The sequence below is a fragment of the Cynocephalus volans genome, chromosome 2 (genome assembly GCF_027409185.1).
Source record: "Cynocephalus volans isolate mCynVol1 chromosome 2, mCynVol1.pri, whole genome shotgun sequence".
In the NCBI taxonomy this organism is placed as follows: domain Eukaryota; kingdom Metazoa; phylum Chordata; class Mammalia; order Dermoptera; family Cynocephalidae; genus Cynocephalus; species Cynocephalus volans.
The window spans coordinates 190,445,345-190,569,323 of NC_084461.1; the positions used below are offsets into that span (position 1 = coordinate 190,445,345).

Consider the following 123,979-nt stretch of genomic DNA (forward strand, 5'->3'; position numbering starts at 1 on the left):
GGCAATAGATTCTTAGATATGACACCAAAAGCATAGCAATAAAAGAAAAAAAACAGATAAACAGGACTTAGAAATTAAAAGCTTTTGTGCATTAAAGGACATTATCAAGAAAGTGAAAAGAATCTACAGAATAGCAGAAAATACTTGCAAATCACATATCTGATAAGGTTTTAATATCCAGAATATGCGAAGAACTACTAAAACTCAATAACAAAGACAAACAACCCAATTAAAAAGTGGACAAAGAACCTGAATAGACACTTCTCCAAAGAAGATATACAAATGGCCAATATGGACAGGAAATGATGCTCAACACCATTAGCCATTAGGGAAATACTATGGATTTCACAGTTTGTATAGCTGATTTCGTGTTCTTTTGACAGTTCTGTCATGTTGCTGAGAAGTACAATTCCCATTCACTCCCAGGCCCCAGGACTTAACACTACCTGCCTCACCCTTATCCTAATGTTCTGCTTCCGGCTCAGAGAAGCCCTTGATAGGTAACGGACTCCTGGCTGCTTAATTCCAATTCTACCACCTAGCTGCTCGGTAATAGGCAGAGGTTTCGCCTTTGAAGCAGCAGGGATTTTGCATTTAGCCTCAGGAAGACCCTACTAGCCTGCAAACCATGCATCTAACTTTCTTCAGAAGAACGCTATGTGCTTTACCTGAGCCTTCCAAGTCTAGAGCAGAGGAAAGTGAGGGGCTGGAAAAGGGCAGCCCCATGATGAAAACTGCCATCCCAAGCAACTTTGACATAGTAGGTGCTCAGTAAATAAATCACTGTTAAGTAAAGGAAGAGATGGTACACCCAAATTTATCAATAGGCCTATTTCCTCACAAGGACATGCTGGCACAATAAGATAATGTTATTCCACAAAAGATATTATGTCCTGAATCAGAACAAGAGAATAGTGTCATCATATTTTAATAGTGAAAATTGTGGGTCAAGATGTGGCCCATGGGTTGCTTCTCATCCCTGTACTCAGGGCTTGGAATTTTAAAATAAAAGATTTAAATCTAATCTGCTTTTGGTCCGAGCCCGTGGCGCACTTGGTAGAGTGCTGCGCTGGGAGCGCGGCGACGCTCCCGCCGCAGGTTCGGATCCTATATAGGACTGACCGGTGCACTCACTGGCTGAGTGCCGGTCACGAAAAAACGACAAAAAAAAAAAAAAAAATCTAATCTGCTTTTTCTTTTTCATAGTTTAGTGTTTTGTTTTGTTTTTTCTATCACCATTTTTGAACTATTACCCAATCCTCTCTCCTTCTTTTTGAGAATCCATGTTTTGTGGATTACATTTGGTTTGCAAAAGATTCCCAGGCCAGGGCTGTAGCAGTGAACACTGGTGGTATTAACAGACAGGATTTCATCTGTGGTGATGGCTCAGCAGCTGTGGGCTCCAGTATTACCCAGTGCTTTGGAGACAGAGGACATGGAATAGTGACTGAGGTTGGGAGGGAATGTGTTCCTGGGACACATTTATACATTGCTGGTTATGATGAAAGACTCTCCACTGGCCACAGCTATAACCCCAGGCAAGTTTGCTTGACCTTCTGGGGCTTCATTTCCTCCTCTTTGAAGTGGAAAAGAAAAACATGAGCCTATTGAACAGCGATTAAGTTTAATTTGGAATTTGATTCCAGTGTCTCACCACTTCTTAGCTGTGTGGCTTTCAGTAAGTCGCTTAACCTCTCTGAGATTTAGCTTCCTCATCTGTAAAATGGGACAGTAACTGAACCCCACTTTATGCAGAACTGCTGTGAGTATGAAATAAGATCCTGGCTCAAAAGTGTTAAGCTTTATGACTTTTATTTCTATTTCGAAAATGATGTAACTTAATATTAACACTTTAATACTTCTTAAAATACAAAATATACTTTTCCTCAAAATAATATGTTTTTGTGCAGAAGCGTTTATAAACAGCAACAATAGAACCACTTTTTATATTGTTTGTAATTTTGCTGGTTTCTGCATTATTTATGTTTTTCTGTTAGTGATAGAGGACTGAGCTCCCCTAAACCACTTGCCCTTGTCCAGTTTCCTCCTCCTTATAAATTAGTTCATCATAATTTTTAATTCCTCTTTTGGTTACAGTGCAGTTTTAGGAATGTTTATTTCTGGTTATATCCACTTCTAGACTATATTACCCTAGTTATTTCAGACAAAAGGAAGAATTTCCTAGTAGTGAACTTAGATTCTTCTAAAATAAACTTTCCCCACTTGAAAAAGTGTATGTAATCACTACACACCTGTTAGAATGGTCAAAATCCACAGCACTGACAACACCAAATACTGTCAAGGATGTGAAGCAACAGGAACTCTCAGCCATTGCTGATGACAATGCAAAATGGTACAGCCGCTTTGGAAGACAGTTTGAGTCTCTTACGAAACTAAACATGATCTTATCTCACAATCCAGCTATCCTGCTCCTTGGTATTTACCCAAAGGAGTTGAAAACTTATGTCCACACAAAAACCTGCACATAGAGGTTTATAGCAGCTTTATCATAATTGCCAAAATTTGGAAGCAGCCAAGATATCCTTCAGTAGCTGACTGAATAAATAAACTGTGGTACAGCCAGACAATGGAATATTATTTAGAGCTAAAAAGAAATGATCTAGCAAGCCATGAAAATAGTTATGGAGGAAACTTAAACGTATATTACTAGGTGAGAGAATCCAATCGGAAAAGGCTACATACTGTATTATTCCGACTATATGACATTTTGGAAAAGGCAAAACTATGGAGACAGTAAAAAGATCAGTGCTTGCCAGGGGTTAGGGGAGAGAGAGGGATGAATAGGTAGCGCACAGAGGATTTTTAGGACAGTGAGAATACTATCTATGATACTATAATGGTGGATATGTGGCGTCATGCATTTGTCCAAACCCATAGAATGTACAACACCAAGAGTGTGCCCTAATGTAAACTATGGACTTTGGGTGATAATGCAATAGTGTAGATCCATCAATTGTTACAAATGTACCACTCTGGTTGGGGATGTTGATGGTGGGGGAGGCTGTGCACATGTGGGGGAGGGGGTATATGGGAAATTTCTGTACCTTCCTCTCAATTTTGCTGTGAACATAAAACTGCTCTTAAAAATTAAAGTCATAGGATTGCAAACTTTTGATGGGCGGTGAAATAAATTCACCATTTGGGACTAGCATTAAAAATAAATGAGATAGAATATAAAATATCAGAGCATGTTGCATGTGGTAAGTATTCTTTTGCAATTAAACATGTGTGTGCTGGGTTGAGAAGTAAAATGTATTTTTTTGTCTGATTTGTGATTAAAAAAAAACCTGTGTTGGACAGTCCCTGTATTAAAGACATTTGATTGGCCATGGGATATAACCTGCTGCTATAATTTGAAAGCTAGGGTCAAAGAGATACTTTCCCATGATGCTTTGTATTTCCAATGTTCTTGATTTTTAATCACTTTTACTTTCAGTTCCACTAACTAGGGCCTGAAGAGAAAAGAGGGTGTGTGTGTGTCTGTGTGTGTGTGTGTGTGTGTGCGTGTGTGTGTGCGTGCGTGCGTGCGTGTGTGCGTGCGTGCGTGTGTGCGTGTGGCATTCGCCTTGCATGAAAATATCAGCCTAGAAGAGGGTTTCTCAACCTTCGCACTACTCACTTTTTGGGCTGGATAATCCTTTGTTACAGGGGCTTTCCTCTGCATTGTGGGATGTTTAGCAGCATCCCTGGATACTACTTACTGGATGCCAGTAACTTTATTTAGCTGTGGCCAGTTGGAGACAAAATGTCTCCAGGCATTGCCAAAAGTCCCTGAAGTTGGGGGAAATTGCCCCAGGTTGAGAACCACTGGCCTAGAGACAATGGCGTTGCTCATCTGCAACTCCTGGCTTCCTTGCCCCCAAGTCTAGTGCTCCATCCCAGTTCAAAGACAGACTCGCCCAGGTCTAGCTCAGCCCTGTCCAGAGAGCTGATATCTATGCCACCTAACGTCACCATCAGTTACAGAATCAAGATCACATTCACAAACTAGATGTTAGGAGACCTGGGTGCTGACACTCCCCTGCTAGAGGCTCTTGGAATAACTCTGGAGAGTCCCTTATCTCTCTGGGAACTGGGACTATAATACCTGTCCAAGCCACATCAAAAGGAGGCTGGGTGTTGGAGGGATGATTTAATAGACGGCAAAGCCCTTTGGAGAGTTAAAAGCCCTCTTCAAAGGTGAGTGGCTATTATATGTTGAGGCACAAGTCAGGTGGTAGATGGCCTCATCACTCTGAGCTCTTCTCTCCCTGGGCAGAAAGGGAAGTGCATGGGAACTTAGCAATTAAACAAACGGAAGACTCACCCCTTTAATTTTCACTGGGACTGAATATAAACCCCAAACTAAAACCATGGCATTTATGTCCTATCATGTATGTCTGGAATGTGTTCCTAAGGGAATGCCTTGCCCAGACCCAGAGCTTTGTCTGGGATGCAGTGGGCAGCCTGCCCAGACTGGAAGCACAGGGATGGATGCTATGACTCTGCAGCCTCTGTAACCACTGTTTTCAACCAAAAGGCTGTTTTTGGCTTTCTGGGTGGAGGGTGAAGTCTGGGAAGGGGGATGTGGGCTCAATTCTTGATTTCTACTAACAACTTTTTAAATTCTGACAATATATAATAGAATGGTAACCTCAGAACACACACCACTCTCACTCTTGACTTCACCATTTTCACTACTTCACCTTTTGGCCTGGTCTAACCTGGTTATCCTGGTTATGATTCTCACTTCCTCTTCATCACCTTACAGGTGGACCAGGGAGTAAGGCAGTCATTCTGATTTGACTGGGTAGAAAATTCAGCCATGACAGCTTCCCTCACTGCTTAAGAGGAGGAAGTAAAAGGTCCCAGAGGAGTTTTAAGCAGGAAGTGAGTGACATGACCAAATTTAAAGCTTGGGAATAAGTGTGGTGGAAGGGTTGGCAGGAGTGAGATGGCAGAGGGATCAGGTTTAGAAGGCCATCATAGAAGTTAATGGAAGAGAAGAGGGTGGCCTTAATAGGTACAAGACAGTGACAATAGAAAGAAGTAGATGGGCTCCAGAAATATTGAAAAGGTAAAACCAGTGGGATGAGGTGAAAGACTAGACATGGGGAATGTGGAAGAGGGAAGAGTTCAGGATGAGCCCAGTTTTCCGGCTTGGGTTGCTGGTTGGACAGTTGTGGTATTTACCCAAAGTGCAAAGACCAGAAAAGAAGGAGGGATGGGGGAAGTGATAAGCAGCTGCTTACCTAAATTCTCCTGCTCTCATTCTCTGAGCCGCAGCCACACCGGCTTTTTCCAAAGTGCTCAAGGCACCAGGATCTTTTTTTTTTTTTTTTTTAAAGATGACCGTAAGGGGTTCTTAACCCTTGACTTGGTGTTGATAGCACCACACTCTCCCAAATGAGCAACCGGCCATCCCTATATAGGGATCCAAACCTGTGGCCTTAGTGTTATCAGCACCACATTCTCCCAAGTGAGCCACGGGCTGGCCCCTAGGCACCAGGATCTTTCACATGATGTTCCTTTGCCAGAAAATAACCTCTAGCCCCTAGATTAGCTATGTCTCATCCTTTAGGTCTTAGCTCAATGGTTACCCCTCCTAGACTAGAAGAGAGTGCATTATAAGCTGTGGAAACACTCTGTACCTTTCCTGCATAATATTTATCATGGATGTAATTTTTTTTACAACTCTGCTGTGGATTGAATGTCTCCCCCAAACTCACTGAGGCTTGACTCCCCCATTGTAACAGTACTAAGAGGGTGGAAAATCCAATTATGGTATTTGAAAGGTGGACCTATAGGAGGTGATTAGATTGTGACGACTGTGCTCTCATGAATGAATTGATCCATTCATGGAGTAATGGGCATAGTTCTGATGGCTTTATAAGAAGGGCAAATGAGAAGTTCAGCTCTCTTGCTTGTGCTGTTCCTTGCCATGTGACAACCTTCGTTGCCACCTGGAAAAAGGCTTTCACCAGATGTGCTCCCTGGACTATGGACTACCCAGCCTCCAAAACTGTAATAAATAAATTTCATTTCTTTATAAATTACCCAGTTTCAGGTATTTTGTTATAAGCAACAGAAATAGACTGATACAAGCTCTATTGAGTTATAATTTGCATTACCATAAAATTCACCCACTGTTAAGTATCAACTCAATGACTACTTATGTAAATGTATGTAAAGTTTTGCCACATCACCACAAATCTCGTTTTAGAACATTTCTATCACTCCCCCAAATCCCCATGAGTGAATTACAATCTCCATTCACACCCACATTGTACTTTTCTAAATATTTTATATAAATGAAATCATATGCACTGAATCATAAATTATGTAAACTGTTATATCTGACTTTTGGCTTAGCACAGTGGTTTTCAACCAGCGGCAACTTTGCCCTCCAGAAGACTTTTGGAAATAATCTGGAGATACGTTTGGTTGTCACAACAGGGAGAGGGTACTATTGGCATCTAGTGGATAAAGGCCTGTGACACTACTAAACGTTCTATAGTTTGTAGAACAGTTCCCCACAAGAAAGAATTATCTGGCCCAAAATGTCAATGGAGCTGAGGCTGAGGAACCCTGACTTAACATAATGTTTTTGAGGTTCGTCCATGTTGTAGCAGTTATCGTTATTTTGTTCCTTTTTATTGTTAAATAGTATTCCATTGTGTGGAAATATCAAATTTGTTTACCCATTCACCTGTTGATGGACATTTAGGTTGTTTCCAGTTTGGCTATTATGAATAATAGTGCTAAGAATATTCATAGGTATGTCTTGTGTAGACATATATTTTCATTTTCCTTGGGTAGATACCCAGGAGTGGAATTGCTAGGTTGTATGGTAATTTCATGTTTAACTTTTTGAGAAACTGCCAAGCTATATTTTGAATTGGTTGTACTATTTTACGTGCCTACCAGAAGTGTATGAGAGCTCCAGTTTCTCAATATACATGATGTACTTGGTATTGTCTGTCTTCTGGATTTCTGAATGTCTATTCAACTGTTTTGCCCATTTTAAAAATTGGATTTTGGCTGTTTTTGTTTTTGTTTTTGCTGGCCAGGACTGGGATCGAACCCTGGACCTTGGTGTTGTCAGCAGGGTTGTTTTCTTACTGAGTTATAAGAGTTATTTATATATTCTAGATGCAAGTATTTTATATGCTATATGATTTGCAAATGTTTTCTCCATGTGTGGCTTGTCTTTTTATTTTCTTATGAAAATGTCTTTTGAAGCTCAAGGTTTTTAATTTTAATGAAGTCCAATTTATCAATTTTTTCTTTTACAGCTTGTGATTCAGTGTTGTATCTAAGAACTCTTTGCCCAACCCAAGATCATAGAGTTTCGTCGGGTTTTTTTTTTTTTTTTTTTCTTAAAAATTTTATAGTTTTAACTCTTGCATTTAGGTCTATAATCCACTTTGGGTTAATTTTTGTGTATTGTGTGAGGTAAGAGTTTAAGTTCCTTTTTTGGCATATAGATATCCAGTTGGCACTATTTGTTGAAAAGACTATTTTTTCTCCATTGAACTGTTTTGGTACGTTGACCATAAATTTAAGAGTTTATCAGCATCACACTCTAACCAAGTAAGCTAACCGGCTAGCATAAATTTAAGAGTTTATTTCTCAACTCCCAGTTTTATTCCATTGATGTATATGCCTGTCCTTACATTAATACCACATTGTCTTGGTTATTGTAGCTTTACAATGAGTTTTGAAACTGGATAGTGTAAATCTTATCCAACTTTGTTCTTATTTTGCAAAATTGTTTTGGTTATTCTAGTTCCTTTGCATTCATACAAATTTTGAAATCAGCCGTCTATTTCTACAGAAATGCCTGCTAGGATTCTGATAGGTATTGTGTTGAATCTATAGATCAATTTAGGGAAAACTGACATCTTAACAACTCTGAGTCTTCTAATCCATGAACATGGAGTGTATGTCTATTTATTTAGATTTTCTTTAATTTTCTCAGCAATGTTTTATTAATTTTATTCTCGATATTTTATTATTTTTTTGATGTTATTGTGAATAGAATAACATTCTTAATTTCATTTTCAGACTTTGTTGCTAGTACAATATACAAATACAATTGATTTTTTTAATATTGTGATCTTTTTAAACTTGTTTGCTAGTTCCATTAGTTCTTTGTGGATCCCTAAGTTTCTTCTATCCAGTTTGTATACCTTTCATTCCCCCCATCCCCTCATTGCACTGACTAGAATCTTCAGTAAAGTGTTGAACAGCAGTGATGAGAGCAAACATCCTTGCCTTGTTCCCAATCTCATGGGAAACCAATGAGTCTATGCTAGCTGTGGGTGTTTTGTAGATGCACTTATCAGGTTGAGAAAGTTCCCTTCTATTCCTGATTTATCGAGGTGTGTTTTTTGGGTTTTGGGTTTTTTTTTTACCATGAATTTTGTCACATACTTTTTCCACATCTATTGAGATGACCATGTGGTTTTTGTCACCTATTCTACCTATTCTATTAATATGGTATATTACCTTAATTGTTTTTCAAACATTAAACCAATCTTGCATTTCTTTAACAAAGCTCACTTGGTCATGGTGTATAATCCTTTTTATATGCTGCTGAACTTGGTTTGCTAATATTTTGCATCTATGTTCTTGAAGGATATTGGTTTGTAACAAGAGTTGGCAAATATTTTCTGTAAGGGGACAAAGAATAAATATTTTTGGCTTTGTGGCTATATAGCCTCTTTGCAACTACTCAAATCTGCAGTTGTAGAGCAAAAACAGTCATAAACAATACGGTACCAAAACAGGTGACATGCCCGATTTGGCCTGTGGGTTGCAGTTGGCTCTCCTGTGGTCTATAGTTTTCTTTTCAAGTACTGTCTTTGGCTTTGGAATCAGGGTAGAACTAGCTTCACAGAATGAGTGGGAAAATGTTCTCTTCTCTATTTTCTGAAAGAGTTTGTAAAGGATTAACAGTATTTCTTCTTTAAGTATTTGATGGAATTCACCAGTGAAGACATCTAGCCCTGGGCTTTACTTTGAGGGAAGATTTTAAGTTTCTAATTCAATTTCTTTACTTGTTATAGGTCTATTCAAATTTTTTTTCTTCTTGAGTCATTTCAATATGCTATATGATTTGCAAATGTTCCCAGGAATTTGTCCATTTCATTTAAGTTGTCACATTTTGGCAGAAAGTTATCCATAATATTCCCTTATAAGTCTCAATTTCTGTAAATCTGATTTGGGTAATTTGTGTTTTCTCTCTTATTTTCTTTGTCGGTCTAGCCATAAATTCCTTCCTATCAATGTAAAATGTTCCTCTTTGCTCTAGTAATATTCCCTGTCTCTCTCCTCTCTCTCTCTCTTTTTTTTTTTTTTTTTAACCTGTTCTGCTTTTATTTATCTATTATTACAGTTTTATTTATTTTTTTCATTGTACATGTTTATGGAGTACAGTTTGTGGTTACAATACATGCATATATTATATAATGATCCAATTGGAATAGTTAGCATTTATCATTTCTTTGTGGTTATAACATTCAAGATCCTCTTTTCCGGCTATCTTGAAATATACAATACAATATCATCAGTTATTTTCACCCTAGAGCACGAGAACTTATTCTTCCTATCTAACTGTAAATTTGTAACTGTACCAGTATACCAACCTTTCCCCGTTCCTCTCTCCCTCCTTTTCCCTGCCTCTGAAAACCACTATTCTCTATTTCTTTTTGTTTTTCCTTCTCTTTTTAAATTTATTTTTAATTGACCCATGATAACCATATATATTTATGGAATACAATATTATATTTGGGTACACTCATACTATGTGCAATGACCATGTCAGGGTGCTTAGTATATCCATCACCTCAAACATTTGTCACCTCTTCTTATTGGGAACATTCACCATCATCTTGACTAGCTATTCAAAGGTACACAGTACTTTGTTGTTGACTGTAGTCTCCCTATATTGCTATATATTTCTTGTCTTAAAGTCAATTTTATCTGACAGCAATATAGCCACTCCAGCTCTCTTATTAGTTACTGTTTGCATGGATTCCAATTTTTTACTTTCAACCTATTTGTGCCTTTGAGTCTAATGTGTGTCTTTTGAGGACAGTATATAGTTGGGTCTCACTTTTTATCCAGTCTGATGATCCCTACCTTTTGATTGAAGTGTTTTTCCATTTATATTAATTATTCACATATAATTCTTCATATGGGTGTTCCTAATTTTTGTTTTTGGTGGCTGGCCAGTACGGGGATCTAAATCCTTGACCATGGTGTTCTAACACCATGCTCTAACCAACTGAGCTAACCGGCCACCCCCATATGGTGGTTTGCACATCCTCCATCTTGTTACTGTTTCTCATTTGTCTCACGTCTTTTTTTGTTCCTGTGTTACTCTACTGCCTTTAACTATGTTTCATAAATATTTCTTAGTGCATTTTTTTATTCCTCTGTTGATTTTTAACATTTTAAACAATTTTTTTTTAGTGGTTGATCTAGGGATTATAATATACATCTTAATTTATCATAATCTACTTCAGAAGAACACTCACTTAATTTTAGTAATATATAAAAACTTTAGTCCAGTGTTTCCTTTTCCTCCCTCCCTTTTTGTGCCATTCTTGTTATATATATATTACATTGATATATTTATAAACCTAACAGTATATTGCTATAAATATTGCTTTATACAATCTTCTATACACGTGTTCATGTGTGTGTGTGTATATATATATATATGTATATTTTTTTTGGCAGCTGTACAGTACAGGGGTCCGAACCCTTGATGTTGGTGTTGTAACATCACATTTCAACCAACTGAGCTAACTGGCCAGCCCATAATCTTATATACTTTTAATAATTATAAATATTGCTTTATATGATCTTATATTATATAACAATATAATGCTATAAATATTGTTTCATACAATTTTCAATTTAACAAATGAGAAAAATATGTTAATATTTTCTACTGGATGAGTCATTTTTATCATACCTTCTTTTAATTCTTTAAACATGATTTCTTTAGTTCTTTGAACATATTTATAATAGCTGCTTTGAAGACTTTGTTAAAGCCAACATCTGGGAACATGCAGATAGTTTCTATTCACTGCTGTTTCCCCCTATGTTTATACTTTCTTGTTTCTATACACATCTCACAATTTTTTGTTGAATATTGGAAATTTTAAAATTGTAGCAACTCTGTAGTCTGATTTTTTTCTTCCTAATGATTATCATCTTTGTTTTTTGTTTGTATATTTAGTAAGTAACGTTCTGGACTAAATCTGTCAAATTGGTCTCCCCCACAATGTACAGCTACTGATAGCTCTGCTCAGTTTTTCTTTCTTATTTTTTTTTTTAAATCTGGCTTCTTAAGGGTTGTTCCTCTATCTACACAGCTTAATATTTAGCCAAAAATTGGTCAGAGGTTGTGCTCTAACACTTTGAGCCAGTAAGACTTCCATTTTGGCAAGTGCAGTCAATGTTCAGGTCATTTTCAACTCTGCCCTGACTTGTAGTTTCTGTTGAACTTTCTTACATCTCCTCTGCATGCCTACACAGGCTCCAATGGCCAGGGGTGTGACAGTGGCTTGAACCTCCTGTGATCTTTACTATACATGTGCACAACCTCTGGGTAACCAGGATATGTAAAGCTTATCAAGCCCCATATGGCTGTCTCATTTCCCAGAACCCCAAGCTGTCAGCCTATTGTTTGCCCCAAATAGGACTGCAACCCTGGACTACTGCAGCTGTGGTCTTCCCTGTTTTCTTACCACCAAGAATGCCACGTTAGCCAACAGTGCTCCAAATCATGTGAGCCCAAGAAGGCAGTGACAGTGAAGCCATTGGTATTCACGGACTGCCCACCCTGGTTGAACTATCATGCCAACAGAACTAAGGGCTAGGGAATTCGGAGAAGCCCCAGGTAAGTACAGTACTAACTCAAATTTCAGCAGTTTTCATGAATAAATGCTCTCAGTTTGTTGTATGCCTTTGATCGATTTTCAGAGTGCTGAAATAGCACTAGACAGTTTTGTCAAGCTCTACAGCTGCTTTTTTTAAACTGTGGTAAAGTAGGGGCCAGCCCGTGGCTCACTCGGGAGAGTGTGGTGCCGATAACACCAAGGCCATGGGTTCGGATCCCATATAGGGATGGCTGGTTAGCTCACTGGATGAATGTGGTACTGACAACACCAAGTCAAGGGTTAAGATCCTCTTACCAGTCATCTTTTAAAAATAAAAATAAATAAATAAATAAATAATAAACTGTGGTAAAGTAAAAACAAAGTTTACCATTTTAACGGTACAGTTCAGTGGCTTTAACACTGTTGCATTAGCATTTATGTGCAACCATCACCACTATCCATTTCTGGAACTTTTTCATCATCCCAAACTGAAACTCTGTACCTGTTAAACAATAATTCCTCATTTCCCTTTCCCCACAGCCCCTGGTAACCACTGTTCTACTTTTGTGTCTGGTTTGTTTCACTCAGCATAATGTCTTCAAGGTTCATCTATGTTGTAGCATGTTTCAGACTTTCATTCCTTCTTACAGTGAATGATATTCCATTGTATACGTATACCGTATGTTGTTTATCCATTCATCCACCAATGGAGTATAATTGCTTTTGTTTGTTTGGGTGGCTGGCTGGTATGGGGATCTGAACCCTTGACATTGGTGTTATCAGCACCATGTTCTAAACAAATGAGCTAAAAGTCCAGCTCTATAGTTGCTTTTTGAGAAGAGGATTTGTCTAGCCCTTGACTCCGTCATTTTCGATTCAATCTCTACAAGTGTAAATTTACAGTTACTATATTATTGTATTAATGACTATTTCCCATGTTAGACTACAAGCTCCTCGAGGGGAGGAATGAAGTTTCTTTTATCGGTCTCTCTACCCCAGCACCCAGGAGAAGGCACTTGGTAAATAATTGTTGAATATATGAATGTTTAAGGTATGGAACGAGAGAACTTCCTTAGAACGTTTTTAAGTAGGAAGAGTCAAGGCCAGATGTGTTCTAGAAAAAAAATTGTCACGGTTTACTAAGCACTTACTATATTGCTCGGCTCCTTGCCAATCTCTTCATCACCTCCCCTCATTTAATCCTCACAAGAAACTTTGTCTTGAATATGTTCAAAGAAATCACACTTTAAGGACAGGGATGAGAGTTAAATTCTCAAGTTAGTACAAAAGGCAAATATTAATCAAAATTATTTAATTTAAACACACTTGAGCGAGATGCCTTCTGTTGCATTCCAGCTGTTGGATGGAATAGTGGGAGACTTATAAACTACCCTCTTACCCCCATCACCTATGACGTAAAGTAATTTACCTATGATGTGACTCTACTTGACTGGTATCATCTCCATCTTAGGGATGAGGAAGTGGACAGGCGGAGAGGCAGAATAGAGGCAGGAACACCGAAGAGGACGCCCTGTGGTCCTTGCAGGAGCTAGAGAGCAGGGTCTTGTAGGTGTGTCAGGATCGCAGTGGGGTTACTGATTCCTCAGAGAGCCAAAGGAGAGCGGGATAGATCCCATCCCACGTGTACCGCCTTTCCAACCCTTCCCCACCTGGTGACTCACCCGCTCTGAGGGTTCCGAGTTTCTTTACCAGCAGTTACCTCTGCTGTCTCTGCGTTGCTAGGTTACCTGCCAACATCAGGAGGCGGGACTCGACATCTGACTGACTTTCCTTTTCACCATTCAATTCCTTGTTCCGCTCAGTCAGCCCACCTCCTGAGTTCTGACCAATTAGGAGCACCGTCTCTCTGCCCTTTCACCAATTGAAAGACCCGGGACGCCCTCTGGGTTGGGCTGGACAAGTAAGGCGGGGAGGATGGGAGTGGGAACAGGGCGGAGCTTCCTCGTCCCGCCCCTTCTCAAGGAGGCGGGCAGGGAGTACTGCATCGGCCGCGGGTGAGAACTGGGGAAGGATGTGAAGCTTTACCAATCAGAGCTCACCATGGCAGCCCAGATAGCCAATAGGCCGTGGAGAAGGGGAATTGGGGCGGGGCCACCGGGTTGAGGGGACAGTGGGCGGTGGATAGGAGAGCTGGCGCAGCTGCCGTGGTGGCAGCGGCTGAAGTAGCGGTGTCTGAGACGGCTGTAACAGCTCTGGGCTCGGGGCTTTGGTGGCGGCGCCGCCGGCGGGCTGGGCTGCACGGTGCGGACCCCGGCGCGCGGTCCGGGTTGCTGGGGCGGCGCGTGTAAGAATTTGAAGAGTGCGAGGGCTTGGCCCGAGGGAGAGGGCAGGGGTCAGGGGTCAGAGGGCGTGGAGTAAGGGTTTGCGGCTGGGCGGGTTGCGGGTGTGGGAGGTGGGCAGGGCGGGGCCAGAGGGGCTGCGGAGAAGGCACCGCCGAGCTTCTCTCGGTCCAGTCCAGGCCTGGGCTTTGCACCTCTCTCTTCTCCCCCGGTTTCCTCGGGCGACCCCCAAGTGGGGGCCCAGACCCGGACTGGGAGCACGTGGAGCTCGAGCCCGCACTCCTGCTTCTTGCTTCTCCTTTCACCCGCTCATCTCCCCGGCGCCCTTCGGTGATCCCGCAGGAGACTCGTACCCGGGTCAGGCTGCCCCAGTGGACAGCGGGTTGGCAGTTGGCTCTTTTCCCCGGGACCTTTCCGCAGGAGTGATCTGGGTCCCTTGTACAGAGAGCCAAAGCCCGCCGAAGGAGCACAGGGCTAGGACTTGGGAGTCCTGGGTTCTCAGTCTGCACTGTGTGACCTTGGACAAGTTCCTTCCCCTCTCTGGGCCTCATTTTTCTCTCTCTGTAAAATGATGGGTTTAAATTCAAATTGGGGAACTGATTTTGGGAGTGGGTATAGGATAATGGTAAGTGGGGTGGGTCACGGAATTCAGAATGCCTGAGTTGAAATCTGGGCTATACCGCTTCCCTGTTTACTTGTAAGAGGCAAGTTAACTACTGTAAGCCTTGGTTTCCTCATCTGTAACATGGGAATATTAGCTAAGATAGGATTTCTCAACAACAGCATTATTGACATTTTGAGCCGTATAATAATTTTGGAGTCGTCTCCCCTGTGCATTGTAGAATGTTTAGTGGTATCCCTGGTCTCTACCAACTAGTGATCCATCCACTCCCAAGGTATGATCATCAAAAATGTCTCTAGACATCGCTAGTATCCCTTGGAGGGTAAAATCACCCCAGTCGAGAGCCACTGAGCTGAGAGAATGCATGCAAGCAAGCAGTCATATACTAATGTTAAAACATAAAAACCACTAGCCATTATGACAATAACGATAAAATTAAGAAACTTCTTGATGAGTTGAGAGGATTAATAGATTCTCTTGCCTTCAAAATAAGTACAGGAGATGATTGTCAAAGATGAGTACTGGATACAAGGAAGTTACTTATATATTTTCTAGTTTTGACTATGTTTGAATATTTCCGTGGTAAAGAGTTAAACCAAAAAAAAAAAAAAAAAGCAAAACCTAAAAAAATAATTCTTAAGATAGCCTAATGGTAGCATCTCACCTGGGATTTCCTCTTCTGCCTCCCACTACTGAGTTTAAAAGTAAAATAAATCCTCAGATCTGGAGGAAACTTAAAAAAAAATCTTCTCACAGGAAGTTTGCTGGGCTGAAAGCTACAGGCTTAGCAGCAAGTAGCACAGTATTTACTTTTGCTGTCTTGTTTTAAAAAGATGTGCCATTCCCTATTGGTGCTGAGGGATCTGCTGGAAGTTTTTCTAATGAATCACGAAAAAAGTAAATTGCCATGTTGCCATTCAGTGGGTCAATTCGGAGGCAAAATTGACTCAGCCTGGAGGCCACAGCTTGAGGAAGGGACCTGCTGTTGTTTTCAAGTTCAAAGGTCTGCAGTCAGATCTGCTGAGTCCCTGCTTTTCTTTTGGTCCTTCTAAGCAGAAACAGGAATGTGTATAAATAGGAACTGTAACAGGCTAGTTCTGAGTGTTTTAAATTGAGAGTTAAGGATGAGCACTTTTGCTCTGTGATTCTGGACATCATTTTAAAAAATACTCTTGTTCCCTTCCCTTTCTTCCTCAAACACTTACATCTAGAACAATGCCCATATGAGAATGATATGTATTGTTTACCAGCAAAGTCCAGAATGATCTTGAGAGTATGTGTCTAACTACTCCTGAGAGGTTGCTTATAAACCTGACGTGAAAGACGTTTAAAAAAAGGATATGGACAAATATAGATTACTTGGCATGCTGACTCTTTACTGGTCATTGAAGCTAGGTGCTGTATGTCTTGGGGCTGTTTTGAAGTTTCAATCAACTTTTACTTATAGTTTGCTAGTAAAGTCCCTGGTACATAGTAAGTGCTCATTAAGTATTAATTACTGTTATTCTAATGGTTGTCTTTTTTTGTCTTAAAAGAAATTTTTTTTTTTGGTCGCTAGCCAGTACAGGGATTGAACCCTGGACCTTGGTGTTATCAGCACCATACTCTAACCAACTGAACTAACCGGCCAGCCCTGTCTTTAAATTCTTCATAAAACTCACACACAAATAAGAGTAAAGATGGGTGGAGGTGGAATATATTAGCCCTAATCTCACTCTCCAGACATAGTTACCCTTAACTTTTCAATATTTGTTCTTGCAGATGCCGTTTATAATGCCTTTTAATGCCATTATACTATAATAACTCTTCTTTGTTTAAATTAAGATATAATTTACATACCATAAATTTTACCAATATAAAAAGTATAATTCAGTGGTTTTTAGTATATTTACCAGGTTGTGCAGTCATCACCACTGTCTATTTTCAGAACATATTCATCAGTAGTGGTTATGTTTTTAATAATTGTCTTTCTTTTCTTTTTATCCCCCAAATCTTAGAAGATGCCTCTAATGGAGTTTCTGAGAAGCACCTCTGGGCCAGTGGCTTTGAAAGGGAGCTCCAACCAGAGACTATTTAAAGCCCTGGACATTGCATCCTGAGAGCTATAGGAGAGGAGAACATGGCTGTGAGCTTAGACGACGATGTGCCCCTCATCTTGACCTTGGATGAGGGTGGCAGTGCCCCACTGGCTCCCTCCAACAGCCTGGGCCAAGAGGAGCTGCCTAGCAAAAGTAAGACAGTGGGGTGGACTGTGGGGACTGCAGCTATTTTGTTTCAGAGGGGGAGAGACAATGAGGGCTTTGGGGTCTGATAGAAGGGGCATGTACCCTCTCACCTGACCCCACATTTGAGGCCCAAGTTCTGACACAGAAACTATTCCTGGGAGACTGGGGGCATCTAGTTCATTATCCATTCTTCATAATGCTTCTAGTGGCTGGGCTCGCCCTCCTGGAGCACTCGCTTCCCTCAGCCACTTGCCTCCCTTGCACCTGAGGTCCCCAGGCTTTGTCTGTAGACGCTTGGCAGGGAACTCAGGCAAACCTACTTCTTGGCTAGCTTCCCTGCTCTATTCCTTGTTAAACAAAAGGAGCAGATCTCAACACCAGCCTCTGTGTGTCCCACTCTGAAACCATTGGCAGGAAAACAGAGCTGACTGCTTCTCTCATCTCCATCTCAGTCCCTGCGTTGCCCAAGATGGGGGAATGAGGCGAGCATTTGTTGTGATCCATTGATTTGAGGGTTTGGGGTTTTGCTTTGTCTTCCTCTGAACTGAAGCCTAGCACAAAGTGAACCCAAGAGAGGTGGTGAGATTTAAATTTTTTAAATTTTAAGTGTGTTTCTGGCTGAATGAGAGGCCTTAAAAACCTTCGTCGTCCTTGTCTCGAGGCCATTTGTTTTATTTACTTAGGCCTTGGGCTCAAGAGAGACTTAAAATAACTGGTCTTTTCTGCAGTGTCCTAAGATGCCAGTACCAGAACTTTAAGGTCTCCTTAGCACATGGATGTTCCACCATCTACCAGTGCTCCTCAGCCAGAGCATAGATGGACTGCTCTTCTCTCATGCACAAGCGGAGACACTTGGGACTAGGAAGAGAAGAGCCTGCCTCTCCTGTCTCCTTTGTCTATAGAAAACACAGTTGGGTTGCAGGGAGCTCAGCAACCTCCCCCGGGGAGTGATGAAGGAGAACTGTGTTCCTGGAGAGGAGAGTGCTGTGGGAGCCCTGGCTCCCTATAAACAGGCCTGTCTTTGCTTTGGCATGTCCACCCCAATCTACGGTGGCCAAGCTGGGTGGTCCAGGAGGATTAGAACAAACCAGATTTTCCCCTGAGTGCCACTAAGAGCTGAGAAAGCAGTAATTCTGATTTCAGGATCATCTGTTTTCTAAGATCCCTTTGCAAGGTAGGCAGCATTGTCCCTGTTTTACAGAGGAAGAGATGATAGTGAGCAGAGATTTGAACCCAGGGTTCCTTCCCCTCTTCCTCCTCCTTTTTCTCCTTCTCCTACTCCTCCTTTCCCTTCTTTTATGAGCCCTTAATAAATGTGAGCACAGGCCGTTAGCACTTATATGCATTATCTTACCATATAATCTGAAGATATAGAGCTACTGTTATTATCTGTGTTTTATAGCGGAAAAGAGGGCGTCAGAGAGGTTGAATAACCTGTCCAGGGTCACACAGCTAGTAAGCAGTAATGCCTCTCTGATCTGTCCTTCCACACCACTGTGGAAGGTGCTTTGGGGAAAGGGATGTACGTGAGTATGGCACAGTCTCAGCTTCAGAGGAGGACACTGCCTAGTGATGGAGGTGTGAAGTCCACAAGGGAATGGGCTGAAAGGAAGGGTGGTTGGCATACTAAAGGTGTGGCTCATGTCTGGAAATAGCCAGGCTCAAGATTCAAGTGGGAATCCTGGTTGTTAGTGAGGGCCACTTTTAAATCCCTCCAGAGCATCCAAGCTGATGGTAGGTGTTCTGTTGTCCTGTGGGGTAAAAGTGGGAAGAGCAGCCCAGTTCTGTGTCAGGCTTTGAACTGATGACGGAGCTCGATGAGTAGGAAATAGGCCAAAGAGCAAAGAGACAGTAAAACTCACCTTGGATAAGCCACTAGTGAGGCTGTTATTATCTTGGCAAAGTCAGTGGCTTATTTTAGTTTGTTTCTTAAAAAAAAAAGATAACTAACTGCCAGGGTCCAGAGACGTTGTGTTTTCTACACAGTGCATTAGTGCCTCAGTTTCCTCTCTCACGCTCTTTCTGGGTCATTTACTAAAAACTCTAAGAACTAGTAGTTGTAATCCACCAGGCCTGGCTGGGGAAAACAGTGGGGCCTCTCTGAGGAAAGATTTCAGAGAAAGCCTGCTCTTCCTTAGCATAAGCCTTCGTTATTTCATGTTTGGGTTTTGGCATTGACCTCCTTCCCAAGGTGCCCTTCCATGCTGTCTGAGCAGCCCGTCTAAAACACAAATCCGATCTGGGAATTTCCTTATCTTAAAGCTCCTCAGTACCTTCCCATCTCTACAGGATGCAGGCCATGCCCTTTAGTGTACAAGACCTTGGGTATTCTAGTGCCTTCTTGCCTGAACAGTCCCATTTCCTGCCTCAGCCCACAATATCACACTGCTTTTAGTTCATTGAATCCCAGTGTATTCTTAAACCTCTCTTCCTTGCTGGTAAGTCTGTCTGGAATGCCTTTCCCAGCCTCTTGTTTACTCATGAGCTCCAGTTCCTTCTTGAAAGTCCTGCTGATAACACCATCTTTTTGAAGCCTCCACTGAACTTCACCTTCCTGGCAGAGCTAATTACTCACTGCCCTTTTCTGCTTTGGTTTCCTGATTAGGCTTCCAGTATTACAAGGAGCTCACTGTGTGGTAACTACTTGTTTAGGCATCTGATCACCCCGTAGGCCCTGAGTTCCATTCATCCTTGTATCATGTAGCTCAATACCTACAATATGTAGGTACTCAACAAATCATGGTCAGAATAAACCTGGTGGGGTTTCTTGGGCCAAGTGGCTGTCTGGGCATCTTACTTAGAGGTGGGCAGCATCTGCTCCTACCTTTTCTCCTAACTGGTGTCTTGAGTTCCATTGCTCCCAACATGGCCAGTTGATCGTCCTGGAGACCGCCATCATTGACCTGGCTAAAATACACCCTTGTCTGTGTCTGCTGTATACCCTTGAGGTATTAAGGAGTTGGCAGAATGCAGTTGGAGGCCATCAGCAGAGCTGGCAGAGACATGAACATAAACCACTGAGAACTTTCTAAGCTTTCTAAGGGTATGAGCCTTGATCAAACCTGTACCTTTGTCCTGACCCAGCAGTCACCGAGCCCTTCCTCTGGCTCTGAACCTATATGCTCCTTCTATCAGTCTGCTCAGGTGGCCATATAAATAACATGGATTGGGTGGCTTAAACAACAGAAATTTATTTTCTCACAGTTCTGGAGGCTGGAAGTCGAAGATCAGGGTGTAGGCAGGTTTGGTTTCTTCTGAGGCCTCTCTTTTTAGCTTACACATGGCCACCTTCTGGCTGTTTCCTCACATGATCATCCCTAAGTTTATGTCTGTCTTCTTATAAAGATGCCATTGCTGTTGGATTAGGGCCCACTCATGTGACCTCGTTTTACCTTAATTACCTCTTTAAAGAGTATACAAATACAGTCACATTCTGAGATACAGGAAGTTAGGGCTTCAGCATATAATTTTGGGGGAGACATAATTCAGCCCATAACACTCCTATCTTTTCCTCAAATGCAGGCACCCAGGAATCTAGCTGTGCTGCCTGTGACCTTTAATCCTATGCTAAGAACTATCCCTGCAGGAGGGTTTGGATTTTTCTCCTTATATGAGCAGTGTGGATTTTATGTAAGACTCAAACATCTTTGGGCTATAAGAGTGGCTGCTGAAATGCTAATGATGACTCACAGGCAGAACGTGCCAAGTTGATAAAGGAGGCAGGTATGAGTTGAGGTTTAAAGCCTGGAAATTAGGAATAACCTTGAGAACAGTCAGTGGGTCTGGTGTTTGACAGGACAATTTAGAGACAGCCTGCAGTCTGCACTGTGCATCAGACAGTGGTCTAGACCACCACGTTTAGGGAATCAGATGTCCAGAGTCTGAGCACTATGGTCAGCCCGGGGTTTTCCAAGGTAACTCTCATTGCACTAAGCTTTTGCTTTCTCGTTGTCTTTAACCCAGTTGCTGCCTAAGCTGGGCCCGCACCAAATGCCTTTTCTGGGTGAGGAAAGGGTTGGAGATGAGGGGGCTGGCTGAGGTGTGAGCAGGGTGTTCAGTCTCATGGATTCTTCATGGTTTTAAGGTGACAAGCCATGCAGGAATAAGGGCTCAGGTAACAGAGCAGAGAACTCCCCTCTCCCTCCTTCACCCTGATGTGATCAGGAGTTACCTAGGATCAGTGCCATGCCAGCATTGTGGAGGGTCACTGCCCCCTGGCAGGGGCCAACACATGGTGCCCTGGCTCACTTTCCAGAGTCTTCATGTAGCCAGAGCCGGTTGGCACCAGGCTTGGTCAAGGTGGGCCAGAACTGTTAGCCTCAGGGTAGATAGAGTTGCTGGAAAAGAGCTGTGGGACTATTACCAAAGGATGATCAACCCCCAGCTGGACTCTGCATCGCAGAAATCCATGTCCGTGGCTCTTTTTCTGAGTGTCCCCACTATAGCTGTCAAAGAGTGAAGCAAGCCCAAGGGACTTGTATAGCTTTTGTCACTTGTGATACACTGTGTGGTGGAGTGGTTGAGTGTATATGACAACCTCCAGACTTCTAATCCTAGCTGAGTACAGTGCTTAGCTTCTCCAAGCCTCAGCCTCCTCATCAGTAGAATGGGATCGTGATAGCATCTCCTAGTAGGGTTGTTGGGGGGATTTAGTGAGATCATGTGTGCAATCACATAGTCAATGCTCAGCCAATCATAGGCGTTATTATCATGGCCAGAGACTGGGCTGCTTCTTTGGAATATCCGCCATTAGCAGGGGTCCTGAACCCAGACTAAGATCTGATTCCTTTTTGCCTCACTCCTGGCACAGTGGGTGGCCACTGCTTGGCAGAGAAGCTGAGGCAGCATGGCAGCTGGAGACCAAGCAGCAATTAGATTTTCACAGCCTCCCATGGAGCTTGGGCATTTGGCTCTGCCGGAGTCATTCCCCTGGCTTTTTTAGGGCCTTGCTGAGGCAGAATGCGGGGTGTCACTAGACCGGCAGCAGCACCAATTAAAATGAGCAAGCACCCAGCATGCCGGGTTGGAGCCTCATAACTGAGACTTGAAGCCTTTCACTTCCTCAGCCCTCTGTGTCTTCATGGAGGGATCCTGTCTTTTGCCTTGGGCCCCCTGCCATGAAATGTCATTTCTCTCTTCTGCATGCAGAAAGCTGGTGTGTCTAAATGGCGGCTGGGTGTGAACTGGAGTGCCTGCTGCACTGCTCTTTACTGATCACCTTAGGGAGGTCTGAGTTCACATTTGCTCTGGAAGTGCTTCATGAGCCAGAACAGACAACTTGGCAGCCTCCAAGTCGGGGAGAGTTTGGATGGCTCACAGCAGTCAGCTTCTGGTGGCTTCTGGTTGCTGTGCCCTGCCTGGAGTTGCCTCAAATTATAGCACAGTGGCCCAGCAAGGAAGCCCATGCTCTTCAGAGGAAGCATCAAGGGACTAAGTCTGGGAAGGACATTGGTCCAGACTGCCCCCATTCCACCATTGTGCTCTCGTAGCAGCTGTTCATTCTTATCCCTGCACTGGAGTAAGTTCCCTGATTTAGACGCTTCCTAACTCTAACCCATGGTCAGGTCAGTCTGAGTAAGGATATGCTCAGTGATGATGATGGCCCACGGGTTTTAAGCTCCTGCCATGTGCCAGGCAGTGTCCGCAGCACTTGGCTTGTACTGTCTCTCTCATTTGATCCTCCCAGTGGGTCCCTGAGGTTGGTGCTTTCAGTATCATCTTGCAAAAAAAGAAACAGGCTCCCAGGGGTTGAAACTTACAGAAGGTCACCCAGCCACTTTAGCAGCATTTGAACCCATGTCCTCTGACTCCAGAACTGGTGTCTTAACTAATATGCCCCCCACTGTGAAGTAAAGCTCTGTGGAAAAGGTAAAATTTTATTCTGAATTTCTTTCCCGAAAGGAAGGTGGTTTCTTTTTTTTTTTTTTTCTTAAAAGATGACCGGTAAGGGGATCTTAACCCTTGACTTGGTGTTGTCAGCACCACACTCTCCTGAGTGAGCCACAGGCCAGCCCAGGAAGGTGGTTTCTATCTTTATCTCTTTTCTTTTTTTTCCAGGAATACTGTGTTGAGATATCTCTTTTTTAATTAAACTTTTATTTCCTATAAGGCATATTATTATTCTAAATTGGAGTTCCATAGGTGGAACTCCCTTCCATGTTGTAAAAACAGGAAAACCAATGGGGTTGCATTGTAAAATCTGTGTTGGATCATCCAAGAGAAGCTAGAAAACATGGAGAAGTGAAAAACCAGACCGTAAAAGACAGCCACGATTCCACCATCCACAGAAACAATGGCTTTCTTCTTAATGCTTGCCCTCCCCCGGTTCTTCCTCTCCATAGCATTTGGCTACATTTGCCAGCATGGTGGTTGGAACAAGAAAATTGGGGCTGAGAATGGGAAATCACAGGAGTCGAGATTTGGGGTTGGGAAAGGAAGGACAAAGGAGGACCAGCTTGGAGTAGGGCATGAGGCATACTCAAAAGGCCAGGTGGGATTGCAGAGGGGAGCGACTGCCTGAGGTTGTCGGTTCCCTGTGGCAGATGTCCCCACATTGGGACTTGCCTGGGGGATGTCCCAGACCGGACTGGATAACTGGATTGGGGCCATTGGTGTTATGTTGCCTTTTGTACCAGGGACACCCTTTGCCTTGTTTGCTTTTTGTTGGCGGTACTTACCTAGTTGTAAAAAGTGCAGTTCTTCCTCTACCCAAACCACTCGTGAAGCTCTGGCTCAGAGGAAGTAACCTTGTAGCATAAGACCTGGGGCCCTGTGTGCTAGGGGTGTGGTGGGGACTGTGTACACTCTCTGAAGGGGCAGTGGCTACTTAGCTCTGGTCTGTCGTTGTCATATAGCATGACAGGCTGATAGTAATACATTTTCCAATTTTTCAAAAGACGTTAGAACCTATACTTTTAATCAGAAATCTTCTGATTTTTTTTTTTTTTTTTTTTTTTTTAAAGATGACTGGTAAGAGGATCTTAACCCTTGGCCTGGTATTATCAGCACCACGCTTAACCAGTGAGTGAACCGGCCATCCCTATATAAGGATCAGAGCCTGTGGCCTTGCTGTTATCAGCACCGTACTCTCCCGATTGAGCCACAGGCCAGCCCAGAAATCTTCTGATTTTTAAACGTTGACAGCCAATTCATATGCCTTATTCCTAGCCAGCAGAATAAAATCTGGTCAATAGGCTGTTACTGTGTGATCTGTTTGAACAAACTATTTCAAAATAAGGAAAACAGTACAAAACCAACCGACAAACTCTCCATGGTCCTTGATGTTATCTTCTCCTTTGGGTGGCTTTTCACGAGAATCAGAACTAGTCAGACAACTTGTTCTTTGTGCCTTAGTGCTTTGCCTAAAGAAAGACCAGATTTCATTTAGCTTTGGAATTTTGGGGAGGATGGGAGGACAAAGCAGGTGTGTACATGTCCCAGGAACCCCTTCCTCTTTCTTTTCTGTTTATTCTTTCCCTCCTCTGTGTTGTAGTTGATGTGATTCTCTATCTGTAGAGTGCCTATTTTCCATTATTCCTTCTTATCTGCATCCTATCCAACTTTAAGACCACTGATCCAAGTTGGCTGTGACTTTTTTTTTTTTGCTTTGACTTTGAGATATGTAATAAAGATTCAAGTAAGCATTAGAGATTTTTTAAAAAGTAATGGTTTAAGAGCTAGTCCTTTTTTTTTTTTTTTTTCCTTTTTAAACATCACCTTCTTGTCAACTGAAAAACTAAGTAGAATTTTTCAAATGTCTGGCACATATTTCTTTAGGACTTAACTGCTGTTGAAGTTACAAGAAAGGTATCAGATGTAGCTGTAGCCTGTAAAAATCTTATGGTTTGGTTGGCAGTAAGACCAATGAGTGCAACTTTTGCTGCATAGGTTATAACTATAGAAGGATTTAGAGGAGGGGAGGGTCAGGATGGGCAGGAAGGTGGGAAGGGCTTCCCAAGGAGGTGGAAAATGGGGGCAAGAGGAGATGGAGTCAGTTTGCTTTGTTAGGGGATGGAGTTGCATCAGGAAGACTTTAAAGAGGAGATGAAGCACTTGAGTGTGTTGAATCTTTAAAGAGATGATGAACAGGAAGTGAAAGACTGTCCCCAAATAAAGGAGCAGGGGAGCAGAGGTTTAGAAGTATTGAAGTGGGTGGATTGTGTGGTCTTATGCTATAAGGTCACTTCCTGTGAGCCAGAGCCTTGTGAGTGGTTTGGGTAGAGGAAGAACTGCACTTTTTACAACTAGGCAAGTACCTCCAACGAAAAGCAAACATGGCACTTGGGTTAGAGGGTACCGGGGAAAGGGTGGATTCAAATCTTTGACGGTCTTCTTGCCTCCACCCCTAGGGCCATACTGAGGAGTTCGGACTTCATCCTGGGGTGATGGAGAAGCCCCAAAGTGCTTTAAGCAGGAGAGTCACCATCACATTTCAGGGGAGTGTCTGAAAATTCACTCAGGCTGTCCTACAAAGATTGTTGGAAATGGGTGACAAGACCAGGTAGCATGGTGGTGGCCCTGTTTTGTTTGGCCTGAACAGTGTTTTAAGAGGTAGCATAACCAAGCAAACATCATGCTTGGTCTCAGCATGAGCAGCTTGGCACGTGTCATCTGACACCTGTCTGGTACCTGTAGTCATTTGAATTTGCAGCCCCTGGAGTAGATTCTGATAGTATAGCACCTTGACTGGAGACGAGAGAGAAATGATGATGAAGCTCAACTAAGGGAGTAGCAGAGGACAAGCTTATGGAGTAGTGTGATTTAGGCAGAGGTGGGAGTTGGGGGTGCTAGTGAGAAAGACTGAACATCCTGGGCATGAGCAGCAGCATGGGCAGAGGTAAGGAGGGGGCGTGAGCCTCCCTGGGAAGCGCCAGAGGGGAGCATACTAGGGGCAGATTGGATTTGGGGTATGAGTAAGAGCATGAGCTCTGGGGTCAGACCAGCTGAATTTGAATCCAGCTCTTCCATCTACTGCTGGTACCTTGGGCAGGTGATGAACCTCTCTGAGCTTCAGTTTCTCCATTCGTAAAGTGACACTAATACCAATATTAGGACTGTTGTGAGGTTTAAAGAAAATAGCATGCCTCCATCAATTAGCACAGTGCCTGGCTTATACCAGACTGAGCACTGGGTGGATGTCAGCTAGTATAATTAGGGTCAGGGGTTGAGCAGGTAGATCCACTTTATGGAGAGCCTAGAATGCCAGTGGCAGGAGTTTGGACATGGTTAATTAGGGAATGGGGGCTGCTAAATGTGTTTGGGCCAGAAGGTGATGTGATGACAGAGCATCTTACTACTGACTTCTTGCCATCTCTGGATGCCATCTCCAGCCACCACGACAACCCCTGAAGTTAGAAACCCTGGGGAGGGTCAGCCCTGAGTGAGGGTTACTTTCTCCCTGGAGATGGGGAGGTGGATGGAGAGGAAACTCCCAGGCTGTTCTACAGTGGCAGGAGCCACTGTCTGTATCCCTCTCCCTGACCAGTCCCTGAACTTCCCCAGGGCTGGTCGGGATTGGGCCTTATTCATCTGTACAGCCTCAACGCTCTGCGCAATTGCTGCCTCTCAGAAGGTACTCAGGAAATATCTGGACAGTGCTGAAGTGATGAGTACTTTTCCCAGGCTCACTTAGCCTGGGTGCAGGAGGGTGTGCCTTAAATTGGAAGCAGCCCAGAAATATCTGGCAAGGAGAAAGTAGTTAGTGAAAGAAAAGCAGAGTGGATGGGGTGAAGATGTTTGGCTGTACCCTGGCCCTACCCCACATCTTCCACTTTGCCCTTCCTAATCCCACTTTAGGATCAGAAAGGACCTCCAAGTTCCAGAGCCACTTTCTTGACTGAAAAATCATGGCTTCTGTATTAGTCCATTTTTGTGTTGCTATAACAGAATACCTGCGACTGGGTAATTTATAAAGAACAGAGGTTTATTTGGCTTACGATTCTGGAACATCTGCTTCTGGTGCAGGCCTCAGGCTGCTTCTGTTCATGGTGGAAAGTGGCAGGCAGCCAGTGGGTACAAGCAGATCACATGGCCAGAGGAAGCAAGAGAGAGAGGGGAGGTGCCAGGGTCCTTTAAACAATCAGCTCTCATGGGAACTCATAGAGCGAGAACTCACTCACTACCTCCACCCCCCAGGAAGGACATTAATTCGTTCATGAGGGATCCACCCCCATGACTCAAGCAGTTCCCAAAACTACCACATTGGGTATCAGATTTCTACATGAGTTTTAGGGGGACAGGACATCCAAACTCTTATCAGCTTCTAACTGTTTCCAGTAGATAAGTTCCTGCTTTGTTCTGGTGCACCGATAACAATCCCTTACACAACCCATCCTGATCTGGGGTTGACCAGGAAGTTCTCGGTCTGCTCAGCCTGGCAGCCTAGCTCTGCCTTTCTTCTCCTTCATGGTGAAGTGTTGATTGATGTCTTATCTTTCGCCTTTGTGGGGAAATCCATCCTCATAACCACCCTTACTGTACTGAGGAATTGGTGTCTTGGAATATGTCAGGCTTTGGATTACAAATTAAAACACACACACACACATTCTAATCTCTTTCCACATGTATTTTAGCTATAGAAGCAAGCAGAGACTATAAAATTGCTGTAGCAGCAGTTTTTAGGCATGACTTAGGGGTTTTGTTTTGTTTTTCCATGGAAGGCTCTATTATGTTCAGGGAACCTCCTAGGTGAACCTTTTGGTGGCTTCCCTCCTTCAGCATGCATTTGGAACATTTGCAGATATCTCCCATGAGTGTTCTTTGGGTGCCATCCCTGCTCCTTGGCCTGACAGCAAATCCAGTAGCTGCAAATCAGAGTGTCTTTTATGCTACGTTAAATGACAAAGTCTTCCCCAGAGCCATTCATGTTACCTTCTTCGTAGAGGCAGGAAGCATTGATTACAGTTGTAAAGAACCTGTACAATAATGTTTATGGATGGTTTGTCCTAATGGCCTTGTCAGGTAAGTGGTATTCATCTCCATTTTGCAGATGTGCAAGTTGAGGCACGGAGAGGGAAGTAATCTGCATAGGCAGACAAGGGGGAAGTAGGCTATGTTCGTTCAGCAAATGTTAGTGGGCCATGGCATGCCAGGCAGACACAGGAGGAATTTGTGGCTCTTTAATCTCAGAGCCCTGCTTCCTCTGTTTTCAGGCCTTGCCCAGAACAAGCATTTCTCCACCCAGGCTCTAATAGCCTTGAAAGTGTCATTAACATCAGAGTGTTGATGAGGAGACCGTAAACCTAGACCACCTCAGTTGGTGAGATTAGGCCACATTCCTGAATGGAATGTAGGACAAAGCCCTTGAAGACCAAGTGCTCTGGCCCGCCTTTCCTGCCTAACAGTGGCCCTGGTGCTTGACCTGGCCAGACTGTGAGAAATTTTGCCTTAGTACACTCCTACCTGGCTGGCCACCATTCTTTGACTCCACACTAGAAATCAGAACCTATAATCAAAAGTATTAAAACATGGACTGCTCATATAATCTTATTTATTTAATGATCACATTATCTCATTTATTTTCTCATTTAAACCACTTTCACTACCGAACCTCCCCTGGGCTGCTGTCTCTCTCACTTCCAATTTATTCCTGCTTCGGCTTTCTTTAGCTGAAGACCTCTGGAGCCTTCCCTAACCTGTTGGGCAGTGGCTGTATTTCCACAGCTTCTCATTCTCTGAATCTGCTGTGTGTGCCTCACTCTCTGCTCTCCACTGCACAGAAGCCCACTCGCTCCCCAGCACCTGGATGTAATAGATTTGATGCATTGAATTGGGGTTGGTTTTGTGCCATGATGGAGTCTGAGAAAATGGAATTTTGGTGAATTAGCTCATTTAAAATATGGATAGTAACACCAAGGTCAAGGGTGATTCCTGTACTAGTCAGCCTCCCAAAAAATATATATCTATATGGGTGGGAGGGCTAAGTTTGGTAAAGAATCTTTTCATAGTATGAATAGTACCCCTGTATTCATCCCATGCCACATTGGGTTTTGTAAATCACGTTCCCTTCTATCAGGACTTATCTGGTTTGTGGATTTCTTTTTGTGTCTTCCTGATGCCCATTTGAGGCAGCAGGTGAAACAGAGCAGGAAGATAGAGTGCCCAGCTCAGTGTGATGCCTGGGTAGATGGCTGTTGTTTAGGGTGCTTATGTTACACAACTGTATCTCTTTCTGGTAGCACAAGTTTTGCAAAGACAGGGACCATGTCTTTTCTACACATACCCTGCATGAAATAACATATCTGGGAGTGAGTCACCAGGTTCCGAAAACAGCCAGGATCCCAGATGACTCTGTCTCTCACAGCTCAGCCTAGTCGTTGGAGCCATCTGGCGTGACAGAGACTCATTTGAATGTGATCAGATCAGAAATAGCCCAGGCCGGGTGTGGCCTTGCTTCCCCCAGGAACAGCCTACTTTTGGGGACATTTGGGTCTCTGCCTCCAGCATTTGCAGCTCTCCAGGAATCCACACCTGTCCTGTAATTGCCCTATCAGCTTGGGCTGCTCCATCCCCTCCTTCCCTCACATCTGAGCTCCCTCACCACCACCCCACCATTCATAGACCACCTCTCTTTTTAATCTCTCTTTTTCTTAGATTGGGATTTTTTTTTTTTTCTTGTTCTTTTAGTTCTTACTGAAAATCAGCCCAGGCAGAGCAACTGTGCTCAGTGCTGTCTAATGGCTTGGAGCCACTCCAAGCTGCCCGATGTGTTGGCTTTCACTTGTGGGTGGTCGCCGGCAAGCGTGATGTCTTCGCTCTGTGACTCTCAAGGGTCCGCTCTTCTTGTGGCCTTGGCTGTTCACACTTGGCTGGCCTGCCTATTTGTCTGGAATTGCAGTTTTTACTGCACACCCTGGAGCCAGTCTGGTAGCCTCAACAGGCCTCAGATTTTATTAGCACCAAAGTCCACTTGGCCTCCAGGCCAGTTGGCCCATTTGTTTTCGTCGCATATTGTGTTTTGCTGTTTTCTCTTGGAGACCAGACATTGTCCCAGAGTGTGTAGGGGATCAAAAGTCTGGAGATGTGATAGCTTGGGAGAATTCTAGGCTCTTACAAATATGTGTGTGTATTGGGGAGTGGTGTTATCCGCCAGTGCTCTATACTTTTTCTTCAGGGTCACTGGGTCTATGGCAAAGGAGGGGGTCGAATTTCTGGCATCATGTCTTGGTAGATGAGCAGCCTTGAATGAGCTAAGGTTGTTTTTTTCTGAGCTTCAGGTTTTTTGTCTGTAAAATGGGGATAAGGATATCTACAGTCAGTATTGATATAAAGATTAAATGGGAAATTTTATATAATATATCACAGTTCCAACATAGTAAATGGAAACTATAAATAATATTAGTGTCAGGTTGATTTTCAACAAAGCAGCAATGTCCTTTTCTGAGCCCCTGAGGAGATAATCAAGGGCTGTCGGCATTGAGGACTTGAACCCTCTCTTCATTTTATTTAATTGTCCAACTTGCTCTTAAGGAATGTGAGCTGGGCGTTTTCTTAGAGACCCTGTAGTAGCGATTGACTACCAACCTTGTAGCATTGCAGGGAGAATTAGAATCAAGCAGCTCCATTTTCTTGCCCTTTCTTTAAAATGGCTTCTTTGTTTCCATTGTCTTTTTCTTTATTCATGATGCCTTTTTGGTCTGCCTTCCCTACTTTATGGAAAGGGAAACTGAGGCAAAAGGAAGGGAAGGCTGAGCCTAGTGCCTGGCCATTAACTGTACAGGGTTTCAGGTCCCTGGAGAAGGAACATGCTTAGGCCATCAAACTCTCTGTAGTATGTAGCATTCCTCCCAGTCATCACTTCCCCAAGCTGCCTGTGCCTTGTGACCACCTCACCTCTTGTTGCTGCCCTTCTGAACAAAACTGCCCGCCACAGCAGAAGAGCCAGGTGCTGGGGTGTGGCCACTGTTGATGGTCCAGCCAGTCCCCAGGTGCTCCTAGGTAGGGCCAGAAAACATCTTTGATCCATGCTGACTCATCAGCGGCCTTCATGCAGGTTGAGACTCAGCCAGACTCATTCTTCTGAGCACTGCTTGTCTGCTGACCTCTTGTAGGGGCCCACAGAGCACCAGTGCATGGTGAAAAATGCCTTTAATTTCCATGGGTTCTTCTATAGCTCCTTTCCTTGTGCATTTCACAATTAGCATTTCTGCTGCTTCCAATGGAACATGGGACAGATGTTTGCACAGGTGCTGCACTCTTCACTGGGTAAACAGAGTGGCATTTGGGTGCCTGTGTGAGTGAGTGAGTGAAGCGTAGGGCCTTGACAAATGTTTTTTAGAGCATCCGAAGCACTTCCCACATGGTAGGCACTCAGTAAATATTTCGTGAGTGAGTAGTGGTTGTGAAAGCCCTTTGTTTCATAATAAACCCAGTGGCACGGGAACAGGAAATACAATTCCAGTTTGGGCCTTGAAATTCATGGACCGAAGAAGAAGTCATGTCCTGCCTCACCAAGAAAGTACCTGTGGACATCTGGCAAACCATGGGATGTACGGCAGGGCCAAGTTGCAGTTCTCCATCTTGGGAAGGGTGGTTAGGAGAATTAGACAATGAAAATGACCATGGTGGCCCCTGGCGAATTTAACCTGCTCTATAAATGTGAGCTCATCATGGCTTCCCTGGGAAAAGGAACTTGTGGTTTTGCCCATGCAGATTGTTTGTAGATTGGTTATTGAGTTAATCAAGACTGACCACCTTGGCTATGTATTTCCAAATGGCACACCTGGTCGAGTTGCTCAACCATTAGGATCCAGTGGCTCAAGTCCACCTCCTTACCGTGAGGCTAGGCTCACACTTAGCCTTGTGAAAGCAGTGGAGGGAGAGGGACAAGCTTGGGCTTCCTGGGCTCGAGCCCCAGCCTGGCTACTTCCTTGCTCTGTGACCTTCTGCAAGTCACTTAGCCTCTGTGGGCCTCAGTTTCTCCCTTTATAATTATCCCCTGCTAGGGATAATAATAGGGCTTGTTTACACTGAGAAGAATTAATAAATGGAAAGCCCTTAAAACTGCATCTGGTATGTAGCAGGCACTGAGTGTGAGCTGCTGCTGTTGTCATTTTCCACTGCGTCAGCCTTGTCTCTGGTCTCTGGCTCTTTGAGCTTCAGGATTACTGAACCCTCTATAGTTTCCTAAAAGTGTCCTACAGTTTGCTTCTCTGCTTTATGCAAAACCTTCTCTGTTTTTGGAATGTGCCCCTCACCTCAGTCCCTTCCACCTAGTGAACACCTCCTCATCCTTCATCCTTCAAAGGCAGCCCTACATTATCTCAGAATCCTTCCCTGCTACTACTGCCCACTAGCCCCTGTGGAGCACTGTGGTCACATCCTTTTCTAGGCTGTTGTAACTAACAAATGACTTCAGTTCTCCGTAGCCACATTCCTTCTATCATCTCCCGATTGGGATCTCCATGAGGACAAAGGTCATGGTGTTACTTTTTCTAATCCAACACCCAGCACAATTCCTGGCATACTGGTATACAGTAGGTGCTGAATAAATGTCTTCTCAAATTAAAGTATGTGTGTTTGCGTTAAGAAGGTCAGCCTTTTTAAATTTCACCCTCCGTTTTTCTATCAGAGATTATAACATGATTTATTAAGACTAGAGAGGTACTCAACCTCAGGATTTTTTTTTTTTTTTTGGTGGTCGGCTGGTGTGAGGATCCAAACCCTTGATCTTGGTGTTGTAACACCGTGTTCTGACCAAGTGAGCTAACCAGCCAGACAAGGATGTCTTCTTGTGAGTTCTTCCTCTGGCCAGTTTAGGTGCGAGCACCTCGGGCTATAATCACAGCCTTAGATGGCTACAGTGCTCTCCTTTTCCCAGCCCCTCTCCTGCTGCCTGCACTCTTTTCTGCACTCTGACTCCCAAGAGCCTCTTGTTTCCCTCTTGTTTCTAATCTGCACCCTCCTGCATCTCCACGTCCTCTTTTGCGGCCATTGCTCTCAACTTTCTAATTCTTTTCCCTGCCAGTTCAAGGTCCCCCAGCACTGGCCTCAAGGAAGACAGGGATTCCCTTTGGATTTGGCCACTGTCAGGTGGCCGGAAATAAGGCTGGAGGTGGCACATGGCATTATCCTGGCCACTTCCAAATCAGAGCTCCTTCCAGAACAGTGCTTGACCCATGGTACCACCCTGTTGAGCCTTTCGTTCTTCCTCCTCTCCTCTGGCTTAAGCCTTTGGCAGGACAGATTTTGAGCTTGAGGCCAACAACTCAACTAGGAGGGCTCTGTGCCAGTTCTTGCCTTTCTGGAGGTTGGTATATTTGCCTGGGGCTCTGCCCGGCTTTGGAGCCTTCACTAACATGCATTGATAACGAGGGTCCACCTCCCACGCCATCTTGCAACCAATTATCAGAAAGAGAAGGCCTGAGCAGAGGGGAACATGCACTCTGCTTTCTTTTGGCATAGTGTCTTATGCCCAATTTTTATCTGGGGGCCCTTGAAGAGCCAACTAGCACAGAAGCACTATGGCAACACCATGCCTGTAAAACTCATCAGTGTCACTCTGGTTTATTTTTCTCTCCTCTTTGAGCTTTTTCCCAGGGAGTGGGGCTCTCAGTGACAACTGGCAAATGGTTGGGCAATTGCTTGTTGTCATTCTGGTGGGCACTGGCTTCTGGAGGGCTCTAAGTGCTTTGTGTGTATTGCATTTGTTTATGCAATGCCCAGAGCACTGTTGGCATCAGTCCCAGTTTATGGATGAAGAAACTGAGACTCTGGGGATTAGGATCATGAACTGGGAGCAGGGGTAGAGCACAGCCAGAGTGAACTCGGGTGTCCAGGGCTACATTTTGTTTTGAAGAGGATGTGCGCACACGCGCGTGCGTGTTTGGAATGCATAAGTTCGTGTGCACTTAAGCGAATTAGAATGAAAAAGAGGAAAGATAAAAATGGAGTAGGTAGGCTGGCTGGTGATCTCAGTTGGTTAGAGCATGGTGCTAATAACATCAAAGTCCAGGGCTCCATCCCTGTACTGGCCAGCCGCCAAAAAAAAAAAAAAGAAAAAAGAATAAAAAGAAATGGGGTAGGGTCCTCATTATCAACCTGCCCAAGGACAGTCACCCTGCGTTTTTTTCTGATCAAAGGTACCTCCCAGGAAGAGCTCACAGGCCTTTTGTCCAAAGCAACCGCTCTGCACAGACTCTAAACCAAGGCCTCAGTGGTTTACCCAGCCCTAGCTGACCCTGCAGTTGCTGGATGTGGGGTGGGTTGTCAAAGCCCTCCCCTCCTGCCTGCTCTTTCCCCCTCCTCCCTGGTGCTGCTTTATGGCCAGCATATGGAAACTGTTTCTATTTATCCAACACCACCAGGATGCTGCTGCCCGCTGTGCTCCAGAAAACGGAAACCTTGGATTCCCAACAGGGTCGTTTCTGAGGCTGCATGCGTAGCAGCCAGCTGTTCTGCAGGGAGCGTCTGGGCCCTGTTACATCAGCATGGAGGAATCATTACCATCTGTGCAAACAGGTCATCCTGGTTTGTCTGCCTGTTCTCTGTATGAGGAATTTCTCTTGTACTTCGAGTCCGTTTTTGTTATTGTTTTGAATTCTAATGTGTGTTGGTTCAGTGGTTTCTTTCTGTTCCTTCCTCATCTCCTCTGAGTGATTTTATGTTCACTCCCCTGGGCTGATTGCCAGGATTCAGGGAGGGTAGTTTAGGGGTTGGAGCCGCATAAATCTTTAGTGGCCAAGGTTCATGACCTGAAAAGGCTGTGCCTGTCCTTTCAGTCTGGTTTTCATAAGAGAGCTCTCTGCCCAGGGAACCAGAAGTGCAGAACAAGATGTTTCCCTTCGTGGAACTTTCCCTGGAGGTGCAGAATGCGATCTTTTCTGGTTGCCAAGAATGCTCCTGGTTAGCTTCCTCTGCTTGCTTGCTGTGAGAGCCAGGGAGACCACCTCTTCCACCTGCCTGCGCCAGTGCTTGTCTTTCTCCTTCCCTCCCAAATTTCCATCTCAGCCACCTCCCAAAGTCGGAAATGCAGAGGCGAGGGCCAGCCATCATCTTCCTGGAGGAGGCAGTGGAGGGCCAGCCCCCCGACAGCCCTGTGATGAGGTCATCCCATCTGTTCGAGCTGGGCCCTAGCGGTATGCCTTGGTCCTTGCCTTTCCAGCTCACCTGGAAGAACCTACCCTGCTCTGGGCGAGAACGGCACCAAAGTCAGAGGTCTCTAAATAATAACCAGTTTGAGAGGGCCGGTCCCAGCATGTAGGATGGGGCTGGACTGGGGTCACTTGGTGTGAGACCATCTGACTGCTTTGTTGGATGGGACTCTTCCCGTGCAGAGGTTACTCCAAAGATTTGAGTGCCAACCTAGAGATTTGGGAGCCAGAGTTTCTCCCAGGAAGTGCAGATTGGGCTCAGTGGTCTGTGGGCAGGAGGGAGCCAGGGCAGGGCACTAGGTCACTAGAGCAGGTTGGTGCCAACAGCCCCTGAGGTCTGAGGCTGCCCAGGCAGAGGTCCCGGAGTAGACCCAGTGGGCAGGATCCATGGGCTTCAGTGGGGACAGACCATCTTCCAGTTGTCATGCCTGGTGGTGACCAGTCAGGGCAACTGGGAGTTCCTGCATATTTTCTCGCTTACCACTTTGAGGGAGTTTGTTCTAAAGAGGCCGGGCTCATGGGCCTCAGTTCCCCAGCAATCGGGCTCATCCCTCCAGACCCCTCCCCATCTGAATTCACAGGCCCATCCTCTGTCTCACTGGACTTGGCTGCCACTTGGCCCTCTCACTGTTGACACGCCCCTCCTGCTGCACCCTGCCTTCCTGTCTTTCACAGGCCTTTACTGTCCTTTCTCTTTGGAAAGCTGTTGCGCCTTTGAGCATACCTTATACTGGAAAAGTACAGCACTTGGGAGTTGGAGCATTTCCATCACCTCTCTGGCCACTTCTGCAACCTTGGAAGTGGGAAACAGGGTTAGAGCAGAGCAGGCGGGCAGAGAATTAGAACCCACAAGGCAGCCCAGCCCTGCCTCTGCAGTGCACTGAAAGTGCTTTTGGACTTGGCTGGTGTGGCTGTGCCGCTGCGGGAAAGCTACGTATGAAAGGAATGGGACGAGACAGTGGCTCCTGGCCTTGCATTTGCATCTTTCTATAATCCCTACATGTGCTGCCTAGCCACTGATGCCTGGGTATAAAGGAGTCTCTTTGAAATCACCTGTGGCTTTCTTGAAAAGTCTGTCAGTGGCCCATGTCACCCAGGGTCTTTCGGCCCTCTCTCCATATGAGAGCCACAAGCAAACGATCGTGCTTTGCCTTGTAGGACCTTGTAAGCACGCCAAGTTCTGTTTTCTGAGACAGTGTAAGGTTGAATGGTTAGAAGCACGGAACAAAGTCTGCCCTGGGAAGGGAGAATTCTCTATTCTTGCCCCTTAGCTGTTGAGTCATGTTTTCTTTCCTTTCTTTTTAAGGTTCTACCAAATTAGTCTTATACAAAATTGTCCCTCTTTAGCAAATCCTTACAAGAATGGCCTTTAAAAAATACAAAGAGATTATGTCATACCCCTTCTTAACACCCTCAGTCCCGCCCCCTGTGCTTTGGCTAGTGGTTACCCTCATTCCCGAGGGCTCTCTGCTCTCTGCCCTCCAGGCAGTGGGCATCTTTAAATGCCCCAGGGAGTGTGCAGAATCTTCAGGGCAAGATCACTTCCATTCAGATATGTTTGTTGGCCACTTCTCCATTGTGCCCAACACCAATCTGGGCTCTGGGGGCACCACAGTGAACATGACAAATGTTCCTGCCCTCGTGGAGGTGACATTGCAGGCAGGACAACAGGCCCAGAAGTAAACAGATGCCCTTTCAGGTGGTGACCCCATAAGGAAGCATCAAGCAGTGTGAAGGGGACAGAGAGTGATGGCCACGTGACTTCATAGGAAGGATGAGGGCAGCCTATGGTAAGATGATCTCTGGGTGGAAAACTGAAAGATGTGAGAAAGCTGGCCATTTAAAGATCCGAGGAGGGCAGTGGGACCAGCAAGTGCAAATGCCTTTAGGCAGAACATTTTAGGTGTGTTCCAGAATCATGAGGCCAGTGGGGCGAGAGTGAGAGGGTGAGGGACAAAATGACAGCAGAAAGGTCATGGGGTCAGGTTTCATAGGACATTTTAACCCAGGGGAGGGCTTTAGAGTTTTCTCAAGAAGACAGTTTATTGTTACACTAAACTAAAAATTTACTTAAACCACACATACACACTCTCTCTCTCTCTCTCCAGAAGATTTCTCCAACAGGTGTAGAGAATAGACACCAGTGGGGCAGGATGGGGAATGGGAGACAAGTCAGCGGAAGGGGTTGTGCTAGTCTGGGGTAGAGATGGCTTGGGCCCTGGTGTGGAGGAGCCAGTGAGAAGCGAGATGTTGCAGTCCAGCTGCAGCCAGGATTTAGGAGCTCTTCAGTGTAATCCTTGAGAAGATGAACCTTCTGATTACCAAGGCTGCTCCTGCCCTGAGATACTCTGTTGATGCAGCTGTTCCACTCAGCTCTTGTAGGTCAAAGAAAATATGCTCAGTCATTCCACCAAGACTTCCTCCTGCCTGTCTACCAGTCACTTGTGGTCCTCAATGGTGTATCTCAAGAGCTCTGGCCAGTTCGAGTGACAGCCTTGTGAGGACAGTCACTTACTCTCTTTGATTGGGATCGTAGATACTAAACCTGTCTCACAGCTGCCTGCTGTTGTCAGAAGAGACAGCGGACAGCAGTCACCCCACGGCCAACACTGGGTCAGCAGAGTCACCTTCCACATTTCTCTAGTGAGGGATAAGTGATGAATGATTGTGTTAAAGAGAGCTCTAGGCAGGATCCAGGAGGTCTGGGGCCTGGGCCTGGCTCTGTAACCAATTGGCCCAATTACATGGGACATATCTCATTCACTCCCTGGCCCTCAGTCCCCACCTCTAGAAGGTGGGCATTGAATTAAGTGGTCTGTAGGATCTGTTCCAGACCTGACAGTCATTGTTTCTATGGTGGGCAGCAGAAAGTACCCAAAAATTGAAGAAGGAAAGCTTCATTAACAGTGCTCCTCAGACTCTGTGGGGAAGGACCTATACTTTCGTAAAGTACAATGAAAACAAATTACAGTTGACCCTTGAACAACATGGGGTAGTTAAGTAGTTAAGTGCTAACAGTACTACTAACAGTAGGCAGTACTTAACTATCTGCCTCAGTATGTCATGAATGCATGACAAGAATTTTCCAATATATTTATTGAAAAAAGTCTGTGATAATTGGATCTACACAGTTTAAACCCATGTTGTTCAAGGGTCAACTGTACTAGAAAAAAGAAATATTGCATCAAGGCCACTTAGTATGAAGGTTTCTGAACACTGTCTCTAATTCCTGGATTTCTCTCATCCTGGACTGCCTTCCTTGTGCAGGCCATGTGGAGTAACAGTGCTCCACAGTTTAGCTTAGTTGGTTCTGAGCACAGACCTCATTCATTTTCCAGCTCTTTCACTTTCTAAATGTGTAAGACTCTGAGTAAATTCACCAGTCTCTCCATGCTTCCATTGCATCATCTGTAAAAAGGGGGTAGTCATGACAACCCCTCAAAGGGTTGTCGTGAGGATGAAATTATTTTATATGTGTGTGTGTATATATATAAAATGCTTAGAGTAGTGGCTGGCACACAGAATATGCTCTGTAAGTGTTTGTAATTGTAGCAGAAGCAGAGTTGCTGAGATCTGAGCTAGACAGATTGTGGGCCACAGTTACTCAGCAGGTGGGAGAGGGATGTGTGTGCTAAAGATGCCATTATCCCCCAAGCAGCAAGACCGTGTTTGTGGAAAGCTTTAGTAACCAGCAAGATCCAGGAGGCTGGGCTTTCTGCTGATTGTGGCATGCTGGCCCCCAGGGCAGCTCCCGTGTTTGGAGTCATTTTTAAGGCCATCTGCATGCAGCTGGTACTTACTCATAAACATATAGATGCCTCAAGTTGCAAGGGCAGCTAGTCCAGCTCCGCACTTGCTGGGTGAACTCCTCTCTGTTGAAACATCCTTGACCAATGGCTGTGGAGCCTCTTCTTGAGGCCCTGTGGAGCCTCTTCTTGAGGCTCTGCGGTGGGGTACTTGCTGCCTTTGCAGACAGGTGCCCCTAGAGGGCAAGGGCTATCCAGGTACCCCCAGTCCCTGCCCAGGGCCCAGCACCTAGCAGCTGCTCTTCACCCCAGGGGTGCCCACCCAACAAATGAGTGATGAACAAGGCAGTTGTTGGTTTTAAAATATTTTTATTATTTATTAAAATTTATTATTATTAATTATTTCCAACCAACAGATTATATTTGCAATAAAATAACCAATACTTATATACCCAGCTTTAACAGAGTTTGGCATTGACTTACTTATTTTTAATCAATCAAACCCTACAAAAGTAAAGCCCTCTCTGCCCAGTTCATTGTTGGGCAGCCCTGATTGTTAAAAAGTCCTCATTCTGCCATTTGCAGCCCTTTCACATGTAATCTGTGGCCACGGGGCACACATTTTGTCTTTGTGATGCTCACTCTCATGTGGGGACTCCAGCTGGCTCCAGGCATCTTAGTGCCCTGTGGTAACCAGTTGTCCTCTGGAGCAGCCTGTGAGCCCCAGGCTGAAGGCCTACCTGTCTGTGAGGAGCTTGGGATAGCAGTAGAGGAAATGGAGAGGGATGTAGCAGAAACTAGATTCCAGAGACCCTTGCTTGGCATTCCAAGGAGGCTGAGTCTTTTTCTGAGGGCAAGCCATTGAAGGATTTTCAGCGGAGAGTTACACCATCAGACTTAGACTTTACAAACTTCATCCTCAACAAGGTATACGGATTAGCTAGTCGAGAAAGGCCTGGACAGCAAGAGCTGGTCTGAAGGCTCTTGCAGTCTTCTAGGGGAAAGATAGCCGGCCCGAGCGAAGGTGGGGAGTAGAGATGGGTTGAGTGAGGACACCCTCCCAGACCTGTGACTTATAGGTGTTGAGGAGTGAAAAAAAAAATGACATCAAATATTTCTGGCTCTGGGCCAGCCTGTGGCTCACTTGGGAGAGTGCGGTGCTGTTAACACCAAGGCCACGGGTTCGGATCCCAAATAGGGATGGCCGGTTAGCTCACTGGGTGAGCGTGGTGCTGACAACACCAAGCCAAGGGTTAAGATCCCCTTGCCGGTCATCTTTTAAAAAAAAAAAAAAAGATTTCTGGCTCTGAGGACTGTTCTCCCAAGGCAGCCACAAGCTTGGTCCTTCCTGTTGCAGTAGTCCTGTTGGTGTCAGAGGCTGAATGGGACTGTTTGTGGCTCTGAGGGGGTTGTGTATCAGGGAAGAGGAACTGTCTCTCACTCAAACCAGGGCACTGAAAGATACCAACGGTGGTCTGCTCCCAAGAAAAATCCAATGCTGGAAGTGTGAGTGAGGCATGTTAGCCAGGAGCAACCTGGACTGTGGGACACTTTAGGCCACCTGATCGCAGTGGTGCTGCAGTGTAAGTTGTGAGATGCAAAGGAGTCGTTGAAGAGGGCCAGGTGCCCTCTCCCCACCAGGAATGGGTCGAGAGAGCTCCTGGGTGTGAGGAAGAAGCTCCGGTCAGTTCACCAAGACCCATGAGACAAAGGGCTAGGAAGGCTCAACGGGGGTCTCCAAGGCAGCAGCTCACATAGACAGTCATGTAATGGGTGTGGGAAAGTGACACTAATGTCTACCACCATCTGTGCCAGCTGGCCGCCGCCTACCCCACTCCATCACTGTTATTTATTCTACCTAAGACTCCGCTGTGTTGCTGGCACTGGCTCCTGCCATGGTGTGTGAAGGTCATGGAGGATGGGGCATGGGCACACGAGGAGGCAACACCATCCAGCTGCCTGCCTGTGGCTTTTCCCACTCAAGAGTCACATTTTGGCTCATGCTTCCCTAGTCCACGTGAGCAGATTGAGGAAGGTGGTTTGACCTTCTGTCTCCGCCGAGGGCTTAGTTCTTTCAGAAACAGACATTGAGATCAGAGTTGGGAATGCTGCTCTGTTGGTAGAGATGGGTCAGAATTATCAAGTTCAAATCACATCCAGATGTCCCACCTCCCACTTATAACTCCACTCTCGTGTGAAACCACTATTATATTTTTGGTCCTTTTAGCATAACCCTGTCACCCTGTTTGAGTTTCTGATTCTTGAGAGGCTTGTAGTCCACTGACTAGGAGCTAAGCAGCCTGATTTGGTATCCCAGCCCTACTTTTCACTAGCTACATGACCCCAGGAAGTTACTTAGCCTTTCTGCAGCTTAGTTTCCTCAAGTCTGAAGTAAGAATTATCTATTTCATAGGGTGGTTGTGAGAATTAAAAGGGTTAATAGATATAAGGTATTTAGCTATGTATCAGTTATCTATTGCTGTATAACAAATTACTCCCAAAACATAATGCCTTAAGATAAAATCGTTTATTTTGCTCATGAATCTGCAATTTGGGCAGGGCTTGGTGGAGGTGGCTTTTTTCTGCTCTATGCAGCATTAGTTTGGACAGCTTGACTAAGGTGAAAGGATCTATTTTTGAGATGGTTTATTCATGTGGCTGAGAAGTTGGTGTTGGATGTCAGCTGGGTGCTAGGCTGGGCTGTGGACTGGAGCCCTTAATTCTTCTCCATGGACCTCTCCACCAGCTGCTTGGGCATTCTCGAAAAATGGTGGCTGGGTTCCAAGAGCAAGTGCCCCAAGAGAGCAAGGTGGAAGCATTTTTATAACCTCAGAAGTCATGAGCGTTACTACCTCTGTTCTTTGTTGGTCACAGCAGTCACAAAGGCTCACCTGGTTTCAAGAGGAGACACAGGCTTTACTTCTTTATAGGGAAGTGGCAAGGTTCTAGAAGAGTATGTAGGGTGAAAGGTAATGCCGTGGCTATCTTTAGAAAATAGAATCTGCCACAGAATAGGTTTTGGCACACAGTAAGCCTTAATAAATGTTTGCTACCCCTAGTTTAAAATACTTGTCTGTCATTTCTTATCCCACATTCCTCTTCCTCAGAGGGTGGTAGTTTAGCATCGTGGTTAAATGTATCTGCTGTGGAGCCAAGCTGCTTGGGGTCAAATCCTTGCTCAAACCCATGTAGCTGTATCATCTTGGACAACCCATATAACTCTGCGATCTTGCTTAATGTCCTTGCAGAGCAGAATTTGTAACAGTATAAATTTTGTGGGATTGTTGTGAGGATTGCATCAGTTAATCAGCATGGAACACGTAGCACAGAGCCTGCAAGTAGCGTTAACTGATTACTATTCTTATTTGCTTCATTGGGACATTCCCTTCCAGAAGATTCTCCTAGTTACATATCCTAGCAATGAAGATGAAGCTTGATGCAGAGGAGGTTTGTGAACTGAAAGTCCCTGCATTTTTAGAAGCACAGAGGCTGGGAGGAGAGAAAGGGAAGTATATTGTTATAAGATTGTTATATTATGCATTAAGTGGCATAAATATCACTTGAAGGTGATAAATTAAATTATATACTACAAATCCTAAAGCAACCACTAAAATAACAAAAGAAAGTTGTAGCTAATATGCCAACAAAGGTGATAAAATGGAATGTTTAAAAATCCTCATTTAATTTGAAAGAAGGCAGAAAAAGAGTAAAAAGAGAACAAAGAATAGGTGGTATAAATATAAATAGTGAAGTGATAGATTTAAACCTAACCATATTAATAATTACAGTAAATATTAATGATCTAACTACTTCAGTTGAAAGGTAGAGATTATCAGACTGGGGGAAAAAGTGACCAAACTATATGCTGCCTGTAAGAAACACAGTTTGAGTCTAAATACACAAAGAGATTAAAAATAAAAGGATGGACCTGGCTGGTTGACTCAATTGGTTAGAACATGGTGGTGATAACACCAAGGTCTGTGGTTTGAATCTTGTAGTAGTCAGCAAAGTAAAATAAAAGGATGAAAAAAGATACACTAATCAGTATTCAAGAGAAATAATCAAAAGAAAACTGGAGTGGATATACTAATAACAGACAGAGTAGATTTCAGGGCAAAGAATATTATCAAGGATAAAAAAGTTTATTTCATAGTGATAAAGGGGTCAATTCATCAAGAGGGAATAATAATCTTAAATGTTTATTCACCTAATAACAAAGCTTCATAGTACATGAAGCAAGAACGGTTGGAATTACAAGGAAAAATAGGCAAATCTACAATTATAGTAAGGCATTTCAATACTACTCTTTCAATGATTTATAAAGCAAGTAGACACAAACTCAGTAAGGGTATAGAAGTTTGAATAACAGTATTAACCAGCTTGACCTAATTGACAACAGCAGATTATGCATTCTTTTCAAGTGCACTTGGAACATTTACCAAGATTATATTTGGGGCCATAAATAAATTTAAAAGGAAAAATTAGTTTAAAAGAGTCAAGTCATAAGTATGTTCTCTGATCACAATGCAATTAAATTAGAAATCAATAACAGAAAAAAAGAAACTAAAAATAATTAGTTAAAAAAAGAAGAAAAAAAGAAATCAGTAACAGAAAGATCTCTAGAAAGATTTCCAAATATTTGGAAACTAAACAATATACATCTAAATAAGTTGTGGAGGCCTGGCCGGTTAGCTTGGTTGGCAAGGGTGTATGATGTTATAACATGAAGGTCAGGGGTCTGGATCCCTGTACTGGCCAGCCGCAAAAACAAACAAAAAACCCCAACAGATTTCCAGAACCAGTTGTCCTTGCCTAGCAGCTCAAGATCAGAAGGACATTTTGTGACCCAACAGCCTTATGAACCCTGCCAATTTCCTGCCCTTTACTGCACAGTTGTGAGCCTTACACATTTGCTTCCTGCCAGCAGTGCAAATCAGTCTCCAAACATTTGAGTCTTTATTTTTCTACAGGTGCATCATTTAGAGTGTAGATTATAGAGGACCAGATTTTCATCCTAGATTCACTTCTTCCTGATAAAAAGTTAAAAGTCATTTCTTAGGGCCATTGTTTACCATGTGTATCAGTAGACTCTTCCATTGTTGTGACAAACCCAACTCAAACAGACTCTAATAGGATCTTTATTAGCCCAGATTTTTGGAAGGTAAGGACCCCAGGGATATAACTGGTATTGTCTCTTTGTTATTGTTTTCTCCTTTGACTTCTTTGTCTGGCAGCTTTCCCCATGTGGTAGCGAGGCAGCCGCCAGCAACAACAGGGAAAGAGCCCCTCCTTCCTAACTGGTCTGGGGACAGTTCCAAGTTCAGCCCTTAATGGCTGAGATTGGGTCAGCAGCCTTGCCTGACCCAATCCCTGTGCCCAAGAGAGGCTAGGGATTCTTATTGCCAGGTCCAGGTCACCTGCCAGCAGCCAGGGTGAAGTTGGCCAGAGCCAAACAACGAGGACAGAGAGCAGGGAGGGGGCATTCTGCAAAGGCAGATCAGAGCAGGGTTACTGGAGGATGTCAGCAGGGAAAAGCAACAGATGAGCTTTTACCAGGGCACAAATCCAGTTATTTTTAATTTTTGACTTAGTGGAATATTAACATGCCTCCAAAAGCCAACAATATACAAAAAGCATACTCCCTTTGAGTGACGCTTAAACACTTGTTCCTCACAACCCTCGTAGGCAACCAATTTCATTGAGCTCTGATTTTTCCTTCCTGTGTTTCTTTTTATAAAGATAAGTAAATATATTTATGTTTTCGTTTCCTATCTTTTTTATACAAAAGATAGCATACTATACATGCTCATTTGTACTTGTTTTTTTCACTTAACAAGAGAAAGAAAAAGATTTTTAACCAGCCATACCAGTTCTTGCTGGCATTAGTACACAGGGTTGAGCATTGACTTGTAGATAATGGGATGTATATATGAGCATATGAAATGACCGCCAGCCTTCTCTTCTGCTGAGTGGTGTCTTTATACTCTTAAGCCTGGGTTGTAAGTGAATCTCTCTCTTCTTCCAATGCAGATGGGGGCAGCTATGCCATCCACGACTCCTGGGCCCCCAGTTTGAGCTCCATAGGGGAGAGTTCCCCCTCCAGTCCCACCGGACACAACTGGGAGATGAATTATCAAGAGGCAGCCATCTACCTCCAGGTAAGTGTCTCCCAGTCAGCACCTGGCCATTTTCTGCACCTGTTGGTGGGGTGGGGGCAGCCAGGGCTCTATTAGACACCTAGATGTTCAGTTCTGGCTTAGGTTTTAGCCCCTGCTCATATGTGAGCTTCTTATCGGTAAGATGGGGAGAGGAAACCTGGTTGTGCCCATGGGGGAAGGGCACTGTGCGCAGGCTTCTCCTCTGACCCCGTTTGTGGCTGTGCCTGCTGCTGAGGTTTCTTGAATCTGTCCAACTGACCTTTCCTGCCTGTCCCCTGCCCTTTCTCAGGAGAGAATTCTTAGTATACTTAATACTATAGCAGGGACTTGTCAACATAGTGTGGGGAACCTCAGAGATCTTTGTTTGTTTCTTGTTTACTTGTTGCTGCTTTCATGTTTGCTATTTCATGCTTGTTTTTTTTTCCTTTTTGTAAAAAAGAATACTTCTACTTTTCTGTAAAAATAATACATGTTCGTTACAATAAGAGGAAATGAAAATACATTCACCCAAGGTAGTCATTATCAACATGATTTCCTTCCAGGCTAAAAAAAATATGTATTTTGAGAATAATTTTAAAGTCATGTGGTATCATCTGCTTTTTTTTTTTTTTTTGATAGCATGTGGCATAAGCTTTTTTCTCATGTTACAAGCCTTTTGTAAACATAATTTAAATGACTTTAAATTACGTTAGGTAAACTATCCTAATTTACTTAACTGTCCTGATAATCTTAGATATTTTCCCTTATTATAAATTACAGTCCCAGGACAGTCTATACCTAGAACACACACATGCACTCTCTCTAATATCTGGGATTATTTTACAAGGGAAGACTTTAAGAGATGAACTTACTGGATGGAAGGAGTCATTTTTTAGGGTCCTTGATATCTAGTGTGGAATACTCTCCCAAGGATGTATGGCCTCTGAAATGCCAGTCTTACTGGCTGTGGCATTTTCATCATAATCTTGTTGCTTTTGTCACTATAAGATTTTAGTTTCTGATGTGCATTGAGTAAGGGTTTGGGTGAGGAAATAGAGTTTTTCTTAAATTCATTGGAATGATAATTTTTCCTCACCTTTTTTCTTTGAAGGAGCAGTCCACTGCAAATATTTGTTTTCATTTAAAAAAAATATTTAATTAAATTCAGATATTTATTTGATAGTTGTTCAGTTGCCTGCATGTTTCTCCTGTTCTTCTACAGTTTCTTATACCTGTGCTACTAAACAAATGCATTTTGATTCAGGTTAAGACACTAGAAATGTAGGGAAATTTTAGCAAGCTCAGGCATACCTGGCAATGATCTAGCAGGGTCACCTTGTGCACCTCACCTTCTCTGAGGTTGAATATGAGCATGGGATAGGTCAGAACACAGAATTAGAATGGCCTGGGGGACCTCAGGAACCTGATAATTCCTTATTTCCCTAAGCAGATGAGAACATTGGTAGTAAAAACATGGTCTTTGAGGGCACCTAGTAATCTTTGGAACAATACTCTGAGGCTGTTATGATCATCTCCTACTTTACAGATGTGGCACCTGAGATTCAGAGGGGCTAAATGATGTCCAAGGCCACCCATCTAGGAAGTTGCAGAGCTTGGCTTTAAACTATCCATCTAGCCTCCAAATAACGTTCTTTTTTGTATATGTTGTTGCCTCATTTCTGCACCTGACCACATGTGTTCACTTGCAAATGGGCCATGTATTGTGGAAAAAGTAGTTACAGAATAGCAGGTGTAGTAAGATCATTTTTACATAAAATTTATGTGCATATAGCAGTGTATATATGTGTGCACATGTATGTGTGTGCATGCACAGATACCCATACACATCTGGAAAGTTCTTTAAATATTAAAAGCAATATCTCTGGCTGATGGAATTTTGACTGCTTTATAATTCTGTGTATTACGTAAATTATTTTATCAAAAATGCATCTTTTTTTTTTGTAGCTGGCCGGTACAGGGGTCTGAACCCTTGACCTTGGTGTTATAACACCTCACTGTAACCAACTGATCTAACTGGGCAGCACTTAAAAATACATTATTTTAAAAAAATAAAAATAAAAGCAAAACTTGGGTCCCTATGAATAGTAGTTTATGGCTGTCTCTGGAGGATGGGTTTAGCTGGTATCAGGATGGTCTTCCCTTTCGTGCTTGTGACTGAGCTATACTACAGCCCCTGGACCAGGTTGTTGGTGTGCATAGGTAATTGGCCCTCACTGCTTAACTGGTGCCTGTGGTTTCCTCTCCTCCCACACTTTACCTGTTAACTCACCCTCAGGAGCCATGTGCTTAGTGGTCCTGGTACCGTTGAGATAGCACTTGTTTCTGTGTGGACTTTGACCCCAGGGAGCAGAGCAAAGGCCTGGAAGTCACTACAACTGGCATTCCTTATTTTTCCTAATCTAATTCATGATCATCAGCCAGGAACAAGGCCAGTGTTCTCTTCTGGGGTTTGGATCAGAATCCTGTGACATGTGTAATGTTTCCCTCAGTCTTTGTTGGTAGAGACCTTAACCCCACATTCCCTCTGTGGCAATTCCAAGTCCTAGAGTTAAAATCCAAGCCCCCCATGTCAGTGGTTTCCCCTAACCAGACCTTCATTCCTGGCTCTTCATTGGAAGAAATTGCCCAAGAGTTCCATTTTTTTTTAATCATTCAAACCAGAAGCTTCCCAGGCTGCTGTGTGTGTCCCCCTCCCCACCCCTCGCAGCCATGCAGGTGGTGGTAGAAACCACGGCCCTGCGCAGACCACAGGACTGTGCACAGCTTGCTCGCCGTTGTACTGCCGAGATGTTTGTTCCCTTTGTTGGGCCTGCCCGTTGGGTCTGCAGTTTGTATTTATTTTTTGCTAACAAGGTAGCCATGTATCCAGCTTCGGGGAAGTGACTCATTCAGAGTTACCCTGCAAACCACAAACAAGGCCTTCCCTGGAACAGGGGTTTGTGAGGATGGTGAGGGTGGTCCCATCCACCATTCTGAGACAGCTAGCATGCTTCTAGAAGGGCTCTGGGTGAAGGAGTCCAGGTTTACATTCTGGCTATGTGACTTTCCTCTTCACATTGACAACCAAAAATATCTCCAGACATTGCCAAAGGTCTGGAGGGAGTGGATGGGGAAAACTTCCCCCAGTTGGGAAGCAGTGAAGTGACGTGAGACACGCAAAGCCTCAGCCAAGGAAATGCTTTGTGTCGGCTGCCTGGTGATTGCTGATGAAGCTGGTGAGGGTGGGAGGCCCCTTACTGACTCCTGTGCCCACCGACTCCAGGGAGGCGATGAAGATACCCCTCCAGAAGGCTCACTCTAACAGGAGGGATGTCAGCAGTGGTCTTAGGGTGGCATCTTCTGTATTCTCAAGTGGATAATTCCTGGGGCTATGTCATTTATTTTCTATAACATTAGCAGGAAGCCAAGATAGTCATTTAGAGTGAGGGTGCTGGAACCAGACACTCTGGCTCTGTAACTTCAGGCCACTGCTGAAGCTCTCTGTGCCGAGGTTTTCTCATCTCTCTGTCAAATGGGGATAATAAGAATACCTGCCTAAAAGGGAAGTTGTCAGGAGTAAAGGGCTCAGGTAAAGGGCAGGGCACAGTGCTTGGTCCTGGTAACACTTGATCAAGGTTGGCTATTGTCTTATTACTGTTAAGATGGAAGGAATTGAGGGCAAGGTCCATCATTTTGCACAGGTCAGGAAATTAGAGATAACAAATAAATTAAAAAGTGGGATGTGGGAATGAGATATCACCTTACAGCTATTATAATGGCTATCACCAAAAATATGAAGGATGAATGTTAGAGAGGATGTGGAGAAAATGGAACTCTTGTACACTGTTGGTGGGTATGTAAATTAGTATAACCATTGTGGACAACAGTATGGAGGTTCCTCAAAAAACTAAAAATAGTGCTACCATATGATCCAGCAATCCCCCTACTGGGTGTATATCCAAAAGAAATCAGTACCTCAAAGAGATATCTGCACTCCCATGTTCACTGCAGCATTATTCACAATAGCCAAGAGATGGAATCAACCTAAATGTCTATCAACAGATGAATGGATAAAGAAAATGTGATATATGTACACAATCGAATACTATTTAGCCTTTAGAAAGAAGGAAAGCCTGTCATTTGTAACAACATGGATGAACCTGGAGGGCATTATGCTAAGTGAAATAAGCCAGACACAGAATGACATACCGCATGATCTCACTTATATGTAGAATCTAAAAAAGTTGAACTCGTAGAAATAGAGAGTAGAATAGTGATTACCAGAGGCTGAAGGTAGAGTAAGGAATGGAGATATGTTGGTCAGAGGGTATGAAGTTTCAGTTAGACAGGAGGAATAAGACTTTAAGATCTATTGCACAGCATGGTGATCATAGTTAATAATAATGTAAAGTATATTTCAGAATTGCTAAGAATAGAGTTTAAATGTTCCCACCACAAGGCTGGCCAGTTAGCTTAGTTGGTTAGAGTGCAGCTTTGTAACCCCAGGTCAAGGGTTTGGATCCTCTTATCAGCCAGCAGCCAAGGGAAAAAAAAAAAAAAAAATGCAAACAAATGTTCCCACCACACACAAAAAAATGGTAAATATGTGACGTGATGGATGGATATGTTAATTAGCCTGATTCAATCGTTCTATAATGTGTGCATATATCAAAATATCACATTATACTCCATAATTATATGTAATTAATTACTTGTCAGTTAACAAAGAAAAAGTAGGAGGATGCAAGGAAGCCTGAGTTAAGTTAGAGCAGAGATGCCCCTGGACAGCTCTTGATGGATTTTAAAGGGTCTGGCTAGGCATGGTTATTGGCTTCTTTTTTTCTCTTAATGTTAATACAACTTAAAATAACAGTAATAGCCAGTATCTGGTGAGCTTACTGTGTGTAAGAGACCATCCCGAGTGCCTCACAAATGCTCTTCCGCTTTCTCCTCACAGTAGCCGTGTGCGGAAGCACTAGTGTCAGCTCCTTTCTCGTTGAAGAAGGTGAGCCTCAGAGAGGCAAAAGAACTTTCTCAATGTTTCACAGGGAGGGAGTGGGGGAGCCAGGACTCAGCCTGGGTTGCTATAGCCAGGCCCCAAGCCCTTTACCTTCTGCTGGACACTTCTGGAGTGGGCATTTGGCCTCTTAGGGGATTGGGCTTGCCTGCTTCTCTTTACCTCATCTCATGACTTTTTTATTCTTTGGTTCCTCCAAGTGGTTTTTAAGTAGCTAGTCTCTTTAACCCTTCCATAGGCAGGGGTGAGACCGACCATGTGTGGTTTCATGAAGATAATAGTTTTGATTTCCATCACCTCCCATCTCTGGCCTGAATCTCCCTTTTCTGCGCCAGGCTTCCCTTTCCTCCCTGCCCATGGCTCATCTCATGCTGATCATCTCAAGGCTCTCATGCCCTCATCTCTTGCTCCTGTCTTTTCAGGAAGGCGAGAATAACGACAAGTTCTTCACCCACCCCAAGGATGCCAAAGCGCTGGCGGCCTACCTCTTTGCACACAACCACCTCTTCTACCTGATGGAGCTATCAACGGCCCTGCTCCTGCTGCTGCTCTCCCTGTGCGAGGCCCCCGCTGTCCCTGCACTCCGGCTTGGCATCTATGTGAGTGCACGGGTGGCTGGGAGCAAGCAACAGAACCTGAGATAGAACGTTCTGGAAAGGTAGACACCACAAACAGACTTAAAACAGAGAGGCACTAGGTGGTCATAGAAGCTGAAGTGGCTCAGTGGTCTTGCCTGGGCTTCCCCACTGGAATGAATGTACTTCACCCAGTCTCTCTGGGATTCTGCTCACTAGTAAATCCCAGGGAGGGGCAGCATCCCATTGTCCTCACCAAGGACTGGTGCCCACACCGTGGTACAGGTGGGCAGGGCACCCAGTGGACAGCCCCACCGCACTATCTCCAACCACGAAGAATGCCTTTTTTTTGGTGTTGTCACCAGTGGGAGGTGGGGGAATGTATTGTGGGCGGCCCCAGCCCCACAGATGTTCTTACTCTGAGGCCAAGCCCTCACTCAGTACAGGGCCAGAGCAGCCTGTGGAGGCACTTTATCCTCTTCTGAGGTGCGGAAGCAGGGAAGGAAGGCTTTGCCTTTGAGTCAGGGAAGCTCCCATCTAGCCTGGGCTCTGAGGCCCTCCACACCTCAGCCCTGCTTTCCTTCTTCAGCTTCCTTCCTGTCTGTCCCTCTTCATGCCTAAAGCTCACTGCCATTCCAAACTGGTCTTCTTTCTTTGCTCTCTACACCTCCCCGCATGCTGCCCCTCTCCTGGATCCTCCTTCCCCATCCCTTCACCCTATCAATTCGTGCTCCTCTGCCAAATCTGTTGGAATGTCCATGTGCCCGGGAGGCCTTCCCCATCCACAGCTGGAGGAAATTCCCCCTTCTGTTTCCCAGAAGCGCTCTATTTCCCTGTTGGGAAGTGAGTTCCTGGAGAGCAAGGGCCACCTAGATTTGATGTTCATTCATGGTCCATATCTGGCCACCCTGTTGGTCACACCCTGTTTATCAATGGCCAAATGAGACAGCCCTTGTTTCTTGGACTCTTGACCAGCTCTCTTTCTGACCTGGGCCAGTTCACCCCTCCTTAGGCAACCTGTGGTAGTCCCCTGCTCCCAGGAGGTCATCATATTGATGCCCAATTTAGTGTAGACACCTGATCGGCATAGTGCACTACAGCCCAGAGCTCCTGGGCTCAAGCCGTCCTTCAGCCTCAGTCTCCCAAGTAGCCAGGACTGCAGGCTTGCGCCACTGTGCCCGGCTCTTGGACTCTTGGATTTTCAATTAAATTCTGGTGTTTTTTCCCCTTCACTTTTGTTTTTTAAGCCCCTAATTCATGCTTCCTCAGTGTCTTTTATGGGTCTTTGGTAAATTATATAAAATCCCTCCTGGAACAAGGCTAAATAAAAAATTTTATCTTTTTTATTTTTTTTTTAAACTTCAGCCTCATTATTTTTTCATTGTATGGGTCAGCATGTCTGTATTAAGTTTATGCTTAGTTATTCTGGGAAAAGCTCCATTACCAAATCCAGGGCCAGGGCCAGGTTTTTGACTGTGGTGTGTGTGTGTGGAAGGGGTCCTGGGGCAGTTTTCCAGGTCTTGGAAGGGGGTGGGGCAAAGAGGGAGGTGGCCGGGGACCAGTTGGCAATGACATGTGTTCACACCCTCTGGTTGCAGGTCCATGCCACCCTGGAGCTGTTTGCCCTGATGGTGGTGGTGTTTGAACTCTGCATGAAGTTACGGTGGCTGGGCCTCCACACCTTCATCCGGCACAAACGGACCATGGTCAAGGTGATGTGTCCATCCATTGTCCATCTCCTTACAGCATTTTCTCCCATGTCACCTTCAAACCTCTATCTTTGGTTTAATTCAAAATCCCCCATGGGTCCAGTTTGCACTCAGGAGTGTGACTTACAGTCCTTGTCCTCACCATGCTTCCAGCCCTGCCAGTTGCCTCAGATGTCCTGGTGATGCCAGCAATAGCTAATGTGATTCATCATTTAGTACATGTCAGGTACTGGCATGGTCACCTTTGAGGCAGGTGTGTTGGTCTCCCCATTTTACATTCAGCCAGATGGAAGAGAATGGTATCTAAACCCAGAAAGATGGGTTTCAAACCCAGTTCTGTCCAGCCTCCATGCCCATGCTAACTGGTCGCTAGTGTTGTCCACCTTCTTTATGCAACAGAGAGTGGCCTGAGTAGGACCGGGTCAGGGTGGAACTTTGCATGAGAAGACCATGCACACTTGTCTGGGAGAACGTACCCAAGCCAGTGGAGGTGAAAACGAACTGCAGACCCTGGCGGCTTCATGGTGGAGTGGGGAGAGCCATAGGGAGGGCTGCTGGCTGAGGGCAGGCAGAGTGGCAGTTCTGCTGCAGTGGACGCTGTTGATGAGTTGCTGGGAGCATCCCCCTTGGGTTCGTTCTTCTGATGCCACACATCTGTGCCGGTAGCTGGGCTGCTCTCCTCCTCCTCCAGGACCGCCTGATGTTGGAGGGAGGTGTCAGAGAGAGGTGGCGGGAGAGGAAGGGACCTCTCCAGCCCAGCCCTCAGTTCCAAGTGTTCAGGAGGGGCCTAGGCCGGGGAAGCTGACAGTGCTCTGTGCCTGCCGCCCTCAGACCTGTGTGCTGGTGGTGCAGTTTGTTGAGGCCATCGTGGTGTTGGTACGGCAGACATCCCACGTGCGGGTGACCCGGGCGCTGCGCTGCATTTTCCTGGTGGACTGTCGGTACTGCGGTGGTGTCCGGCGGTAAGGCCTGGGGGAGGAGCTGGTCAGACGGTCGCTATCATGCCATGGCCTGAACTTCTGGGCTGGTGGAGCAGGACCCTGTGTGTCAGTTAGTGAGAAGGTCGATCCCACACATTGGTAGAATATAAACATGCTCATTTTCCCTCTGCCATTTCGCCCACACAGAGGGGAGAGGTGCTATTCCTGCTGAAGTTCAGGTCTTCTGACTCTGAATCCAGGGCTCTTTCCCATCTTACTTGCAGCCTTCTGGAGCTGGCTTCTCTCTGAGCACATTATCTGTCCAAATACACTAGCAGCAGCAGTAGCCTAAAGCAGGCAGGCAGCTCAGCAGAGTCCACGTGACCTGCACAGGCTCTGTGATACCTCCACCAAGGCTGAATTCAAACCAAACCAAGCCTAGAGTTACATTTATTTTTGGAGATTCCATCTGGGAAGTTTCTTGGCTGGTGTGCTGTTGATGAGAATGGGCTAGCAATTTACCTCTCTGTACCCATCCTCAGAGCTGGAAACAAGTGTCCCAGGACCACGTGGCCCTGAAATGTCTCATGCATCTCACATGCTGCTCGTGGAGTCTAACCTTTACTCCCAAGGCCATGCAGTGGCCTTCTGCTGCTTCGTTCCTCTCTTCATTCAGGGCGCTCACCTGCTTGGGCTCTGTCACGAGGTGGGAGTGGCTGTGTGTGCTACACCTGCTCAGTCTTTCCCACAACCCACTGAATGGGGGTCTCAAGCCACTTTAGGAAAAACTAAGTATGATGTCTTGCCAGGGTGCAATGGGATGTAGTATTCCAGGTCAGGAGCACCAGACCCCCATTTCGACAAGCGCATCCCCCACTGAGGAGTCCCAGACAGCCCAGGCTGGCGCCTCCCTCCACCTGGCCCACCTTTCTCCCCAGTAACCTGCGGCAGATCTTCCAGTCCCTGCCACCCTTCATGGACATCCTCCTGCTGCTGCTATTCTTCATGATCATTTTCGCCATCCTCGGTGAGTTCCTGCACCCCAGGACCCAAGTGGCCTCTAAAAGCAAGCTCACAGTTGAAGAAAAATTTATGTTGACAGTTTTAGAAACTCAGAAAGGTTTAAAAAATGATATAAACACCCATAGACACCATCCAATTTAGGAAATGCAGTATTAGAAATAACAGAGAAGCCACCTTTGTATCTTTTCTTGATCTCAGTTCCCTCTCTCCTCCCTGAGGTACCTTCTGTCCTAAGCTTATCATTCCCATGCGTGTCTTTCTGTTTTTACTTCATGTTTACATGTCCTTAAGCAAAAATAACATGGTGTTGCTTTGCATATTTAAAAATGTATATAAATGGTCACATAATGTTTGTGTACCCTTCTGCAGGATGCTCTTCTGCTTCACATTATGTTCTTAAAGTTTATTCATGTTTATACCTGTAGTTGGAGTTCATTCATTTTCACCGGAGTATAGCGAATATACTAAAACTTACGATCTGTTCTATTGGACAGTTTTCTTTTCACAAATCTCACTGCAGTGAACATGCTTGTGTGCTTCCTGTGTACATGCCAGAGAGTTTCTCTAAGCACATACCTAGACCTTCAGGATCTGCACCCTTCAGTTTCAGGAGATACAAAGCAGGGGCACAGCCTTTCTCATGCCGAGGAGGTCTTCCCTCATGTTCACAGTCATTAGATGGTGGAGGTCCCAGCACATGGCTAGGAAAGCTGAGGTCCTTTCTCTAAGGTTCCTCAGGTGGCGAAGAGAGTGGAACTAAACGGCCCTGACTCTAAGGCCAGCACTAGCACTTGGACTTCTCTTTCCCCCAGGCCCTCATGACTGCCCTGTCCTGAGCCATTGGTACCTGCTTCCTTGACCCTCTACCCTACTCTGGATAGAATTTCATTTGTGCTTCTCCAGCGGCAGATTTCCCCTGAGGGTGGAGTTTCTTCCTTTTCCCACTCAGAATTTCAAGACTCAGGAATAGCCCATTCCAGGAAGGAGGAAATGAATGATCCCACCTCAGAAACTTGTCTGCAGGGGAACAATAAGACCCATTTGGAATTTTACTTGTTCTCAAAACCAAAGATTACAAATCAGCCATCTGGGTTCCAGATCTAGCCTATAGATGTGTTTCATTTGGTCTGAAAATTTTGAACCAGCATTTTACAGTTAGATTTCACACAAAAATCCAGATTTCCAGCCTTTTTTTTAAGAAGAGACTTGACAGTACTCAGGCACATTCCCACATGGCAGTAGGCATCTGGTGCCCAGTAGCCCCTGCTCCCTTTAGAAAGAACATGTTGTCCAAGGTGCCACAGTCCCCACCATTCCCTGTTGCTCTTCCTTGGCCCACTGTACTCATTTACATTTATTTGTCCAGTCCTTTTGGCACCTGGGTTTGGGTCCTCTGCTCTAACCCTTTTTTGTCTGTTTTCCACCACCCTCTAGGTTTCTACTTGTTCTCCCCTAATCCTTCAGACCCCGTAAGTAGTGGACATGTTTGTCTGTCTCTTCCTTTATGGGAGGGCTTTTCCCCCAGACAAGATGGCTCGAATGCCTCTAAAGCCATATTAGTAAGGGCCCTGCCTGGTTTTGTATCATAGTTTATGGCACTGAAAGTTCTCCATCACTCAGACTTGAGTTGTTTCCTTCCTTAAGTGCTGAGGGAATCCCCTTTCCTGTCTTTGGAGGGATGTTTCCAGGATCAGGTTTGGAACCCTGGAAGGTTTTGGCAGAAGAACAGCGCAGGAGAGCCAAGCTAATCACCCAAACATGACTCCCTGGGAAAAGTCCGCCAAAGTCAGTAGTCTGCTTCTGCTAGAAGCATCTAGTTCAGGGAGGTGAAGGTCTCTGGAATGCGCATTCCTCTGCCATCCCTCAGGGATTCCTTGGGAGGAGGATGGGGAGGGTGGTGAGCTGGTGATGACCCATCACAGCCTGTTCCTGGCAGCTGTGCCTTCAGCCTGGCCTCAGTGTGGTCCTCTGACTGCTTTTCCCTTCTAGTACTTCAGCACCCTGGAGAACAGCATCATCAGTCTGTTTGTGCTTCTGACCACAGCCAAGTAAGTGTGGACTCCGCTTTGCCTTCCACCCTCTGCTGGAGCACCAGCGTCTTCCCCTCTTTATAGCAAAGTATATTCCAGATCTCAACATAGAGAGGTGCTTGGGGTGCTATTGAGAGATGGGATTGGTGTGGCAAGCTTGAAGCCCAGAGACCGAGAGTAGGGGAGGGGGGATGGAGGCTAGGAAGGCAGAAGAAGGAGCTGTCCTTTGTAAGCCGTGTTCTTCAAGAAGCTTGGGGCAGACGGCCACAGGGCCTGGCGGGTAACCTCTACAAATGCAGTTTCCCAGATGTGATGATGCCCTCCTACTCCCGGAACCCCTGGTCCTGCGTCTTCTTCATTGTGTACCTCTCCATCGAGCTGTACTTCATCATGAACCTGGTAAGTGGACGTGCTTCAGGCTCTTCTGCAGCAGCCTGCTCCAGCCCATGCAGTGCTGGGCACCATGGGACTAGAGAAGTCGGTACTGCCATCAGCCTCTCAGGGCACAACTCTGGGGCAGAAAGGCTCAGACTCATAGTCAAGTATGGTGTTTTGGGGAATATACCATCCACATTTGAGGAATTCAGCTGGTTCGCAGTGGGAGTAGCCTTCCTGGGTTAGTGCTGCTGCTGCTGGTAGTGCTAAATTTAAGCCAAGGCTACACTGGTACATTTTCATTCTTACAGCAAACATATGGTAACTGTAAATGCTGGCATTTATTAAACCTTAGACAGGTACCATGCAAAGTGCTTTATATATGAAATGATTTAACACATCAACCCTGGAGATTCAGTTATGATTATGATTTTCAATTTACAGAGGAAGAAACTGAGGGTCAGACTGATAGAGTGACTTGCCCACAACTGCACAGCTTGGAGTGGTGGGGCTATGCTGGCCCCTTAACACTCTGTCCTGTTGTACCTACATGCCAGGAACGTCTCATGTATTTCTACCTATTTATTATGAACCATCAGAAAATCTAACATAGAACACTTTCCAGTAAGGAGAATGTAAAGCCCCTGTGTACTCAAAACTTAGGAGGTGTTTGCAGAGGCTTGGCTGGCCACCGAAAATATTCCCTGACATCAGCAGATTGCATCTGACACTAGACTGTTAGGCCATGCTGAGACCACACATCAGTGCAGAGTTGTCAGTGAGAGGCTTTGATCAAGTGTTGTGTTTATTTTTATACTTCTGAAGAGCATTCCTACAACGATCAACACAGTCAGACCCAGTATAAAAATGGAAAACACTTTCTCAGGGGTAGACTTGTAAAATGTAAGAAATCGAAGACTTAAAAAGGAAGATATTTTCTTTTTTTAGTTCCTCAGAACTAAAAAAGAAATCTGTTGGATACCTCTCTGTATTTGCTTTAATTTGTAATATATTTAGAAAATCTACGGCAGGAGTCAGCAAACTAGAGCTACTGGCTACATCCATCCCCACTCTGTTTTTATTAATAAAGTTTTATTGGAACACAGCAATGCCCATCTGTTTACATATTGTCTGTATCTGATTTCATGATACCGTTGATATGCCTGCAGGGTTGAATAGTTGCAATAGATATCATCTGGCCTTCAGAGCCTTAAATATTTGCTCTTTGGCCCTTTACAGAAAAAATTTGCTGACCTTTGATCTACAGGAAAAAAATGCAGGACCAATATGAAGGGGTAGAAAGGACAAGAGAGTTTCCCTCAAAGTACTTTGAAAAACAAAGAACATGTTTCTGAAAAGGATTCTTTCAAATCCTGCCCCTGCCCTCCCACCCCCTTCTGATAATTCAGACTGTGTTATTAATAAGCTAACTTTGGTATTAGGCAATTCTAGAATGTTATTTCCTTCAGTGCAGGCCTCCTCATTCCCGTTATATCTGGGGCCGCATGTGAAGCTGTGACCCACAAAGAGGAGGAAGCATTGGGCACAACTATGCTCCTTCCTACTCTGAGGCTGGAAAGGCAGCCGGCACAGGATGGGCACACAGCCTCCTTGGCCATTGGACTGAGCTGAATTGGGCTTAGAACCCAGTTGTGTTCCTCTTGCTACTTTCTCCTACCCTGGCTTGTACCCTGCTCAGCCAGGGACAGGCTGTCATGGAGAACAGAGGATCCTGGGGAAAAATTGAAAACAATGTTTCCATGCATCTGAATAGAGAAATACAAGTGGCAAGCATGGCCTTCCTCTCTTGAGACTTGGAGACAAACTTCCTACACCACAAGGTGCAGGTGAGAGGGTCTCCTCAAGGCCCCCTCTGGGGTAGCTGGATGAAAGCCCTGCCTGGAGAGGCAGAAGATGAGCCCCTTATTGCTGGAGCCCTGCCATGTAGGGGAGCCAGGGCTCTATGCTTTTCCCTCACAGCTTTTGGCCGTGGTGTTCGACACCTTCAATGACATCGAGAAACGCAAGTTCAAGTCTTTGCTGCTGCATAAGCGAACCGCCATCCAGCATGCCTACCACCTGCTCATCAGCCATCGGGTAGGGAGGAGTAGGAGTGGAGGCCAGGGCTAGGGAGAGGGTTGGTCTTTGTTCTCCCTCCCTTGCCCAGAGCAGCCCCTAAGCATGGCATGGTCAGCAACTTTAAAAACCAGGAGGCCTGCTCTTGGAGAACAAGAGTAGGAGCCCTGGGATCCCTTGTGCTGGGCACCTGGAGTGGCTGCCCCAAGGGAAGGGGACAATGTGGTTCTGTATTTCCACATTGTTCTCTTTCCCCCCAGAGGCCAGCTGGCATTTCCTACAGGCAGTTTGAAGGCCTGATGCGCTTCTATAAGCCCCGGATGAGTGCCAGGGAGCGCTATCTTACTTTCAAGGCCCTGAATCAGAGCAGCAAACCTCTGCTCAGGTAAGAGCCAATGCTAGGTGAAAGCAGCCAGGTGAGAACAGCATGACCAGACAAGGTATATTTACTGAGGGAGCTGAGGCATATGAGGCAAAGCAGCTTGTTAGAGACTTTTGTTTTCTTCACTGAGATTCTTAGACGTGTAAACTATTAGTCAGGATTCCTTTTGCAAGCAACCAAAGTCCAGCACCAATCCAATTCATGCTGACTTCATAAAAAAGGAACATGAACCTGGCTCATGGAATGAACCATCCAGGCTGCTTGCTCTTGAACCCTGAGTGGGGTAGGGTGAACCAGGTGGACAGAGAGGGATGAATACACACATATGCCCCCCACACACCTGGCACAGCCTCAAAGAACCGATCCTGGGATCTTCACAGGCAGCACTGATCTTCTAGACTGTTGATGACCAAAACTGTCGATTCAAAAGGAAGCAGACCTGCTGTAGAGGTGAGGATGAGCGAGCTCTGTTCAGACCCAACTCACAGTCCCAGTTCCATTAAGTCCTCTGCTCGAAGAGGCTAAGTTTCTGTCCATCTAGGAGTTATAGTACTCAAGGGCTGCCTCTCCAAGGGGATTGAAACTGTCAGTAGTAAATATAGACTAAGTGGCTTAAGTGCCTGTAGTAACTCAAGGACAGAGGAGATCAAAGCAACTGCAGTAAGGGTACCCTGAGCACTGATGTGCTGGGACTCCAAGAATCCCCTCCTCTCCTGCCACTCTCATCCCTTAAAGGTAACCACAGGCAGGTGAGTGAGAGAAAGGAAGCTCAGTGGGAACTTGTTTTGATTTTTTTTTCCCTTTTCATTTTGCTTCTGCCAGCCTAAACGACTTTTATGATATCTATGAAGTTGCCGCTTTGAAGTGGAAGGTGAGTGCCCCTATGAGACCAGGGAGGGAGTGGGCAGACGGACTCCCAAGTGGGGTGGTGAGGATCGAGGCCCCCTGAGGCCCAGCTCTCTGCCTGCTAGAACAGCTCTCAGCTTGGCACCGTGCACTTCATGGATACCAGATGGCTCCTGCATTTGCCCTTATGTTTGCCATGTGGTGTCTAATCACAGTGACTAATCACTCTGTGACCTCAGTCAAGTTATCGAACCCGTCCAAGGCTTGTCTCACCTGTGAAATGGGATAATAATAATTCCTGCCTACAGAGTTATTTTGGGGATTATATGAAAATACTGCGTGTGCACAGCACGTTGTAAATGCCCAGTAAACACTGGCTGTCTGTGTTTTCACTTACATTTCTGAATGTTAACACTGTTCCCCAATTTAGTGGGGTGAGCAGGGATGGAAAGCCAGCATCCTGGCCCCAGGGCAAGATTCTGGTCACTGGCACTGACATTCTCTCTCCCGTGGCCTGTGTTCTTGCCAGACAAAGAAAAACAGAGAGCACTGGTTTGATGAGCTTCCCAGGACTGCGTTCCTCATCTTCAAAGGTAGGGTTGACCTGAATATGATGTCTTGGCAGCTGGGGACAGATGGAGGTTTTCAGAGACCACAGATAAGCATTCGAGGAGTATGTTCAGAGGGGGTGAGTGTGTGTGTGTATGTCTGAATGTGAAAAGGCACAGAGAGTGTTAGGAACTGGACTGGGAAGGACTCTGGTGAATTAAAAACCAAATTAAGACATTTGTTGATTTTTATTTTTTTATACAAAATCTATAGATACTTTTTGAAGAAAATTTAGAAAGTCAGATAATTAGGAGAAAATGAAAATGTGGTTCAGATCCCCATACTGGCCAGCCACCAAAAAAAAAAAAAAAAAAATTTACCACCCAGAGATAACTGCTGTTAATTCTCTGATAAGGTTCCTTCTGTTAGTTATTTTTCTGTGCATTTTTAAAACAACAGTAGGATTACATTATATATTCTGTTCTGTAACCTGCCTTTTCATCTAATTTATTTTTACCCTCCTATGGCAGGATATGTTATGTCCCCTTGCATAATGCTAACATATTATAAAATTTGAAATTTTTAAATTGGGTACTCATATTGTTTACGTAACATTTGCCCCTTAGTTTAATGGCTGTTTAGAAGTTCCACACGAAGAGTATTGTGAGGGAATTTCTTGTGCAAAAAGCCTGAGTCTGGGCCATTATAAACAAGAGTAAAGATGGTATATTCTATTATGTGATTTCTCCCTCAGCTAGGCCCTTGGGCACAGCTGTTACTCCATCATTTTTAAAGGGTTTTTCATTCCAATGGGATGATAGTCACTCAAGTGGGTGAATAAACAGTCCCAGGCCGAGGCAAGCAGCAGTTTACATTTCAGCAGTGGCCAGCAAAGCTCTGTCCTGTGCTGTCTTGGCTCTGGGTTGCCTAGGCTGTCTGCAGAGCAGCTGTTGTCGGTGCAGTCTTGTCTGGGGACTGAGCAGAAGCGTGGGTGTCACTCTTAGAGTAGGCCTTCCTTTTTTCACCCCAGGCATAAATACCCAGGTTGCCTACATGCATGAAGTATGTCATAGGGGACTGGGTATGAAATTTTCTATTTTAACATTTCTTCTCTTCAAATAGGAATTAATATGCTTGTGAAGTCCAAGGCTTTCCAGTATTTCATGTGTAAGTGTGAAATATCAGAGCTCCAGACCCCTTTCCTCCTGAGTCCTTTGCTGTTCTAGAAGGTGGAGAGGCAAGAGATTAGTCCTGCAGTCATAATTTTGACGTTTTATTGTAGAAAATTCCTAGCATGTATAAAAGTGGTGAGAAGATGATAATGAGCATCCATGTGCCCATCAGCCAGCTTCAACAGTTACCATCTCATGCCAGTCTTTCTTGTTCGTCTGTACCCACACTCCAGCTTGTGATGCCCTCTCTAGTCCTGGAGTTTTTAGAAGCAAATTCCAGAACCACAGAATGCAATTGGTTCATATGTCTCTTAAGTTTGTTTTAATCTATAGGCTCCTCTTCCGTCCCATTTCTTCCTCTTGCAATATTTAGTTGAAGAAACAGGTTTATTTGTCCTTTAGTCTTACTTTTGCATGTTCTTCTGTGCTATTTCCTGTAATTTGGTAGTTTATCTAGAGGTGTGTTATCCAATGTGGTAGCCACTAACCACATTGTGGCTATTTACATTTAAGCTAAGTAAGATAAAAAATGCAGTTATCTGGTCATACTTCAAGTGCTCAGTAGCTACAGATGGCTAATGACATCAGTGGACAGTACAGATAAGAAAATTTCCATCATCACAGAAAATTTTCTTGCACAGTGGTAATTTAGAGGCTTGATCAGATTCATTCTTTCCAAGGAGCTCTGGTTCCTTTTAGTGGGAATTGGTGTTTGGAGACCACAATCTGAAGTGTAAGGGGTTTTCATTACTTGGGACTGGTATTGTATCTAGTTGTTTCCATGGACAGGGATAGGATTTTGTTTTTTTTTTAATGATAAACTATTTTGTGAGTTTATCCTGATATTTCAAATTCAGGACTACAAGATTTTTACCTACTTCATCAATCTTACATAACTAGATTCCCAATCTTAAAATCCAGGTTCCCAACAACACTAACACGGTTACTTACTTGCTTATCTCACAGCCTCACAATAACAATCCCAACATAATCCCAACAATATAATTACAGGTTGAATATCCCTTATACAAGATACTTGGGATCAGAAACATTTTGGATTTTGATTTTTTTGGATTTTGGAATATTTGCAGAATACTACATACCAGCTAGCATCCCTAATCCAAAAATCTGAAATCCTAAATGCTCCAATGAGTGTTTCCTTTGAGCATCATGTTGGTGCTCAGAAAATTTCAGATTTTGGAGCATTTCAGATTTTAGATTTTTGAATTAGGGATGTGCAATCTGCACTAGAAACATTACTCCAGGGTATGCATTCAGATTATTGTGTTTTTTACTGACCAGCTGCCAAAAAACTTCAGAAAAACCCAGATTGCTGTGTTTTAAGGTCACCTGGAATAGTTCCTCTCCCTGTGGGTGTTTCACCAACCGGATTTACGTTTGAGTTTCTTTATTTCATGTTATTTTGATTGTTAGGGATTGCTTCTTACATGTAAGATTGTTTTATAATTATGTAAAATGTTTATATGGTTCCAAGTCAGATTTACAAAACAAAGTGTATTCAAGAAAGTTTACTTTACATCCTCGTCCCTTCCCCAATGGGCAATTTTTATTATGGTTTATCCTTCCATTTTTAAAAAACCATTAAGTAGATGCATGCATATCTCCATGTATTTTTGCTAGTGCATCATTGGGATGGATCCCTAGAAGTGGGATTGCTAGATGGAAGGCTAAATGCATATGCAGTTTTGCTAAATAGTTCATGCAGTCATTTTAAAATTATTATTATTATTTATTTTTTTTAAAAAGATGACCGGTAAGGGGATCTTAACCCTTGACTTGGTGTTGTCAGCACCACGCTCACCCAGTGAGCAAACCGGCCATCCCTATATGGGATCCGAACCCGCGGCCTCGGCGCTCCCAGCGCCACACTCTCCCGAGTGAGCCATGGGCTCAGCCCCAGTCATTTTAAAATTAGATAGCTCTAGAGGAAAACAAATATACTTGAACCCTTTGTATATTGTCCATTTTTTACGCCAAATCAGAGTAATCTGTACCTCTTCACTGGTATCCCTACAGTGACATAGAGGATGTTTTTAGAAATTCGTAGCTGTTTCTAGGTGAAACCACTGGTTAATTTTGCTCCTGTGGCAAGAGCACTGAGCAGAAATTCCCCATAAAATAAGCGTGTGGCACCCCATGCTCCCCATCCCCCAGAGCTTCCCGAAGGTTAATCAGGGACTGCAGCTGCTACCTGTATATTTTCAAGTCCATCAGTCCTTTCTCTGTCTTTTATGGGCCTGTCTATTTCAGACTTGGTGGTGGCAGTCAACGGGGTCTGGATCCTTGTGGAGACATACATGCTGAAAGGTGAGCCCAGCAGGGGGACTGGCTGTGTCCTGGCCAGCATACCTGGCTCACCTCTTGAGCTGCTCTTTCTCTGTCTTACAGGTGGGAACTTCTTCGCCAAGCACGTGCCATGGAGCTACCTCATCTTTCTCACCAGTAAGTTTCTGACATGGCTTTGCTGAACTGCTTGTTTTAAACCCTGGCTAGGGGCTGGCCAGTTAGCTCAGTTGGTTAGAGTGCCATCTTGTAACACCAATGTCAAGAGTTTGGATCCCCTATACTGGCCAGGCACCAGAAACTTAAGTAAATAAATACATACATACCTACATACATAAACAAACAAACAAACAAACAAACAAACAAACAAACCCTGGCTAGAAGAACTTTCATTTGGTTTAGAATCTCATGGCTCTTCTTGAAAACAGGGAGCCTTAAATAGATGGAGCAGAAATTGAGTCTGATTCTATGCTGCCCCTGTTAAAACTCTTTCGTGTTTCTCCACTGCCCTCTGCCAAGTCCAGACCCTAGATGTGACTCACACTGCCTGGCTGGACATGGCCCCTTCAGTCTCATCTCTAGTCAGTACCTCTGCCCTCACCACACACTCCAGCCTTCCTGGACGATGTCTGCTGCCCGGGACGCTCTTCCCATGCCCCACCTCTCTGCCTGACTTTCCTCATCATCCTATTAAGTCTGTCCATGAACACACCATGTCATCATCCCTGTTTACTTGTCTTTCCTACTGTCTAGATTCCAAGCTCTGTGCCAGCAGGCACTGCCATTCCCTGTTCACTGTTGCATGCCCAGCACCCACGTAATACCTGGCACTCAAGAGGTGCTCAGGAAAGATCTGCTGGATGAACAGATGGATGGCCGGGCCATTCCTGAAGAGGGGAAGGAAGTGTTTCCCTTCTAAGCCAGTTGTCCCAGTTGACCACTATCTGGGCTGGGCCCTCTCCCAGAGCACAAGCTCTCACAGTGGGCGTGGGAGTGACCTGGGCTCTGTCTGGCGGGCACACGGCCTGTGGGGAGGCTGGAGGCTGCAGAGGAGCCCAGCCAGGTGTGGGAGAGGATGTGGAGGAGCTGCCACTGACTGCCTCCTCCCATCCACAGTCTATGGGGTGGAGCTGTTCCTGAAGGTTGCCGGCCTGGGCCCTGTGGAGTACCTGTCCTCTGGGTGGAACCTGTAAGTGAAGAGCAGATTTCTTACCCGTGGATCCCTGCACACACCCAATATCCATGGTGTTTCTGGAGGTGCAGAATGAAGGTCTGAGGACAGGCCGAGCCCCCTGTCTTCCTGGAGCAGTTCTGCCCCAGCTCAGGAAGTCCCCAGGACTAGTCTCTTGTCTGAAGCCTCTTAGGCCACTTAGGCCAGTCCTTCTGCAAATGGCCTCTCAAGGTTCCTTAGGCTGGTTGGCTCTTGCTGAGTCATTAAGATTTTTCTCCTTCACAAAAACCATAGCACCCACAGAGGAGAAGGTTCTACCACCTCCCTTGTTTAGCAGTGGAAAAGAACCACATGGCCCTTCTCCCTTTCCTTGGAGAGGTCGGGAGGTCACTTACCCCATTAAAGTTAACTCACCCGTGAAATCAGGCTATACCCACGAGGTCTCGGGTCGTGAGAGTAAAACAAGTGAATAAACAGAGAAGAGTGGGGAAGAACAGTAAGGACATACACCTTGTGTGTCTGTGGGGGAGAAAGGACCCTCCGTCTTAAGGCAGGGCGGGCTGTTCTCTGGTGAGACTCTCACCAGAAGGTCCTGCCCCCCTCCCTCAGTGAGTTCCTTGGGGACGGGCAGATCCCCAGTGTAAGCAGATGTCTCTTTGGTACTGCGGAGGCTGGTGCTCTGTCCGCCCTGTCATAAGACCAGCAGTGGGTCCTCAGGAGGGGATTCCTGGGCGTTTCAGCCCCAGGGGTCAGAGCATCGAGGCCTGACCCCCAAGACTGCTATGGCTGAGGCCTGGCCAAGTCAAACTCAGATGCCCTGAGGTGGCAGGGAGTTGCTCCCTGGGGCCGGCTGTTGCTTTTGCCATGGCTGGTGTCTCTGAGCTCCTTGGAAGGGTGGCAGAGAGCAGGGCTGGGAAAGGTGAGCAGTCATGGGGGAGGCTCAGGGGTCACTGAATGGATCATGGCTTCTCCCCTCCCCCAGGTTCGACTTCTCTGTCACTGTGTTTGCCTTCCTGGGACTGCTGGCCCTGGCCCTCAACATGGAGCCTTTCTATTTCATAGTGGTCCTGCGTCCCCTGCAGCTGCTGAGGTGATGGGGCAGTGCTGGGGTCGGCGAGGGTGGGAAAGCCCTGGACTAGTCTGAGCAGTAACCTGAATGAGCCAGGAGACTCAAGCTCATGTCCCAGATGTCATGCCCCTGCAGAAACACCATGGGGTCACAATCATCACCTGTGAGGGCATGCAAGCTGACCATGCCTCCTTACCTCACTGGCGCCAGGCGCCTCTGACTGGCAGAGAAACCTGCCTGGGGTGGATCCGCTGCGGCCCCAGGAGCCCACTTGCTCAGAGTCACAAGTCACAGCCACAGGTCTGAGGATCTGAAGGGACTTTAAGGAGCCCTGGGGCTTTTCTGGCTCAAGAAATCCCCTCATGCAGATTCTACCCTTTCCCCAGGGACTACAGTAGGAGGTCAGGAGAGCCTTGCTCCACTGAATGTCTGTGCCTAATCAGGGGCCTCAAGTCTCAGAAGCCCGGGTTTTCCTCCTGACTCAGCTGCTGTCCCATCTGCGTCCACTCCCATCCTTCCCAGGAGGAGAGGAGGAGGTGTGGGGAAGGTGGTCCCGGGGCAGCGTCTCCCCGCCCTGGCAGTGGTGGCCTGGGGCTGGGCCCACATGTCCGCTTCTCTCCCCACTACCCGCTCTGTACTGATGAGCCACGCACACCCAGCTCCTCTGTAGGCGTGGGCTCTGTTCCCTCCTGCCTGGGTTTGCCACACCATCTGGAGCAAGGCCTTGCCCCTCCCAGAGCCTCCTGCTTCATTTGCAAGCTAGAGGATGGTCACTGCTACCTCCTCACCACGTAAGATCCTGTGAGGAGACACAGGTGGCTCTGCTTCTCCCAGGGAGAGGCCCTGTCCAGCCCTGATGTCCTGGGGCTGCCACTGTCCCTAACCACCTGCTGGGGCTGATGGCTCTGAGGGATGTAGACGCTCAGGTGGACGAGGGGCCCCTCAGTGTGTCTTTACCACGTGGTTTGGAAGGCAGGGCTCTGGCACATTCTGAAGGAAGGAGGCTGAGGCCATGCCCCTTGCATCTGTAAGTGACCTGCTGTCCTCCTGTTGCTCAGGTTGTTTAAATTGAAAAAGCGTTACCGCAATGTGCTGGACACCATGTTCGAGCTGCTGCCACGGATGGCCAGGTACTGCCCTGTCTCTCAGCTCGCAGGTGCAGGCACTGTGAGGCTTGTGCACAGTGGGGGTGGGCAGCTGGGTGACAGTAAGGAGAAGGAGGCCTCCCAGGAAGGACTGGAATCGAGGGTCTGATGGGTCTCCAAGGAGCCTGAACTCCACCCCACAGGTCTCCCGGGCACCAGTTTTCTCCACTGACCTATCTGAGATATTTAGTAGGGAGGGCAGGGAGCTGTCAACTCACTTACCACCTGTGTCTACATTCACAGGTAAGGGGTCACCTGTGAGTCTACCTTCACAGGTAAGGGGTGAATCTCTGGTAAAGGGGCATCTGCTAATAGAGTCCTGAACTGAGCCATTTTTTACCCCAGACCTGAACATGAGGCCCCTTCCCTGCAGGCACTTTCCAGCTGGTGAACCTGGCTAGGGGCATGCCTCTCCTTCAGTCAGCTCAGTGGGCCTGGGGTGCTGGGGTTGCCCTCCGCCTTCCCGCCCCTAAATCATCTGGCTCTTTGACCCTCCTCTCCAGCCTGGGCCTCACCCTGCTCATCTTCTACTACTCCTTCGCTATTGTGGGCATGGAATTCTTCTGTGGAATCCTCTACCCCAACTGCTGCAAGTGAGTAGCGGAGCCCGGCCCTGCCCGTCTGGCAAGTTTCCGTCCCCATCCCCCAAGCGGGTCTACGCACTCTCCAGTTGGGTCTCCATCAGCTCACCCTGGGCCTAGACAGGTCTCCTAGGAACAGCCTGTTAGGCTGAGGCAGACAGACCCACAATGGGAAGATTGTTGGGGTCAGGGCTGGAGAGCCAGCACAAAACCTCCCACGACCTCCCCTTTCCCTTCTCTTGCCTTCCTCCACAGTGAAATCAGTGTACTCTGCCACCCATTCTCCACTCACAGTGTTCTCTTTACTCTTGGATTCTTATGGTCTCAAGCACTGATAAAGAAAAAGTTTTACAAAGACACGTGTAGCCAGTTTGAGTGTCGAGCTGATTTCAGATCCAGCAGCCTGGGGCAGTAGTAGGTCATGAACTTTAGAGTGTATCAGAGTCACCAGGGGGCTTCTCAAAGTGAAGGTTTCAGGCCTCCGTGTATCTGATGCAGTGTGTCTCCACCTTCTAAACAAGTGCCCTGATGGCCCAAGCACTAGACTTTTAGCAACATCAGCATGGATTTTATTAGAACAGTCATGAGGGATTGGGAGGATGGTGGCAAATAAGATCTCCTCAAAACAGGGCAAACAAAACCTGTGCCACCATGGATGCATTTAGGCCAAGTGCTGGAGAAGCCTGTGAGGAATTCTCCCTCCCGAGGATGGTTGCCTGTAACACCTGCCTTAGGAGCAAACCCTAGACTGGGGAGCTGCAGGGGAGGCGTGCACCTCTTTCTTCCTTCCCCAGCAGGTGGCTGCGAGAAGACCACAGGGAGGTGAGCCCCGTGGTTCCCAGCAGAGCCGACAGGGGAAGCGCTGAGAGCTTCAGCAGGAACGAGAGCTAGAGAGGGCTGGGCAGGAACCAGGCTGGGCAGCATAGAAAGATTTTTGGTCAGACCCAGTTTGCTCAAACTTTCTGTCCTCTATCAAGGTGAGCACTTGTCTTGTGACCTCCCTCTGCCTCTTTGTCTTCCCGGCCAGTGCAAGTACAGTGGCAGATGCCTACCGCTGGCTCAATCACACCGTGGGCAACAAGACGGTCGTGGAGGAAGGCTACTACTATCTCAACAATTTTGACAACATCCTCAACAGCTTTGGTGAGTGGAGAAACCACAGATGGGACATTCCCGGCACATGCCCCTTTTGACATAGCAAAGCATAGCAAAGCTGTCTGAGCTTCCCGAGCTGTTGGCCACACTTTCTAGAGTCCTCTCTGGCCCAGGTGGGAGATGTGGTCTGCCCAGCCTTAGGGGTGGAGTCCAGGCCTTGGCTGGGAGGGGTACAGCCCAGTACTAGGGTACCCCCCCATCCCAATGCCAGTCACAGGGTCGACCCAGCCACACCAGTGCTGCCCTGTGCTGTGCTGCTGCCCCCCACAGCTCTGCTCTGCCTCCCAGTTCCATGAAGAGGCCCGGGGGGAGTGGGGCAGAGGGAAGTGGCCCTGCCGGACACGGTGCCTCAAGAGGAAGGGGGAGCCCCCAAGACATCCCAGATCTGCACCGAGCAAGTGTGGATGTTCTTTTCCCCAGTCCCCCACCCCAGCCCTGGTCCATCATGGGCTGCTGAGACAAAGGGCGCACCTTTTGGGGACAGGCCAAGATGGCAAAACTCTCTGTGGACATGCACTCAGGGAGGGCCTGGGCTTATCCTTCCTGGAGACCGCAGCCCAAGCTGGCATGTGGGGATGCCACCATTTTAGAGCATGGTACCCAGGATAGGTGGAGAGAGGCCACTTGAAAGTGACTTTGAAGAAGTGGGTCTGATCAAGACACTTCTTTTTCCCCCTTCCTTTGGCAGTGACCTTGTTTGAGCTCACAGTTGTCAACAACTGGTACATCATCATGGTAAGGCTTGAAGTCTGCTCCTGGAGGTGGGTCTCCCTCACACAGTGTGGGCTGCCTTGCTTTTCCCGCACCCTGCAGAGTTCAGGGTCCTAATCTTGCTGGGTTGGTGTTCTGCAGGGGCCCCAGGATGGGCTGGAGCCACTGCTCTCAGCATATGTTGGGCTTGGCTTTCACCTTTGTTCCCCACCACACCCCCAGCAGCCAGGAAAGGTCAGTTAGCCTCTGAATCTCTGTACTGTCTCCCACCGTCATGGAGGTGGCATTTCAGTCAAGAAGCAGTGTGGCAAGGATTGCTGGTTCTTTGCCCATTCCCTAAGCTCTGCCAAGTCCCATCCCTACTTAGGATAAAGACTGCCTGTGGTAGTCCTGAGTCCAGCCATCTGTCTGCAAAGTGTCCAGGGCTCACACAGCATGAAGGAATGTTTAGACCAGGGGAGTGAGCTGCCTCTTCCCTGTCTCCCACAACCAAAGGCACATCAGGAAGGGTCTGTGAAGAGCCCGTGGGCCAGGCTCTGGGCATGGGGACATGGAGCAGCCTAAGTAGACAGTGACCTGGGCCTGCCTGGGTGCTCGCTCACTGGCTGCCTCTTTCTGTGTCCAGGAAGGTGTCACCTCTCAGACCTCCCATTGGAGCCGCCTCTACTTCATGACCTTTTACATCGTGACCATGGTAGGTCCCCAGCCACAGAAAACCCTTCACTCTTTAACTTCCAAGTCTCCAGCTGCCCCTGCCCTTTGGCTGCAGTGCCAGGGAGGAAGGGGCTGGGGTCATGTCTAACTGGACTCTGTTGGGTGTGGGCCCTGCAGCAGCAAGCCCCCACACACCCCTCACTCCCTGCCCCCTCTGCCCTTGGCCAGGTGGTGATGACTATCATCGTGGCCTTCATCCTCGAGGCCTTCGTCTTCCGGATGAACTATAGCCGCAAGAACCAGGACTCGGAAGGTCCGTGTAGGGAGTCATGTCTTGGTCATGTGCTGCCTGCTGCACATCCAGCTATCTGGCTGTCTGGCTGTCTGTCTGCCTGGCTGTTCGGCTTGCTTGCTGAATGGCTGGCTGTCCAGCTGTCTGCCTGGCTGACGGTCTGGCAGTTCAGCTGTCCAGTTGTCCAGCCTCTGGCAATTCAGCTCATTTATCTGGCTTGTCTTTCTAGATCTCTTATTTGTGTTAATTTTCAAATATTTTTAATGACAGAAAAATGCACATGATCTAATTTTATTTTTTATTTTTATTTATTTATTTTTTTTTAAAAGATGACCGGTAAGGGGATCTTAACACTTGACTTGGTGTTGTCAGCACCACGCTCTCCCAAGTGAGCTAACTGGCCATCCCTATATAGGGATCCGAACCCGTGGCCTTGGTGTTATCAGCACCACACTCTCCCAAGTGAGCCATGGGCCGGCCCTCATGATCTTATTTTTAAATAAAAATAGTACATGTAATAGTTTAAGAAAAATCAAGTAGACAAAGGCTTATGGTGGAAACAGCAAACCTTTGTCCTACCTTTCCTGTGACTCCTCCCAGAGACTTTTAACTCTTAGTTCTTTCTTCCTTTAGTTATCTCCGCTTTTCCAAATAATATGTTCATACTGTGGTTCTTGATTTAAATGGTATATTTTTTACTGCAAGGCGATTCCTTCTGCAACTTGATTGGCCTGGCTTTAATTGCCTCCCTTTTCCTATGTTGCAGTCTTCTGCATGCTGATCCTTCATTCTCTCCAAATTCTTCATCAAAACTGCCTGCAACTCTTACTACTTGTTCCCGAATCTCTGTTGCAGCAGGCTGTCTGACCATTTTCCTTTTGCTTGGAGACTTGCTCCTGAAGCCCTCTGTTCCCTGTAAGCTGATGGCTAGACCTGACACCCACAGCAAAGTCAGGGGAAGGGAGGGGAGCTCTAGGTGGTCGTGCTGATCCAGAATTTTCTTGGATAAGGAACCTTAAGACCATGCATAGGGGTGCCAGGGAGGATGGCTTAACAAGACCAAGCCCAATTGGTGACTCTGAGGCCTGATTCCTTCCCACCCTCACCCTCCCTTCTTGCAGTTGACAGTGGCATCACCCTTGAGAAGGAAATCTCCAAAGAAGAGCTGGTCGCTGTCCTGGAGCTCTACCGGGAGACACGCGGATCTTCCTCAGATGTCACTCGGCTGCTGGAGACCCTCTCTCAGATGGAGAGGTACCAGGTGAGGAGCCACAGGCCTTATCCATCAGAGGAGGTGGGTTTTAGCCTAGCGTGATTGCCTGCCGTCAAGTGCTGGTGACACTTCTGGGTGGCACCATTGCAAAAGCCAGTGGAGTGGAAGGGGCCAGCTATGACACAGCACCAGGTCCCTCACATGGATGGGACAGGCACCTGTCTGCAGCTGAGCCCTGGAGCCTCTGCTGTTCTCTAGCAAAGTTCTGCGGTATTCCTGGGACGGAGATCAAGGACCAAAAGCGACCTGAGCCTAAAGATGTACCAGGAGGAGATAAAGGTAGGGGCACTGCCAACCACACTGCCTGACTCCTCACCCCAGCTCCTGTCCTGGGAAGTCTTGCCCCTGATGAGCAGGGGGCTGCTTCTACAGTCCCGATCTGAGTAGAGGTCAAGGCTCACCTGGGAAATGGGATCATCTGTTGGGACCACTACCGTTGGTGTCTAGAACTAAGGTAGATAGCTCTCCTGTCTGGCCTACCATAGTATGCCCCTTGGGAATTCTCCAGAACCTCCTCTCCATCTTTTGCTCTGTGCCGCAGCTGCAAACTCAAACAGCAGGAAACATAATGAGCAAACTGGGAGGGGTGGGCACCATGGCGAACTGGTAAGGACCTGTTTGTCCAAAGAGGGCAGCCCCTTCCCAGTTCCAGACGAAGGTTGCCTGATAGGCATGAGGCCCTTCTGTACCCAGGTCATTGGGTTTTTTGATTGATTGGGGATTTTTTGTTTTAATTTCAGAGAAGGCAGAAGTCAATTCTTTTTTATACTTTCTATATTGACAAATAAGTAAAATATCTTGTAAAGCAGCATGTGGACTGGCACCATGTGCCTCCCATCCAGAACCCACAGACCAGAGGCCACCAGTTTATGTGCCCTGCTTTGGGTCTTTCCTTCTACCTCAGGGTCCCCAGGGCTCTGGGGAGGGTCTCCTACACCAGCCACAGTGGCCACACTCTGTTTTCTGGCATTCTAACAGCTGGAAGCCCTTCTATTCCACAAGAACAATAGAAACCAGTGTCCACACCCGAAAGGCTCGGGGACTGCAGTTCCTGAACTGACATACATTCTCTTTAGACATGCAAGAGATTATAGTCAGTGTTCTTTGGGCAGATAAATATAGTGGCTTACTGAACTGGTGTCACAGATATGTGAAAATAATATGAGCCCCAATATGAGCCCCAGCCCTGGGTTCCATTCCTGGCTTGGTGGCCTTGGGCAGGTCACTTGGTGCATCTACATCTGTGAAAGGGGGACAGTCTTCCTTGCAGAGCATCTGGGATGACTTCAGGAGAGCACACACTCAGGTGCACATAGAGAGGTGTGCTTACCCTTGTCCTCCACCTTCTGCCTGTCCCTGAGCTCTAGACCTCAGTTTCCACCTCTGTAAAATGAGGGGGCATAGAACTAGACCGTCTCTAAAGTACTTACAATTCTTTAAGCTCTAAAGTTCTGTGGCTCAGATTCTTTAAAAATGTAGGGTATACTTTTTAATTCCTTAATCATTTTAAAGCATCAAATGTTATAACAGTAATAGTCTTAGGTGGGCAAGTTAATTTTTTCCAAAATGCCTTCCCAGCCCTACTGGAGGGTGGCAAAAGCAATGTGGGAGTTAGGAGAGGCACTCAACTTGATACAGCTTCTGCACCTCGGTTTTCCCTTGTGTAAAATGGGGACACAATTCCTGCCAAGCTCAAAAGGGATAACATGGGGGAATCCCTTTGTGAGTGACAAAATATTACATTTACACATAAAGGGTGAGGATTATGACTACCTGGGCCTTGTTTAGAAATGGTACGTGCCAAGCACAATTTACCAGGAGGTGTGTCAACCTCTAATAAGGAAAAGATTTCATTGTAATTTCTCTGTTTGGGGGAGAAAGAAAAATTGAAGCAAAAGGGCTGGCTCATGGCACAATGTAATAACACCAAGGCAAGGGCTTGGATCCCCTACAGGCCAGCTACAAAAAAAAATCTATTTGGGGCCATATTCAGAATTCCCAGCATGGCCAGGCAAGTGAGGGAGTATCAGTCCCAGTTGGGCGGGTCTGGCAGCTCTGCCTGCTCCTTCCTGAATGGCCCCCACCCAGCAGGCAGAGACATGCTCCTGCCAGCTGGTGGTGGCTGTGGGACCCGCACCCTGTGGCTCACCTGGTCAGGCTGGGGGAGGTGTGGCGGGGGGGTACGGGGGGTTGGCTGGCAGGGTGCGGCCCCTCAGCCCCTGCCTGCTCTTGCTGTAGGAGTGGTACGAGGAGCACACCCGGGAGCAAGAGGAACAGCAGCAGCAGCTTAGCCGCAGCGCAGTCCCTGCAGTGCAGCAGCCCCCAGGGAGTCGCCAGCGCTCCCAGACTGTCACCTAGCCCCAGCGCGCAGCAGCCATCTCTTCTATGCAATAACACAATAGTATTATTTTACTATGATGTATCAGAATAACGTGTATGTATATATATATATATATATATATATATACACACACACATATACACATATTCATATATATGCACATATTTATAGAGAGGAAGAAACAAAAAGACAAGATGGGGTTTGGTTTATAACCACCTTGCCCTGTTTCCCTTAACTCCATGAGTCAGTTTGGTTTGGGGGCAGTTAGGCCACTGTGTATGAACTCTTCCTAACATGGAAAGCTCCAGAAGTCCCCTTCACAAGAAGACCACTTGGATAGATTCTGCCAATCTCTACAGGGCTTGCCTGCAAAGGAAGCTGGACCTTGCTAGGCCCAATCCAAGCCTGTCTTCTGCTGTAGCTTCAGGCTTCCATCCTACCTGGCAGTGTCTCCACTAATGTTCCCTGCAGCCACATCACGTGTTTCTGTGTCTTGCTTTAGGGACAAAACCACTTAGGAAGGAAAGCACCCAAATCCCTGGGGGTGGTATTTGTCTCTATGATAATGTACTAGAACGTTCCTTTGGGAGACCGATGCCCAGGACCTCATGAAAAGAGGGATCCAGGGGTGTGATTAGACTCATGTGGTCAGAGTTCCCTTAGCCAGTGTTGGGCAGCCAGAGATCACGCTGACCAATTTCGTCTCCTGGCTCGGCAAGCCTTCTCTCCCATACTCTTGTTTAACCTTTGTTGCCGAAAATCCTTCTACAGTTGCCTCCTGTGGAACCTAGGCCTAGCAGGAAGAGGACAGCAGGCACAATGCCGGGCCAATTCCTGGGATGGGTTTTCTAAACTAAATCCCTTTTCCTTGTGATTTACCTATTTGAACAAAGTGACTTTTTCATTCATTAAGGATTGTGCTAAGGATGATAGCAGAGCTGTCACACATGTGCGTTAGATGCCACTGTCACAATTGGAGCAAACCACACAGAGACAGCTCACTGTGGGGCATCGCTGCAGCTGAGCTTGGCCCAGCTTCCACCTCCCCTGGGGCAGTCGACCTCCCTGGAAGCTGGAGCAGGAGTGAGGACTCAGCTCGCCCTGGGGTTTCCACTAGAAGATTGGTTGGTGCAGAAGTAGGTTCTGATGAACACTCGATTAACCAAATTCCCCTGGTACTTCATGGGAGTTCTACATATCCAGGCATGGTCCAGGTGGGACAGGTGCTTGAAGCCAGAGCAGGCCATGGGGGTGCCAGCACAGTGGACAGTGGTGGCGGTGGTGGCAGAAGCAGGTGAGAGCAGAAGTTGCTCCAGTGAGGCTCTCCTGGACCACAGAGGCAAGCAAGATGGAGGGTGTGGAGAGGGTGTGGGAGGCAGCCACCAGTGGGCATCCTGGGCTAACCCCAGCTTCCCAGCTGCCTCCACTGCTTCTCGTGACTTTGGCAGGTGGGTGGATGGAGGTTCCCCCTGGTGTCATCCTTTTCCCAGCCACAGAGCAGGTGGGGCAGAGCCTGACCCCAGGAGAGTAGTACCTGGTCCCGCCACCCTGCTCTCCCCAGCCACCTCCAAGGCCAGGCTGGTTCCCACAGCCAACACAACACAGTTCTCACCTTCCCCAGGGAGAAGTGGCATATGTTTTCATTTAAAGCACAGCCCTTTGGGAAAACAAAGAATCATTGAGAACCACTGTTATTCCCACGGGAGTCGGGAGACCGACATTGTCCTCTTCATCTCTGGAGGGCTTGCGGCCATCACAGGGACCTGCAGGCCAGAAGCCCTTCCCCTCTCCGGAGAAGGAACTTTATTTGCACAACTGGGTGCCTTTTAGCTTTTGTGTACTGAAACGGGCATTTTGGAAGCAGGGATTAAGAGGCAGCTTCTGAAGGAGGGCATGGATCCTCCAACCTGAGCATCTGGGCCTCATTCTGGTCCCCTCCAGGGAGGGGCGCCAGGGCCCAGCAGTCACCCTGGTGGCCCAGAGCAGTTGGGATCCCCCCCACCAGGTGTGAGGGCTAGTTCCAGGACAGGTAGGATGAGTTAACTAGTCCATCCTTGCAGCCCTGTCCTGAGAAAAGCCCTGCTTTTGGCCAGGACCAATGAATGCAGAGTGGCAACAGATGTGACGGGCCAGACTCCAGCCCTTGTCACTAAGGCTAAGGATGACTGTCCCCATGAGGTCACCTGTGGCCTCTGCCAAGTTGATCCTCAAACTTGCCCACCAGCAGGGAATAGGTGTCACCCCCAGCTGTGAGCTGAGGGCCCCGGGCCATCATCTAGCTCAGATGCCCTCTCACTCCCCCTCATGTCACAGCTGAGTGCAACCAAGTGACACTGGTGCCCTGGCAGCGGCGGCAAAAGAGCTCTGGGGGGGGGGAACGCCCTCGGGCCCCTCCTTGCTTCCCCTCCCCCAGCCCCAGCCTTACTCTACACCACGAGGACAATCATTTTGTATGGATCACGGGAGCAACGCTGTAAGGTTTTGTACACTGGTGATTTGTTACCTAGAAAACCCACTGTGTCTCCTGATTTCTGGCATATTAATAAAAGAGCCTCTGCTTTGTAAATGTGGCTGCTGCCTTATGACTTCCAGGGTTGTGGGGAAAGGGGAGTGGTCCCACCCATGGCCCTTCCTGACCCCACCTCAGCCCTACCCCTTTGCCATGAAACCCTGGGATCAGCCACACATCACCTGGCCACAGGTAAGGAAGAACTGGTAAGAGTTGGATGCATGTTATTTTCAGTATACTTGAAATATTTTACCATTTTTTATTTGGAAAAAAGATACTTGAATGCCCTTTCTTTACTACCAGCATAAGGCAATAACACAAAGTGAAGAGTTGCTCATTTAAAAGCTAGGGTCACTGCCTGACAACAAGAAGGCACTGGGGACCACTCACTGTCCCCCCTGAACTCGCAGGCACTGGAGCCCCCAGCCCAGGGCTTCCCTGAGGTAGGCACAGGCACAGACTGACTCCTGTTTGCAGCTCGGGAGACTGAAGGTTTGAGCAGAGAGTGTGCAACAGCCAGCCGCAGAGTTCTAGAGCAAGCGTCTGGAGTCATGCTGTCTGACATGGTGGAGACTGATGTGGCAGTTCCATGGGCCAAAGGCATTTTTGAGCCACTGGGTTCAATAAAATGTATTATTGTTACTTTAACCTGCTTCTATTGGCTTTATTAACATGGCAACTAAAAAATCCAAAATTAAGCATGGCTCTCATTCTATTTCCATCAGATGGTGCAGCTCTAGAGCTCCCCCTTGGGTCCAAGTTGCCTTGATTCCGAGCCCCAAGAAGGTGCGGGAAGGCCTGAAGCCCAGTAGGGGGCAGGCAGGGGCTGCACCTCTACAGCTGCCTCCAGCCCTGAATGCTTCCGGGGTCTTCCAGCATAGAATCTCCTTCTGCCCCAAACCCCTGCCGTCCACAGAGAGACTCTGGAGCTAACTCAAGGAGGTCTAGCTTCTGTCTGGAACTCACTGCACAGCAAAGCCCAGTCTCCAGAGTCCCACCAATGAGGCTGTTGGGTGCTGTCAGGAAGAGAGACTTAGTTGTTCTCCCTGCATACAGGAGCAACTTCAGACCTCTAGCAGCGAGAGCCACCATGGGAGTCTGCACCCACTAGTGCCCACATGGCTCTGCAGAAGGTGCTCCTGTCCCCAGTCCTCCCCTCACAGGAGGCTGTGGGGTGCCTGCTGTGGTGCCCCCTCCACACCACCAGGCAGGCTTGGACATAAGCCTTCAGTCACACACTTTTCAAGTGAATCACTCCAAATTCAGTGAGCAGGGCCACGACGAGGAAGTTCAAGTAGAAGAGGAGAAGGCAGAAGCCATAGACTTTGCTCAGCTGGAAGCACCGCAGTGGGACCACGATGAGAGAGAAGACGAGGCTGAGCCCCAGGGCACCGGCCAACACCCACACCAGCAGTCCGTCTGGCTCCAGCTGCAGGGAGAGCAAGGGGAGACAGGCTAGGTTGCCACTCATCACGCCCCTGCCCCACCTGGTGTGCCACACTAGTGGCCATGAAGGACTTAGGGCCTGGAGTTGCCCAGATGTGGCCCCAGACACTTCCAGACTCAGAAGCAACAGAGAAAGGGAAACTTCTCTTCCTGTTTCAGCCAGCTCCCCCATCTGAGTGCTGTTCCCTTGCCTCGAGTCTGATGTAATGACAGTTCTGTGTATTTTTAATACTGACCTCTAGTTAACAACATGCACACACTAATATCCATCACTTACTGTGAAGTGCATCAGAAGTAAGATGGATGAGTGGATGGACAGCTGGACAGACGACAGAGCAAATGGAGCAAAATGGTAACAGTAAAGGCTGGTGGTGGGAATATCAGCATTCACTATATAATTCTCTTAACTGTGGTATGTTTAAATTTTCACAATAAAATGGAACTCTTTATAAGGTTTTTGAAGAAATGGTAGATATATAGGTATATATTTAGTGTTTATTACATGCCAGGCATTGTGCCAAGGCTCTCACAAGCACTGTCCTGTTTGATCTAGCAATAGTACTGTCTGGTAGGTTCTGACTCCATTTCACAGATGAGGAAACTAAGACTGTAAGATACTAGATTGTCCAACGTGCTCAACGGCACTGGGACTGGAACCCAGGCCTGACTCCAAAGGCCTTGGGCTGATGCCTTCTGTTGGGCAAAGAAAGGAAAGAATGGGTAATGAAATAAAGGATGGAGTGGTAAAGAAACGACAGGTGGCAGAAATGAATAAATGACAGCCGAGGTGTCAGACAAAAGACAGGCTTCTCTGTGGGAGAGGGAGAAGCTGACACCAATTCCTGGATCCTAGAATTGGGGAGCTGAGAGGTCAGTAGATTCGAGGTGGTAGAGCTTTTATATATACAGTGGTTTGAATGTGACCCCTCAAATTCATGTCCACCAGGAACCTCAGAATGTGACTTGACTTTAAGTAGGGTCTTTGCAGCTATAACTAGTTAAGACGCTCAAGACGAGATCATCTTGGACTTAGGGTGGCCCCTAAATCTCATGACTGGAGTGCTGATAAGAGGCATAGAGGACAGAGAGAGACAGGGAAGATGGCCATGTGAAGACAGAGGCAGAAACTGGAGGGATGTAGCCATAGCCGAGGAACTCCAGGAGCCACCAGAAGCTGAAAAAAGCAAGGAGGGGTCCTCTCCTAGAGCCTTCAGAGGGAGCACGGCCCTGCTGACACCTGGATTTCTGACTTCCAGCCTCCAGAACTGAGAGTAAATTTCAGTTATTTTCAGCCTCCCAGTTTGTGGTAATTTGTTACGGCAGCCCTAGGAAACTAATATGATATATGTTGTATATATATATGACATGCAGTTGTTGAAAACTGTTGAAGCAATACAGAAGAGTAAAAGGGAATGAAAGTGCCCCCTCCCCACTTCTCTTCCTTCCAGACTTAGCATTAATCCAACATGTACTGAAGACTTAAATGCTAGGTGCTATGCTGGGTGTGTGACAGGCACCACAGTGTTTCATCTTCCCAGTCACCTCTAAGGGGAGCATTGCTGTTATCACCAATCCACAGATGAGGAAACTGAGTAATGAGCAAGTGACAGAGCCTAAATCTAAATCCATGCTCTTCTTAACTGATACCCCTTGTGCATGCAGTGACACATGTACACATGTGTGTGGATACACACAGATATGTGCATCAAGTCTGAAAACATGGGATCATACAATAGTTAAGTGTTTAAGAGCAGTTTGTGTTTTTGTCCCAACTGTACACCGTGTACATCCTTCCATGTTGGATGTGTTTTATGTCTTATGCAATTTAATGGCTGGAGCATTTCCTAAACTCAGCACAAAGAGGTAGAATGCAGACAGACACGCACGCACGCACGCATGCTCACAGGAGCCTGAGAAAAGAAGAAATAGGTTCCTGTGGGGGGAGAGGGGCAAACCTAAAGGCTCATTATTTGGAACTGCCCTAGAATCAATAATGAAAGGGAACCTATTAAACCCATGGAAAGTGTAAACAGAATTTGCAGAGGGTGTTTACCTTTTGGAAAGCACTTTTCAATCCCTAAGTAGCTATTTGCTTGTGGGAGTGGCCCGGGTGACAGCCTGGCCCTGCAGCCAGCTAATTACAAGTCAGCTGCCAAGAGTCTATTCAAGAATGAGCTGCCTCTGGGAGAAAGAGGTGGGTGACTTTGTCCCCATTAATGAGGCCATCTTTCAGGCTCACAGCATTCAAAGTGCTTTCACATGGTGAGGCTTAAAACCAGCCCCGAGGCCACATCTTCCCCACCTTCGTCTCTGCTTTGTTTGGTCCCTGAATTCTAGTCCTTCAGAATAGAGATGCAGTCATGGGGACTGCCAGCTTGTGCCTGGGGGCTGACTCTGCCTTTCACAGGGTTTTGGTTGCCCTGCGCAATATTTTAAAATAGAAAAAGTTCACCTAAGAACCTTGATTTCTCCTCTAGGAAATCTGGACTTTGTGGCCATGAGGCCCACCTGAATCACCCACACATTTCTGTGAACTGCCCGGCCCTGGGTGTGCTTCCGACCCTTGTCAGAACAGTTTCAGGTGCACTCCTTGTACTACCTGCATCGGCCCCCGAGGAACTTGTTAAAAAGGCAGATTCCAGATCCCACCTCCACGGGACACATGGTCAGGGGGTCTCAAGTGCCCCCAGGAAATTCTTAGGTACCAGGGAGAACCTCTGCCATTCAGAGTGTTTCAGAACCTTCTCCAAATCTGTTGGCTGCCCCCTCCTGGGCCTGTCATCAACAGGCAGCAGCATCTTTCTTCTCTCATGGCAGCTGCTCCCATGTGGCAGTGCTGGGATATGGTGTCCAGCCCAGCCCTTACCCCAAGCATGCTTACCCAGGAACCTAGGGAGGTGTTATTGACCCCATTTTACAGGTGAGGAAACTGAGGCCCAGAGACATCCTAATTCACTCGAAGTCACCCAGCAAGAGACTTAAGTGATGGGACCAGACCTCAACCCAGGGCCCTCCTGCCCCTTCCCCCCAAGCTACATTTTAATTACTCTATGAACTTGCAAGAAATACATTTTTTTCAACCCTATCTGCAAAATATTTTCAAAATATTCTACAAATCAGACCTGTCACGAGTTCAGACAGATCCTCTTCCCCAGGAAGTGTATGGACTGCTGAGATGTGAATGGTCTCCAAGGATAACCCCTTATGAGGCCCCTCGCAGAAGCGACTGGCCACTTACCTTTACCTCCATGTGGTTCCGGGAGATCTGGAGCAGACAGCCCAGCCCCACTCCCACCAGGATATCTGTGGCCCAGCTCAGGAAGCTCTGTGGGAATAGCCATCTGTAACCCAACCACGTGGCCCAGCTCTCCACCGGGTTCCCCAGGCTTGGGATGCCATGGCCAGAATAACTTGGCTTTCTTTACAATCTATGCCCACCTCTCCAAAAAAACCCTGTCTGAGGAGACCCTCTCCAGTATCAGCACCTATGGGAAGATGGATGTTTTGCATTCAATCTATAAGGATCAGAGGAGGTGCTGGAAATCCTTGGCACCTGCAAACACTCAGCAGGTGGAGAAACTGAGGCTGGGTGAGGTCGAAGGACCTCCCACAGTCCCTTGGGGAAACTGGTGATGGAGCATGGGTCAAGGCCATTTCTAGGAGTTGTTCAGGGCTCCATCCTTCCCATCCAACCTGAGAGGGCAGGAGAGGCCACAGCCCAAGAGCCAGGAGCAGGTCTCAGTGCGCACAAAAGGGCCACAGAGGGCCCCGCTCAGCCTGGGAGTCACAAAAGGCAGGCATGCCCGCATAGTGCTCACCAATCAACTGGGTTTGCCAGCCAGCTGCCCACACTGTTCACCCTCAGGCCCTGCCATTGTGCAGCTTGGGCACAGCTGCACTTCATGTGCTTTTTAATATTACTTTACTTAGAAACCAACAATGTCTATGCTTGTTGAATGTCTGTCACATGCTAGGCACTGTCCTGGGCACTTTACTTCATCTTCCATCTTCACCCAAACCATTTTTAATTTACAAAGGAGATGGCTGAGATTCAGAGAGAATAAGGCATGCGTGCAAAGTCCTCAGATCACACGGCTGGCATGTGGTGGCACTGGAACTGGAACCCACCACTATCTGGTTTCAAAGCCCTTTCTTTTCCACAGCCCCAGGCATGTTGTTCCTGGCTGTTCTATACAGACCAAGGGCTGGCAAACAAGAGCATTCAGGCCAAACCTGGCCCACTCCCTGCTTTTATTTATAAAGTTTTATTGGAATAGAGCCACAGCCATTTATTTATGTATTGTCTATACCTGTTTTGTACTACCACAGCAGAGATGAGTAGTTGAAAAGAGATTGCATGGCCCACGAAGTCTAAACATTTACTCTGTGGCCTTTTAAGAAAAAATCTGCCAACCCTTGACATATACCATGACATGTCCCTATAAACAAGAAGGAGAGGGTTTTCCATAGGTCATATATAAGCTCACTGTGGGGGCATCTACTGATAATCCCACTCTCCAACAGTGCTTACCAAGTGCCAAGAATTTCTGTCACCTCACTCGATCCCTACAACAACGCTAGGAGGTCAGTGCTGTCAACATCCCCCTTTTACAGATGAGGAGCCCGAGGCTCAAGCAACCACGTCATCTGCCCGAGGTGTTCCACCAAGAGCCAATCCTGAGGGTGGCCATGGAGCACACCCACGGCTCTCAGAGGCCGAGACACCAGCACTGAGGCCAAGGGAAGCCCCACAAAGGATACTGAAGATGATGCCACCAAAACAGGCCGAGAACGCCATCCGCGGGTAGCCCTGGCGGGCCAGTGTGAAATCTGAGAAGGCATCTGCATGGAAACAAGAGAGGGCCTAGAGTGCGGAGTAGCTTCCCCCTGGCCCTTTGTGGTCACAGGACCCGGCTCCTTAATTCCTTTTTTTTTTTTTTTGGTGGCTGGCAGTACAGGGATCGAACCTGGATCTTGGTGTTATCAGCACCACGCTCTAACCAACTGAGCTAACCGACCAGTCTCCTTAATTCCTTTTACCCTACTCTTTCTCACTAGGAACAACTTTGTGGGTGTGGTATAACATGCTGAGACCGACATTTTACCCAAGTCCTGTCTGATGCTAGCACACAGAACACCTCTGTGTGAATTAGAAAAAGGTGCCCAAAAAGGTGAGTGGAAGGAGGCTGGACTTTAACAGTGCTTAACCTGGCCAACCTTACCTGACTGCTGTAGCTAGAGAAGGGTATATGTATGTATATTTGTATGTATGTACGAATTCTGCACATGTTACACACCCATGTATGCATTAAGCATAGTTGACTGCAATGGGCTCCATGTCCTGCCTGAACTCTGGGGAGCCACCCAGAGTGTACACGCATCAGAGAGTGGTGAAGAGGCAGGGACCTCTATGGAGTTTCCTGGTCTAGTTACAGTCCAGGCCATCTCACCTCAATGCCCAATGATAGTCACTCCACAATGACAGTGGGCATTGAGGACAGATGTCCTGGACACCCCTGTCCAGATGCAACTGTGGCTGGGGAACAAAGAGCCATGATTGGCTGCATTCACCCCAGAACCCTACCCAGCCCTGAGTCACCTCCGATGCTGTTCCCCCAGGCCAGCAGTGTGAGCCCCAAGACGGTGTTGCTCAGCCGGAAGACCACACCCAGGGACCGCAAGATGTTCACCACCTCTGTGGCAGCCACGTTGATCCACAGGGCGCTGGTCAGAAAACCCAGGAAAGCAAAGAGCTGGAGAAAAAATGGAGTGCTGATGGGACCAAGGCCACCCTGACAGGGCCACAGCTCAGTTCCTCATCTGTGAAACTAGTGGAACCAGAGCCCGGGACAGGGAGAAGATGGGCAGTAACTGCCAATGGGTACAGAGTTTCTTTCTGGGATGATAAAAATGCCCTAAAATTGACTGTGGTTGTGGCTGCACAGCTCTATGAATATAATAGCCATTAAGTAGGTGAACCATACGGTAGGTGAACTACATCTCAACATAATAAAGCTGTTACAAAAAAAAAAAGAGAGAACCCTGAACAGGTAAAAAACCCTCAAAAGTGGCTTTTAAATTCAGCTAACATGTCATCGTGTAAAGTGATTACTGGCCAACTGCTCCAGAGATGGTGATAGGACGTCTGCCTGGGAGACCTCAGTGTCCCCTCCCCACCCTGGATTCTTACCCAGTGAAGCTTAGGGGGCTCACTGTTGGATGTGGCAAAAAAGGTCACTGAAGCCAAGGCTGTGCCTGCAATCACCACCACGGCCCAGATGGGAAGGAGGCCGCCTATCTCATAGACACCATCTGCAGAGGGACAAAAGAGGGAGCTGGCACTCTCCACAGCTTCAGCTCGGCACCTCCTCCTGGAGACCCCCCAGAATAACCACGGATAAAACCCACTTACAATTGATGGTTTGAATATAAGGTAGATACTGTGTATGTGTCCAGCCTTGTCCTAGGCACTTCAGGGAAACAGACAAATTAAAACGCAGCCCATGCCCTCAAGCTAGTCACATTTAAAAGAAAAGACATACCTGTGAAAAACAAACTCTCCAGCCTTTTGTTGTGGCACTAGGATGCGACAGGCTAAGACTACGTACCATCATTACTCTCTTCCACCTCCATGACAGACATCACTAATCAACCACAATGCTTCTCTCCAACTGAGCTTCAAGGCTGCACCCTCCAGCCAGGCATTACCAACGGATCAGCATCACTCAGTGAGATGAATCATACGGTCAAATCCAGCCTTATCTACTGACTCAAGCCCAATACCTGCTTTCTTTCTTTTTTCGGTGGCTGGCCAGTACAGGGATCTGAACCCTTGACCTTGGTGTTATCAACACCACACTCTAACCAACTGAGCTAACCAGCCAGCCCAACACCTGCTTTCTTGATAAGTCCACTCCACTCCACAAACCAATCCAATAACATGTTATGAAGGTTTCAGAGGCTTCATATTAAAACACTAAAGGGCGGAACCCTACAGACAGGAAGAACACTCTAAAATTCTACACACAGCACCCTTTTCACCACTAGGGAGTTGGTACCAGTCCTTAAGGAAATGAATGGTTCAAATGCCCAGGTACATGCATCAAGACCTTCCTTTTGTTTTTTCTTTAGTCTAGCTCATTGGCTATCACATGTCAGTGGGCATAACAATTACGTGAGGGGGCTGAATCCACAAAATCGTGTACACGATACATTATGGGTGAATTTCAGAATGCAGTTTTTACCTGTAGTGCTGACTTTGGCACCTGACAGCTGAGTAAGAAGCCCTTTCTCTGTAATTGCCAAGCCTGTGCTAGAGGAATTTCAGGAGGTGGCTGGGGCATGGGATAATCAGAGAAGGGATCTTTGGAGCACTGAGGGTGTGAGCTGAATAGTCAGCAGAAAGTGCTGCAAAGGTTCCATGGGAAGAGAGGGGCTTGGTGGGAAGGCTGAGCAGGTCTGTGCCAGGAATAGCAGAGACAAAGCTGTGGGAGGCAGCTAGCTCAGAATCTCAGAGGCCTCGATGACAGGAGGGATGTGGACTTTTTCCAAGAGGCACTGGGAAGCCATAGAGGTCTTTGAGGAGAGCAGTGACCACATGTGAAAGGTGTTCTTTAGTGGGGGTGACCTGGAGAGGGAAGAGGCTGGCAGCTGGTGATGAGTTTAGAAGGCTGCTGCTGGCTGACTCTCCTTGAGTGACAACACCCCCTTAGGCTAGGAGCTGAGTCTGGGGGTTCTCTCTATTCAGTGCTAATCCAAGAAGGAGGTCACAAATGCTTTAGCCAGAACCATTCTTTCCCCAGGGTGGACCTGCTACCACTAGATGGTGTTCGGGGCATGTGGGCAAGACACTAAATACCACAGAATCACAGCTCAGGGAAGGGATTCCTTCAATTCTCTCACTGTATCAAGGAGAAAGTCTCCACTTGGTGCTAACAGAGACTTTAACATCTCTGACACCTGCTAATCCCTCTATTTAACAAAGAAGATACGGACTTCTGGCTCAGAGCTTGACAGGACTGCATAGGGTGGTTTACTGTCATTGTATTTATTTTTGCAGTTACCTTGAATCTATTGGAAATGATGTCAATTTCCTATTGATGCGGGTGATACAGTTTCCTTTTCAATAAATTTGGGGATTTTTCATTTGTTTTTGTTTTTTTAAAAAGATGAGCAGTAAGGGGATCTTAACCCTTGGCTTGGTGTTGTCAGCACCACACTCTCCCAAGTAAGCCACGGGCCGGCCTCAATAAATTTGTTTAAAAAAAAAGAGCTGACTTAAAAAAATATAAATGTAATAGTAAAGAATAAGGGAAAAATCAGGAAGACTGTTTATGAATGACTGATGCTTGGGAATCACTCTTAAGAAGCCACATGACTGTGCAAGCAAGCCCCTGGGCTTGCCCTGGCCCAAGAGGGAGGACTTCCCAGCTCCATGGGGAACCAGACGGCCCTTGGGCAGCCCTCCCCAGTTCTGGGGCCACCTCCACCACCTTGCCTCCTATTCCCTGCCTCGGTGTCTGCGTCCTCCCATAAACTGGGGGAGAAACTCACAGGGAGTTTGTCAGCCGCTTCATCCTGATGAAGTCTCACCCTGACACTGTTATAGCAAATAACTCCACACCCAGCCATGCATCTGCCATCAGAGTCCTACCTCCACCTCCAGCTGATGCTCCTGGGCTAAAGGGGAGGAGCCCAGATGATAAAGAGAGGAATGGGCAGCATGAGATACTAAAGTTAGACAACAGGAAGATATCTGAGCATCAGGACTTTGAAGACACCTGACACGACTGGGCACTTCCTCAGCCAGAGCAGGGCAGAGAAGAAAAAAGACAGCTTGGGGGCTAGCTCACTTGGGAGAGCATGCTGCTGGTAACACCAAGGTCACAGGTTCGGATCCCTGTACTAGTCAGCTACCAAAAAAAAAAGACCGTCTGGGGCAGACAATGAAAACACAAATGCCGGTGGGGACCTGCCAGGTCACAAAAACAGTGCAGTAAGCCCAGCTCAGTCACTCAATAGGCAGTGGAGGGGACTATGATGATTTAGACCACAGGCATCCCATAGAGGCAACCCTTCTTGACTCCAGCCAATTTTACTTTCAGGAATGTGGTCCAGTTCTTGAGAAGCCAAAACCTGGATTTTGATGTGAAATCTCCAAAAATTTTTTGGTTGTTGTTGACAGCTGGCCAGTATGGGGAACTGAACCCTTGACCTTGGTGTTATCAGCACCATGTTCTCCCAAGTGAGCTAACCGGCCAGCCCTGCCAAGGGCTGGGTTGGCCCGAGGGTCACCTATTTGTAGCCTCCATCTGGAGCAAGCAGGATTAGATCAAGTGACCACAGGAGGTCCCCTGGATAAACTTCCAGGCTGTTGTCCCTTATGGCACAAACGCATATGAAGTGCCTCCTGTATGTCCAGGACTCTGCTGCCAGCCCAGGCCCCTGGTGTGTGTGGTTGAGAAGAAAACTCTAGAATGTGGACAGGAGGAAGGTGGGGTGGCCTGGGGGAGGGGATACTCACAGGCCCCCGACTGCAGGGTCAGGACCAAGACCAGCGGGCTGATAACCAGGTGCAGACAGTTGAGGGGCCGTTTCCAGTTCCGATCGTCCTTGTCTGGGTCCACGACAGGGACTGTGAGGAGCAACAGGAACTCCACGGGCAACTGTTAAGTGGGTAAAGGTGGGAGGGTGTCTGCAGGGCAGCCTGAGTCCCGGCCGGCCACAGACGGACCTCGGTCACTTGAGCACAAGACTGTTGTTGCCGAAGCGCTGGCTGTGTGCAGGCCCTGGCTAAGCACCTGTGTGTGTCGTATAGCTGCTGGAACAAATGACGACAAACAGCACAAATTTACTCTCTTACACCCCTGGGGGACAGAAGTCCTAAAATCAAGGTATCAGTGAGCTTTCTTCCTTCTGGAAGCTCTAAGGGAGAATTCCTTTACTTGCTTTCATGTTCCTTGGCTCTGGGCCCCACATCATTCCAACCTGTATTTCTGTGCTCACATCTCACTCTCTGATTCTGACCCTCCTGCCTCCCTCTTGCCCTTCAAGGACCCTTGTGATGACTTGGGGCCCACCTGGATAATCCAGGATACCCTCCCCATCTCAAGATCCTGCATCCCATCTGCAAAGTCCCTTTTTCCATCTAAGGTAACATATTCACAGGTTCTAGGGATTAGGACGTGGATGACTCTGGGGGGCCATTATTCCCCCAATGACAGCACCTCATGCGCTAATTCAGGCAACAACCCTGTGAATAGCAACTATAATCACACAGGAACAGAGGGACAGAGAGGTTAAGGAACATGTCCAAAGCCACACAGAAGGGTATAAGCAGCTGGGATGCAAATCCACCTCTGTCTGATTCCACACATTGTGTTTTTAGCCAATATCTGAGTTAGTACTAAACCCTTACAGAGTGCTTATTATATGCTAGGTACAGTACTCAGCCCTTCACATACATCAGTCCATTAGCTGTCACTGTTCCCAATTCTTCAATCCCTTCCTGTAACGGAATTAAACACCCACCTGCTTTGTCAAGTGACTAGAGTCTGCAGAATATTTCTTGGCCCCCTGATGTTGAGCTGGGCACTCGCTTTGGCCAATGGGCTGTTGGTGAATGTGATGTGAACAGCGGCTTTGAATGTGCTTGTGCAGTTTGCTTTGGCCCCTTCCACCAAGAAAAGAGCACGCCCAGGTACCCACTGACCCCAGAACAAGACATGGGGCGGAGAGCTGAACCACCAACCAGTCTGAAGTCACCCCAGCTGACCCACTGGCCCATGAACAAGGGAAAAACATTGTCACTGTAAGTCTATAAGATTTTTGTTATGCAGCATTATTGCAGCCATAACTTACTAATGTAACCACTCCATTTTATAGTAGAGGAAACTGAGACTCAGACAGGTTAAGTGACTTGCCCAAGGTCATGATACAGCCAGAGCCACTGTGGGGTACAAATATAGTTCATTATAAAAAAAACTTTTTTTTATTTTTTATTTTTTTTATTTTAAAAGATGACTGGTAAGGGGATCTTAACCCTTGACTTGGTGTTGTCAGCACCACGCTCTCCCAAGTGAACTAACTAGCCATCCCTACATAGGCATCCAAACCCATAGCCTTGGTGTTCTCAGCACCACACTCTCCCAAGTGAGCCAGGGGCCGGCCCTATAAAAAAACCTTTTTAATAACAATTAAAAAATATATATATGTAATTCATTATTTGTCTCCTGGGACTGAGGAAGCCTAAAATATATATACCTTGGTGGTTTCCAGGCTACCTCTAGGACGAGTTTATAAGGGCTGTGAGGTGAGACTCCTGACTTCTTTGGTCTGGGTCATGGACGGTAGCTGCAGCCGTGCCTCACAAGACAGCCTGGACACCCCTGCTCAGATCTAGCCCTCAGAAGACACTGAGCCCACAAAAGTGGCAAGTGATCAGAAAAACTCAATCTTGTTCTCATTTTAATTCACCTTGACCCACTCCTTCACCCCAGCCCCAGTTCCCTGTGCTTGCCCAGTCGCTCTTCTCCTACCTTGAACACCTTGAGGGCCCTCCAGTATGCTGACTTGTTTCTCCACTTCCTGTAGTCCAGGGGGTTCAGGGCCAGGACCAGGATCTGAGCCGTGGTCTCCTGGTAGAACAGCGGCCGGTACTCATCACCTGTGTGTATGGGGTCGAGGGCAGGTGTCCGTGGTGGCTCAGTCTACAGGAAACCCTCTCCCGTCTGTCCCACCTGTCCTCTCCACCCTTGAGAAGGAGGAAAAACCCAGTTCCTGGCAGAAGGCAGACGAACCTGGCCCATGGCTCAGTCCAGGTGCAGCAAGAGGTGCAGCTGGTTTGGAGTCTCATTCCTGGGGCCAAAGCCTTGGATGGCCCCATCTTCCCATTTCACCATCCCCAGCCCTGCCCTGGGATCCCCACCCAGGCTGGGCACAGGGCACTGGACTCACCGTAGTCATAGCTGTTGGTGTTAGAAGACACCCGATCCTCCTCAGAATCTGAAAGCATCTCTGCAGGAGAGAGGGGGTCATTTAACACAAGCCCAGCTAGAGACCCAGACCCTCTCCAGCACCATTCCGAGGGAGGGCACCTCTAGGACAGGGCAGTTTTAAGGGTGAAAGTTTCCAGGGCCTTTATTTTGGATTTCTCAGCAATTTCCATGCATCCTCAGGAATTCTTACACAGTGGGAAAGTCTAACAAAACATTTGCAAATGTAAGGAGATGGCTATAATGCATAAGGGCAACTGAAGATGTAATTCAAACATTTATTGACTTCAGTGCTGTACTTTTCAGAATTTGGAACCAACACCATTTTTCTCTTCCAACTCTAAAACTTTTTCAGGAGTCCTTCAGAATACCTATAGGCCTGGAACCTGTAAACAATGGCCTAGAAGGAAAATGGCCTTCCTCAAGTGAGGAGCCAATTCTAGCCCTAATTCTGCCTCTGTATAACTTCAGGCAACTCTCCAGGCCTCATTTATTCCTTTTTATTCCTATGACGGGTCTACAAGACAGCACAGGAGTGACATGTGATGAACTCTGAAAGCTCAGTTGACAAAGAGGAGGGGGAGGAAAAATCATGGCAGGCTTCCTGTAGGAGTGACCACACCTGTTCCACGCCAGGGTTCTGGGGATATGAGAAGGAATGTGACACAGTCCTGCCTTCTAGAAGCTCACAGTCTAACAGACAGACATATAAGCAAATTAATAACAAAATGGTGTGTAGGATCCCACTTGTGAAATCTGCACCGTGGGTAGGGGAGTGGCCTTCGGGGCTGAGGTTTGATACCCGGGGTTGCAGTCTTAGCTCTGCTCCTCTCCGGCTCTCTGGTCTTGGGTGGACTTGATCTCCCTGAGTCTGTTTCCTCATCCGTAAAAGGGGGACAATAATAGTCCCTACCCCAAAGTGGTGCCAGTGAGGAGTAAAATGACACATGTGCCTAGCAGATAGTAAACACTCAATACATTATACATGTGTCTGTGTGTGGTATTTGTGTATGCATGTGTGTTGTGCAGGTATTTGTGTATTTGTATATGCATGTATTTGTGTGTATCCTGTATTTGTATATGTGTACATGTTGTATATTTATGTATTGTGTGTTGTGTATTTGTGTATTTGTGTATGTACACATTTGTGTATGTGTCATGTATTTGTGCAGTGTAGTGTGTTGTGCATTTGTGTGTGTGCATGTCTTTGTGTATGTGTGTGCATTCTTTATGTGTGTTTGCATGTGTATGTACATGTCTTTGTATACGTGTTTGATGTGTATTTGTGTGTATTTGTATATGTGTATGTTTTGTAAGTATTTGTGTGTTTGTTCTATATTTGTGTGTGTGTTGTATACTTGTGTATTGTTTATTTGTGATGTGTGTGTTCCGGTGTGTTTGCATATATTTGCGTATGTGTGTACATGTATTAGTGTATGTGTGCACACGTTTTTGTCTGTGTATGATGTGTATTTGTGTATGTGTACGCATGTCTGTGTGCATGTATTTGTGTATACAGGCGTGTCTGGATTTCACCCCAAGGGTAGTGGGGAGCAGGAAGGCACATGAACAGTGCGGCTCTTAGAAGGACTGGCCTGGGGGCAGCATGGAGGAAGAACTAGTGAGCTGGGACACACGGGCGATGAGGAGGCTCATCGGCACAAGCCAAAGCATGCAGGTGGGACCTTAGTAGAATGAGTAGAAAAAGCAGGAAGAGGAGATAGGCTTGGCAGGGCCAATGGCTTTGGCCTCAAGACACATAAGGCAGCAGTGAAGGGCACGGAGCTTCCCAGACTCCACCAGCCCTCTCCTGGGGGCTCGATACAGACTCTTACCTGGAGTATCTGGCCTGGAGTAGACCAGGGATCTTCTTCTCCACTGCCATCGGTAGATCCAGGTGCAGAGAACCACAGTGACCACATAGAACACATACAAGCCCAGGTAGCCTGCAGACAAAGGCTCAGGCTGTCACCAAGTGGCATCCTGGCTGCAGGGCCCAGAGCACAAGGTCTGGCAGCTCTGCTGCTGGTGCATGGTAGTGGGGACTATCTGTGTTAGCCCAGACTGTAAATGGCTGTTTCCTGAGCCCCCCCACTCCTACCTCCTGCCTCCACTGCCCATCTTCCCTTTCTAGTTCCTCTGCAATCCGGCAGTCAAGGAGGTAACATCTGGCACAGAGTGGCCTCCAAGCCCCCACTCAAGTGCTAAGGTTCGGTGTCCTGCTGTGTGCCCTGGGAGGCTGGCCCTGCAGACTGCATCACCCAAGCTCTGGCTGCAACTGGGTTCAGCCAATGAGATTAGCCCAACAAGCTGTCAGAAGCAGCAAGAGAGAGAGTTTGGTGTATTTCTCTCCCACTTCCTCCATGCTGTGGTGTGTGGCTCTGGCAGGACGTGTGGCTCTCTGTGACTGTAGCTCAGGCTACGTGGCATCAGCTCCAGGCCTCCAGCCCTCACTGGGCTCCAGACACCCCATTCCCTGCCCCTTCAGACATGGGGGGTGAGGATGGGGACAGCTCCCACTCCTACTGGTCCCTGGGTGCCTCCACACCTCGGTGTCCCTTGCTGGTTTCCTAACCCTCTGTACTAATCGACCCTTCATTCATACCCTTGAACCATCTGAATGGAACAAGTTTACTGCTGGGACCCTGGTGGCCACAGTCAGCATCCCAGTGGTACTGCTTGTTAAAACTGGAAATTTTATGAACATTTTGAACATCTCCCATCCCTTTCTCCTGGCTCTGCCCAGCCCCCTGTGGTTATCTGAGTTCTTCTTGCTCAAGCCAGCTTGAGTAGGGTTTCTGTCACCTGGAATCAAACCAACCCCCTCAACCCCTGCTGGCCACCCGCTCACGTTCCTCTGTCCCTGGACACTTCCTGAGCCTCCCACCCATCAGCCCTGGGATGCCCCTGCCCAGCCTTGCAGCTGCTCACCCAGAGCCCACTCCAGGTTGACCCTGCCGTGGTAGAGCGCAGTGAAGGTCAGGAATACAGCCACCATGTAGAAAATGATGTCCCTGAGGAAGGGCCTGGAGGCGGCCATAAAGGGGTGCAGGATTGCGATGCCCCCAGCCACCACCGTGGTGACCAGTACACCCGCGCCTGAAGAAGAGGATGCCAGGGCTCAGAGCCCTGCACCCTTCCTGCTGCCCCACCCAAGCTGGGACTGCTCTCACCAAACAGTGCCCCCAAGGCCAGGCCCGCTGTGCGCGCATCCGAGAAAGCCACCAAGGCGCTGAAGATATCAGGTGCGCCATTCCCAAACGCCAGGAAGGTGACGCCATGGGGGAGTGTGTCAAGGGGGATTAGTGCAGAAGCCGCAGCACGCCCGGGTCTTTCTTGGATCATGAGCCACTATCCTGTCCCCCAGCCTGCCCCCCAGCTGCTAGCCCTCCCTCCAGGGTGTGGGACCCTGGATAAAAGGATACTGCCACATTGTGGGAGAGCTTGAGTGTGGTGGAAATGGCTGACAAGTTAGGGCAGAAACTATGGAGAAAAAGCAAACAGTAAGGGCTTCCACAGTGACCAGCCCCCATCCCCGCCCCCATGCTTCTCCCATCTCTAAGCTGGATGTGAGCCCAGGCCACTCACAATTTCGCCGCCGTGACTCCCAGAATCAGAAAGAGATAAAGCAGCCAGGAAACCTTGGTGGGGGGCCAGAGAGGGGAGGAAGAGTTAAGTCCTGCTTGGGCCACCCCCCCCACCCCACCCCCGCTTCCCAGCTCCCCTGGGGCAGGGCCTCACATAGATGGTGATGGCCAGAGGGAGGAGGTTGGGAGGGAAGTGGCAGAAGATGCCTTCGAGGTAGTCCAGGTAGCCCCCTCCACTGTGGCAGTCGGGGTTGGTCCGGATGAAGTCACAGCGGTCAGAGACATTCAGGCCACACACGTTGCGACACTGCAGGAAGGGATGGAAGGAACATCAGGGGCAGAGCCCTCCAAGGTGACTAGGCCCATCTAAGCAGCTAAACATAACCTCCCTTCAGCCTGGTCTCCAAGCCCCCCATATCCTCCAGGTGCCAATTGTGCACTTTTATTTTTAAAAATAAACTTGTGGAAGGGCCAGCCTGTGGCTCACTTGGGAGAGCGTGGTGCTGACAACACCAAGTCAAGGGTTAAGATCCCCTTACCGGTCACCTTTTAAAAATAAAAATAAAAATAATAAATAATAAAATGACCATAATTCATGAATACATGTTTGTTTCCAAAAAAACCAAAACAAAATAATATATAAAAAGACTTCTAAATTCCCACTTCTTTTCCTAGCCCTCCATAACCTCACCTCTCCAACAGTCCCACCATGGTCAATTTGAAGCACATCCTTACGCACATTTCTCAGTTCAATTACATTTGCATATACATCTTATTATACAGTTTGTTTTGTTTTACAGAAATGGGTTCATCCTAAATCTTGTTTCTGTAATTTGCTTTTACCACTTAACATTTGTATTATATACAGTGCTGATAACATCAAGGTCTAGGGTTTGATCCCTGTACCAGTGAAATGACAAAAAAAAAATGTATCATACATATATTAATATACATTAATACACATTAGGTCAAAACACTGAGTGATTTCTATATGCCAGATATAGTACTAGGAGCTTAGAATGTACCTCAATTAATCTGCACAACAATCCTGTGAAGAAGGTACTACTACCGTGCCCATTATTACAGATAAGGAGACTAAAGCAATGTCTCAGGGATCACTCAGTGGTAGAGCCAGCATTGGGACCCAGGCAGTTTGAGGCTCCAGAGCCTCATCACACTCCTCTACCTCACTGCAGAGTCTTTTTAACAGTAGCAGAGTATTTCGTACTATGGATGATTCATAATTGAGATAACCATTTTCCTACTGGGGGGCAGGTGGGTGTGTCTAGTCTTTCAATATTACCAACAATGAACTTCCCTGCATGTGTGACTCTCTGAGCCCTGTGAGAATATTGTGCCGGAGAGCATTCCAAAAGTGAAAGTGCTAAGTCACAGGGTATCTTAGCCTGGGTTCCTCCAGAAGCAGCCCCAGAGACAAGGATTTAGATGTATGATAGATATGGTCATCTAAAGGTTTAAAATACAAACTTAGAAACAGGGAAGTGGGACGGGGAAGGAGAAGCAGCCAACGAAGGCTGGTTAAGCCAGTTACCAGCACAGGCTGCTGGCACTTAATCCCAGGGCAAGGGAGCTGGGGTATTTATATACCAACTCCCATCAGCCATTGCGTGAGAACTGCTGGGGGTGGACGTGTTAATTCCTCAGCCCTTCTGGCCTGCCATGCTAACAGGCATTTCTGGAAAAACATACTGGCTACCCGAAGTCAACAAACACCCACCATAACTGGTAGGGTCCGAAGAATACAGTCAGGGCCCTGACAGTGTCTGTTGCAGAGAGATAAGTATCTTAAAGGTCGATGGATTTTGCCACCATATCCTCCCCAAGCTCTACCTGTATACACTCCCATCAAGAGGGGAAATAAGCAACTCTCCTAAGCCTGCTCCAACACTGGCCATCGGAAGTCTAGTTCAGACCAACGTGATAGGAATCCTGATGCTGTCAAACTGCAAGCCCCTAATTACCCCTGAAGTTAAGTGGCCATTTATATTTCTTCTCTGAACTGCCAATTTTTCCAACTGGAATGTTTGCTTTCTCTGATTGATTTGTAGTAGCTCTCTATACAATGGCTACTAGCCCTTTGTCCTGTTACACATTTACTTAAGCAATGCCCTCTCCCTAGGCACTTCCCCTTCTCAAACTTTTTGTTCAAAAGTTTTGTCAATATCACCTCATACCTATTCAGGTGGCTACTATCAAAAACAAGAAACAGATTTATAAATGTTGATGCAGATGTGGAGAAACTGAAATCCTGTGTAATGGTAGGAGTGTAAGATGGTGCAGCCACTGTGCAAACAGTGTGGTTGTCCTTCCAAAAATTAAAAATGGAATTATCATATTTCCAGCAATCCCATTTCTGAGTATATATCCAAACGAATTGAAAGCAGGGTCTCAAAGAGATATCTGTACGTCCGTATTCATAGCAGCATTATTCACAATAGCTAAAAGGCTTGGAAGCAACCCAAGTGTCCACTGACAGGTGAATGGATAAAATGTGGTAGATACATACAATGGAACATCATTCAGCCTTTAAAAGAAAAGCAATTCTGACACATGCTACCATATGCATGAGCCTTGAGGACATTCTGCTAGTCATAAAAAGACAAATACTGCATGACTCCACTTCTACGGGGATCCTAGAGTGGTCACATTCACAGAGACAGAAAGCAGAATGGTAGTTGCCAGGGGCTGCAGGGAGGAGAGAATGGAGAATTGCTATTTATGGGTACAGAGTTTTAGTTTTGCAAGTGTGGAATATACTAAAAAGCATATGTACTTCACAGGGCCTGGTTTTCCAAAGCCTTGCAGTTTCAAATATTGACCTTGCAAGGACAGGAAATTTTCCTCAGGCTATAAGTCTCTGTTGCAAGATAAAGATTGTGGAACAGCAGGTTGCTGGCTCAAAGACAGACTAGTAACTGATTGTTATGTAAAGATACTGAGAGATTGCTGTAGGAAGGAATGTTTGCTAAGATCAACTTTTGTTAATTGCCTTACTGGAATGTCAGGATTTGGCTCGTTATCACTGAAAGTTACCAGCCTATACTGTTAAATTATAACCCCACCTATGTTCTCTTCCTGTAACTTCCTGGTCTGGAAAATAAATGCAGGAAGAGAACCCCAGTTCCACGTTAATTTCCTGAGGAAGAGAAGTTAACCACTCTGGGCTTCTCACTGCTCAGAAGAGATGGGCTTTATGGGCCGGCCTGTGGCTCACTCGGGAGAGTGCGGTGCTCATAACACCAAGGCCATGGGTTCGGATCCCATATAGGGATGGCCGGTTTGCTCACTGGCTGAGCGTGGTGCTAACAACACCAAGTCAAGGGTTAAGATCCCCTTACCGGTCATCTTTGAAAAAAAAAAAAAAAAAAAGAAGAGATGGGCTTTGGGTAATCCTTTCATCTCTGTCATCCAGGGGAAATAGGGTGACAAATCCATGGGGGGCAAAGCAACGCAAAACAACATGCAAGATGAAAAGTTCTGCAGATGAATGTTGGTGATGGTTGCACCACAATGTGAATGTACTTAATGCCATTGAACTGTACACTTAAAAAGGTTAAGATGGTAAATGTTAGGTTATGTTTAACTTACTATAATTAAAAAATAAAAAGCTTATCAAACCACAGTTCCACCTCCTGCACAAGCCCTCTCTCAGCTCCAACCAACACCAAACTGGAGGTGAGATTTCTTGTCTCTGAGCCCTCTACCCACTATATGTGTTTCAGCAAGCTGTGTGTTCCTGGAGCAGGGACTGAGACCCAGCGCCATCCCCAGCCCTCAATTTTTCTATCATGTCCTGCCCTCAGAAAGGATGAAGCAGTGAGAAGCATGAAATTTGGGATCAGGACAGCCTGAGCCTAATACCCACTCAGCTCCACCTTCTAAGAGCTGTGTCTATAGCAATTCACTTCCCCTCTTTGAGCCTCAGCTGCCTCATCTGTAAAATGGGACTAATTATACCAACCCTGCTGATGAAGGAATCAAACGAGATTACAGGTGTTCACATTTTCCCTCCTCAGAGCCCTTCCATGTAAAGTAGTTATTCTCCCCACAACTCCTCTTTATCTTATCATGCAGTTTCTACCTTCAGAGCCATTAGCACAATCTGTAATTACTGTTTATTTCCTTTTTTACTGGATTACTATCTAAAGTTTGAAAAAAGGGAATTTGCATTTGCCCTAACCCTAACACATAGTAGGAGCTTAATATATTTGTGTTAATGACTGCCTTAATGATTAAATGATTTTGTGCAGCCTTTCAACACTCCTGTCAGGTAAATGAAATGAATCCCATTTAACATAGGAGAAAACCAGGGGTCAGCAAACTCTGGCCCTCAGGCCAAATCCGACCCACCACTTGGTTTTGCACAGCCTATATGGCAAGAATGATTTTTACATTTTTGTTTTTGTTTTTTTTTTATTAAAATCTTTTTGCAGCTGGCCAGTACAGGAATCCAAACCCTTGACCTTGGTGTTGTAACAACCAACTGAGCTAACCTGCCAGCCTTGATTTTTACATTTTTAAATGCTTGGAAAACATAAATTAAAAAAAGAACATTTCATGACACATAAAATTATATAAAATTCAAATTTCCGTGTCCCTAAATGTTTACTGGAACACAACCACGCCCATTCACTTATGCAGCCCGCAGCTGCTCTGGCGCTGCAACAGCAGACGGTGTAGTCACAGAGGCCCTGTGGCTTACAAAGCTGTAAATATTTACTATCCGGCCCTTTACAGAAAAAGTTTGCACCCAAGGCTGGAGGGGTGATGTGAGCATCCTAACCCCGGGCCTGGAATCTCCAAGCTGGCTGCCAGCAACTATTCCCACCGAGAAAATGCAGATACAAGTCCCAGATTTCTGCTCTGAGATCCCCTCATCCCTCCCAGCACCCCCCTTCCCGCCCCCCCAGCTCCCACCAAAAACCAAGTCAGGCTGGGCTCCTTCCACACTGGACGGGGAGGGCTTCAGTCTTGCCCTGAGCCCAGGCCTGTGGCTCTGCTAGGCCCAGGAATTTCCCAAGCAGATAGAGTCACCCAAGGGGTTTCTGACAGGTGAGGGTCCTGGCCAGCCCAAAGAGGGAGGACCTTGGATGGGGACACAGGGAAGCAGGAGGGGCTGCCTAAACCACTTGCTCTTCTGGGAAAAACAACAATAATAATACAGTGCTGGGAAGCAGCAGAGCTCCCTATGCCGAGCTGCCTGGTTGGAATCCTAAGGCTAGTAGTGTCCTTGGGCAGATCAATTAACCTCAGTTTCCTCCTCTGACAATGGCCACAATAACACCCACATGCCCCCAGATAAGAAGACAGAGATAACAGAGCTGAATGGCACCTAGTAGGAGCTCAGTAAATATTAGTTACCATATTATTATCTAAGTTTGTAATTTTTATCTCAACTCATACTGGAATTCATCCCTTCCTTCCGTCTCCACCACCACAGAGAACTGCAGAGGCTCCCATCCCACCTGCCTGCCCCCAATCTTACCAGAAGGGCTCTTTTAAAAATGCCCCTCCTCCAGTTGCTGAAGAGTCCTCCATAGCCCCCTATTTGTCCCAGCTGTCCTCTGCCATTATCAGTCTCCAGACAAGCAGGTCTGGTCAGCTGTCCAGTTTCCTGGAACACCCAGACCCTCCTGGCCGTGTCCTGCCTTTTGCATGCATGTGCTGTTCCTTCTGCCTGGTATGCCACTCCTTTTCCCCCAGTTAATCCATATCCTCCAATTCTTAATTCCCAAGATGCTTCCTCCAGGAATCCCTCCCTGACTACTCCCAGCCTCGGTTGGATTCCCCAGTTATTATATGCTATCATCATCCCAGGTCTTCTTCAAAGCACTTACCATGTTTTGAAATCTGGTTGTTGATAGGATCATAGACTTGTTTAACATCTACCTCTCTCACCAAAGTCTTGCCTGGTGCCTGGCACATAGTAGGTCCTCAAAAGTGTTTTGCCGCACACTGTGGGGCATCATCTCACCCAGTCTTCACAAGAGACCAAGGAAGTTGGTATAATTGTTTCCACTTCATAGATGAGAAAACTGAGGCACAGAGAGACAAAGTGACTTGCCCAAGGGCACACAGCCCCCACCACTATTAAATGGCTTCAGTGTCAGCTCTGCCTCAAAATTACTGGCTGAAGATCCTGGGGAAACTTCCCAATTGGGCACAGGCATCTCCCTCTTCCTGCCCTCCCTCCTCAGGGTCAGCCAGGGAGCACGTACCCACCCCAGCTCCTTCCAGCTCCGAGAGCAGAGTGAGTCAGCAAGGCAGGTCCCTCAAAACCGGCCTGCACAGTCACATTCCTGCGCAGCCTGCCACGCCCCCACCCCACCCCCGGCTAGCCATCCCCTCCCCCAGGCCCCTGGGGACCCCTCCCCAGCTCTCTGCCCAGGAGAGGCAGAGTTAAGGTGGTATTGTTCTGAACCTGGGAGTGGGTGGCTTTTCAGTCTTCTCCCACTCCCTGCACATTCTCTTTCCTGAGTCCCTAACTCAGTCCCAGTTTCAGCAGTCAGGCTGAATAGGAAATGGCTGCAAGCCCAATGCCTCAGGAATCAGGCAGGTGAGTAAGTAACCACAGGGGCTGCTGTCCATTGTGGTGAACTGGAAGGTGCAAGCTCTGCAGAAACAGTTGTTATAAAACAAAAAACAATCCCCCCACTCCACAGAAAAATAAAAGAAACCACAGCAGCCAGATGTGTCCATACAACTGATTTGGCCCCTGGGCTGTCAGTTTTCAACCCTGTACCAGTAGGACTGGTGTGGAAGACAGGGACAGCTGAGAGGATAAGAAGCCCTGGTTTGAGACCCAGCTTTGCCAGTGACTTGCTGTGTGACCTTCAGTGAGCCCCTTGATGTCTCTGGGCCTTGGTTTCCTCAGCTATACAGTGGTCTTCATCAAACTTGATCTGGCCACTGTCACCTTGGTGCCACATGTTTTGTTAAGTGCACCTCTGCTCTCTATGATTTTATGTGGAATGCAGACTATCAAAGTCCACACTGGCTCCCCAAAGAAGCCAAAAAATTAAATAGCTAGGAAACCAAGGGAACACGTTTAAAACTTTTCCATTTTCGTTAGTTAGTACCCATCAAGAAAGGTTTGAGCTATCATAATCCAGATGTCCTCCCCAAATGTCATTACCCGCAGCCAAAAGCACCTCCTCATGCAACAGCACGGTTAGGACAGGGAGGCAGTGGGGGGTCACAAGCACCAGGTTCATCCCAAAGATGTCCACATCCTAATCCCCAGAACATATCCACATATTCACAGGTTATGTGACATTCTACCGCAAAAGGGATTAAGTTCAAGATCTTGAGAGGCGGAGAGCATCCTGGATTATCCGGTGGGTCCAACGTAGCCACAAGCGTTCTTATGGTTACAGGGCAGCAGGAGGATCAGAATCAGAGATGTGATGACGAAGTCAAGAGAGAAAGAGAGATCAGAAGATGCTATGCTGCTGGCTTTAAAAATGGAGGAAAAGCCACGAGGCAAGGAAGGCAGGAGGCCTCTAGAAGCTGGAAAAGGCAAGGGAACGGATTCTCCCCAGAGCCTCCAAAAGGAGCACAGCCCTGCTGCTGACACCTTGATTTTAGCCCAGCGAAACCCATTTCAGGCTTCTGACCTCCAGAACTGTAAGATACTAATAAACGTGTGTTCTTTAAGCCACTAAGTTTGCAGTAATTTGTTACAGCAGGAAACTAATACACTGGTCTAGAGTCAGTTAAACAGAGACATTATAATACCTTCAAAGCCATCTTACCTACTTAACACCATTTTTAATCAGCCCCCAAAAGAGAAGCTGAAGACGTGATCTGGACACACCCCCTCCTCCCCAACCCTATGGCTAGACCCGGATGATGCAGGTTTTCAAGGCAGATGTTGGGTGGGAAGAATAGCGGTCTCCCACCAGGAAGCCAACCCAGGAGCAGAAAACTAGCACTGGTATTCCCAAAGGCCCTTCAGTCTTGTGGGAACTGCTTGGCAAGGCTGTGTGGTGCTCTGGTTACGAGTACAGGGCTCTGGAACCATGCTGCCTGGGCTGAAATTCTGGTTCCCCCTTTGGACGAGTCACTTAACTTCTCTGTGTCCCAGTTTCCTCCTCCATAAAGTGAGGCAGAGGTTGGCAAACTCTTTCTATAGGGGCCCAAATCTTTTCCCCTCTTTGGGCCACTCGACTCTGCTAATGTAGCATGAGAGTGATCACCCACGATACATAATGAATGGGTGTGGCTGTGTTCCAATAAAATGGTATTTATGACACTGAAATTTGAATTTCATGTGATTGTCATGTGTCATCAAGTAAGTAGTGTTCTTTTCTTTCCAACCACTTAAAAATATAAAAGCCATTTTTAGCTCCTGGGCTGTATAAAAGCCAGCAGTAAACTGGATTTGATCTGCGGGCTGCAGTGCTGATCCCTGAGATGTGGAATTAAATGAGTTAATCCATGTGCTCAGAAGAGTGCCTGGTATATAGTTAGCACTCAGTAAAATCAGCTTGAATTACTTTTTCTTCCAGAGGGGAAAACTGAGCTCTCTGTACCTGCTGTCTTAGCCCCCTCAGCCCTCCAAGGATCAGCCCTAAATGCCCAACATTTTTTGACTAGAAAACACCATTGTGAGATCTGTTCTAAGGAGATTTTTTCCAGATTTTCCTCTTTCCTAAAAGGAGTCTCCTTGAACCATTGGGCCCTGGTGGTCTGATGCCCAACCTGTCGCTGGTCCACTGAGGCCACACTCAGGCCAGCCTGGCCTAAGGGCATTGGGCATTGAGTGGCTCAGCAGGTCCTGTTCCTACACTTTCCCAAACAACCCCATGTCAGACCTCTACCCAAGGCCACTGCCACCATCTCACCTGGACGGCTGTGCCAGCCTCCTCCCTGCTACCTGCCTCTGCCCCTACAGTCAGTTCTACCGCAGCAGCTGGTGGGATCTCATAAAAATTAGATCACGTCCTTCCCATGCTCTGAATCCTCCTATGGCTCCCATCTTACCCCTAGTAACAGCCCAAGTCTGCAAGTGGTTCACTCAGCCCCACATGATCTGGCTCCTGTTCTCTCTCCTTTCTTATCTCCCCCACTTCTTTGCCTTGCTCACTATTCCATCCACTTTGTTTATGAAATACACCATTCTGCTCCTGACCCAGGGCCTTTGCACCTACTATTCCCTCTGCCTAGACTGCTCTTCCCACAGATCTTCACAAGGCATTCAGATCTCAATCAAAATGTCCCCTACCGGGCCGGCCCGTGGCTCACTCGGGAGAGTGCGGTGCTGATAACACCAAGGCCCCGGGTTTGGATCCCATATACGGATGGCCCGTTCGCTCACTGGTTGAGTGTGGTGCTCACAACACCAAGTCAAGGGTTAAGATCCCCTTACCGGTCATCTATTAAAAAAAAAAAAAAAAAAAAAAATGTCCCCTCCCCAGAGAAGCCTTCTGTGATTGTCTGAGGCAAAGCAGCTGCCCCTCCCCATTTCTCTCCATCCCATCCCCCATTCTGTTTGCTATTTTACTAACCACCAAGTACATTATCCTGTGGATTTATTTGTTAACTTGCTTCTTATCCATGACCCCCACTAGAGTGGAAGCTCTGTGAGGGGGCAGGGATCGTATTTATCTGCTTGCTGCTATATCCCAGCAGGTGACACAGGTCCTGGCACATAGTAGGTGCTCAATAAATATTTGCTGAAGGGGCCGGCCCGTGGCTCACTCGGGAGAGTGCGGTGCTGATAACACCAAGGCCGCGGGTTCGGATCCCATATAGGGATGGCCGGTTAGCTCACTGGGTGAGCGTGGTGCTGACAACACCAAGCCAAGGGTTAAGATCCCCTCACCGGTCATCTTTAAAAAATAAATAAATAAATAAATAAATAAATAAATAAATATTTGCTGAAAATGATTATTCAAAAAGGCCCAAAGATGAGAGGACTTTCCCTGCCTTCAGGCTCCCTGGAGAGTGGAGGACTTCCGGAATCATAGCTGTCCATGTCTGTCCTGGGAGGGAGACTGTGGACTAGACGGTTACAGTTTGGATTCAGCATGAGGCAGCCATGAGTTCATATCTGGGCTCTGCCACTCCCCTCATGGCCGCCTTCGCCTCCCTGAACCTCAGCATCCTCATCTACAGCACAGAGATAATCACACCAACCTCATGGGGTTTGGAGGAGGATTTGGTGAGTTGGGCACAGTGCTCACCTAAATGCTCAATAACATGGAGAGATTATCTGGCACAAGCCACAAATCACCCACTTTTCCTGCCCCCAAAAAGCATGGCCCTGGAGGCAGCCATCAATTTTGTAACCCAAGTAACCACAAACCACTTTTCCATCTGTAAAATGGGCTTAATTGCCTGTTTGCCTGCCTCAGACCATGGGCATGGAGTCAGTTTGCAGCCCCATAAAGTTGGTGTGGCACTAAACGCTCTCAGGTTTAAATCTGGAATTCCTATCCAAGAAAATACATGGTGAGAACTCCAGCACCCTGCAGCTGGAGAGGACTCTAGGGCGTCATCTGAAGCAGTCCCCTGCCTTCATGCTTTTACTCTGGATCCGCCGTCACCTCCTCCCCTTACACACGTCACAGTGGAATGATGCACGTTCCCTGCAGCCTGTCTCAGCGGCTCATCTGCTCCATGCCCCGGCAGGAAGCTTCCTCGCCTCTAACTCCAGTGTGCTCCTCCTTGGTGCTCCCCATTCCAATCAACAGCACCATCACACGCTCAGATCAGCCCCAAAACCCAGGGCCATCCGTGACTCCTCCCTCTCTCCCACCACCATGTCCCTCCATCTCATCCATCAGTATGTCCTGCTCGCTCTGCCTCCAACATTTATTCCAAATCCCCCTTCTTTCCCATCTCCCACAACCACTATCACTCACCTGGATGGATGTAGGAGCCTCCCCACTAGGCTACCACCCTCTGCCCTGTCAATCCATTCCCCCAAAGCAATCAGATAGATCCCTTGAAGAAATAAATCAGATTTTGACATCCCTCTGCTTAAAACCCTCCATTGGGGCCGGCCCGTGGCTCACTCGGGAGAGTGCAGTGCTGATAACACCAAGGCCCCGGGTTCGGATCCCATATAGGGATGGCCGGTTCGCTCACTGGCTGAGCGTGGTGCTGACAACACCAAGTCAAGGGTTAAGATCCCCTTACTGGTCATCTTTAAAAAAAAAAAAAAAAACCCTCCATTGGCTCCACCCTGTTGTAAAGCAATCCTCACCTCCTAGCCTCAGCCTATAAGGCCTTTTGCAATCTGGCCACCACTACCTCTCCATCCTCCTCTTTTAATATTCTTCCCCTCACTCACCCTGTTCCAGGCATTCTGGCCTCCTTGAACACACCAAGTTTGCTCTTGCCTCCGGCCCTTTGCACTTGCTGCTTCCCTTTGCCCAGAATGTTCTTCCCCCAAATGTCTGTGTAAGTGGCTTTCTCTCTCCATTCGGGGCTTGGCTCAAAAATCATTTCCTCATTTCCTTCATAGTTGTAAATGTTCAGACTCTCCCCCCCATCACTTTTTCTATTGTTTGCAGGGCACTTGGCACAGTGCTACCTGAAATGTACATGTTTACTTTATCTGTCTGCCCAAGAGACTGTCAGCTCTATGAGGAGAGGGATTTTTGTCTACACTGTATTGTTTCCTGGTATATCCTAGGATACAGTTCAGTGCCTGGCACACAGCAGATGCTCAATAAACATTTGTTGATCGCATGAATACACCCCCACCCAACCCCCACTTCTTGCCTGGATACTCACCTCTACCATGGGGGTCTGGTTCACACCTGAGGCTGGAAACTGGGGACCAATGGGGGTCTCTGTAGATGGGCCCCTGGCCCCAGACACTGTCTCCACCATCAGTGGCACACAGAGCAAACTCAGCACCCAGCGAAGATTCAGCCATTTGCCGGCCATCAGCCCCCACAAGACCTGACCCTCACTCTCCACTTCCCCTTCTGCAGTAGTTCAGGTCCAAACAGCTGGGGGCTCCAACGGCCTACAAGATGGAAGGAAAAGTGTCACTGAAGACCCCAGGACCCAGCAAGAGGGACCTGAACACTTTATCACCTAAGGAACTGCTGTCCCTCCTCCCACCACCAAAGGAAAGCTGATGTAGAAACCCACGTTCTCGATGTAGTCCTGTTGGAGGAACCCAGGGCGCTGCTTATTTGGCATGCAGATTAAATATGCCCTTCTCTCTAAGTCCCCAGTGGCATCTCTATGAAAACCTGCCCCTCTCCACCCAGCCACCAGCCTGAGACCAGATATCAGAGCTGGGAGGGCTAGAGACTTCACACGGCATTCAGAGACTCCTGCCTCTGGGGGCCAGCCGAGTGAGATAAATATGGAAAACGGGCAGTGGCCAGACTGGCCAAGCCCTCAAAACAAAGAAAACATATTTCTGGAGATGGACTTGGCTCTAGGCCACCAGTTCAAGGCCTAGACAGACTAGCCCGTTACATCCTACAGAGCCTACTAAGCAATGCTGTTGTTTTATGTCTTACACCGAGCCAAGCACTTGACACGAATGATCTCATTTAATCCCCACTATACACCGACAGGGGGTACTACTATTTTTCTAATCTTACACATGAGCAAACTGAGTCACAGTGAGGTGAAGCCAGGCTTGTTACTCTCAGCCATTGCACCATGCCTCCCTCATCCAGTCCTCAGGACAATTCTGTCCCCACTCCTTTTACAGAGGAGGGATCAGGACTCAGAGGAGTTTTGTAACCTGCCCAAAGCCACACAGCAAGGAGGTGGCAAAGCCAACAGTCCTCCTATGGGGAAATTGAGGCCCAGAAGGAAGTGAATTGCTCAAAGTCACACAGCCCGGTAGCAGCAGAGCAGTGCTGGACTCTAGCATCTGCCCCTTCCATCAACACTTGGACAAAAGGCTTCAATTTCTTTCAATATTATTAAACTGGAAAAAAAAATCCTTGGCAAACTGATTTCCTCCTTTCGCTTTTTCACATGTTCTTTTTTTTTTTTTTTTTTTTTTAAAGATGACCGGTGAGGGGATCTTAACCCTTGGCTCGGTGTTGTCAGCACCACGCTCAGCCAGTGAGCCAACTGGCCATCCCCTATACAGGATCCCAACCCAGGGCCTTGGTGTTCTCAGCACTGCACTCTCCCTAGTGAGCCATGGGGCCGGCTCTGCTTTTTCACATGTTCTATGACGAATATGTTTTATTTTTGCAATCAGGAAAAACAAAGACCATAAAACAACGTTTTCTTTGGTTTTTGAGAAGTCTTTGCACAGACGTTTCCCAATGTCCTGGTAGCTGAGGGTAGGGGAAGGAGTGGGCGCAGGAGGAGGAAAAGAGGCCAGGAGGGGGCGGAAGGGCACCTGTCCCAGCTGTCCTTCCTCACCTGTTGACACAGCTCTTCCCTCTTCCGTGGTTCTCCAGAACAGTTCCAAGTGTTACTCCTCTTAGCACTTGGCACCCAATTGGGACCAGACACTCCGAGTTTCCAGTCCTGTCTCAGCCACTTACTTCTGTGCAGCCGTGGAGAGCTCGCTTCGCCACTCCGAGCCTCTGAGTCCCCATCTGTAAAATGGACACAAATGCTGGCCAACAGAGCATACAATAAGAGCTCAATAAATGCTCGCGCCCCTGGTGCCCCCGACCCATGAGAATCAGCATGTGTCTCATCTCGACTGGCCGCCGATTTTTTTTACTCATTCACAAGTGAGCATTTATTTTTTTTATTTTATTTTTTTTTTATTATTACAAGTGAGCATTTATTGAGAGCATCCTGTAGGCTTGTACCTACGCCAAGCGCTCGTTAGATCGACAGACCTGATAAGAAGGAGCAGGGGCAGGAAACTGGGGTTGCAAAGCCCCCGGGAACGTGACCACGGGAACGTCTCTGTGCTCAGTTTCCCAATCGGGACGGATGTTGAGAAGTTGAATTCGGGGTGCCCGGGTCCTCCGCAGGCGCCGGGGCGGGCGGGGAGTCTCCTCTTACTTCGGGTCGGGCCTGGGACCTTCAAACTCTGAACCTCGATTCCGCCGGCCCTCGCGGCCTTCCCGGTCCCTGCCCGCCGGTCCGCGCCACCAGACCTTCCGCCCCCGATGCCACCCGCCCGGCCGCCCCGCCCGCTGCAGCGTCGGGGACTCTTATCCTGCTCCTCCAGTGCCGTCCTCGGCTTGCCCCGCCCGGGCCCCGGACACGCCCCTCAAAAGCTCGCCCCGCCCCTGCCCTTAAAGGCACAGGCTCACGGGGAGGTATCGAAGATCTTCCTCCACCCTTCCTTCAGTCCCCTGCCTGTGGCTGCTGCTTTCGCCATGAAAGCGGAATCTGAGATGAAACAGACGGTTAAGGACAGCAGGAGGCCGGAAAGGGGTAGTTAGAGCATGAAACTAGGAGGATCTATTCCCGAGGGTGGGGTGAACAAGAGGGTGTCAGCCTGCTTCTGGTAAAGAATGGTTATAAGGAATATTTACACAGGTATTCTCAATGTCCACTCAGGAGAGTGCGGTGCTGATAACACCAAGGCCACGGGTTCGGATCCTATATAGGGATGGCTGATTAAGCTCACTGGCTGAGCGTGGTGCTGACAACATCAAGTCAAGGGTTAAGATCCCCTTACCGGTCATCTTTTAGAGAAAAAATTTTAAAAAATAAAAAATAAAAATAAAAACAGCACCTATATCACACTCACTGGGCTGTGGTGAGAAGTCACTGAGATTATATACGTAAAACCCATAGCACAGTTCCTGATATTTGTAAAAGTTGAATACATGGAAGCTGCTGTGATTATCATTCTTCTTATTATTACTGGGGGTGAAAGGACCTGGCACAGTGTCTCAGTAGGTGAAAATGTTGATTTCCTTTCCTTGAAGAGGAGGAATTTGTGCTTGTATCAGTTATCTTCTGCTACATAACAAACCATCCCAAAACTTAAGGCCTAATACATCAATATTTTATTATCTGTTAGGATTTCCGTGGGTCATGAATTTAAGAAGGGCTCAGCTTGGTGGTTCTGGCTCAGGTTTCTCATGTGGTTGCAGTCAAATAATGGCTGGGCATTTCTCTTTCTCTCTCTCTCTCTCTCTCTCTCTCTTTCTCTTTCCTTCCTTTCTTCCTTCCTTTTCAGCACCATGACTTGGATATGAACCGAGGTCTCTGCATCACAATGCAGAGTACTAACCACTATACAATCACAGCCAGGATGTTTCTCTTTCTGTGTGTGTCTTAGAGCTTCCACATGTGATCTCTCTGCATGAGCTAATTTCTGGCTTTTTTAGAGCCTGGCATCTCAGGATACCAGTGCAAGGATTCCAGGGAACAAAGCAGAAGGCGGATTGCCTTTTATGACTTAGTTGTGTAAGTGACACTGTGTCACATAGTGTCACTTCCACCATAGTCACAGCCCCACCCAGATTAGAGAAGAGGAAACATAGACCTTACTTCTCAGTGGGAGGTATGCCAAAGTCACATCATAAGAAGAGTATGTAAGAAGAGAGATCTCGATGTGACCATATTTGGAAAATACAATCTGCCACCATGCCTTAGTCCACAGAGGTGAACAATGGTGGATATTTAGGGAGCATGATGAGCAGCAGAGGGGAGCTATACTTGGGGGGTAAAAGGAGAAGGGACCCTCAAATCCCATTGAGAGGACAGCTGCCTACAACGTCACATGTGGGCTGATCCTGTCCTCAGCATCTTATGAATGAACCCCAAACCAGTAAAAATAAATAATGACTATTTATTAAAGACTTATTGAGGGCCAGCCCATGGCTCACTCGGGAGAGTGTGGGCTGATAACACCAAGGCCATGGGTTTGGATCCCATGTAGGGATGGCCAGTTAATTCACTGGTGAGTGTGGTGCTGACAACACCAAGTCAAGGGTTAAGATCCCCTTACCAGTCATCTTTAAAAAAAAAAAAAAAGACTTATTGAGCATATGCACATAACAGCCCTGTGGGGTAAGGGCTAAAGTGATCTCCATTTCACAGAAGAGGAAACTGAGGTTCAGAGAGATGACGCAGCCTGCCCACAAGGTCCCCACTGGGAAGTGGCAGAGATGGGATTTGCATGTAGGTCTGAGTGACCCCAGGTGAGTCCCCTTCACTACCACAGGCTGAGCTACCTGCCTCACTCAAAGGTAAGGCCAGATCCACCCGACACGCAGCAGGCCTGGTTAGGAGGCCCAGGGTGTGGGTGGCACCTCCAGGCACAATGTAAGTACCTGGGGACAGAGCGAGTAGAAGTCATGAGTCTTCAGGAATTTAAAAGAGGAAAGAGAGAATCAGAGCTTTCAATCTTTGTCTAAGAAGCCCAGAGACCTGCAAGGTTCCTGAAGAATGTGTGAGTCTCACCTTCAACCAATTCAAGTTTCCTCTTGATTTTGGCAGCTCTGGACAGTCATGCAGCAGCTTCTTAAAAGTCCCCAGAGACTGGGCAGTCATTACCTCCCATGGCAGCCCAGTTAACAGCAGTTGTGAGGGAGTTTTCTCATTGGCATTGCTGGAGGCGTCTTGATTGGAATAAACCTTCTGGAAAGTGACTTGTCAATTGGTAAATGTTAATCTCAAGAGCCTTGAAAACACATGTGTCCTTTGCCCCACTGATATTGCTCCTGGAGCTTTTCGGAAGTAAAGAAGAGATGATTTGGATAATGCTCTAAGCACAAGGATGTTTACTACAGCAATCTTCACAATTGTGCAACAGCTGAAACCAAGGGATCAAAACCAAGGAATGGAATGAACAGTTGATGGGACTTCCTATGAAATACTGCTATGCAGCCATTTAACACCCTGTTTCAATGACATTAAAACTACCAAGTACAGGGCTGGCTGGTTAGCTCAGTTGGTTAGAGCACAGCCTTATCACACCAAGGTCAGGGGTTTGGGTCCTTGTACCAGCCAGACGCCAAACAAAACAAAACAAACTACAAGTACAGTAAGTGAAGAAGCAGCATTTAAACCCATTTATGCAGTATAATTCCAAGTATGTTTTACAAACATGTATATATATCTATGTGTGAAAAACAGTCTAGAAGGATATACATGAAGCCAGTTCTCTCTAGGATAAAGGAATTATAAGTAGGGGCTGACCGGTTAGCTCAGTTGGTTAGAGCATGGTGCTGATAAAAGCAAGGTCAGGGTTTCAGAACCCTGTACCAGCCAGCCGCTAAAAAAACGAAAAAAGGAATTATAAATAATTTTTGTTGTGGTTGTTATTTGTTTTTCCCACTTTGTCCATAGAAAGCAGGCAATGCTTTTATCTTTTTTTTTTTTTTTTTTTTTTGTCGTTTTTTCGTGACCGGCACTCAGCCAGTGAGTGCACCGGTCGCGGCGCTGCCAGCGCAGCACTCTACCAAGTGCGCCACGGGCTCGGCCCAGTGCTTTTATCTTAGAAACAACGGAATGCTTTCTGTTTCATTTATTGCTGGGTAACAAAATACCCGAAGATTAGTGACTTAAAACTGCATGTAGTTTTACCACCACATAAATATGTTACGAGGCCCGAGTCTGGCTGCCTGCCCCCTTTCAAAAACAACCCACTCAAAAGTCAAACGTTGGTGAAAATGGAAGGCAGCTTTTATTCAGGAATACCAGTGACCAGAGAGATGTTGGGCCAACCCATCTCTCCAGTAAATCTGAAGGAGAATGGCCAGACTAAAGCCATAGTAAAGACTCAGGTTTACTGAGGGGTTTTTAAAGAGGGGGGCTGAGAGAATGGAATGTGGGAAATGAAAAGCAGGAGGGAGGGGGACGTGAACTGTGGGGGTTCTGTGCAAGGAGTCAGGTGCAAGGTGTCACCAAGGCTCCAGTGTGGTTTCTGCTCCTGTCTTTGTTGTTGCTGCAGGGTCCTGCCGGAGAGGTGGAATCAACATAGCTTTATTGGTGACAAAAGAAAAAGAAAAGAAAAGAACAGACAGAAAAGTTGTTAAAGTCTGAAAACCAATAAAAGAAAATAAATAATTAAATCCTGCCCTCAGGGCCGGCCCATGGCTCACTCGGGAGAGTGCGGTGCTGATAACACCAAGGCCAGGGGTTCGGATCCTATATAGGGATGGCTGGTTAGCTCACTGGTGAGCGTGGTGCTGACAACACCAAGTCAAGGGTTAAGATCCCCTTACCAGTCATCTTTTAAAAAAAAAAAAAAAAAAAACATCCTGCCCTCTATGCCTGCAAAGGACTGAATGTTTGTGTCCCCCCATAAGTAATTCATTGAAACTCTAATCCCAGTGTGATGGTGTTAGGAGGTGGGACCTTTGGGAGATAACTGTCATGAGGTTGGAGCCCTCATGAATGGGATTAACGCCCTTACACAAAGAGGCCAGAGAGCTAGCTAGCTCTCTCCACCATATGAGGGTACAAGGAGAAGACGGCAGTCTACAACCCAGAAGAGTGTCCTCACCAAAACCCAACGATGCTGGCGCCCTGATCCCAGACTTCCAGCCTCCAGAACTGTGAGAAACAAATTTCTGTTGTTTCTATACCACCCTATCTAAGGTACTTTGTTACAGCAGCCCAAGCTGACCAAGACAACCCCTTTCTAAGAATCTACCACCCCTTCACTCTACCCCTGCCCTTGCCCAGATAACCAAAGTTAACAGTCAACACACATACAGGAACTCTAAATTTGATGTAATTTAATTTTCGTAAAAAAATATTGATGCTATTCTGTAACTTGCATTTTTTGAAAATTAATAGTGCTTCATGAAGGCTGGCTGGTTAGCTCAGTTGGTTAGAGTATGGTGCTGATAACACCAAGGTCCAGGGTTTGGATACCCACACCAGCCAGCTGCCAAAAAAAAGAAAAAAAGAAAAGTACGTGGTTAAACAAATACTTGGACTGGCTGGTTAGCTCAGCTGGTCAGAGCACGGTGTTATAACACCAAGGTCAAAGGGCTCAGATCCTCTTACCTGCCAGGCATTAAAAAAAAAAAGAAAAAAAAATTTCATGGGAGTCCCTTGTGCCGCTACCTTTCAGTGTAAATCATTCTTTATAATAGTTGTTTACTATTCTCTTGGATGGAAAGAAGGCACCAAAACTCTGCAAACCCTCCCATGTTATGGGCGTTTGCTTTGCTGCTGGGTTTGCCCACTACAAACAATGCTCCTTAAACATCCTTGTAGACATTTCCTTTTGTACAGGTACTTTTAATTCTGTAGGGCAGAATCCCCAAAGTGGAAGGCAGGTCAAAGGGCATGCATATTTTAAATGTCAACAGCTCTAGCAGATCCTTTCCTTAAAAAGCTGCAGCAATGGGACTGGCTGGTTAGTTCAGTTGGTTAAAGCACAATGTTATAACGCCAAGGTCTAGGCCTTTGGATCCCCATTGTCAAAAAACAAAAGCTGCTGCAATCCAAATTCCATCCAACAACATCATGTCAAGGAATATCCGTTCTTGCCAGCACTGGTTTTTTTTTGTTTGTTTTTTTGTTTTTTTTTAAAAGATGACCGGTAAGGGGATCTTAACCCTTGACTTGGTGTTGTCAGCACCACGCTCAGCCAGTGAGCGAACCGGCCATCCCTATATGGGATCCGAACCCGTGGCCTTGGTGTTATCAGCACCACACTCTCCCGAGTGAGCCACGGGCCGGCCCGAGCACTGGTTTTTTAAACAATGTTTTTAACGTTTGCTAACCTGAAGGGTAAGCAAATACTTTTTTATTGTTGTTTTAATTTGTATTTTTTCCCTGTTGGCAAGGCCAATGAGCATTCAATGGCTTAGTAGCTATTTGCATTTTCTTTTCCATGAATTGCCTGCTCATACCCTTTATGTACTTTTCTGTGAGGCAGTTGCCTTTAATAAAATTGTTAAATCAGTTTTGGTAAGACTGCATATTAGAGCACTTCCCATTTCCGAGTCCACTACATGTATTGAATAAGAATTAGGTCTTTGGATCAGCTAGACCCAGGTCCACTACTCATCTGAGTTTGATCTTGGGCAAGTCACCTGTCCTCTTTCCCATCTTTAAAATGGGACTAAGAGTTTCCTGGAGCTCTTAGGGATGTTGTGATGATTAAATAAGGAAATGCACATAAGGTGCTGGGCCATGTAATCGCTCAGTAGGTAGACGTCAGATATTGTTATCGGGGGTCCAGACTACAGTAGCAAAAGTTGCTTGGTGGTCAGACACAGCCCACCCAGGGGGACTGGTCACACTTGAGGCACTGCAGTGACCACAGGGGGTCATATGATCCAAAGAGAGAGTCAAAAGTTATGCACTGGGGCAATGCTGTCACAGCAGTGAGACCCGCCTAGCACTGACCAGGTGGTTCCTGATCTGGGCCTGAGTGCTCTTTGCCTGGGAGCTCTGTCTTCTCAAAATGGCTGGTAGGGACCTCAAAAAAGGAAGGTGGCCCCTGCATAGGGGCCAGGGGGACAAGGTGGACCAGGCCAGGATCCTGAGGTGAATTCTGCCTCTTTGTCTGCAGCCCCAAGCAAGCTGAGGGTCTAAGGAGGTGGTGTTAGGGGGCAGGGTGGAGAGGCTTCCATTTCTTCCAGGCTCAGAGAGGTGAAATCACTTTCCTGAGGTCACACAGCCAGCAAATGATATAGCTGGGATTTGAACCTAAGCCTATCTAAATCCCCAGTTCCATGCTCCTGACCATTGCCCCGCACTGTCTGGCTAATGAAAATGTCAACTGCCCTTGTTTCTGGTTGATGATCTACCAGTGGGCATGTGAACTGAATGGGTGGGAAGTGTCACCCGGAATCTTGGTGATAGAGCCTTGGACAAATACAGCGTGCTTAGAAGGCATTGGTGCTGATGAGTAACATTCACTGACCCATGTGGTATGTCCTGTTACAGGCCTCTTTTTAGAGATGAGTAAACTGAGGCACAGAATGATGACATCACTTTGGCCAAGGACCCTCAGGGAACAAGGGTTTGAGTGGGGATGCAGGCCCCAATCCGTCTGGCCCCTGAGCTTTGCCAGTGCCCCTGCACCGCCTTTCTGGGGGAGGTGGGAACAATGTTAAAAGGGGAAGTAAGGGCCAGCCTGTGGTTCGCTTGGGAGAGTGTGGTGCTGATAACACCAAGGCCGTGGGTTAAGATCCTCTTACCGGTCATCTTTAAAAAAAAAAAAAAAAAAGGGAGCGGGGCTTGGGGGAAGTAGTTGGGAATCGGTGGAGTGCACCCCTGATGGCCACAACAGGGAGCGCCCACGGTGCTGTGGCACTGAGTTCAAATCCCAGTTTTTGTTTTTTTTTAAATCAAATCCCAGTTCTGACACTTCCATTTGTGTGGCCTGTGCAAGTCATTTCACCTGCTTGAACCTTACTTTCCCCATCTGTAAAATGGGGATAGTATTAGTGGGAACTTCTTGAGTTGGCTGTGAGGATTCTGTGATGGAAAGTATTCAGTTAGTGATTAACAAATGATAGCGATGGCTGGATTAATACCAAGGGAGGCGATTCCTTCCCAAAGGATGGGGAGGGGGCTGGAGTGCCCCCTCAGGCCCAGCTCACCAACAGTATAGGGAGTGGGGGGAGGACACGCACCCTCCAAGCTTTAGAAAGTTACTTTGCAGCAAATCAAGGACCATCTGTTGTCTCACACCACTACCCCCTCCCTCATGGGCCTCCTTTCTGTTCTTCCAACAATGTTCAGCTCTTTCCATCGTAGGGACTTTGCACGTACTGTTCCCACTTCCAGGAACACTCTTCTCCAAGATTTCCTCAAGGCTCTTTCTCTTCATTCAGATTTCCCGGCTTTGTTGTCCTCACAGCACTCATTTCTACCTGCAATTATCTTTATTATTTCTAAATTGCGTCACTTGTTGGGTATCTCTCTCCCTCCACTGAATTTGAGCTGCATGAGGGCAAAGGTTTTTGTCTCGTTCACTGCCATGTCCTCTGAGCCTAGAACAGAGCCTGGCCCATGATGGAAGCTCAGTTCGTGCCAGTTCTAGTGATTGTTGTTATCATCATCGTGATCAAGTTTGACAGGTTTCAAGAAGGGTCCTTGGCCCTCCCAAGGCTGTCTGCCACCTGTCTCTCACACCTCAGCGGACACAGTGTTTACCTGTTGTTGCAGGGAACAGTCAGCACAGGCGCCCCTTCCAGAAAGAGCTCTTGTCACAGCCTGATTGCAAAAAGACTTGGCACAGGTGTTTTCAGAGTGGGTCGCAGAGCTGGGAATTGTGGCATAATAAGAAACGTATTTGAAAAAAAAAAAAGAAAGAAAGAAATATATTTGGTCTTTGTCTCTAGTTCCTGACACAGAGCTCCTAAAATCCTAAATTTATTTATTTATTTTTATTGTGGTAAAACATATATAGCATAAGAATTTCCATTTTAAGCATTTTTACACATACAATTGCATGGAATTAATTACATTCACAATGGTGTGTAACCATTTACCTCTATTTCCAAAATTTTTCATCATCTTAAACATAAATTCTGTCCATTAAGCAATAACTCCTCATTATTCCTCCCCCCCACCCCATTTCTGGTAACCTTAATCTACTTCTGTCTCTGAAATTTTTTTATTTTTAATTTGTTCATTCTTAATTGATCCATGATAATTATATGTATTTATGGAATACAATATGATATTTGGATACATTTATTCTGTGTGCAAGGATCATATCAGGGTGTTTCACATATCCACGTCCTCAAACATTTGTCACCTCTGGGCTGGGAATATTCGACATCCTCTCAACTAGCTACTTGAAGTTATTTAGTAATTTGTTGCTGGCTGTAGTTGCTCTAAACTGCTGTAAAACACTAGATCCCATTCTTCCTCTCTCTGTAACTTTGTATCCCTTGCCCACCCTTTAACCATACCCCCCTTCTAGTCTCTAGTAACCACTTCTCTACTCTCTGCCTCTTTTATTCTTTCTTTCTTGTTTGTTTTGGTGGCTGGCCACTACGGGGATCTGAACTTGTGACCTTGGTGTTACCAGCACCACGCTCTCTCATGGCCAGCCCCATCTTAGCCATTTTTAAGTGCACAGTCCAGTGTCATCAAGTACATTCACATTCTTGTGCAACCTACACCACCATCCATCTCCAGAGCTCTTTTCATCCTGTAAAACTGAAACTTTGTCCCCATTAAACACAAACTCCCCAATTCCCCTCCCCCCAGCCACCAGCAACCACCATTCTAACATTTGCCTCTATGATTCTGCCTACTGTAAGAACCTCATGTAAGTGGGATTGTCTTTTCATGACTGGCTTATTTCACGTAGCATAATGTCCTTAAGGTTCATCCATGTTGTAGCATGTGTCAGAATGTTCTTCCTATTAAAGGATGGACAGTATTCCACTGTATAGATATTTCACTGTTTGCTTGTCCATCCATCGGTGGACACTTGGCTGCTTCCTCCTCTTGGCTATTGTGAATAGTGCTGCTATGAACATGGGTGTGCAAATATCTCTTCTACACCCTACTTTTGGCGCTGGCTGGTTAGCTCACTTGGATAGAATGCACTGTTTCCTTGTTTTGTTTTTGGCGGCTGGCCGGTGTGGGGATCTGAACCCTTGACCTTGGTGTTACAAGGCTGTGCTCTAACCAACTGAGCTAACCGGCTGGCCCAGAATGCAGTGTTGTAACACCAAGGTCAAGCATTCGATCCCTGTACTGGCCAGCTGCCTACAAACAAACAAACAAACAAATAAACAAAACCCCAAAACAAACAGCCCCTGCTTTCAATTCTTTTGGGTATATACCCGGAAATGGAATTGCTGGATCATAGGTGTAGACATGCTTTTATGTGCTTAGAATATGCCCAAAGGATACACAGACACATTTACTAGAACTCGAGATCCTCACAGTGACTTCCCTCACCCCCCATGCAGCTCTCTCCACAATTGTCCCTGGCTCGATGGCCACTCCATCCTTCAGGTGCTTGGGCCAAGTAAAATTGGAGCCATCCTGGATTCGTTCTCTCACCCTACCCCCAGTCAATCCCTCAGCAACTCCTGTCCCCAAGAATATCCCCTAGATGTCCCAAGTCTGACCACTTCACCTCCTGCACTGTCCCCTACTGTGAGTGACCAGATGGCTGCAGAACATGCCTCACCTTCTGCCCATGGCTGCCAGAGGGATTCTGTCAAAATGCCAAATAAGATCATTTCCTATCTGCTCAAAACTCTCCCATGGAGAAAACTCTTGCAAATTGTATATCTGCTAAGAGACTTGTATCTAGCATATATAAATAATTCTTACAACTCAACCATGAAAAGACAAATAATCCATTAAAAATAGGCAAGAGATCTGAATAGACATTTCCCCAAAGAAGATATACAAATGGCTAGGATATACAAATGAAGATATACAAATGGCACATGAAAAGATCCTCAACATCATTATTCATTTGGGAAATGCAAATCAAAACCACGGTGGAATACTTCATACCTGCCAGGATAACTATGATTAAAAAGACAGATAATAACCAGTGTGGACTAGGACACGGAGAAATTCAGACCCTCATACACCAATGAGAATGTCAAATGGTGCAGCTACTTTGAAATACAATTTGACAGGGACCGGGCCGTGGCTCACTCGGGTGAGTGCGGTGCTGATAACACTAAGGCCACGGGTTCGGATCCCATATAGGGATGGCCAGTTCGCTCACTGGGTGAGCGTGGTGCTGACAACACCAAGTCAAGGGTTAAGATCCCCTTACCGGTCATCTTTTTAAAAAAAAAGAAAAAAAGAAAAAAAAAAAAAAAGAAATACAATTTGGCAGTTCCTCAAAATTCTAAATAGAATTACCATATGACTCAAGGTATTAGCCAGCTGGGGCTTCCATATTAAACTACTGTAGACTGGGGGGCTCAAACAACAGTGAGGAATTTATTTCTCACAGTTCTAGATGCTGGGGAGTCCAAGATCAAGGTGCTGGACAATTCAGTTCCCAGGTGAGGGCTCTCTTCCTGGCTTTCAGATGGCCACCTTCTCACTATGTCCTTACATGGCAGATAGAGAGAACTCTGGTGTTTCTTCCTCTTCTTTTAAGGACACTAATCCCATCATGGGACTAATTACCTCCCTAAGGCCCTATCTCCTAATATTATCACATTGAAGGTCAGGGCTTCTACATATAAATTTGGGATGTATACAAACATTCAGTCCATAACATCTAGAAATTTTACCCTTTGTATATACACAAGAGATGAAAACATATGTCAACACAAAACTTTTACTCATATGTTCACAGCAGCATTATTCATAATAGCCAAAGAGTAGAAACAGACACAAATATCCATCAAATAATGAACAGATAAGTAATAAAATGCAGTATATTCATGCAATGGAATATTATTTATCCATAAAAAGGAATAAGCACTGACACATGCTGCAATGTGGATGAGCCTCGAAAACATTATGCTAAGTGAAAAATGTCACATATTATAACAGGTCACATATTATATAATCCCATTTATATGAAATGTTCAAAATGGGCAAATCTATAGAGACAGAAAATAGATTAGTGGTTTCTAGGTGCTGGGGGTGGGGATGGAATGGAGAGTGACTGCTAATGGGTACAGGGTTTCTCTTAGGAGGAATGAAATGTTCTAAAATTACATTATGGTAATATTTGTGCCAGTCCATGAATATACTAAAAACCACTGAATTATACGCTTACATTTTTCATAGGTGAAATTTTATGCTTTTCACGAGTGAAATGTATGTCATATGAATCATGTCTCAATAAAGTTTTTATGTAAAAAAAAAAAAAAAACCCAAACCTCCCATGACTCTGATCTTTCTCTGAGTAAAATCCAAAGTTCTTACAGTGGTCCTCCAGGCACAACAGGGTCTGTCCCCCTTCCCCTCTCTGCTCTCCTTCCCTTTTCTCTCCCTCTCACTCACAATACTCCAGGCTCACTGGTCTCTGCTGTTCCTTGAACACATCAAGCATATTCCAGCCCCAGGGCCTTTGCTCGTGCTGTTTCCCCTCCTTGGAACTCTTTTCTCCTAAATCTTTACATGACTCACTCCCTTACTTCATTTAGGTCTCTGCTCAAATGTCACCTCTTCTGAGCGACATTCCCTGGCTACCCTGGGCTATTCTCTGTTTGCTACCTCTCCCCACCCCATCCACCCAGTTCCATCCTGTGTGGAATGTGTGGATTTTCTCACTTCAAATCAAGCTTTCAAGTGGATTCAGCCAATGGGAAGCTCGGGCAGATTGGAGGGTGCGAGGAGAGAGAGGTCAGGGTATTTCTTCCTCCCTCCATGTTTCTGCAAGCCCAGCTCCCCTTACAGGATAGTGAGCTGTCACTACTCCCCAGGAACTCAATATCCTTTGTTGGTCCCTTTGACCCTGCCAATAGCCCCCTCACTAAAGGTTCTTCAAAATCTTAGCTAAGTGTTCAGGACACTGGCTTGTATGTGCCCTGTGTAAGGTAGCACACATCATTTCCAATTTACTTACCCTGCTCTATTTTAGTTCACAGAATTTGTCACTATCTGACATTGTGTCTCTATTTGTCTATTCGCTTATTGTCTTTTTTCATCATCAAAATGTAAGCTCCATTCATTCTACATGTATTTATTGAGCACCTACTACATGCCAGACCCTGTTCTAGACATTGGGGACATAGCAGTGAACATACCGATGCCGAGAGAATAAACAAAATAAATAAGCAAAATAAGTAATAAGTTAGATGGTCATAGATGCCATGGACAAAAATAAATTATAAGGGGGGTGGTGTTAAGGAGTGCCAGGTGGGAGTTGGGGGAGAAGACTCAATTTTATTTATTTATTTATTTATTTTTGGCAGCTCGCTGGTACCAGAGTCTGAGCCCTTGACCTTGGTGATACAACATCATGCTCTAACCAACCAAGCTAACCAGCACCCAAGAAGACTCAATTTTAAATACGGTAGTCAGGAAGGGCCTTCCAAAGAAGGTGACAGCAAGTGCAAAGGTCCTGAGGTAGAACTGTGCTTGCAATGTTTGAAGAACATCAAGGAGGACATGGCGGATGAAACAGAGTGAGCGATGGGGAGGGTGCGGCAGATGAGTCAGAAAAGGAACAGGTCAGATCATGCAGGCCTCCTAGGCCATGGGAAGAAGGGAAGAACTTTGACTTTTACTCTGAGAGAAATGGAGAGCCATGGGAAGGATTAGAGCAGGAGAGGAGCATGATCCAACTTGAGTCTGACAGGATCTCTTTGGCTGTCGTGATGGGAATCCATGATGAATCTTGCCAGTATCAGTTATTACTATGGTGATTACAGTATGATTTTTCTTTCTTTCTTTTTTATTTTTTTAAGATGAGCGATGACTGGTAAGGGGATCTTAACCCCTGAGTTGGTGTTGTCAGCACCGCACTCTCCCGAGTGAGCCACAGGCTGGCCCCTACAATATGATTTTTCTAACAATCATTATTTTGACAATGCTAGTTGCATTCTCCTGAAAGGAAGGGTTGCCTGTCACTCTCCTTTTACTTATTTATTTATTCTCAGTATGGGTTTTTAAGTCAATGTTTCTAAGTACATTACTGTCATTATTTTTATGCTCGAATTGTCCCATTTTCATTTATTTATTTTTGGGGGTGGGGGCGGCTGGCCAGTACAGGGATCAGACCCTGGACCTTGGTGTTATTAACACCACACTCTAACAACCCATCTCACTTTTGGCCAGTGGGCACCCCTTTGAGCTAGTTCCTGGTCCTGTTGACATGTTCCCATCATTCTTTGAGCACCTTCTTGCTTTCAGGCACAACAAGAGGTTCCAGGCTCGTTTGTAGTTTCCCTGCCCCAGTGCTGGAGTCAACGATTTCTTCCAGGAGCCCTGAATCCCCTTAGTGGAAACCAAGATCTGGGCATAGATGTGATCATTGTTGCTGGGGTGTTGTTGCCCTTAGGGTCTCTTAGTGAACAGAGCCAGGAATTATGTAGATATGTTTCCAGATTCTTATGTACAAGTATGAGAAACATGAGTTCATACCAATACCTCCTTTTCCAGCCCAATACCACAACATTCTTGCTAGGCTTCTAGCTCTCCATGTTTGTATTTCCCTTCTCTTATAGTGATAAACCTGGATCCCAAATCAGCAAATCTTTATTCATTTACTCAATCCTACATTGAACAGAGAGTAGTTTCAAACTTGTTGCACCCATATTACTATGAAAAAAAACCAACCTATGACATAGTGGTTAAGATTCATCTGCAGTTTCCCTTTCTTTTGTCTTCAGATTGGAAGTATATTGTTGAACTGTGTTAAAAAGTTACTTGGGTCAGTTCTTTTTTTACCCTGCCCCATTCAGTCTGGTTATGTTGCTTATTTGAAATACAGTCTGGTTTATTTGTTTTTATTTGTATTTTATATTCATTTTAAGGGTTTTCTTCATTATGTTAATTTGAGTATTTATTTATTTATTTATTTTAAAGATGACCGGTAAGGAGATCTTAACCCTTGACTTGGTGTTGTCAGCACCACGCTTTCCCATTGAGCTAACCGGCCATCCCTATATGGGATCCGAACCTGTGGCCTTGGTGTTATCAGTACCACACTCTCCCAAGTGAGCCACAGGCCAGCCCCTGAGTATTTTTTAAAATTATGTAAAATATCAACACTGATCCAAAAGTCAAAATTATACAAAAAGATATACTCATTATTGCCTCAACCCTCCCACTTCTTTCCCATCCACCACCTAGGGAAATCAATTTTATTAGTTTCTGGTTTATCCTTCCTATGTTTCTTTTGCAAAAATGAGAAAATTCAAGTAAATTTTATTTCCCCTTCTTTCTTGCACAAAAGATTCCATACTATACATACTCATTTGTACTCTTTTTTCAATTAACGCTATATCCTAGTAATCACTCAAATTCAGTGTATAGAAAACGTCCTCATTTTTTTTCACAGCTGTATAGTATGAGGGTAACTCAAAAATTTCGTGGAAAAAATGAATGAAAAGATAATATAAATCTTTCCATGAACTTTTTGAAATACTCTTGTACTCTATTGCATGGCTGTTCCATAGTTGATTTAACTGTAGCTTCTATATATATGGCCATGAGAGTGTTTCCAATAGTTTCAAGTTACAAGCAATGCTGCATTAAATAACCATGTGCATAAGTACTCAGAAGTGAGATTTCCAGGTCAGAAGGTAAATTCATATGAAGTTTTGTTTGCCATTACCTATTTCCCCTCCATTTTGCATACTCACCAGCGATGTATGTGCTTCTGTTTCCCCAGGCTCATCAACAGAGCATGTTGTCAAGCTTTTTAATTTTTTCTAGTCTGATAGGTGAGAAGCGATATTTCAGTGTAGTTATTTTAAAGCTTTTTTTTGAAAAAGTAGTACAATTCCTCTGTACTCTTTACTTAGTTTCTCCCAATAATAACAACTTATATAACTAGAGTACAATGATCAACGTCAGGAGTTTGACATTGATTTGATACTTTAAACTAAATTACAGACTTTATTCAGGTTTCACCAGTTTTTACATGCACTCTGTTTTTGCAGTTGATCCTCAGTGTAGCTAGAATTTGCATTTCTCCTCTGCTAATAAAATGAACATTTTCCATAAGTTTAAGTATTATTTTTACATCTTTTTTCATGAGTTGTCTGTTTATGCTTTTTGCCCTTTTTTTCCATCTGAAATTTTCCATTTCAGATTTTCTCCCTTAAATTTTAAGAGTTCTTTTTTGGCAGCTGGCTGGGGACCGGAACCCTTGAAGAAGTTCTTTGTATGTTAGGGATTTAGTAGCCCTTTTTCTATGACACTTGTTGTAAATATTTTCTCCAAATTTGTCAGTTGTTCGTTTTGGTTTTTGTGGGGTGTTTTTTTGCAGCTGGCTGGTACAGGGATCAAACCCTGGACCTTGGTGTTATCAGCCTCATGCTGTAACCAACTAAGCTAACCGGCTAGCCCTTGTCAATTTTTTCACTTTGCTGGTTTTTTTTTTTTTTATTTTGCTTATGGTGTAGTCAAATACATTAATCTTTTATTGTATCTGGGTTTTGAGTCAAACACACAGGTTTTCCACACACAGGTTATGGAGGAATTCACCCATGTTTTCTTTTAGTACTGCACAGTTTCATTTTCTACACTGAGATTTTGACCGATTAGGAGTTTATTCTTGTGCATGGGGTGAGGTACAGATCCT

At 46.5% G+C, this 123,979-nt stretch overlaps 2 protein-coding genes and 1 non-coding gene across 6 annotated transcripts; 1 reads left to right on the forward strand and 2 right to left on the reverse strand.

Annotated features, from left to right (window-relative positions):
• The first annotated feature begins 14,050 nt into the window (after positions 1 to 14,050).
• TPCN1 (two pore segment channel 1) lies at positions 14,051 to 76,916 on the forward strand. Of its 4 annotated transcripts, none has more exons than XM_063086921.1 (28): positions 14,051 to 14,202; positions 16,817 to 17,050; positions 44,910 to 45,037; positions 50,456 to 50,632; positions 52,207 to 52,320; positions 53,149 to 53,279; positions 54,176 to 54,264; positions 55,695 to 55,729; positions 56,250 to 56,308; positions 56,590 to 56,689; positions 58,646 to 58,762; positions 59,002 to 59,126; positions 59,946 to 59,994; positions 60,499 to 60,562; positions 61,641 to 61,685; positions 63,962 to 64,018; positions 64,100 to 64,153; positions 65,111 to 65,183; positions 66,148 to 66,255; positions 67,293 to 67,364; positions 67,883 to 67,972; positions 68,988 to 69,103; positions 69,804 to 69,850; positions 70,452 to 70,520; positions 70,709 to 70,793; positions 71,894 to 72,033; positions 72,244 to 72,324; positions 74,284 to 76,916. In XM_063086921.1, exons 2-28 carry the CDS (start codon positions 16,939 to 16,941, stop codon positions 74,401 to 74,403), a joined length of 2,457 nt encoding a protein of 818 aa, XP_062942991.1. In that variant the 5' UTR covers positions 14,051 to 14,202; positions 16,817 to 16,938; the 3' UTR covers positions 74,404 to 76,916. The 4 variants fall into 4 exon arrangements, with proteins under 4 accessions (XP_062942991.1, XP_062942992.1, XP_062942994.1 ...); XM_063086922.1 differs by having other exon boundaries at positions 14,051 to 14,159; XM_063086924.1 differs by having other exon boundaries at positions 71,901 to 72,033; positions 74,284 to 74,369.
• Positions 76,917 to 78,112: 1,196 nt separating this feature from the next.
• Positions 78,113 to 107,995, reverse strand: SLC8B1 (solute carrier family 8 member B1). The gene is made up of 17 exons (XM_063086828.1): positions 107,733 to 107,995; positions 107,302 to 107,480; positions 105,688 to 105,925; positions 94,076 to 94,228; positions 93,923 to 93,975; positions 93,761 to 93,817; positions 93,508 to 93,614; positions 93,266 to 93,433; positions 92,170 to 92,280; positions 90,297 to 90,356; positions 89,879 to 90,006; positions 87,865 to 88,006; positions 84,532 to 84,653; positions 83,941 to 84,094; positions 83,103 to 83,183; positions 81,580 to 81,644; positions 78,113 to 78,324 (listed from the first exon to the last, which is right to left on the reverse strand). The coding sequence occupies exons 3-17, from the start codon at positions 105,841 to 105,843 to the stop codon at positions 78,127 to 78,129; spliced, it is 1,755 nt and encodes a 584-aa protein (XP_062942898.1). The 5' UTR covers positions 105,844 to 105,925; positions 107,302 to 107,480; positions 107,733 to 107,995; the 3' UTR covers positions 78,113 to 78,126.
• TRNAI-GAU (transfer RNA isoleucine (anticodon GAU)) lies at positions 85,150 to 85,224 on the reverse strand. Its single transcript has one exon. It is a non-coding gene; the product is annotated as a tRNA-Ile (tRNA).
• Positions 107,996 to 123,979: the final 15,984 nt, after the last annotated feature.

Bases quoted from the DNA above. Each gene is read 5' to 3' on its own strand.
- TPCN1 (XM_063086921.1), top strand. From the start codon at position 16,939: ATGGCTGTGAGCTTAGACGACGATGTGCCCCTCATCTTGACCTTGGAT. The intron at 69,851-70,451 runs GTAAGGCTTGAA...TTCTGTGTCCAG, and splicing joins ACAACTGGTACATCATCATG to GAAGGTGTCACCTCTCAGAC. The intron at 72,325-74,283 runs GTAGGGGCACTG...CTCTTGCTGTAG, and splicing joins TGTACCAGGAGGAGATAAAG to GAGTGGTACGAGGAGCACAC.
- SLC8B1 (XM_063086828.1), bottom strand. From the start codon at position 105,843: ATGGCCGGCAAATGGCTGAATCTTCGCTGGGTGCTGAGTTTGCTCTGT. The intron at 93,976-94,075 runs GTGAGGCCCTGC...CCCCCCACCAAG, and splicing joins CTCTGGCCATCACCATCTAT to GTTTCCTGGCTGCTTTATCT. The intron at 90,007-90,296 runs GTGAGTCCAGTG...CCATACACACAG, and splicing joins CACCAACAGCTATGACTACG to GTGATGAGTACCGGCCGCTG.